The sequence below is a fragment of the Pseudophryne corroboree genome, chromosome 5, assembly GCF_028390025.1.
Source record: "Pseudophryne corroboree isolate aPseCor3 chromosome 5, aPseCor3.hap2, whole genome shotgun sequence".
NCBI classification, from domain to species: Eukaryota; Metazoa; Chordata; class Amphibia; order Anura; family Myobatrachidae; genus Pseudophryne; species Pseudophryne corroboree.
This window is the reverse complement of record NC_086448.1, coordinates 832,171,641-832,315,819: the sequence shown is the minus strand read 5'-3', so window position 1 is coordinate 832,315,819 and position 144,179 is coordinate 832,171,641. Positions and strand designations below refer to the sequence as shown.

At 47.8% G+C, this 144,179-nt stretch overlaps 1 pseudogene; it reads right to left on the bottom strand.

Moving 5' to 3' along the window:
• Positions 1–54,167: 54,167 nt before the first annotated feature.
• LOC134929861 (5S ribosomal RNA) lies at positions 54,168–54,288 on the bottom strand (annotated as a pseudogene).
• Positions 54,289–144,179: the final 89,891 nt, after the last annotated feature.

Sequence of the window (144,179 nt, the reverse complement as noted above, 5' to 3'; positions counted from 1 at the left end):
CAGGTGTGATAATACAGAAGCTACAGGTGTGATAACACAGAAGATACAGGTGTGATAACAGACGTTACAGGTGTGATAATACAGAAAATACAGGTGTGATAATACAGAAGATACAGGTGTGATAACAAGCTACAGGTGTGATAAAACAGAAGCTACAGGTGTGATAACACAGAAAATACAGGTGTGATAATACAGAAGATACAGGTGTGATAACACAGAAGATACAGGTGTGATAACACAGAAGATACAGGTGTGATAAAAAAAAGAAGATAAAGGTGTAATAACACAGAAGATACAGGTGTAATAACACAGAAGATACAGGTGTGATAATACAGAAGATACAGGTGTGATAACACAGAAGATACAGGTGTGGTAATACAGAACAGGTGTGATAATACAGAAGATACAGGTGTGATAATACAGAAGATACAGGTGTGATAACACAGAGGATACAGGTGTGATATACAGAAGATGCAGGTGTGATAATACAGAAGATACATGTGTGATAATACAGAAGCTACAGGTGTGATAATACAGAAGATACAGGTGTGATAACACAGAGGATACAGGTGTGATAACACAGAAGATACAGGTGTGATAACACAGAAGATACAGGTGTGATAATACAGAAGATACAGGTGTGATAATACAGAATATACAGGTGTGATAATACAGAAGATACAGGTGTGATAATACAGAAGCTACAGGTGTGATAATACAGAAGATACAGGTGTGATAACACAGAAGATACAGGTGTGATAATACAGAAGATACAGGTGTGATAACACAGAGGATACAGGTGTGATAACACAGAAGCTACAGGTGTGATAACACAGAATATGCAGGTGTGATAATACAAAATATACAGGGGTGATAATATAGAAGTTACAGGTGTGATAATACAGAAGCTACAGGTGTGATAACAGAATATACAGGTGTGATAATACAGAATATACAGGTGTGATAATACAGACGATACAGGTATGATAACACAGAAGATACAGGTGTGATAACACAGAAGATACAGGTGTGATTACACAGAAGATACAGGTATGATAATACAGAAGATACAGGTGTGATAATACAGAATATACAGGTGTGATAATACAGAAGATACAGGTGTGATAATACAGAAGATACAGGTGTAATAACACAGAATATACAGTTGTGATAATACAGAAGATACAGGTGTGATAATACAGAAGATACAGGTGTGATAACACAGAGGATACAGGTGTGATAATACAGAAGATGCAGGTGTGATAATACAGAAGATACAGGTGTGATAACACAGACGATACAGGTGTGATAACACATAAGCTACAGGAGTGATAACACAGAAGATAAAGGTGTGATAATACAGAAGATACAGGTGTGATTATACAGAAGATGCAGGTGTGATAATACAGAAGATACAGGTGTGATAATACAGAAGCTACAGGTGTGATAACACAGAAGATACAGGTGTGATAATACAGACGATACAGGTGTGATAATACAGATGATACAGGTGTGATAATACAGAAGATACAGGTGTGATAACACAGACGATACAGGTGTGATAATACAGACGATACAGGTATGATAACACAGAAGATACAGGTGTGATAATACAGATGATACAGGTGTGATAATACAGAAGATACAGGTGTGATAATACAGAAGATACAGGTGTGATAATACAGACGATACAGGTATGATAACACAGAAGATACAGGTGTGATAACACAGACGATACAGGTGTGATAATACAGAAGATACAGGTGTGATAATACAGAAGATACAGGTGTGATAATACAGAAGATACAGGTGTGATAATACAGAACAGGTGTGATAATACTGTAGATACAGGTGTGATAATACAGAAGATACATGTGTGATAATACAGAAGATACAGGTGTGATAATACAGAAGATACAGGTGTGATAATACAGAAGATACAGGTGTGATAATACAGAAGATACAGGTGTGATAATACAGAAGATACAGGTGTGATAATACAGAAGATACAGGTGTGATAACACAGAAGATACAGGTGTGATAACACAGAAGATACAGGTGTGATAATACAGAAGATACAGGTGTGATAATACAGAAGATACAGGTGTGATAACACAGAAGATACACGTGTGATAACACAGAACAGCAAAGGACCAGCACCCTGTCCTCCTGACGTAAGTACGCGCAGATGGGGGGGGGATATAGAGTTGAGTATGCGTGCCATGAGTATCACTGAGACAATACTTGCTACGGGGGGGGCATTACAGGTATGCTGCTAGCCAGATACAGGGGCTGAAGGGCAGCAATGGTGTATTCCCCTGGACCCTTCACCCTGGATGGGTTGGGGCTGCGTTACCAGCGGCTGGGATCTCGGCGATCAACATCCCGACGCTGGGATCCTGGCAGCAGAACGCTGGCGGGGGGCAATGAAACCCATTGCGGGTGCATTGCGCTTCCCACATTGCGGGCTCAGTGGCGAACTGCGCTTGCCACAGGTTATATTCCCACTCTATGGGTGTCGTGTGAGTCGGCATGTCAACTGCTGGGATTTTCATTGGTTGGAATGCAGGTGGAGGTACTGTGACCGGCGGTCACATAACTAGATCCCCTATGGATGACAGCACCACCTGCACGCCGCTCCCTCTGGCCCTGCTGGGAGACAGGAGTCCGGACAACAGCCCTGAAAGAAGAGGTGAGGGGGAAATGAATTACTGCTACACTCTAACAAGAACACAATGACTCAATTATTTTTCACAGTGTTAAAATAAAAAAGGTTTATATGTATTTATAAAACAGAGGGCAGGGCGACTATCAGTTACTCAGACATGTGTGGGGATGCCCGGCACAGGGCTAGTCTTGCCCCCCCCCCCCTCCCCCCTGCTCAAGCACAAATGCACATCAGCAATCAGGTCTGAATTAGGCCCATAGTGCAGATTATCAGCAGCTCCGACCATGCAATTTACAGCGCCGATAGCAAAAACGCAAAACAAGCCCGACATAGCATTTACTACTATCGCTGCTTAGCAAATACATCCCTGAAGGTGACCATCCACTACTCAGACTTGTCTGAGCTGCAGATTTCATCAGATTTCTCTTGAACTCTCCCGGGAGTTTCCCGGGAATCAGATCGGACCCTGGCTTTAATTTTCACTACAGTCACTTCAGATATATCTGATCCGATCTAGCACGTGTCAGATCGCAACCGATATAAACTTTCTATCGGCCGACGTCGGACCGCATGACATCATTGCACAATAACCTTACAACTAAATGTGAACTAACTTAACATATCTAGAAATAACGACACAGAAATAACGACACAGACCACTGAAATGCCATTAAAATCGGTCAACCGATTTTATAATACTTAAACTAAGTATGGTGGCAAATAATAAAAGAACGGCCAGATCAGCAGTGACATTACGACTTATTGCCGCTAGGCATGTCCACGACATGACTTTATTTATCTCATTGGCTACGCCAATAAGTGCTGAGTCTTCAACTCTCACCCCAGTACCCCGCAATAGGGTCGGCCAAACAGCCAAGCCCAATGACCCCCGGTAAGGAGGGCCAGAGTATACAATGTATTGGGCAATGAGGACACCTCCAAACAGCGGCGCAATAGCCACTGTAACCGCCGTTCTTTCCCGCCACAGAGATAGGCTGACGAATCCCAACCGGCAAAGAAAAATAAACAGGTGGGGAAACGTTAGGTGACCTGGGAAGGGAGCAGAGCCGGCCCTAACCAATATGATGCCCTAGGCAAGATTTTGGCTGGTGCCCCCTAGCACCACCGCTGGTTCTGCCTCTGACCTTGCACCTCTTTCCCAGCACCATCAACCCTCACCCATAGCAGTCCTTGTACCCCCTATATTTTAAATAGGAACAGTTCGCACATTTGACGCACAGCCCGAAAAGGGGCATCTTCTTGCTGGGAAGGGGCATGGCCACACAATAGTAACCCCAATTCCAATTACGCCACAGAGTGCTGCAACTTTATTCACATTTTATCTTGCTATAGTGTCCATAATTCATATTATATCCCACAGTAGTACCACTTTACCTTATAAACATTACTCCTCACAGTAGAGCCCCTTATTCACATTACATCACACTGAATTGCTCCTTATTCACATTACACCACACCTTATTGCTCTTTATTCACATTAGACGACACAGTAGTGCCCTTTCTATATGCAATGCCACATAGTAGAGCACCTTATACACATAATGCCACACATTAGTAATGCATTTATACACAATTCCACACAGTAATGCCCCTTACACATATGAGACACATTAATGTCCTTATAAACATAATGCACCTTACACATTATGACAACCTTTATTAATTCCCTTTTACACATAATGTCCCTTACACATATGCCGCACATTATTAATGCCCTTATACACATAATGACACACATAGTGCCCCCTACACATTTGCTGAACATTATTAGTGCCCCTATACACATAATGACACACATACAGTAGTACCCTGTTACACATATGCCGCACATTATTAATGCCCTTATACACATAATGACACACATAGTGGCCCTTTACACATATGTTGCACATTATTAAAGCATTTTTACATGACACACATAATGCTCCTTACACATATTCTGAACACTACTGCACAACCAACCCACTCACATGCACACAGCACTCACACTTCCACTAACAGTGAATCTTGCATCAATGCTAACGTCGGGCACCTTTTTTTTTTAATGAAAATGCATCTTATTTGCATTGCTATGGGGCTAGGATGCACAAGCAGCTTCTGCTGATTAAACTGATATGCAGCATGCCAATATACTGTGTGAGACTGTGGCTGTATCTGCATATGAAATGCTACATACAGAATATAGGCATGCCGCATATCGTTTTAATCAGCAGAAGCTGATGATGCCCCTAGGCATATCAAATGCCCTAGGCAATTGCCTAGTTTGCCTATGCCTATGGCCGGCTCTGGGAGGGAGGACGGGAAAATTCTGGAGAGAAAGAGGCAGATGAATTTTATACATTACGCAGGCAAGTGTCCCCATTTTACACATTACGCAGGCAAGTGTCCTCATTTTACACATTACGACAGGCAAGTGTCTCAATTTTACACATTACGCAGGCAAGTGTCCCCATTTTACACATTACGCAGGCAAGTGTCCCAATTTTACACATTATGCAGGCAAGTGTCCCCATTTTACACATTATGGCAGGCAAGAGTCCCAATTTTACACATTACGACAGGCAAGAGTCCCAATTTTACACATTACGACAGACAAGAGTCCTCATTTTACACAATACGGCAGGCAAGAGTCCCAATTTTACACATTATGCAGGCAAGTGTCCCCATTTTACACATTATGGCAGGCAAGAGTCCCAATTTTACACATTACGACAGGCAAGAGTCCCAATTTTACACATTACGACAGACAAGAGTCCTCATTTTACACAATACGGCAGGCAAGAGTCCCCATTTTACACATTATGCAGGCAAGTGTCCCAATTTTACACATTACGGCAGGCAAGTGTCCCCATTTTACACATTATGGCAGGTAAGAGTCCCCATTTTACACATTACGGCAGGCAAGAGTCCCCATTTTACACAATACGGCATTTTACACAATACGGCAGGCAAGAGTCCCCATTTTACACATTAGGCAGGAAAGTGTCCCCGTTTTACACATTACGCAGGCAAGTGTCCTCATTTTACACACTACGCAGGCAGAGTCCCCATTTCACACATTACGGGAGGCAAAAGTCCCCATTTTACACATTACAACAGGCAAGTGTCCCCATTTTACACATTACGCAGCCAAGTGTCCCCATTTTACACATTACGCAGGCAAGTGTCCCCATTTTACACATTAGGCAGGCATATGTCCCCATTTTACACATTAGGCAGGCAAGTGTCCCCATTTTACACATTAGGCAGGCAAGTGTCCCCATTTTACACATTAGGCAGGCATATGTCCCCATTTTACACATTACGGCAGGCAAAAGTCCCCATTTTACACATCACGGCAGGCAAGTGTCCCCATTTTACACATTATGTAGGCAAGAGTCCCCATTTTACACATTAGGCAGGCAAGTGTCAAGTGGGGGGAGAGAGACACTTACATTAGCAGAGGTTCTTCCCGCTCTTCGGCCCGCCTCTCCCTCCTCGCGCCGGCCGCCTCGTCCTTCTAGTAGCTTGGCTCCCCCTCCTCTTGTCATCAGTACTCCGCCTGGGGGGCAGAGTTTTGCGGAATGACCCGATACTCCGCCCCCCGAGCAGAGTACTCGGGAAGAGGGGGAAGCAAGGACCCTCAGAAGTGCTGCAGCGAGCGCCCCGTGCGGTTGCATGGCTCGCTCGACCCAAGAAACGGCACTGGTTCAGACATATCTGACATGGGAGTGAGCATCGAATCGGAAGAGCCGTCCGATGTGACACTTTTATTCAGATTTTTTGGTCAGAGGCGTCAAAATCTGAAAAAAAAGTGCCCAAATCGGAGTAGTGGATGGGGGCCTTTAGTCGTCCATTCTTTCATTGTGCTGTACATTACACAGTTTACACATAACAATGATGTGATTGTGAAATATTTCAGGATGTTCTGAGTGCACGTGATGTGAATTAGGAGCAGCTTCCAGAAACCGGGGGTGTTTGGTCGCTGTTACAGCGTTGGACGAGTGTTTATGATTTCTGAGTAATGCGGCTCTCTGGGAGGTTACCTCATAGTCATATTGGTTTTATTTTGGGATAAGTGACCTCTCCCCTGGTTTCATGCATCAGTGCTGAGGCTTTCATCCCTCTCATCGCAGCAAGTAGAAGTTAGTCTATATATAATCATATGTGCAATCCGATTACTGATGATACGATGAAATGGAAGTGGACGGACGGACCTGCTCAGCTTGTCTCCCACAACGGGCCTGCGTTACTTTATGACCCATACGGTTCACATTCTCTGCCGAGTGCTTGTTTACTCATTTATAGTAAATTGCCATTAACGTAATCCCTCCGGAACACAATGAATTTGTTTCTCTGTCCAAAGAATGGAGAGTCGGCTTTCCGCTTTGGCTCCGTCTAGTTATGAAGTCAGTTATAAAATCCTGTCAAGGAGGCAATTCAAGGTTTTGGGGTTTTTGTTGTTGTTTTGTTTTGTTTTATAACTTTCAGAAATAATAAGTATGTAGTTCCCCGGCCGTCAGACTTCTGTTCTGCAGAAACTCATTGTTACTCGTTTGTCCTAAAATGACTTTAGGACTTTACAGAGGTCCAGGCTGCGGAACTATAATACATGATATTTTCACATTTTTTCTTCTTCATTTTTTTAAATTTTTTAATACTTTACGATCCACATGGACTACAATTGGGGACGTTAACCTTGCCCGAAGCATGGCGAGCGAAGAGAGCCATGCGAGGGGACACGGTGCACTAATTGGGGTTCCCAATCACTTTACGAAAAAAACAACACCAAAAAAAACATAAAAAACTCACGTCGTCCTTTTTCCAGGTCGACCTTGTTCAGGTTGTCCTTTTGTCCATGTCAACCTATTTGAGGTGTCGGCCTAAGGCGTGTCGACAAATTGGTGTAGACCTAAGGTGTGTCGACTTTTTTGGTGTCGACTTAGAATCCCATATCCGTGCTGAATATAGAGAGGTAATCAGAATCACACCCCTCACGCTCCACTTAAAGCTTTTACTTCTGCCCAAAACACACGCCAAGGTGATTCCCTCGCCTCACTCCCCAGTACATAATTGCATAGGAATTATACAGAGTCACAAAATAAGAGAGAACCGTACACCAGATCTGCACAATAGTGAGACAAAAAACAGCAGCCATCTTTTTGAAGATGCAGTAGCAATTTCTTGCTTGCAGTAGCAATTTCAATTATTTAAAGCGCCAATCATGTACAAGGCAAAACCATGTCTGGTAAATGATTGCCGCTTTAAAAAACAAAAATAGAGTTTGTTCGGGAACCCACACCTCTGGAAAATTCTGACTTCATGACATCCAGCCCAATATAGGACTGGTACGGTACCGATGTCCACCGGACCATTTTTGCTGGTTTTGCTTTTGTTTCTAATTCGCCGTACGGTTATGGATTTCGGACATCATATCTGACAGTGAGTCGCACAGTAAACAATGTAGTGCTGTTTGTGAACAGCCACTTTAGATGGACACAGCACAGCCAGTTTCCAGAAGAGTACAGTGCAGCATACAGCAGCGTGCCCCCCCCCCCCATATACTGATTATATACAGAGCACAGCCACTTGTAAGCCTGGAGTCTGACACAGCACAGACAATACTGCAGAGCACAGGACACAGTAGCATGCCCCCTATACACTGACTATATACAGAGCACAGCCACTTGTAAGTCTGGAGTCTGACACAGCACAGACAATACTGCAGAGCACAGCACACAGCAGTGTGCCCCCTATGCACTGACTATATACAGAGCACAGACACTTGTAAGTCTGGAGTCTGACACAGCACAGACAATACTGCAGAGCACAGGACACAGCAGCATGCCCCCTATGCACTGACTATATACAGAGCACAGACACTTGTAAGTCTGGAGTCTGACACATCACAGACAATACTGCAGAGCACAGGACACAGCAGCATGCCCCCTATACACTGACTATATACAGAGCACAGCCACTTGTAAGCCTGGAGTCTGACACAGCACAGACAATACAGCAGAGCACAGGACACAGCAGTGTGCCCCCTATACACTGACTATATACAGAGCACAGCCACTTGTAAGCCTGGAGTCTGACACAGCACAGACAATACTGCAGAGCACAGTACACAGCAGCATGCCCCCTATACACTGACAATATACAGAGCACAGACACTTGTAAGTCTGGAGTCTGACACAGCACAGACAATACTGCAGAGCACAGCACACAGCAGTGTGCCCCCTATGCACTGACTATATACAGAGCACAGACACTTGTAAGTCTGAAGTCTGACACAGCACAGCCAATACTGCAGAGCACAGCACACAGCAACGTGACCCCTCTACACTGACTATATACAGAGCACAGCCACTTGTAAGTTTCAAGTCTGAAGTCTGACACAGCACAGCCAATACAGGAGTGTGACCCCTCTACACTGACTATATACAGAGCACAGTCACTTATAAGTCTGGAGTTTGGCACATCACAGCCAATACAGCAGGGTACAGCACAGCATACAGCAGCGTGTCCCCTCTACACTGACTATATACAGAGCACAGCCACTTGTAAGTCTGGAGTCTGACACAGCACTGCCAATACAGAAGAGTACAGAACAGCAAAGGCAGTGTGCCCCCTATACACTGACTATATACAGAGCACAGCCACTTGCAAGTCTGGAATCTAACACAGCACAGTCAATACTGCAGAGCACAGCATATAGCAGCGTGCCCCCCAAACACTGACTATATACAGAGCACAGCCACTTGTAAGTCTAGAGTCTGGCTCAGCACTGCCAATACAGAAGACTACAGCACAGCATACAGCAGTGTGCCCCCTATACACTGACTATATACAGAGCACAGCCACTTGCAAGTCTGGAGTCTGACACAGCACAGACAATATAGCAGAGTACAGTGCAGCACACAGCAGCATGCCCCCTGTACACTAACTATATACAGAGCACAGCCACTTGAAAGTCTGGAGTCTGACACAGCACAGCCAATACAGCAGAGCACAGCACACAGCAGCATGTCCCTATACACTGACTATATACAGAGCACATTCACTTGTAAGACTGAAGTCTGACACAGCACAGCCAATACAGCAGAGTACATACAGCACAGCATACAGCAGCGTGCCCCCTATACACTGACTATATACGGAGCACAGCCACTTGCAAGTATGGAGTCTGATATAGCACAGCCAATACAGCAGAGTAAAGTACAGCATACAGCAGCATGCCCCTATACACTGACTATATAAGGAGCACATTCACTTGAAAGACTGAAGTCTGACACAGCACAGCCAATACAGCAGAGTACAGCAGCGTGCCCCCTATACACTGATTGTATGCAGAGCACAGTCACTTGTAAGTTTGGAGTCTGACACAGCACGCCCAATACAGCAGAGTACAGCACAGCATACAGCAGTGTGCCCCCTATACACTGACTATATACAGAGCACAGCCACTTGTAAGTCTGGAGTGTGACACAGCAGAGCCAATACAGCAGAGCACAGCATACAGAAGCATGCCCCATTTACACTGACTATATACAGAGCACAGCCACTTGCAAGTCTGGAATCTAACACAGCACAGCCAATACCGCAGAGCACAGCACAACATACAGCAGCGTGCCCCCCAAACACTGACTATATACAGAGCACAGCCACTTGCAAGTCTGGAGTCTGACACAGCACAGACAATACTGCAGAGCACAGAACACAGCAGTGTGCCCCCTATGCACTGACTATATACAGAGCACAGCCACTTGTAAGTCTGGAGTCTGACACAGCACAGACAATACTGCAGAGCACAGCACACAGCAGTGTGCCCCCTATGCACTGACTATATACAGAGCACAGACACTTGTAAGTCTGAAGTCTGACACAGCACAGCCAATACTGCAGAGCACAGCACACAGCAACGTGACCCCTCTACACTGACTATATACAGAGCACAGCCACTTGTAAGTTTCAAGTCTGAAGTCTGACACAGCACAGCCAATACAGGAGTGTGACCCCTCTACACTGACTATATACAGAGCACAGTCACTTATAAGTCTGGAGTTTGGCACATCACAGCCAATACAGCAGGGTACAGCACAGCATACAGCAGCGTGTCCCCTCTACACTGACTATATACAGAGCACAGCCACTTGTAAGTCTGGAGTCTGACACAGCACTGCCAATACAGAAGAGTACAGAACAGCAAAGGCAGTGTGCCCCCTATACACTGACTATATACAGAGCACAGCCACTTGCAAGTCTGGAATCTAACACAGCACAGTCAATACTGCAGAGCACAGCATATAGCAGCGTGCCCCCCAAACACTGACTATATACAGAGCACAGCCACTTGTAAGTCTAGAGTCTGGCACAGCACTGCCAATACAGAAGACTACAGCACAGCATACAGCAGTGTGCCCCCTATACACTGACTATATACAGAGCACAGCCACTTGCAAGTCTGGAGTCTGACACAGCACAGACAATATAGCAGAGTACAGTGCAGCACACAGCAGCATGCCCCCTGTACACTAACTATATACAGAGCACAGCCACTTGAAAGTCTGGAGTCTGACACAGCACAGCCAATACAGCAGAGCACAGCACACAGCAGCGTGCCCCCTATCCACTGACTATATACAGAGCACAGCCACTTGAAAGTATGGAGTCTGATATAGCACAGCCAATACAGCAGAGTAAAGTACAGCATACAGCAGCGTGTCCCTATACACTGACTATATACAGAGCACATTCACTTGTAAGACTGAAGTCTGACACAGCACAGCCAATACAGCAGAGTACATACAGCACAGCATACAGCAGCGTGCCCCCTATACACTGACTATATACGGAGCACAGCCACTTGCAAGTATGGAGTCTGATATAGCACAGCCAATACAGCAGAGTAAAGTACAGCATACAGCAGCATGCCCCTATACACTGACTATATACAGAGCACATTCACTTGAAAGACTGAAGTCTGACACAGCACAGCCAATACAGCAGAGTACAGCACAGCATACAGCAGCGTGCCCCCTATACACTGATTGTATACAGAGCACAGTCACTTGTAAGTTTGGAGTCTGACACAGCAAGCCCAATACAGCAGAGTACAGCACAGCATACAGCAGTGTGCCCCCTATACACTGACTATATACAGAGCACAGCCACTTGTAAGTCTGGAGTGTGACACAGCAGAGCCAATACAGCAGAGCACAGCATACAGCAGCATGCCCCATTTACACTGACTATATACAGAGCACAGCCACTTGCAAGTCTGGAATCTAACACAGCACAGCCAATACCGCAGAGCACAGCACAACATACAGCAGCGTGCCCCCCAAACACTGACTATATACAGAGCACAGCCACTTGCAAGTCTGGAGTCTGACACAGCACAGCCAATACTGCAGAGTACAGCACAGCATACAGCAGTGTGCCCCTATACACTGACTATATACAGAGCACAGCCACTTGCAAGTCTTGAGTCTGACACAGCACAGACAATACTGCAGAGCACAGCACACAGCAGCGTGCCCCCTATACACTGACTATATACAGAGCACAGCCACTTGTAAGTCTGGAGTCTGACACAGCACAGACAATACAGCAGAGTACAGCACAGCATACAGCAGCGTGCCCCCTATACACTGACTATATACAGAGCACAGCCACTTGTAAGTCTGGAGTCTGACACAGCACAGACAATACAGCAGAGTACAGCATAGCAGTGTGCCCCCTATACACAGTCATTCTATAGAACACAGAAACTTGGGGCCACGGTACACTAATTGGGTTTCTACGTGCTTTGACAGTGGAAACGATACAAAAAAATAATGTTGTGTAGACCTTTTTTTTGCGTCGACCCTGTGTCATGTTGACCATTTCATGTGTCGACCCTTTCACCCTGTCGACCTGTCCTGCCATCGTCCTTTTGTCAGATCGACCTTTTCACCCTGTCGACCTAATGCATGTTGACAATAGTAGTCGACCTAATGACTGTAGACCTTTGTTATGTAGATCTTATGATCCATGCCCACTAGCCAGTGCCTCCCCGGCCATTTACCTCACCGCACGTCCCTGAGGTGGACGTAGTACGTATGGTGAGGAAGATGAGCCGGACAGCAGCATTGAGGATAGATATGGCGGCTGTATTGTGGATCCCGCACAAAGGGGGTCATTCCGACCCGATCGCTCGCTGCACTTTGTCACATGGCAGCTTTCGGTACCTAGCGATCGCCTCTAAGACAGAGGCAGTCGCTAGGCGGGAGGGGGCTTAAGAGCAGGCGTGTCCGGACCGTTGGGGGGGCGGGCCGCTGCGGCCAGCGTGAGCGACGAGCAGCTCCTGGCCAGCCGCAAGAGCTGCGCTGGCCGGGAGTTACTCCACAAATACAAAGGCATCCCAGTGTGCGATACGTTTGTATTTGTGCGGGGGGGGGGCCGGACTGACATGTGGGGCGGACTAGCCCTGTGCTGGGCGTCCCCCGCATGTCAGGGAACATGATCGTAGCTGTGCTAAATTTAGCACAGCTACGATCAACTTGGAATGACCCCCAATATCTTATACAATCAGACTGATTTTTTAGCAAGTAAATCTCGGGGCCCAGCGGTCGGTGAATGTGGTTGCGTTACCCCTACGGAACAATCTGTACGCACAGTGCATGTCGGCAACTCCATCCTCATTAGCTGCTCTCATCTATAATGAGGGAATTGGGTCATAGCGTCGGCAGTCAGCCGTCCAATCACCGTGTCACTTGTGTTCATACAATGAGACAAGCAGCTGTCACAATTTGCAATATTAACAAATCACATCGCTCTCTGCTCTACAAATGACATGACACAGAATATGAAGGTCACATAACTGGGAATAATTCATGTTAGATAGTTATCAGACGTGTCGTTTATTAATTAAAACGATGTACGCGAACGAAAAATAAATAATTGACAGTGTGAAACATTTGAAAAGAATGATAATTGCTGAAATTCTCTGCTGCTAGCGGCTGCCCTGATTGCTACAAATGCATGTAAACATGGCGTACGTGATGTGTATGAATTATAGCGCGACCTGTGGTAATATACTGCGGATTCATTGTCGGACGTTCATTGCTGGTGCCCGGAGGCGAGGCACGGTCTCTCATAGGAATGAAATTACTCACAACGAATTGTAAATTAACAGAGTCTCCTTCATTTCACATACGCAGAATTATTGTACAGTGTTGTTTCCGCACTGTGCCCCCTGTTCACATAGTACTCCGCACTGTGCCCCCTGTTCACATGGTATGCCGCACTGTGCCCCCTGTTCACATGGTATGCCGCACTGTGACCCCTGTTCACATGGTATGCCGCACTGTGCCCCCTGTTCACATGGTATTCCGCACTGTGCCCCTGTTCACATGGTTTGCCGCACTGTGCCCCCTGTTCACATGGTATCCCGCACTGTGCCCCCTGTTCACATGGTATGCCGCACTGTGCCCCCTATTCACATGGTATTCCTCACTGTGCCCCCTGTTCACATGGTATTCCGCACTGTGCCCCCTGTTCACATGGTATGCCGCACTGTGCCCCCTATTCACATGGTTAACGGCACTGTGCCCCCTATTCACATGGTATGCCGCACTGTGCCCCTGTTCACATGGTATTCCGCACTGTGCCCCCTATTCACATGGTATTCGCACTGTGCCCCCTGTTCACATGGTATTCCGCACTGTGCCCCCTATTCACATGGTATGCGCACTGTGCCCCCTGTTGACATGGTATACCGCACTGTGCCCCCTGTTCACATGGTATGCCGCACTGTGACCCCTGTTCATATGGTATTCCGCACTGTGCCCCCTATTCACATGGTATTCTGCACTATGCCCCCTCTTCTCATGGTATACCGCACTGTGCCCCCTGTTCACATGGTATTCCGCACTGTGCCCCCTGTTCACATGGTATTCCGCACTGTGCCCCCTATTCACATGGTATGCGCACTGTGCCCCCTGTTCACATGGTATTCCGCACTGTGCCCCCTATTCACATGGTATGCGCACTGTGCCCCCTGTTCACATGGTATGCCGCACTGTGCTCCCTGTTCACATGGTATGCCGCACTGTGACCCCTGTTCACATGGTATGTCGCACTGTGACCCCTGTTCACATGGTATGCCGCACTGTGACCCCTGTTCACATGGTATGCGCACTGTGCCCCCTGTTCACATGGTATGCCGCACTGTGCCCCCTATTCACATGGTATGCGCACTGTGCCCCCTGTTGACATGGTATACCGCACTGTGCCCCCTGTTCACATGGTATGCCGCACTGTGACCCCTGTTCATATGGTATGCCGCACTGTGCCCCCTATTCACATGGTATTCTGCACTATGCCCCCTCTTCACATGGTATACCGCACTGTGCCCCCTGTTCACATGGTATTCCGCACTGTGCCCCCTGTTCACATGGTATTCCGCACTGTGCCCCCTATTCACATGGTATGCGCACTGTGCCCCCTGTTCACATGGTATGCCGCACTGTGCTCCCTGTTCACATGGTATGCCGCACTGTGACCCCTGTTCACATGGTATGTCGCACTGTGACCCCTGTTCACATGGTATGCCGCACTGTGACCCCTGTTCACATGGTATGCGCACTGTGACCCCTGTTCACATGGTATGCCGCACTGTGCCCCCTATTCACATGGTATGCGCACTGTGCCCCCTGTTCACATGGTATGCCGCACTGTGTCCCCTGTTCACATGGTATTCCGCACTGTGCCCCCTATTCACATGGTATGCCGCACTGTGCCCCCTGTTCACATGGTATGCCGCACTGTGACCCCTGTTCACATGGTATGCCGCACTGTGACCCCTGTTCACATGGTATGCCGCACTGTGACCCCTGTTCACATGGTATGCCGCACTGTGCCCCCTATTCACATGGTATGTCGCACTGTGACCCCTGTTCACATGGTATGCCGCACTGTGACCCCTGTTCACATGGTATGCCGCACTGTGACCCCTGTTCACATGGTATGCCGCACTGTGCCCCCAGTTTGGTGTTAAAGGAGTGAAGGTTCAGAGAGTAAGAGGGGTACTGGATAGAGTGCCAGGGGCTGAGAAGAGCACAGGTGAATCTTATTTTTTTTTTTTGGGGGGGGCCCTATCTCTTTTGTTAGTCTCGGACCCCACAATTTCTGATGGCAGCCCTGGTGAGGGGTGTATGTGCTTATATTTGGGCGGCTAGGCGGCTGCTGGTGATGGTGGGTGGGGGACTCCTGTGCAGTGTCGGACTGAGGCATGTAGGGCCCACCGGGGGAATGCAGTGGTAGGGGCCCATGTTTAGGGGTGTGGCCAGTCTCTAGAGGGGGTGTGCCCAGCCACCACATTGGTTTGCCTAACCATTTTGCAAGTGTTGGTCCCCTAGATAAATATATATAGTAAATACGGTAGTGCATGCAAGATAATGTACTAGATTAGTAACAGCACAGTCTGGAACCTGATCCCTAGAGGAGGGGGTGGGCCCCCAGGTAGTAGGGCCCACCGGTGGTTTCCCCTGTACCCCTGTGGGCCAGTCCAAGCCTGCTTCTGTGTTGCTGGTGCCCCCGTTCAGGGCCCAGTACATGTGGTCCATTGTATCTCTGTCGCCAGACCTGCGAGGCAACAAGCGTTATGAAGCCACAATTTGCATCGGCCCATTATAACGCTCTTATAAGAATCCCGACTGTTAAAGCATAAAATATTAATGTGTTTAGCCGGCAACATCTCATTCTACATTTCAGTCAAAACTTGTTATCTCTCCCAAGTGGTACCCGGTCTAATGGTCGATAGCAACTATGTTGACGTTCATTGGGTCGACACCGCAATGCCGTCATAAGAATGTTGACGTGTTAAGAACAGGTCGACATCCTCAATCTGTCGACGGGTTCACAGTGTTGACATCTGAAATATACTCATGTCGGCATTCTAAGGATGGCGACGGTTAGGTTGCTAGGAGACCACTAGGAGGATTAGGGTTAGGTTGCGGGGAGGGAGAGGGACATAGGGATTAGGAAGAGCTATACTCCTGGGAACACTGCATTATCAGAGGTCCGCATCAGAAGTGTCTCTAACTTCACCGCCGGGACACGGAAGAAGATGCTGGAGCCGCCGCTACCAGCAAGAGGAGGTAAGAGTCCACTAGATCACCAGGGACGGTATGTCGGCAGTTCATCATGTAACATATCACCTGTGTACAAATGAATGTTGACATGGTCACTATCGACAAGTCATACCGCGCACCTCCCAATTATTCATATGCTGTTTAATTACCTCTAATAACCAGGAAATGAACAACTGAATGTTGTATAAACAGCTATACTGGAAGCACAGCAGGTGGCGCTGTCTCTTAAACTGTCTCTTTGTAGTCCCTCTATTGTGAAAGTGCACTCTCTTTCATCTTTCTGTAGTCCTCCGTGTTGTGTTATGTTATGACGTTTTACATGGCCACGGTATAGATCATCTCACAATCGTTCTCCGTTTGATGGCTGAGGAAATAAATATATTCTGAGAGCACACTACAGTTCATAGAAAGTGCGATGTTACTGACCTCAGTGTAATTCTCCACTTTTTTTTCACTTGTACCAGAATCAACAACTTCTGCATTCTGATGTAATGACTCAGGGCGTCTACTAACCAAGGATTTACAAATCTTTAAGAATAATCTCACGGGTTTCACACAGTCAAGATTGCTGAAAAACCAATGGGATGAGAGACATTTCCTATTCATTCCAATGGACAATGCATTTGAATTGGTGCAGAAAAAGACTGAACTACCCATGGAAATAAACGCTCTACTTTGTAAATAAATTAAACATTATTTTTAAAGCAAAAATAGATTAAATGCCGAACTACAAGTCCCAGTAAACCCGGCAGACATTGAAATTGGAGAAGCTGGCGCCTGTAGAATTACAAGTCCCAGCAATTGTCAGATTTGTTCAATCACAAGTACCAGCATGCCTGTAAGCCAGACTAATGTCATTGGGCCTGACCCACGGCTGCGATTTCGTTGCAGATTTGCAAGTGCAAAAATATGTGCAGTAGCAAATAATGGCTCAAATACACAAATGTCGGCGCTGCATGCATTTTTGCACAGGAGCCCTTTCAATGGAACTGGAGGTCAGTAGCTCTTCAGCCAATATCACAGCAGCGATAGCACTACTATGGTAATGCAGCAGGGGACGTCACACCTCCTGCCTGCTGTACTGATCCGACCCCATACTTATAACGGGAAATGTGATGTGGCCAAATATACTAAAAAAAAAAGGGGAGAAACGTTGCAGTGTGCCCTGTGGCGAGTTCACAGGGCAGCACTGCGATAAAGTGGCATTTGCCCCTGGCAGAGAAAGTTGAGCGGGGACCCGGCAGAGTGATCATCTGTGTGTGTCCGATGGATCCACAAACTGATCACAGTGTATGAAAAAAAAAAAACATACTCACCTGTCCAGGGAGCCGGTGTCTGCTGCTCCGGTGAGCGCTGCCGGGCGCCGGGTCTCCCATATGCTGCGCTGTAACCCCGGTGCAGTAAAGTGATGCTGCAAAATGGCAGCACACTTTACAGCACCGGGGGTCACATCGCAGGAGAAGGACCCAGGCGCCCGGCAGCCTCCTGAAGCAACGCGGACCGGCTCCCTGGACAGGTGAGTATATTGATCTTCTGGGGGGGAAGGGGTCCGCGGCGTGCGGAGATAGTTGCGTCGGGGGGTCGACTGGGCGGCAGCGGTAGCGGCGATGTCGGTGCATGTGCAGGAGGAAATCGGGCTATTTTTTACGAAAAATTCCCTGATGATGCTGTGAAGAGGCGTCGCAGGGACAGAGCGTGACCGCAAGCTCTGTCCGTGCACGCGATAATTGATACATCCCTGCGATGTCATCAGTTATCTCAGTGCGAGTTGGGGTGATTTTATCACCTCACATCCGCATCCTGGATGCTGATGGTGATAAATAGGACCCTAAGTAACAATTACCAGAGAGTAATTAGATACTATTTGAGTTTAACATCCAAACTGTGAATGCATCATTTCCATCAACTTCAAATAGATTAGTAACAAAATCTAAAAGACGAAAGAGTTGGAATTGCAGCAAACAATGGACTCAGTGGGTAAAGTAATTTCATCTATTCGGGTGCATCAGTTGCAGTAAACATTAATTGCAGAAGCCCCGGAATCGGCACCACTAGCTGTAACTACGTTCCGTCATTTCATACTACTGTACTTTTGCACAAATCTGTCTGTTTGTGTGACATTGATGATGGGCAAACGGATATGTGACAAAGGTTGCATGTGTCACGTAACTCCGGCGGCTCCCAGCGTATGGAATGCAGGTGCAACTAGCTGTGCGCTCTAATGCGTACTCTACAGTACGCCCCATTATTCTGTGCATGGGTGCAGCCATAACCATTATCAGTTATACCTTCTTCATGCAGGTTCAGGAGCTCCGACTGAATTTGGCGTCCAGAATGTGCGCACTCAACTATATTAGCAGGTACTCTGGTTATTATTATCCTTTATTTATATGACGCCACATGGGATCCGCAGCGCCCAATTACACAGTACATAAATAAGCAAAACAAGAAAACAGTGACTTACAGTACAAGACAATATAGGACAAGTACAGGGTAATTAAACATAGCTACATCAGATGACACTGACATAAGTATCAGGTGGCAGAAAGCCATTGGTGCCATTGTAGGGAGTTTAAGATAGTTAAGTAAGAGACGGAAAAGCACATGAGGGTTGAGAGCTTACATTCTAAAGGGGAGTGGCAGACAAACGGGTGACACCAATGGGGTAGAAAGTGAACGTGGGCCACAGAGGGCTTAGGATGAGAGACGGCTGGGTTTGGTGAAGAATTGTGTCTTGCGAACCTGTTTAAAGCTTTGTAAAAAGATGAAGACTCTGAGAGGGAGAGGTAGAGAATTCCAGAGGTAGGGAGCAGCACATGCAAAATCTTGGTGATAGAAGTGGGAGAAAATAATCAGAAGGCTGTAGAGGCAACGTGCATTAGCAGAGCGAAGAGGATGGGCGGGAGTGTAAAGCGAGATCAGGTCAGAGATGTAGATGGGAGAGGAGTGGGTGAGGGCTTTGTAAGCGAGTGTGAGAAGCTTGAATTGGGTTCTGAAGAGGAAGGGGAGCCAGTGAAGGGCTTGTAGGAGAGGGGAGGTGGACGTAGTGCGTTTGGTGAGGAAGATGAGCCGGGCAGCAGCATTGAGGATAGATTGGAGTGGAGAGAGGTATTTGTCAGGAATGCCAGTCAGGAGGAGATTACAGCAGTCCAGTCTGGAGATGACCAGTGAGTGGATAAGAGTCTTAGTAGCATCCTGGGTCAGAAAGGGTCTGATCCTTGAAATATTTTTTAGATGAAAATGGCAGGTTTGTGAGAGGTGCTGAATGTGTGGTTTGAAGAAGAGGGAGGAGTCAAAGATTACTCCAAGACAGCGCACTTGGGGGCTAGAGGAGATAGTAGTGCCATCAATAGATAATGAGAGTGTGGGAGGTGAGGTTGTGCGGGAGGGTGGGAAGATGATCAGCTCAGTCTTAGACATGTAGTGCAAGAAAGCGCTGGGACATCCAGGAAGAGACAGCAGAGAGACAGTTGGATACAACAGTGAGGAGAGCCGTGGAGAGGTCAGGGAAGGAGAGGTAAGTCTGGAAGTCAAAAAAGATAATAAGCTCACCTAAAGAGGACGTATAGAGAGAGAAGAGGACCAAGATCAGAACCTTGGGGGACACCTACAGTTAGTTGAAGTAGGGGGGGTGGAGCCATAAGAGGAAATAGAGAAGGAACGGTCAGAGGTAGGAGGACAGCCAGAAGGGGGCAGTATCATGCAGATATTTTAAGGATTTGCAGGAGGAAAGAGTGGTCCACTGTGTCAAAAGCAGCAGAGAGGTCAAGGAGAATAAGCAGAGAGTAGTGGCCCTTAGATTTAGCAGAAAGGAGGTCATTGCAGACTTTAGTGAGGGCAGTAGAGTGGAGAGGACGGAAGCCAGACTGCAATGGGTCAAGCAGTGAGTGCTAGTGGTTGCCGACCCCTGACATGATCCAACACAACAGTGAAAAACATCACCAGAATGTGGCCGCATTCAAAGTCTGATGGCCAAAATCTTAGTACCTTGAAATTACGGATTTACTTGGGAATGTAGTCAGGATCCCGGCGATCAGAATCCATACAGTGGAATCGGTGGCGGATCCGGGGGGGAAAGCACTCGGGCCCGTGCCCCCCCTGTCATTTGTGGCCCCATCCGTCCCCCCCCCCGCTTGTATCACTGAGACACGCTGCCGCTCAGTCCGGGGGCAGCGTGTCTCAGCTGTCAGGAGGAGAGCGCGGCTATCTGGCGGCGTGTTGCGGACTTCAAACCAGCCGCCGGTTCGTGAGCCAATCAGAGCTCGCGGACCGGCAGCCAATCAGGAGCCGCCGGTCCGCGAGCTCTGATTGGCTCACGAACTGGCGGCTAGTTTGAAGTCCTACACGCCGCCAGACATAGCCGTGCTCTCCTCCTGACACCCTCAGAGCCAGCCGGGCAGAGAAGCAGCAGCAGCGGTAAGCAGCTGCAGAACTGCTGTGGGGGCATTTGTATACCTGCTGTGGGTGCATTTGTATACCTGGCACTGTGAGGGCAATTGTATACCTGGCACTGTGGGGGCAATTGTTTACCTGGCACTGTGGGGGCAATTGTTTACCTGGCACTGTGAGGGCAATTGTTTACCTGGCACTGTGGGGGCATTTGTATACCTGACACTGTGGGGGCAATTGTTTACCTGGCACTGTGGGGGCAATTGTTTACCTGGCACTGTGGGGGCATTTGTATACCTGACACTGTGGGGGCATTTTTGGATCTGGCACTGTAGGGGCATTTTTGGATCTGGCACTGTGGGGGCATTTGTGGATCTGGCACTGTGGGGGTATTTGTGGATCTGGCACTGTGGGGGCAATTGTGGATCTGGCAATGTGGGGGTAATTGTGGATTTGGCACTGCACTATTGGGGGCATATGTCTGTGTATCACGTCGCATTTTAATTGGCCACACTCACTATATGACTGCGGGCATTACTACAGGCAACATTACTACTGGGGGTAATACGGGCATTGCATAAGGGGCACCACTACTATGGGGTCTATATAAGGGGCACTACCAGTACAGTGGACATTGCATAATGAGCGCTACTACTGTGGGCATTGTATAAGAAGCGCCACCTCACATGCACCGAAGCCGCACGCAAATGTACTTACCCTTCCATAGTGCACCCCTATCATTTTCTTCTGGATCCGCCCCTGAGTGGAATCCTGACGGTTACAATGCCGACAGATCCTGACGGAGAGTATTAGGGTTAGGGTTAGAGAATGCGGGAGGTTTGGGGTAAGGCTAGAGTTAGGGTTAGACTGCGGGAGTGGTGGGGTAGGGCTAGAGTTAGGGTTAGATAGCGGGAGGGGTGGGGTAGGGCTAGGGTTAGGGTTTGATAGCGGGAGGGGTGGGGTAGGGTTAGGGTTAGATAGCGGGAGGGGTGGGGTAGGGTTAGGGTTAGATAGCGGGAGGGGTGGGGTAGGGCTAGGGTTAGATAGCGGGAGGGGTGGGGTAGGGTTAGGGTTAGATAGCAGGAGGGGTGGGGTAGGGCTAGGGTTAGATAGCGGGAGGTGTGGGGTAGGGCTAGGGTTAGTGTTAGATAGCGGGAGGGGTGGGGTAGGGCTAGGGTTAGATAGCGGGAGGGGTGGGGTAGTGCTAGGGTTAGGGTTAGATAGTGGGAGGGGTGGGGTAGGGTTAGATAGCGGGAGGGGTGGGATAGGGTTAGATAGCAGGAGAGGTGGGGTAAGGCTAGGGTTAGTGTTAGATAGTGGGAGGGGTAGGGCTAGGGTTAGATAGTGGGAGGGGTGGGGTAAGGCTAGGGTTACTGTTAGATAGTGGGAGGGGTGGGGCAGGGCTAGGGTTAGATAGTGGGAGGGGTGGGGTAGTGCTAGGGTTAGGGTTAGATAGCGGGAGGGGTGGGGTAGGGTTAGGGTTAGATAGCGGGAGGGGTGGGGTAAGGTTAGGGTTAGATAGCGGGAGGGGTGGGGTAGAGCTAGGGTTAGATAGCGGGAGGGGTGGGGTAGGGCTAGGGTTAGGGTTAGATAGCGGGAGGGGTGGGGTAGGGCTAGGGTTAGATAGCGGGAGGGGTGGGGTAGGGTTAGGGTTAGATAGCGGGAGGGGTGGGGTAAGGCTAGGGTTAGTGTTAGATAGTTGGAGGGGTGGGATAAGGCTAGGGTTAGATAGTGGGAGGGGTGGGGTAAGGCTAGGGTTAGGGTTAGATAGCGGGAGGGGTGGGGTAAGGCTAGGGTTAGGGTTAGATAGCGAGAGGGTTGGGGTAAGGCTAGGGTTAGGGTTAGATAGCGGGAGGGGTGGGGTAGGGCTAGGGTTAGGATTAGATAGCGGGAGAGGTGGGGTAGGGCTAGGGTTAGGGTTAGATAGCGGGAGGGGTGGGGTAAGGCTAGGGTTAGGGTTAGATAGCGGGAGGGGTGGGGTAGGGCTAGGGTTAGGGTTAGATAGCGGGAGGGGTGGGGTAAGGTTAGGGTTAGATAGCGGGAGGGGTGGGGTAGGGCTACGGTTAGATAGCGGGAGGGGTGGGGTAGGGTTAGGGTTAGATAGCGAGAGGGGTGGCGTAGGGTTAGGGTTAGATAGCGGGAGGGGTGGGGTAGGGTTAGGGTTAGATAGCGGGAGGGGTTGGGTAAGGCTAGTGTTAGGGTTAGATAGCGGGAGGGGTGGGGTAAGTCTAGGGTTAGTGTTAGATAGCGGGAGGGGTGGGGTAAGGCTTGGGTTAGATAGCGGGAGGGGTGGGGTAGGGTTAGGGTTAGATAGCGGGAGGGGTGGGGTAGGGCTAGTGTTAGGGTTAGATAGCGGGAGGGGTGGGGTAAGGCTAGGGTTAGGGTTAGATAGCGGGAGGGGTGGGGTAAGGCTAGGGTTAGTGTTAGATAGCGGGAGGGGTGGGGTAAGGCTAGGGTTAGATATCGGGAGGGGTGGGGTAGGGTTAGGGTTAGATAGCGGGAGGGGTGGGGTAGGGCTAGGGTTAGGGTTAGATAGCGGGAGGGGTGGGGTAGGGTTAGGGTTAGATAGCGGGAGGGGTGGGGTAAGGCTAGGGTTAGTGTTAGATAGCGGGAGGGGTGTGGTAAGGCTAGGGTTAGGGTTAGATAGCGGGAGGGGTGGGGTAGGGCTAGGGTTAGGGTTAGATAGCGGGAGGGGTGGGGTAGGGCTAGGGTTAGATAGCGGGAGGGGTGGGGTAGGGCTAGGGTTAGGGTTAGATAGTGGGAGGGGTGGGGTAGGGCTTGGGCGAAGGTTAGCAAAGCTCCCCAGGATCCTGTTGGCATTGTGACTTTTGTACCCAACCCATTGTTTGTTGTCTCATTTAGCCACGTAGTATAAATACTGTATATGTGGTTTGTGTTTTTATATGTTAGTTTTACATCTCAGTTTTCATCATCAGAACAACATCTGAGAGGGGAGACACAACACAAGGAACAGGAAAGGGTTAAACCTTACACAGCCAGATACATCCACACTTCAGTCACGCCAACTTATCTAAAATAAAGACTCGAGCAACAGAAATTGGCGTGAAATGGGTCAGCTTTTTATTTTAGGAGGGAAATTTATTTGCAACTAACTCTGAATAAAAAATATCCCTCCTCTAACTAACTATGGTGGCGGCGGATGAACGGCTCAATAGAGATATCATAAAACGTGTGTTTCAATAATTATAAATTCAAATTCAAAATAAATAATAAAAGAGGGCAATCTGCCTTGACGGTCAAGAATGGACCTGCTGCCGCTATCCTTGACCATACACAACTCGCAAGGGTAGAGTTCATCACCCCACCCTTCCAGGGACTACAAACACTGTAAATCAAAAGGTGGCCACCTGCCTGACTCAGCTCATCTTGAGGCGACAGCTCAACTAAAGTGGCGTGGGGGCCCACCTGGACCAGTGATGACCCCATAGGAAACCATCACCATAACCTTCCACTCTCTCCAAAGGTGCTGACCCCAGGGAAAAAATAACAACTGCCTATCATACAAAAAAACAACAAAAAAAAGTTCTGAAACCGGCCACAATAGAAGCCGACACAACATACCACATAGAAGAACCAAATAGGGTGAAAGGGCGGGCAAAGACAAACTGGAAAGAGACAGAATGATTCTAGAAACCTCTCTATACTCATTGCCACTCCTCCCCCTAACTTAAAACCAATCAAATCATCCATCTATCTGAGGGCGTTCCTTCCAACATCAAAAGCTTAACCCCATAGGCAAATGCCTGGGGCATTTGGAATGCCTAGGGGCACAAGCAGCTTCTGCTGATATGCAGCATGTCTATATTCTGTGTGTGACTGCGGCTCTATCTGCATATGAAATGCATTACTAATGTGCGGCATTATGTGTATAAAGTGTGCTACTGTACTTTGCGGCGTAACGTACTGTATAGAAAGGGCACCACTGTGTGGTCTAATGTGAATAAAGAGCAATATGGTGTGGTATAATGTGAATAAGGGGCACTACTGTGAGATGTAACATGAATAAGAGACACTATTGCATGATATAATGTGAATAAAGTTGCACTACTGTGTGGCGTAATTTCAACTGAGGGTATTATTGTGTGGCCATGCCCCTTCCCAGCAAGAACACGCACCGTTTTGAGCTGTGCGCCGAATGAGTGCACTGTTCCTATTTAAAATATAGGGGGTAGGAGCACCAAAATGAGGACTGCTATGGGCACAGGAAAGGGTTACTTGGTGACTGGTTATACGATGCACGTGGTACAGGAAAGGGTTACTTGGTGACTGGTTATACGATGCACGTGGTACAGGAAAGGGTTACTTGGTGACTGGTTATACGATGCACGTGGTACAGGAAAGGGTTACTTGGTGACTGGTTATACGATGCACGTGGTACAGGAAAGGGTTACTTGGTGACTGGTTATACGATGCACGTGGCACAGGAAAGGGTTACTTGGTGACTGGTTATACGATGCACGTGGTACAGGAAAGGGTTACTTGGTGACTGTTTATACGATGCACGTGGTACAGGAAAGGGTTACTTGGTGACTGGTTATACGATGCACATGGTACAGGAAAGGGTTACTTGGTGACTGGTTATACGATGCACAGGGTACAGGAAAGGGTTACTTGGTGACTGGTTATACGATGCACATGGTACAAGAAAAGGGTTACTGGGTGACTGGTTATACGATGCATAGGGCACAGGAAAGGGTTACTTGGTGACTGGTTATACGATACACATGGTACAGGAAAGGGTTACTTGGTGACTGGTTATACGATGCACATGGCACAGGAAAGGGTTACTTGGTGACTGGTTATACGATGCACATGGTACAGGAAAGGGCTACTTGGTGACTGGTTATACGATACACATGGTACAGGAAAGGGTTACTTGGTGACTGGTTATATAATGCACAGGGCACAGGAAAGGGTTACTTGGTGACTGGTTATACGATGCACAGGGTACAGGAAAGGGTTACTTGGTTACTGGTTATACGATGCACATGGCACAGGAAAGGGTTACTTGGTGACTGGTTATACGATGCACAGGGCACAGGAAAGGGTTACTTGGTGACTGGTTATACGATACACATGGTACAGGAGAGGGTTACTGGGTGACTGGTTATACGATGCACAGGGCACAGGAAAGGGTTACTTGGTGACTGTTTATACGATGCACATGGTACAGGAAAGGGTTACTTGGTGACTGGTTATACGATGCACGTGGTACAGGAAAGGGTTACTTGGTGACTGGTTATACCATGCACAGGGCACAGGAAAGGGTTACTGGCTGACTGGTTATACGATGCACATGGTACAGGAAAGGGTTACTTGGTGACTGGTTATATGATGCACGTGGTACAGGAAAGGGCTACTTGGTGACTGGTTATACGATGCACAGGGCACAGGAAAGGGTTACTTGGTGACTGGTTATACGATGCACGTGGTACAGGAAAGGGCTACTTGGTGACTGGTTATACGATGCACATGGTACAGGAAAGGGTTACTTGGTGACTGGTTATACGATGCACATGGTACAGGAAAGGGTTACTTGGTGACTGGTTATACGATGCACAGGGCACAGGAAAGGGTTAGTGGGTAACTGGTTATACGATGCACAGGGCACAGGAAAGGGTTACTTGGTGACTGGTTATATGATGCATGTGGTACAGGAAAGGGCTACTTGGTGACTGGTTATACGATGCACATGGTACAGGAAAGGGTTGCTTGGTGACTGGTTATACGATGAACAGGGCACAGGAAAGGGTTACTTGGTGACTGGTTAAACGATACACAGGGTACAGGAAAGGGTTACTTGGTGACTGGTTATAGGATGCACAGGGCACAGGAAAGGGTTACTTGGTGACTGGTTATATGATACACAGGGCACAGGAAAGGGTTACTTGGTGACTGGTTATACCATGCACATGATACAGGAAAGGGTTACTTGGTGACTGGTTATACGATGCACAGGAAAGGGTTACTTGGTGACTGGTTATGTGATACACAGGGCACAGGAAAGGGTTACTTAGTGACTGGTTATACGATGCACATGATACAGGAAAGGGTTACTTGGTGACTGGTTATACGATGCACCAGGCACAGGAAAGGGTTACTTGGTGACTGGTTATACGATGCACAGGAAAGGGTTACTTGGTGACTGGTTATACGATACACATGGTACAGGAAAAGGGTTACTTGGTGACTGGCTATACGATGCACAGGGCACAGGAAAGGGTTACTTGGTGACTGGTTATACGATGCACAGGGCACAGGAAAGGGTTACTTGGTGACTGGTTATACGATGCACAGGAAAGGGTTACTTGGTGACTGGTTATACGATGCACAGGGCACAGGAAAGGGTTACTTGGTGACTGGTTATACGATGCACATGGTACAGGAAAGGGTTACTTGGTGACTGGTTATAAGATGACCATGGTACAGGAAAGGGTTACTTGGTGACTGGTTATACGATGCACAGGGCACAGGAAAGGGTTACTTGGTGACTGGTTATACGATGCACATGGTACAGGAAAGGGTTACTTGGTGACTGGTTATAAGATGACCATGGTACAGGAAAGGGTTACTTGGTGACTGGTTATACGATGCACAGGGCACAAGAAAGGGTTACTTGGTGACTGGTTATACGATGCACAGGGCACAGGAAAGGGTTACTTGATGACTGGTTATACGATGCACAGGGCACAAGAAAGGGTTACTTGGTGACTGGTTATACGATGCATAGGTAACAGGAAAGGGTTACTTGGTGACTGGTCAATGGTTATACATTGCACAGGGCACAGGAAAGGGTTATACGATGCACAGGGCACAGGAAAGGGTTACTTGGTGACTGGTTATACAATGCACAGGGCACAAGAAAGGGTTACTTGGTGACTGGTTATACGATGCATAGGTAACAGGAAAGGGTTACTTGGTGACTGATTATACGATGCACAGGGCACAGGAAAGGGTTATACGATGCACAGGGCACAGGAAAGGGTTGTACGATGCACAGGGCACAGGAAAGGGTTATACGATGCACATGGCCTGAGCCTATGTTTATTTGGGACAAACACAACTGACGCTGGCTGTAACATGTTGCAGCGATGACTCAGATGGCGCAGTGAGAGTCGCACCGCTCCGTCACTTATCGGAAATTGCGCAGGGAACATTGACGAGTTACAAACACACGGAACCTAATGAATATTTACTAATTGCCTCCTAGAGTGTGATGCACAGCGTGGCGTCGGCCTCGGCGCTTGTCATTCCGCAGCGCTGGCAGCCTGTCCCCGGCATCAGGGTCATTTCCATTCATTAGGCAGTAATAATAACCGGCCATGAATAAAGCAGGGTTCTGCGCCCACGGAGGGGATTGTAGATACTTGTACAGACAAAAAAACACATTACATGAAAACAAATCCCTGTATAACAGCTAGAAATCATTGTATAACAAAACTAGACTTGTAGATTGTTAGTTATTATTAGTTTCCAGCTGAAGGTGTTAATTCATTATGGGGTTTTTTCTCTGTGTTCTTTACGCCAGGTCGCGGTTGGTGGGCGACGCCGCAGTACAGGAGCAGCCACAATACGATCATGAGGATTGCCTCATGTTCCTCACAGATATTATACTGTATATTAATGTTATAGGGTCCGATACATAATTGTAAGTAGCCTGTCTTTATTGTGCAAAGTTCTTGTCCTGTATTATGGGTAGAGATGGGCGGTGGGCACTTTTTTCGTGTTTTGTGTTATGGTTTTGGTTCTAATTCCATTTTCGTGTTTTGGTTTTGGATCTGGATGATTTTTGAAAAAAAAACCATAAAAACAGCTAAAATCCCAGAATTTGGGGGTAAGTTTGCTCCTACGGTATTATTAACCCCAATAACCATAATTTCCACTCATTTTCCAGTCTATTCTGAACACCTCACACCTCACAATATTGTTTTTAGGCTAAAAGGTTGCACCGAGGTCCCTGGATGACTAAGCTAAGCGACACAAGTGGCCGACACAAACACCTGGCCCATCTAGGAGTGGCACTGCAGTGTCAGACAGGATGGCACTTCAAAAACTAGGCCCCAAACAGCACCTCATGCAAAGATGTCGAAGAGGTACAATGAGGTAGCTGTATGACTAAGCCAAGCGACACAAACAATTGGCCCATCTAGGAGTGGCACTGCAGTGGCAGACAGGAGGGCAGACATAAAAAAAAAGGCCCCAAACAGCACATGAGGCAAAGAAGAAAAAAAGGTGCACCGAGGTTGCTGTATGACTAAGCTAAGCGACACAACCACCTGGCCCATCTAGTGGTGTCACGCAGTGGCTGAATGTCGAGAGTGAGCCGCAATTGTTCGGTCCACTGACAGCATCTCTAGCTCACCCCTGTCATTTTTAAAATAATTCTGCAATTGGTGGACTTATACGGCAGTACCCCAGGACTAATACAGCAGTACCCCTGGACTCATACGGCAGTGTCACACAGGATGGCACTTTTAAAAAACTAGGCCCCAAACAGCACCTCATGCAAAGATGTTGAAGAGGTGAAATGAGGTAGCTGTATGACTAAGCCAAGCGACACAAACAATTCCAACTGGAATTATACGTCCAAATCACTGGAATTATACGTCCAAATCACTGGAATTATACGTCCAAATCACTGGAATTATACGTCCAAATCACTGGAATTAATTGGCAAGATCACTGTAATTAATAATTGTAAATCACTGACATTAATTGGCAAAATCACTGTAATTATACGTCCAAATCACTGGAATTAATTGGCAAAATCACTGTAATTAATCATTGTAAATCACTGGAATTAAATGGCAAAATCTCGCTATCGCCTGACTAGTGAAGTGGAATCTAGATGGGATTTGGTATCGGGGACACAATACCTCCATCAATCGTCTAAATCCCAATGCACTAATGGCGGATACCGGACGCACGTCTAACACCAACATAAGTGTCAAGGCCTCAGTTATGAGGGCTTCCATCGTCATGTGAATCTAAACCATAGTCATGAACATAGGCCAGGGCCTCAGCCATTCCTTGCCACTCCGTGTCGTAAATGGCATATTGGCAAGTTTACGTTTCTCCTCAGACCATTTAAATTTCTTTTTTGGGTCTTTTTACTGAACTTTGGCTTTTTGGATTTTACATGCTCTCTACTATCACATTGGGCATCGGCCTCGGCAGACGACGTTGATGACATTTCGTCGTCTATGTCATGGCTAGTGGCAGCAGCTTCAGCACGAGGTGGAAGTGGATCTTGATCTTTCCCTATTTTATCCTCCAAATTTTTGTTCTCCATTATTTTTTTGGAGTTATATAACACAATATGCGGTACAGGAATGACTGATGGCTAATGGCCAAGACACTACCACTGGTCTGATGCAGCACAACACAACAATACTGTAAGGGATTTGTGGTTGTTGTTGTTGTTGTTGTTGTTGTTATTATTATACGGCAGCAGTGGACATATAGCAGCAGCGTATATCGTCACTGGAATTACTGATGACACAGGACACTACCACTGGTCTGCACAACACAGCACCACTTTATACAGCTACACTGGATATATGGCAGCAGAGGACACCAACACTGTGACTGGCTGGATTAATGTAGCACAATACACTGAGTGACTACACTGGACTGGACAACACTTACCACCCCACTTTCCCGCCCCAACACACAGACACTGAGGATGGAGACATGTCCTCTCTATACACTCTCCGAGGCTGGAGTGAAAATGGGCGCGACTCCTTATATGGAATCCAAATCCCGCGAGAATCCGACAGCGAGATGATGACGTTTTGCCGCGTTCGTGTTTCCGAGTCAGGCGGGAAAACCCGAGCCTGACTCGGATCCGGGCTCGGAAGGCAAAGTTCGGAAGGGTTCGGTTCTCTGAGAGCCGAACCTGCTGATCTCTAATTATGGGGGTCATTCCGAGTCGATCGCTAGCTGAATTTGTTCGCAGCGCAGCGATCAGGCTAAAAAAATGACAGTTATGCGCATGCATATGTGGCGCAGTGCGCACACGCGACATACGGGTGCAACGAACGATGTAGTTTTTGCACAGGGTCTAGCGATGCATTTCAGTCGCACTGCTTGCCACAGAGTGATTGACATGAAGTGGGCGTTTCTGGGTGGCAACTGACCGTTTTCAGGGAGTGTGCGGAAAAACGCAGGCGTGACAGGAAAACCGCAGGCATGGCTGGGCAAACGCTGGGCGGGTTTGTGACATCAAATCCAGAACTGAATAGTCTGAAGTGATTGCAAGCGCTGAGTAGGTTTTGAGCTACTCTGAAACTACACACAAAAAATTTGTAGCCGCTCTGCGATACAACCGTTCGCACTTCTGCTAAGGTAAAATACACTCCCGGTGGGCGGTGGCATAGCGTTTGCAACGCTAGCGAGCGATCAACTTGGAATGACCCCCTATGTCCGTTCTGCCACAGCGGTTTAAGAGAGGGGCGGGCCCGTGTGCAGGCACCGTGCGGGCCCACTATGTCTTGCAGGGAAGCCTGCGCTGGTCTCCAGGAACATGGAGGCCCACAGGACCATCTTACTGTACAGGCACACTGGGCAGCTGCCCAGAACCCCACAATTGTAGGGGCCCAGAATATGCAATTCTACCATGTTAACAGTTTTTTTATTTATTTATAGAATTTTCCCATTCCTGATTGGATTTCCCAGCACATGCGCAGCTCGATTTCTTTACTGTGACATCTGCTGGTAGCCTATGGGTACTGCATGTTAATAAATTCAATAGAAACTAAATACAGCTTTGCAAAACGTTGGCAAAGTGATACATGGCCTGAGTGTCAGAGAAGCTGCGGAAACCAGATTCCCTAGGTAATGCTAAAGCGAAGATCCGTGCAACTTCAAGCACCGCCCACAGTTTATCGTCCATCGCCATTGCCACTTGCACTAGACCCATGCTAGAAGCAAGAGGCCTATCAGAGACAAACGTCCCTGTGATGCACACATGACTCAGAATAGCATGGATAGATAATCACACGCTCCCTGGGGAACCACAGCGTTGCGTATGACTCAAAATAGCATGGATATATAGCTACATGCTCTCTGGGGAACCGCAACATTGTGTGGGACTCAGAATAGCATGGATATATAGTTACACGCTCCCTGGGGAACCGCAGCATTGAGTGTGACTCAGAATAGCATAGATATATCGCTACACGCTCTCTGGGGAGCCGCAACGTTGCGTGGGACTCAGAATAGCATGGATATATAGCTACACGATCTCTGGGGAACCGCAACGTTGCATGGGACTTCGAATAGCATGGATATATAGCTACATGCTCCCTAGGGAACTGCAACGTTACATGTGACTCAGAATAGCATGGATATATAGCTACACGCTCCCTGGGGAACCGCAGCTTTGAGTGTGACTCAGAATAGCATGGATATATAGCTACACACTCCCTGGGGAGCCGCAACGTTGCCACTCAGAAACAGCCAAGAGATCCTGCCAACATCCGCCTGGCTCAGAATTGCCCAGGAATAAACTGTTATATGCGGCCTTATATAGATCTGCGTCCGAATCAGGCTCAACATGTTTCCAATGCAGTCTCCCGGCATGTCACAGCACTGATGCGTGAGGTGTATCAGATCAATGCTGGCTACATCTGTGGGGTCTATGAAAGTGAAAAGAGAATTGTTACTTCTCACTGTATAGCGCCTCAGTTTCATGCGATATTAAGCAATTCATCGATACTTACCTTTGCGGCGAAGCGATCCGAAATCCAGAACTCCAGCGATTTTGTGTTCTCCTGCGGTGCTCTGTGATAGTGGTGCGCAAGGCCACCTTGCAGGTCACAGTGGCGGATGGTTTGGGGAGGAGGTATGTGCCAGGTGGTGCCACCCAGGCCCAGGGGGGTTGGGGTTCTGGGGGGTGCAGAGCAAGTCAGCCATGGGGGCAGTGACCTGGCATATGCCTATATCAGGTCACCTCACTGTATATAGCTAGAGCGGGGTTGGGGGCAGAGGGGGCAAAGTGCGGTTATTGGAAGTCTCGGCACATACTATTCGAAGCTGCGGTGGTGGGGGAGCACATTTCCCCCCCGGGCTCCTCTGATTGACCACAATGGATAAGGGGTGGGGAGATAACAGGGAGAAGGTAGTAGCCATTGCTCTACATCAGGCTGAGATGGTGAATATTTTTTATAAGTGAAATGGAAAGCTCAGCGTTCCGTGCTTCTGTGAATCGCTCTCTCCATATTACCACATGGGGAAGCGATCCTGACGCAGAACCGGGGCTCCGCTGGAGAAGTCTCAGATATCCTTTCTGTGTATAGGACGAAGAAGTGAAAAGCCACATTATCACTAATAAAGGGCTATCCCCTGCTACATGAATAGACCCTGTATCTTTCCATAGAAACACAGAATGTGACGGCAGATAAGAACCATTCGGTCCATCTAGTCTGCCACTTTCTTATCCTTTAGGTAATCTCAACCCTTTTTGAACCTCATTTCTGTGTAAGGATATCCTTATGTCTATCCCATGCATGTTTACATTGCTCTACTGTCTTAGCCTCTACCACCTCTGATGGGAGGCTATTCCACTTATCCACTACCCTTTCTGTGAAGGTATTTTTCCTCAAATTTCCCCTGAACCTCCCCTCCCTCCAGTCTCAGTGCATGTCCTCCTGTCCTATTGCTTCTCTTCATTTGGAGAATGTTTCCCTCCTGTACCTTGGTAATACCCCAGATATATATGGCAGTATCTATCATGTGGGGGTACTGCTCCACACTATACATAGTGAGATATTTTAGTCTTTCTGGGTATGTTTTGTGATGTAGGCCATGCACCATTTTAGTTGCCCTTCTTTGTACAGTCTCTAATGTATTAATATCCTTTTGAATATATGGGGGTTTATTTACTAATATTCGTGTTTTTGCCGTTTTTAAGGGTGTTTGAACTCGAATGGTATCGGGTGCATTTTCCTGCAACTTTTTGAATCCTGATACAGTTATTCACTAAGCTGCCGAGTATTGCACAATCGTTTTTTTCGATGTCGATGTGATTCGTAATATCAGGCAGTGTTTTACGGGAGTGATGAGTAAAACACTGCCTGACAAAACACAAGGAATCCCGGCCGGATCTGTGAGATCCATGCAGGGCTTCATTGTGTACCTTAAAAAGTTGTTTAAAGTCTTAAAAAATAAACTTATACTGTCACGGTGTGTGTCCTGTTTTTATTGGGGTATTTTTTAGTAGTAGTACTACAGGTACCAGCGGGCCCGGTTTTCCACCGCATGCTGGTACTTGTGGTTCTCCAAGTACCAGCTTGCGGGGGAGGCTTGCTGGGACTTGTAGTACTGCTACTAAAAACAATATTCACAATTTTTCACAAGGCTATCAGCCCCCCATCCACCGCCCTTGGATGGGGGGGACAGCCTCGGGCTTCACCCCTGGCCCTTGGGTGGCTGGAGGGGGGGGGACCCCTTGATTGAAGGGGTCACCACTCCTCCAGGGTACCCCGGCCAGGGGTGACTAGTTGGGTATGTAATGCCAGGGCCGCAGGGACCAGGATAAAAGTGTCCCCCGGCTGTGGCATTATGTACCTGGCTAGTGGAGCCCGGTGCCTTGTTTCAAAAATACGGGGGACCCCTACGATTTTTGTCCCCCGTATTTTTTGGAACCAGGACCAGGCGCAGAGCCCGGTGCTGGTTGATTAAATATGGGGGAACCCCTGTCATTTTTCCCCCAATATTGTTTCAACCAGGACCGCCTCAAAGAGCCAGAGGCTGGTTGTGCTTAGGAGGGGGGACCCCACGCAATTTTTTATTTCACATTTTACACTAAACAGACCCTTTCTCACTGATCCGTGCATGGTTATCCAAACTCGACTGGAAAAAGCAGGTCTATTTTTTTGCTGCTTTTTTTAACGAATCGAAAAAAAACAGACCCGCACTTGAGCACTCAGAAACTAACACCCAAATATGAATGAATAGTGAATGCCCGTATTCTATGAAATAACAGCCGCGTTTGACCGATGGTCTATTCATTCGTATTTCGGAACATTGTCATTGAAACCATTACGAATAGAATAGACACTGCCGAGATTGGTGCTTAGTGAATTCCCGGATTGGGACTTAGAAAAAAAAACACAAATCGTCCAAACTCGGATTTTTAGTAAATACTGGCCATGGTCTCCAGAACTGAACACAGAACTCTAGATGAGGCCGTACCAATGATCTATACAGTGTTATTATTACTTCTTTCTTTTTGCTGCTGATTCCTCTCCCAATGCAGCCAAGCATCTGACTAGTCTTCCTCGTTGCTGTGTTACATTGCTTACCTGCCTTCATGTCACCTGAGATAGTGACTCCTAGATCCCTTTCCTCCTCACTAGATCCCAGTATAGTGCCATTAATACTATATTTCTCTTACGTCCTAGAGGATGCTGGGGACTCCAAAAGGACCATGGGGTATAGACAGGATTCGCAGGAAACATGGGCACACTATAAGACATTGAATGGGTGTGAACTGGCTCCTCCCTCTATGCCCCTCCTCCAGACCTCAGTTAGATTCTGTGCCCAGAGAGACTGGACACACACTAGGGGAGCTCTCCTGAGTTTCTCTGAAAAGACTTAGGTTTTTTATTTTCAGGGAGACCTGCTGGCTACAGACTCCCTGCATCGTGAGGGGAGAGAAGTCAGACCTACTTCTTCTGAGTTAAAGGCTCTGCTTCTTAGGCTACTGGACACCATTAGCTCCAGAGGGTTCGATCACTTGGTGCGCCTAGCTGCTTGTTCCCGGAGCCGCGCCGTCCCCCCCCTCACAGAAGCCAGAGGAAAGAAGCCAGCAGAGTATACAGCATACTTGCCCACTCTCCCGGAAAGGCCGGGAGGCTCCCGAAATTAGGGTGGCACTCCCGGCCCCCCGGGGAAGGGGGCAAGTCTCCCGCATCCCGATTGCCCCCCCGCCGCACCCCGCTCTCCTCCCGCTGCTCCCCACGCTCCCCACCACTTTCAGCCCGTTAAACAGAAAAAGGGGCGGGGCGATGATGCGATCACGCTAATTCGCGTCATCATAGCCCCGCCCCCTGCCCTGCAATACCGCTATTATGGGCATTACAGAGCAGGGGCGTGGCTATGATGATGCAAACTCATCACCACGCCCCCGTACCACCTCCTCCACGCCCCCTCTTGTGTGACCTGGCTGCTCCCTCCCGGAGGGAGCAGCCACAAAGTAGGTAAGTATGGTATACAGAAGAAAGAAGACTTCAGATGAGCGGGTTCGGTTCCTCGGAATCCGAACCCCCCCGAACGTCAGCCTTTTTACACGGGTCCGAGGCAGACTCGGATCTTCCCGCCTTGCTCGGTTAACCCGAGCGCGCCCAAACGTCATCATCCCGCTGTCGGATTCTCGCGAGGCTCGTATTCTATCGCGAGACTCGGATTCTATATAAGGAGCCGCGCGTCGCCGCCATTTTCACACGTGCATTGAGATTGATAGGGAGAGGACGTGGCTGGCGTCCTCTCCGTTTATAGAGAAGAGAGTAGAGAGTTAGAGACACTATTTACTAATTTTGGGGAGCATATTAGGACTGGAGTACTACTACTTGCTGATAGTGTGACCAGTGACCATTGACCACCAGTTTAATTAATCCGTTCTCTGCCTGAAAAAAAACGATACACAGTGTGACACAGTCACATACCATATCTGTGCTCAGCCTCAGTGTGCTGCATCATCATATGTAATACTGTATATCTGACTGTGCTGAGTGCTCACTGCTCACACAGCTTAATTGTGGGGGAGACTGGGGAGCAGTTAGAGCAGGAGTACATGAAATAAATAATATATTTTAAGTACAGTGCACACTTTTGCTGCCAGAGTGCCACACTGCCAGTGTGACTGACCAGTGACCACACTGACCACCAGTATATTGTGATTGTCTGCTTAGGACGGAGTACTACTTGCTGATAGTGTGACCAGTGACCAGTGACCACCACCAGTTTAATTAATCCGTTCTCTGCTGGAAAAAAACGATACACAGTGTGACACAGTCACATACCATATCTGTGCTCAGCCCAGTGTGCTGCATCATATGTAATACTGTATATCATTATCTGACTGTGCTGAGTGCTCACTGCTCACACAGCTTAATTGTGGGGGAGACTGGGGAGCAGTTATAGCAGGAGTACATATTTTAAGTACAGTGCACACTTTTGCTGCCAGAGTGCCACTGCCAGTGTGACTGACCAGTGACCACTGACCACCAGTATATTGTGATTGTCTGCTGACCACCAGTATATTGTGATTGTCTGCCTGAAAAAGTTAAACACTCGTCGTGTGGTGTTTTTATAAACGCATTCTGCAGACAGTGTATAGCAGGTCCGTCATTACATAATATATACCTGTCCGGCTGCAGTACTAGTGTGATATATATATATATATTAATTTTATCTCATTATCATCCAGTCTATATTAGCAGCAGACACAGTACGGTAGTCCACGGCTGTAGCTACCTCTGTGTCGGCAGTCGCTCGTCCATCCATAATTGTATACCACCTACCCGTGGTTTTTTTTTTTCTATCTTCTTGATACTAGTAGCTTACTTTAGGAGTCTGCAGTGCTGACAGACAGTGTCCAGCAGGTCCGTCATTACATAATATATACCTGTCCGGCTGCAGTACTAGTGTGATATATATATATATTTTAATTTTATCTCATTATCATCCAGTCTATATTAGCAGCAGACACAGTACGGTAGTCCACGGCTGTAGCTACCTCTGTGTCGGCAGTCGCTCGTCCATCCATAATTGTATACCACCTACCCGTGTTTTTTTTTTTTTCTATCTTCTTGATACTAGTAGCTTACTTTAGGAGTCTGCAGTGCTGACAGACAGTGTCCAGCAGGTCCGTCATTACATAATATATACCTGTCCGGCTGCAGTACTAGTGTGATATATATATATATATATTTTAATTTTATCTCATTATCATCCAGTCTATATTAGCAGCAGACACAGTACGGTAGTCCACGGCTGTAGCTACCTCTGTGTCGGCAGTCGCTCGTCCATCCATAATTGTATACCACCTACCCGTGGTTTTTTTTTTTCTATCTTCTTGATACTAGTAGCTTACTTTAGGAGTCTGCAGTGCTGACAGACAGTGTCCAGCAGGTCCGTCATTACATAATATATACCTGTCCGGCTGCAGTACTAGTGTGATATATATATATATTTTAATTTTATCTCATTATCATCCAGTCTATATTAGCAGCAGACACAGTACGGTAGTCCACGGCTGTAGCTACCTCTGTGTCGGCAGTCGCTCGTCATCCATAAGTATACTAGTATCCATCCATCTCCATTGTTTACCTGAGGTGCCTTTTAGTTGTGCCTATTAAAATATGGAGAACAAAAATGTTGAGGTTCCAAAAATAGGGAAAGATCAAGATTCACTTCCACCTCGTGCTGAAGCTGCTGCCACTAGTCATGGCTGAGACGATGAAATTCCATCAACGTCGTCTGCCAAGGCCGATGCCCAATGTCATAGTACAGAGCATGTAAAATCCAAAACACCAAATATCAGTAAAAAAAGGACTCAAAAATCTAAAATAAAATTGTCGGAGGAGAAGCGTAAACTTGCCAATATGCCATTTACCACACGGAGTGGCAAGGAACGGCTGAGGCCCTGGCCTATGTTCATGGCTAGTGGTTCAGCTTCACATGAGGATGGAAGCACTCAGCCTCTCGCTAGAAAAATGAAAAGACTCAAGCTGGCAAAAGCACAGCAAAGAACTGTGCGTTCTTCGAAATCACAAATCCACAAGGAGAGTCCAATTGTGTCGTTTGCGATGCCTGACCTTCCCAACACTGGACGTGAAAAGCATGCGCCTTCCACCATTTGCACGCCCCCTGCAAGTGCTGGAAGGAGCACCCGCAGTCCAGTTCCTGATAGTCAGATTGAAGATGTCAGTGTTGAAGTACACCAGGATGAGGAGGATATGGGTGTTGCTGGCGCTGGGGAGGAAATTGACCAGGAGGATTCTGATGGTGAGGTGGTTTGTTTAAGTCAGGCACCCGGGGAGACACCTGTTGTCCGTGGGAGGAATAGGGCCATTGACATGCCTGGTGAAAATACCAAAAAAAATCAGCTCTTCGGTGTGGAAGTATTTCAACAGAAATGCGGACAACATTTGTCAAGCCGTGTGTTGCCTTTGTCAAGCTGTAATAAGTAGGGGTAAGGACGTTAACCACCTCGGAACATCCTCCCTTATACGTCACCTGCAGCGCATTCATCATAAGTCAGTGACAAGTTCAAAAACTTTGGGCGACAGCGGAAGCAGTCCACTGACCAGTAAATCCCTTCCTCTTGTAACCAAGCTCACGCAAACCACCCCACCAACTCCCTCAGTGTCAATTTCCTCCTTCCCCAGGAATGCCAATAGTCCTGCAGGCCATGTCACTGGCAATTCTGACGAGTCCTCTCCTGCCTGGGATTCCTCAGATGCATCCTTGCGTGTAACGCCTACTGCTGCTGGCGCTGCTGTTGTTGCTGCTGGGAGTCGATGGTCATCCCAGAGGGGAAGTCATAAGACCACTTTTACTACTTCCACCAAGCAATTGACTGTCCAACAATCCTTTGCGAGGAAGATGAAATATCACAGCAGTCATCCTGCTGCAAAGCGGATAACTGAGGCCTTGGCATCCTGGGCGGTGAGAAACGTGGTTCCGGTATCCATCATTACTGCAGAGGCAACTAGAGACTTGTTGGAGGTACTGTGTCCCCGGTACCAAATACCATCTAGGTTCCATTTCTCTAGGCAGGCGATACCGAAAATGTACACAGACCTCAGAAAAAGATTCACCAGTGTCCTAAAAAATGCAGTTGTACCCAATGTTCACTTAACCACGGACATGTGGACAAGTGGAGCAGGGAAGGCTCAGGACTATATGACTGTGACAGCCCACTGGGTAGATGTATGGACTCCCGCCGCAAGAACAGCAGCGGCGGCACCAGTAGCAGCATCTCGCAAACGCCAACTCTTTCCTAGGCAGGCTACGCTTTGTATCACCGCTTTCCAGAATACGCACACAGCTAAAAACCTCTTACGGCAACTGAGGAAGATCATTGCAGAATGGCTTACCCCAATTGGACTCTCCTGTGGATTTGTGGCATCGGACAACGCCAGCAATATTGTGTGTGCATTAAATATGGGCAAATTCCAGCACGTCCCATGTTTTGCACATACCTTGAATTTGGTGGTGCAGAATTATTTAAAAAACGAGAGGGGCGTGCAAGAGATGCTGTCGGTGGCCAGAAGAATTGCGGGACACTTTCGGCGTACAGGCACCATGTACAGAAGACTGGAGCACCACCAAAAACGCCTGAACCTGCCCTGCCATCATCTGAAGCAAGAAGTGGTAACGAGGTGGAATTCAACCCTCTATATGCTTCAGAGGTTGGAGGAGCAGCAAAAGGCCATTCAAGCCTATACAACTGAGCACGATATAGGAGGTGGAATGCACCTGTCTCAAGCGCAGTGGAGAATGATTTCAACGTTGTGCAAGGTTCTGCAACCTTTTGAACTTGCCACACGTGAAGTCAGTTCAGACACTGCCAGCCTGAGTCAGGTCATTCCCCTCATCAGGCTTTTGCAGAAGAAGCTGGAGACATTGAAGGAGGAGCTAACACAGAGCGATTCCGCTAGGCATGTGGGACTTGTGGATGGAGCCCTTAATTCGCTTAACAAGGATTCACGGGTGGTCAATCTGTTGAAATCAGAGCACTACATTTTGGCCACCGTGCTCGATCCTAGATTTAAAACCTACCTTGGATCTCTCTTTCCGGCAGACACAAGTCTGCTGGGGTTCAAAGAACTGCTGGTGACAAAATTGTCAAGTCAAGCGGAACGCGACCTGTCAACATCTCCTCCTTCACATTCTCCCGCAACTGGGGGTGCGAGGAAAAGGCTCAGAATTCCGAGCCCACCCGCTGGCGGTGATGCAGGGCAGTCTGGAGCGACTGCTGATGCTGACATCTGGTCCGGACTGAAGGACCTGACAACGATTACGGACATGTCGTCTACTGTCACTGCATATGATTCTGTCCCCATTGAAAGAATTATATGAGTGACCGCATCCAAGTAGGCACGTCAGACAGTCCGTACTTATACTGGCAGGAAAAAGAGGCAATTTGGAGGCCCTTGCACAAACTGGCTTTATTCTACCTAAGTTGCCCTCCCACAAGTGTGTACTCCGAAAGAGTGTTTAGTGCCGCCGCTCACCTTGTCAGCAATCGGCGTACGAGGTTACATCCAGAAAATGTGGAGAAGATGATGTTCATTAAAATGAATTATAATCAATTCCTCCGTGGAGACATTGACCAGCAGCAATTGCCTCCACAAAATAGTACACAGGGAGCTGAGATGGTGGATTCCAGTGGGGACGAATTGATAATCTGTGAGGAGGAGGATGTACACGGTGATATATCGGAGGATGATGATGAGGTGGACATCTTGCCTCTGTAGAGCCAGTTTGTGCAAGGAGAGATTAATTGCTTCTTTTTTGGTGGGGGTCCAAACCAACCCGTCATTTCAGTCACAGTCGTGTGGCAGACCCTGTCACTGAAATGATGGGTTGGTTAAAGTGTGCATGTCCTGTTTATACAACATAAGGGTGGGTGGGAGGGCCCAAGGACAATTCCATCTTGCACCTATTTTTTCTTTCATTTTTCTTTGCGTCATGTGCTGTTTGGGGAGTCTTTTTTTGAAGGGCCATCCTGCGTGACACTGCAGTGCCACTCCTAGATGGGCCAGGTGTTTGTGTCGGCCACTAGGGTCGCTTAGCTTACTCACACAGCTACCTCATTGCGCCTCTTTTTTTTCTTCTTTGCGTCATGTGCTGTTTGGGGAGTGTTTTTTGAAGGGCCATCCTGCGTGACACTGCAGTGCCACTCCTAGATGGGCCAGGTGTTTGTGTCGGCCACTAGGGTCGCTTAGCTTACTCACACAGCTACCTCATTGCGCCTCTTTTTTTCTTTGCGTCATGTGCTGTTTGGGGAGTAATTTTTTGAAGGGCCAGCCTGCGTGACACTGCAGTGCCACTCCTAGATGGGCCAGGTGTTTGTGTCGGCCACTAGGGTCGCTTAGCTTACTCACACAGCTACCTCATTGCGCCTCTTTTTTTCTTTGCGTCATGTGCTGTTTGGGGGGTGTTTTTTGGAAGGGCCATCCTGCGTGACACTGCAGTGCCACTCCTAGATGGGCCCGGTGTTTGTGTCGGCCACTTGGGTCGTTGAGCTTAGTCACACAGCTACCTCATTGTGCCTCTTTTTTTCTTTGCATCATGTGCTGTTTGGGGAGTGTTTTTTGGAAGGGCCATCCTGCGTGACACTGCAGTGCCACTCCTAGATGGGCCAGGTGTTTGTGTCGGCCACTTGGGTCGCTGAGCTTAGTCACACAGCTACCTCATTGCGCCTCTTTTTTTCTTTGCGTCATGTGCTGTTTGGGGAGTGTTTTTTGGAAGGGCCATCCTGCGTGACACTGCAGTGCCACTCCTAGATGGGCCAGGTGTTTGTGTCGGCCACTTGGGTCGTTGAGCTTAGTCACACAGCTACCTCATTGCGCCTCTTTTTTTCTTTGCGTCATGTGCTGTTTGGGGAGTGTTTTTTGGAAGGGCCATCCTGCGTGACACTGCAGTGCCACTCCTAGATGGGCCAGGTGTTTGTGTCGGCCACTTGGGTCGCTTAGCTTAGTCATCCAGCGACCTCGGTGCAAATTTTAGGACTAAAAATAATATTGTGAGGTGTGAGGTGTTCAGAATAGACTGAAAATGAGTGGAAATTATGGTTTTTGAGGTTAATAATACTTTGGGATCAAAATGACCCCCAAATTCTATGATTTAAGCTGGTTTTTAGGGTTTTTTGAAAAAAACACCCGAATCCAAAACACACCCGAATCCGACAAAAAAAAATTCGGTGAGGTTTTGCCAAAACGCGTTCGAACCCAAAACACGGCCGCGGAACCGAACCCAAAACCAAAACACAAAACCCGAAAAATGTCAAGTGCACATCCCTATAAGATGGCAGAAGACTTCGGTAACGAGGTACAGCGCAGCAGTCGTGCTGCGTCCTATGCTCCCACACATACTTCCAACGGCACTCACAGGGTGCAGGGCACAGGGGGGGGCGCGCCCTGGGCAGCATGTTACTGAGGCTATAAAACTGGCAGAAAGACATATTATAAGTGCCTAGGCACCTAATATAATCCCCGGCCAGTATAAATATTTGAAATTGAGCGGGACTTCAGCGCGCCGGGAGGGGGCGTGGCTTAGCCCTCACAGCTTACCAGCGCCATTTTCTCTCTTCACAGACATTGCAGAGACGCTGGCCCGGACCTCCACTCTCCTTATCAAGTACAGGGAGCAAAACTGGGGGGGCACAGTAATTTGGTGCTATTTAAACAGCGCAGACATCATATATTATTTGTCAGTATTATATGGGCGCTGGCGTGTGAGCTGGTAACTCCCTCTGTGTTTTCTCTAACAGGCTTCCCTGTGGGTTTGTCCCCTATAGCCAGTGTGAGTGTGTGTGTGTCGGTACGGTGTGTCGACATGTCTGAGGCTGAGTGCTCCTTCCCGGAGGAAGTTACTGGGGGCGCAGAGAAGGATTTGGGAGTGACTCTGTCGGCACTGCTGACTGCTGATTGGGTGAATATGTTGAGTACATTGAATGCAAATGTGGCGTTATTGTGTAAGAGGCTGGATAAATCTGATTCTCAGACACAAACGTGGAGAAAATCCATGGAGGACGCCTTGTCCCAGGTACAGGCCCCCTCAGGGTCACAAAAGCGTTCATTTACCCAAATAGCTGATACGGATACCGACACGGACTCTGATTCCAGTGTCGACTATAGTGAGGCCAGTTTACATCCAAAATTGGTTAAGAGTATTCAGTACATGATTGTGACTATTAAAGACGTTTTACATATTTCTGAAGTGCCTGCTGTAACTGATATAAGGGTATGTTTGTATAAGGGAAAGAAGGCTGAGGTGACGTTTCCCCCCTCTCATGAACTGAACGCTCTTTGCGAAAAAGCTTGGGAATTGCTTGATAAAAGGTGGCAGATTCCCAAGAGAATTTTTATGGCATATCCTTTCCCCTCTGACGACAGGGAAAAGTGGGAGTCATCTCCCAATGTGGACAAGGCTCTGTCCCGGCTGTTCAAGAAGGTGGTGCTTCCGTCTCCGGACACGGCTGCCGTCAAGGATCCTGCAGATCGTAAGCAGGAAACGACATTAAAGGCCATTTATGTCACTACGGGTGCACTCCTCAGACCTGCCGCAGCATCGGCTTGGGTGAGTAGTGCTATTGCTAAGTGGGCTGATAATTTGGCATCTGATATGGATACCCTTGATAAGGATAACATTCTTTTGACTCTTGGTTATATCAGGGACGCTGCAGCTTACCTAAAGGATGCGGCAAGGGATATTGGCCTCTTGGGATCAAGGGCCAATGCCATGGCGGTCTCGGCCAGGAGAGCGCTGTGGATTCAACAATGGAATGCTGATGCCGACTCCAAGAAAGCTATGGAAGCTCTCCCTTATAAAGGTAGTGTCCTGTTTGGTGACGGCCTCGCTGACCTGGTGCCTACCGCTACAGCGGGTAAGTCATCTTTTCTTCCTTATGTTCCAGCACAACAGAAAAAGACACCCCATTATCAGATGCAGTCCTTTCGGCCTAATAAATACAAAAAAGGAAGAGGCTTGTCCTTCCTTGCTTCAAAGGGCAGAGGAACGGGAAAAAGGTCCCCAGCTGTGTCAGTCTCCCAGGACCAAAAGTCCTCCCCGGCCTCTGCCAAGTCCACCGCATGACGCTGGGGCTCCCCTACGGGAGTCCGTGCCGGTGGGGGCGCGTCTCCAACTCTTCAGTCAGGTCTGGTTTCACTCGGCCCTAGATCCTTGGGTGTTAAACATAGTGTCCCAAGGTTACAAACTGGAGTTTCAGGAGGTGCACCCCCACCGATTTTTCAAGTCAGCCTTGCCAATTTCTATCCCAGTAAGGGAGGTAGTGAATGCTGCAATACAAAAGCTGTGTCTCCAGAGTGTCATTGTCCCGGTACCCCCGTCCCAACGGGGAGAAGGGTTTTATTCTAGCCTCTTTGTCGTACCAAAGCCAGACAGCTCGGTCAGACCGATACTGAACTTAGAATCCCTCAATCTGTATTTAAAAACTTTCAAGTTCAAGATGGAATCTCTTCGAGCAGTGAAGTCGACATAAAAAGATGCCTATTTGCACGTCCCGATATATCCTCCACATCAGGCTTTCCTGAGATTTGCGGTGCAGGATTGTCATTACCAATTTCAGACGTTGCCGTTTGGGCTTTCCACGGTCCCGAGGGTCTTCACCAAAGTGATGGCGGAAATGATGGTTCTCCTACGCAAGCAGGGTGTCACAATTATCCCGTACTTGGACGAACTCCTGATGAAGGCGAGATCGAAGGAACTGTTGCTAAGAAATGTGGAAGTTTCCCTGACGGTTCTGCAACATCATGGTTGGATTCTAAATTTGCCAAAGTCTCAGTTGATTGCGACAACTCGGCTGCCTTTCTTGGGCATGATCCTGGACACGGAACTGCAGAGAGTGTTTCTTCCGGCGGAAAAAGCTCCGGAAATCCAATACATGGTCAAGGAGATTCTGAAACCGGCAAGAGTGTCGATTCATCAATGCACTCGAGTGCTAGGGAAGATGGTTGCGGCTTATGAAGCCATTCCATTTGGCAGGTTTCATGCCCGGGTGTTTCAGTGGGACTTGCTGGACAAATGGTCCGGGTCTCACCTGGACATGCACCGGAAAACAAGTTTATCTGCCAGGACCAGAATTTCTCTCCTCTGGTGGCTGCAAAGTTCTCGCCTTCTAGAGGGACGCAGGTTCGGGATCCAGGATTGGGTCCTGCTGACCACGGATGCAAGTCTCCGAGGCTGGGGAGCAGTCACACAAGGAAGAAGTTTCCAGGGAAAATGGTCAAGCCAGGAAACTTGTCTCCACATAAACGTTCTGGAGTTAAGAGCTATTTACAACTGCCTTCTGCAAGCGGAACACCTTCTTCGAGGTCTACCTGTCCTGATTCAGTCGGACAACGTAATAGCGGTGGCATACGTAAACCACCAGGGTGGAACAAAGAGCAGAGCGGTGATGGCGAAGGCCACAAGAGTTCTCCGTTGGGCGGAAAAACACGTGAGCGCTCTGTCAGCAGTCTTCCTTCTTGGCGTGGACAACTGGGAAGCAGACTTTCTCAGCAGACACGATCTCCATCCAGGAGTGGGGTCTTCATCAAGAGGTATTTGCAGAAGTGACATGGCGATGGGGAATTCCTCAAATAGACATGATGGCGTCTCGCCTCAGCAAGAAGCTTCTGAGGTATTGTTCCAGGTCAAGGGACCCCCAAGCCTGTGCAGTGGATGCCCTGGTGACTCCGTGGGTGTTTCAGTCGGTATATGTGTTCCCTCCACTTCCTCTCATTCCTAAAGTGTTGAGTATCATAAGATGAACAATGGTTCCGGCAGTACTCGTCGTTCCAGATTGGCCACGGAGGGCCTGGTATCCGGATCTTCAGGAATTGCTCATTGAAGATCCTTGGCCGCTTCCTCTCAGAGAGAACCTGTTACTGCAGGGGCCATGCGTATTTCAAGATTTACCGTGGCTGCGTTTGACGGCATGGAGGTTGAACGCCAAATCATAGCTCGAAAGGGTATTCCCGGGGAAGTCATCCCCACCCTCCTTAAGGCTATAAAGGAGGTCACGGCAAAGCATTATCACCGTATTTGGAGAAAATATGTGTCGTGGTGTGAAGCCAAGAAAGGAGTTTCAGCAGGGTCGTTTCCTCCATTTTTTGCAGGCAGGCGTGGATGCAGGCCTGAAATTGGGTTCCATCAAAGTGCAGATATCGGCTTTATCTATTTTATTTCAAAAATAATTGTCCGCCCTTCCTGAAGTTCAGACTTTCGTGAAGGGAGTGCTGCATATCCATCCTCAGTTTGTGCCACCCATGGCACCGTGCGATCCTGACGTGGTGTTACAATTTCTTATGTCTCATTGGTTTGAACCTTTGCGGAAGGTTGAGTTTGGAAAGTGGTCATCCTTTTGGCCTGAGCGTCCGCCAGACGGGTGTCAGAATTGGCGGCTTTGTCTCACAGGAGCTCATATTTGATTTTCCATGTGGATAGAGTGGAATTGAGGACTCGTCAACAATTTCTGCCGAAGGTGGTGACTTTGTTTCACATAGATCAACCTATTGTGTTGCTTGTGGCTACGGATGCCGTGACGGTGCCAAAATCTCTCGATGTCGTGAGAGCTTTGAAAATATATGTCGCCAGAAAGGCTCTTGTTAGGAAAACGGAGGCTCTGTTTGTCCTGTACGCTTCCAACAAGATTGGAAATTCTGCTTCCAAGCAAACTATTGCACGCTGGATTTGTGATACGATTCAGCACGCTCATTCTACGGCCGGATTGCCGTTGCCGATGTCAGTGGAGGCCCATTCTACCAGGAAGGTGGACTCATCTTGGGCGGCTGCCCGAGGGGTTTCGGCACTTCAACTTTGCCGAGCAGCTACGTGGTTGGATTCAAACACTTTTGCTAAGTTCTACAAGTTTGATACCCTGGCTGATGAGGACCTTATGTTTGCTTAATCGGTGCTGCAGAGTCGTCCGCACTCTCCCGCCCGGTCTGGAGCTTTGGTATAGACCCCATGGTCCTTTTGGAGTCCCCAGCATCCTCTAGGACGTAAGAGAAAATAGGATTTTAATACCTACCGGTAAATCCTTTTTTCCTAGTCCGTAGAGGATGCTGGGCGCCCATCCCAGTGCGGACTGTTACTTGCAGTTGTATTGTTAGTTGTTGTTTTCGGTTACACGAAGGTTGTATATCGGTTATGTTCAGCTTGTTGCTGTTTTTCGTTCATACTGTATCTGGTATTACTGCTAATCCAGTTGTACGGTGTGTTTGTGGTGTGAGCTGGTATGTATCTCACCCTTAATGTAGCAAAAATAATTTTCCTCGAAATGTCCGTCTCCCTGGGAACAGTTCCTATAACTGAGGTCTGGAGGAGGGGCATAGGGAGAGGAGCCAGTTCACACCCATTCAAAGTCTTATAGTGTGCCCATGTCTCCTGCGGATCCCGTCTATACCCCATGGTCCTTTTGGAGTCCACAGCATCCTCAACGGACTAGGAGAAATGGATTTACCGGTAGGTATTAAAATCCCATTTTATCCGTTATGTCATCTGAAATAGTGACTCCTAGATCCCTTTCCTCCTCAGTAGTCTCCAGTATAGTGCCATTAATACTATATTTATCCTTTATGTCACCTGAAATAGTTACTCCTAGATCCCTTTCCTCCTCAGTAGTTTCCAGTATAGCGCCATTAATACTATATTTATCCTTTATGTCACCTGAAATAGTGACTCCTAGATCCCTTTCCTCCTCAGTAGTCTCCAGTATAGTGCCATTAAAACTATATTTATCCTTTATGTCACCTGAAATAGTGACTCCTAGATCCCTTTCCTCCTCAGTAGTTTCCAGTATAGTGCCATTAATACTATATTTATCCTTTATGTCACCTGAAATAGTGATTCCTAGATCCCTTTCCTCCTCAGTAGTTTCCAGTATAGTGTCATTAATACTATATTTATCCTTTATGTCACCTGAAATAGTGACTCCTAGATCCCTTTCCTCCTCAGTAGTTTCCAGTATAGTGCCATTAATACTGTATTTATCCTTTATGTCACCTGAAATAGTGACTCCTAGATCCCTTTCCTCCTCAGTAGTTTCCAGTATAGTGCCATTAATACTATATTTATCCTTTATGTCACCTGAGATAGTGACTCCTAGATCCCTTTCCTCCTCAGTAGTTTCCAGTATAGTGCCATTAATACTATATTTATCCTTTATGTCACCTGAGATAGTAACTCCTAGATCCCTTTCCTCCTCAGTAGTTTCCAGTATAGTGCCATTAATATTATATTTATCCTGTATGTCACCTGAAATAGTGACTCCTAGATCCCTTTCCTCCTCAGTAGTTTCCAGTATAGAGCCATTATTACTATATTTATCCTGTATGTCATCTGAAATAGTGACTCCTAGATCCCTTTCCTCCTCAGTAGTTTCCAGTATAGTGCCATTAATATTATATTTATCCTGTATGTCACCTGAAATAGTGACTCCTAGATCCCTTTCCTCCTCAGTAGTTTCCAGTATAGAGCCATTATTACTATATTTATCCTTTATGTCATCTGAAATAGTGACTCCTAGATCCCTTTCCTCCTCAGTATTTCCAGTATAGTGCCATTAATACTATATTTATCCTTTATGTCACCTGAAATAGTGACTCCTAGATCCCTTTCCTCCTCAGTAGTTTCCAGTATAGTGCCATTAATATTATATTTATCCTGTATGTCACCTGAAATAGTGACTCCTAGATCCCTTTCCTCCTCAGTAGTTTCCAGTATAGAGCCATTATTACTATATTTATCCTTTATGTCACCTGAAATAGTGACTCCTAGATCCCTTTCCTCCTCAGTAGTTCCCAGTATAGTGCCATTATTACTATATTTATCTTTTATGTCACCTGAGATAGTGACTCCTAGATCCCTTTCCTCCTCAGTAGTTTCCAGTATAGTGCCATTAAAACTATATTTATCCTTTATGTCACCTGAAATAGTGACTCCTAGATCCCTTTCCTCCTCAGTAGTTTCCAGTATAGTGCCATTAATACTGTATTTATCCTTTATGTCACCTGAAATAGTGACTCCTAGATCCCTTTCCTCCTCAGTAGTTTCCAGTATAGTGCCATTAATACTATATTTATCCTTTATGTCACCTGAGATAGTGACTCCTAGATCCCTTTCCTCCTCAGTAGTTTCCAGTATAGCGCCATTAATACTATATTTATCCTTTATGTCACCTGAAATAGTGACTCCTAGATCCCTTTCCTCCTCAGTAGTCTCCAGTATAGTGCCATTAAAACTATATTTATCCTTTATGTCACCTGAAATAGTGACTCCTAGATCCCTTTCCTCCTCAGTAGTTTCCAGTATAGTGCCATTAATACTATATTTATCCTTTATGTCACCTGAAATAGTGATTCCTAGATCCCTTTCCTCCTCAGTAGTTTCCAGTATAGTGTCATTAATACTATATTTATCCTTTATGTCACCTGAAATAGTGACTCCTAGATCCCTTTCCTCCTCAGTAGTTTCCAGTATAGTGCCATTAATACTGTATTTATCCTTTATGTCACCTGAAATAGTGACTCCTAGATCCCTTTCCTCCTCAGTAGTTTCCAGTATAGTGCCATTAATACTATATTTATCCTTTATGTCACCTGAGATAGTGACTCCTAGATCCCTTTCCTCCTCAGTAGTTTCCAGTATAGTGCCATTAATACTATATTTATCCTTTATGTCACCTGAGATAGTAACTCCTAGATCCCTTTCCTCCTCAGTAGTTTCCAGTACAGTGCCATTAATACTATATTTATCCTTTATGTCACCTGAGATAGTGACTCCTAGATCCCTTTCCTCCTCAGTAGTTTCCAGTATAGTGCCATTAATACTATATTTATCCTTTATGTCACCTGAAATAGTGACTCCTAGAGCCCTTTCCTCCTCAGTAGTCTCCAGTATAGTGCCATTAATACTATATTTATCCTTTATGTCACCTGAAATAGTGACTCCTAGATCCCTTTCCTCCTCAGTAGTTTCCAGTATAGTGCCATTAATACTATATTTATACTTTATGTCACCTGAAATAGTGACTCCTAGATCCCTTTCCTCCTCAGTAGTTTCCAGTATAGTGCCATTAATATTATATTTATCCTGTATGTCACCTGAAATAGTGACTCCTAGATCCCTTTCCTCCTCAGTAGTTTCCAGTATAGAGCCATTATTACTATATTTATCCTTTATGTCACCTGAAATAGTGACTCCTAGATCCCTTTCCTCCTCAGTAGTTCCCAGTATAGTGCCATTATTACTATATTTATCTTTTATGTCACCTGAGATAGTGACTCCTAGATCCCTTTCCTCCTCAGTAGTTTCCAGTATAGAGCCATTATTACTATATTTATCCTTTATGTCATCTGAAATAGTGACTCCTAGATCCCTTTCCTCCTCAGTATTTCCAGTATAGTGCCATTAATACTATATTTATCCTTTATGTCACCTGAAAAAGTGACTCCTAGATCCCTTTCCTCCTCAGTAGTTTCCAGTATAGTGCCATTAATATTATATTTATCCTGTATGTCACCTGAAATAGTGACTCCTAGATCCCTTTCCTCCTCAGTAGTTTCCAGTATAGAGCCATTATTACTATATTTATCCTTTATGTCACCTGAAATAGTGACTCCTAGATCCCTTTCCTCCTCAGTAGTTCCCAGTATAGTGCCATTATTACTATATTTATCTTTTATGTCACCTGAGATAGTGACTCCTAGATCCCTTTCCTCCTCAGTAGTTTCCAGTATAGAGCCATTATTACTATATTTATCCTTTATGTCATCTGAAATAGTGACTCCTAGATCCCTTTCCTCCTCAGTAGTTTCCAGTATAGTGCCATTAATACTATATTTATCCTTTATGTCACCTGAAATAGTGACTCCTAGATCCCTTTCCTCCTCAGTAGTTTCCAGTATAGTGCCATTAATATTATATTTATCCTGTATGTCACCTGAAATAGTGACTCCTAGATCCCTTTCCTCCTCAGTAGTTTCCAGTATAGAGCCATTATTACTATATTTATCCTTTATGTCACCTGAAATAGTGACTCCTAGATCCCTTTCCTCCTCAGTAGTTCCCAGTATAGTGCCATTATTACTATATTTATCTTTTATGTCACCTGAGATAGTGACTCCTAGATCCCTTTCCTCCTCAGTAGTTTCCAGTATAGTGCCATTAATACTATATTTAGCCTTCGGATTTTTGAGACCCAAGTGCATGATTTTGCATTTTTTGCCATTAAACTGTAAGTACCACGCTCTTGACCATCCCTCTAGTCCACCTAGATCCTCAGTCATTTGTTTTACCCCTCCCGGTGTGTCTACCCTGTTGCATACCTATGTGTCATCTGCAAAAAGGCATACTTTCCCTTTAATGCCATTTGCAATGTCACCAATAAAGATATTAAAGAGAATTGGACCAAGTACAGATCCCTGGGGTACTCCACTGGTAACATTTCCCTCCATAGATTGCACTCCATTTACTACAACTGTTTCCTATCCTGCAACCAGGTTCTTATCCATTTAACTGTTTTATTATCCACCCCCACACTTTCAAGTTTATTTATCAGTCTGCGATGTAGGACAGTGTCAAATGCCTTACTAAAGTCTAGATATGCTACATCTACAGCTCCCCCTTGATCTATTATTTTCGTCACAGAGACAAAAAAGTCAATAAGATTTGTTTGGCATGATCTCCCACCAGTAAATCCATGCTGTTTTGGATCCTGTAAGCTGTTTGATTTAAGATATTCCACAACTCTATCTTCTACCTTCCCACCTCACAAAGGAGGCACTGAAATAAAGCTCTTTAATAAATAGCAATGCAAAGTTCTGCAGCTTCATGTCTGTTCTCATACCAGCACTGCGTGAGCAATTATAGTAATATAGAAACGTACTGCAGAATTAACGGGACTGGTTATACTGTCCCATGTTCTCAGTCACTTGACCTCATTTGCTAGTTGGCATAATCTGAGAGACCCCACGTCAGTCACGCACAGGCGGCACCTCTGCCCGGGCTAATGACGACGCTACAGATAAGAAGTCTCCACTAATTGACTCATTATTCCTAATGACAGATTGCTATGCAGCTGCACTCCTGTCTGATGGGCTCCGAACAGTGGCATCCGTGGCTGGGGGAATGAGTCAGGCCTGCCGCGTGGGGCGCGGTCTAAATAAGCTTGTGGATATTATATTACACCTCTAGAGAAGGCAATGGAGAGATTTTAGATTGCAACTGAATTGACAATCCATATGAGACACACATAAAACGTCTGGACAGACCCTTCCTGCTCCACCTCCGGGGCAAATGGTCGACACAAGTAGTTTTAATTATTATTTTTTTTTACTTTGACTTGTTTAATAATTTGACATCCACATGGACTATGATTTGGAATAGTAACCTATGCTGAACTATGCTGGTAGTGGAGCGAGGCACCTTGCCGGAAACGCGGCGACCGAAGCGGGCCCCAGAGGGTACGCGTTTTCACTAATTTAGCTCAGCTATGGCGAAACATACAAAATGACACACAAAAAAAGTGTGTCAACCATTTTTATGCCAATCTTTTGACCCTGGATTGAGAAACAGAAAAATTGGAAACCGCACTGGTATAATTGATGTATATGTATAATGATGGTTATCTGTATAAACTGATAAATAAATTTAAGGTTCAAATCCTTATTTTAGGGAGCAGATACTTAAGGTAACACATTCCTTATTTTTATGTATCAAAAAAGCTACCCATCAGTGGTGCTCCCCCGAGTCAGTTATTCATAGTGAGAACATGAAAAAAAGAAGAAAGAAGACTTTTGTTGGGAAGCACTCAATATACAGATAACGTTGTACGACTAAATGTCACAAAAACTAACTAAAATACAATATTTTATTAATTCTCTTTAAAATTAATTATCGAGGAGTTCAATGGGTGCCGATGTTTATTAAATGGTGACATTGCGAAAATATAAAGAGAAATATATAAATTGTAAGGTACAAATACCTAATTCAGGCCGAAGTGGGTATGTCTATAGTGTTGTTAGTAATCACACTCCAACTGTAGGACAACCTGTGATAATAAATTGCTCACTTATTGAAAATATGACCATCATTTATAAGCTGCTATATATCCCAAATGGGAATTTTAATCCTAGCAGATAGTTGAATCATAGGTCATAACCGAGGTGTAATACAATGCTCTGTATTGGTGACAGATGGGTGGCAAATATTTGCAGTACCAGGGTGTTCCTTGGTAGTCTCCTATCCAAGTACTTAACCCGGCCCTCCACTGCTTGGCTTCCAAGATCAGATGAGATTGGGCATCTCCAGCGGGGTATGACCGCAGACCTTATGCTCACCCTTGTCACACTGTGTCCACAATTGGGCACAGACAGGAGCCAATTTACGTTGTTATATGAGCCACAGGTATCGATACAGCTGATTTGATAAAGAAATCAATTTTTTTTATCATAAATGATAAGGTATAACAAAAGATTAAGTACCCATCTGGATTTTCACGGCTTAGTTAGTCGCAGTATCAGTAGGAATAAAACCTCTCAGCTGCACAGTTTATCATATATATGAAAATAAAACATTAGATCAAAATAATGGTATTTTTAACTGTGCAGGAAAGGGAAACCTCCAAATTTGGTCTCCAAAACAGTAATGAAAGTATGATATTACACTTTGAATTATCAAAGAAGCAGGGAAACACAAACAATGAAATCTTCAGCTCTCAGAAATTATTCTCAAGTAATAGAAAAATAATGATAAATTGACACAGAGTGTTTTCTATATGATATGTGTCTTCAGGAAATACTGGGATAATTATGGGTTTCTGCCATGTAAAAGAGAGAGAGAGAAGGCGTTTATGTGCTGGATAAGGTCAAAAAAATGGCAGACGTATCCACATCCGCTTTTTTGATAGAAATATAGACCTCAAAAGGGTTGCATTAATTCCCTTGCTGGCGATAACTGACTGTCAATAGTATAGTCTATGCACCATGTGGGTAAGGTATTTGTAAATACCGGTCCGTGCAATGACAATGCACTGGTGCACAGAGACACATGTATTGAAAATGCACTGGTGCACAGAGACACATGTATAAACCAAACCTGGTGTATGTTCATAAAGTTCTAGTCCTACTTGATATACTGGGGGAGATCCTGGTATGAGGAAGGTGCCGGCCGCGTCTGCCCGCGTCCTGTCTGCTGCCGAGCTCCGGCCGCACTGTACTTCCTGTTTGGCTGGTTCCCTTGGCGACGGACTTTGCCGAGAACGGCTCGTTGCGGTCACGTGTGCGCACCACGTGACCGTGAGGATGCAGTCTCCTTCCTGACGTACGTTTCGCAATTTGCTTGGTCACCCTGTCAACCTTTTCTACTATCTGCCTATTCCATGTCGTTCTTTCTCATGTAGCCTATCTGGGGTCGACTTATTGATTGTCTATCTGTTTACTGTAGATCTATTTGGCCACAGCCCTGAAGCCGCCCTGACACTGGTGACAGGCACCCTGCTCACCATGTAATAATCATTATCTGTAATGTATTGATGCCCTTCTGTCATTCCTTTCCATCGCATTCTCATAGACGTACTATTGGTGAGTCGCTGGGACAGGGGCCTCAAAAGGAGCCAATTCCGGCAACCACTCAGATGTAATATGATCGCATTGCATGATCCTCAGCTGTGCTACCACGCATGTGCCGACAGACGTCAGCACACGCACAAACCGGAGCCACTGAGGGGGAGGACGAGGTGGACACCACATCTATTTACTCTGCGGACGCCTTACACCAGGGGTGGCCAATCAGTCAGCGACAAAGAGCCCCCCCCAAAATCTTTGGGCATGCCAAAGAGCTGACACCATGTGCACGCCAAAGGCACGTGTGCAAAAATGGGGCATGGTCTTGTGCCCACTAGGCCACGCCCGTTATAAAATACATTGAAAAAGCCAGATACAAAATAAAATACATAGAAAGGGACAAATCCACATAAAATACATTTTAAAAGCCACATTCACATAAAATTAGAGATGTGCACCGGAAATTGTTTTGGTTTTGGATTCGGTTCCGCGGCCGTGTTTTGGATTCGGACGCGTTTTGCCAAAACCTCCATGAAAATTTTTTGTCGGATTCGGGTGTGTTTTGGATTCGGGTGTTTTTTTTACAAAAAACCCTCAAAAACAGCTTAAATCATAGAATTTGGGGGTCATTTTAATCCCATAGTATTATTGTTACGCACACCAGTGCTAACAGGAGTATACCGGTGTATGAACAGAGAGGGATGCGAAGCAAACGAACTCACAGACAGTATAACACAACATACACAGGAGGTGATGGAATAACTAATAAACACAAAATGAACGGGGAAGCCCAAGGGCTCAGGAATTGGGTGTCTCCCTAGTGTCAGGAATGCTCAGATGGAATAGAGCGGACAATGAAGCGAGATGTAGTGATTTAACATGTGGAGCACCCAAAATGATGTTGCTAAGAGCAACAGGAAAAACCCCAAAGGGTTACCAACGGGTGTGGGAATAAACTCCTTGGTCAGAGATAGAAATATAGACACAAGGAGAGTATCCACAATCCTAACCCCCACTTGCAGGGCACAGGTTCAGCTTACTGCCACTAAACTGACACCTGGACGCCCTGCACAGTGAGGGAGGATTAAGCAAGCAGGTCTGAGAGTACAGCCGCAAACCTGCTGGGTTCACAGAATAGCAAAAGAACCCCAGCAGGTTAAACAACTGACTCCAGTCTTACTGCTAGGTCCGGATTGGCAGAATGAAGTACCGAATCCCAAGGCCTATTCGCAGTAAGCAACAAGTAAATACAAAGTCACACAGTACTAGCTAACTCTCTGGAACTGACTAACAAACAAAGATTCAGCAGTATTTGCCTAGCCTGAGAGGATGGTTTATATAGCAGGTGCTGTCCACGCCCCACTCAGACCTCACAGACTGTGAGCACAAAACCAGCGCCGGATTCCCTGCCGTGCACAGAGCCTGTAAGCACTACACAGTAAAAACCCGGACCGGAGTATCAGCTGCGCTCAGGTTACTTCGCTAACACTTGCCTCCCGGTTGCCATGGCGACGTGGCAGTACAGAACAGGAGATCCTAACAGTACCCCCCCTCTGACGAGGGGTCAAAGAACCCCTACCACCGGGTTTATCGGGGAACTGCGAGAAGAAAGAGCGTATCAGTCTGGGGGCATGAAGATCACAACTGCGCACCCACGACCGCTCCTCCGGGCCATACTCCTTCCAGTGCACCAAAAATGACAGCCGACCCCGAACCATCTTGGAGTCAAGAACCCTTTCAACCACAAACTCCCTCTGACCCCGTATCAGAAGAGGAGAAGGTCTTCCACTGGAAGAAGGATTACTAACCGCCAGTTTTAAAAGGGAACAATGAAATGTTTTATTGATACCCAATGAACGGGGCAGATCTAACTGAAATGCCACCAGATTGATAACCCTGGTGATCTTATAAGGGCCGATGAACCGGGGGCCTAACTTATGAGATGGCTGTCTCAACTTCAAATTCTTGGTGGACAACCAGACGAAGTCTCCTAATTTAAAGCTGCAGGGTCTTCTCCGCTTATCAAAAACCCTTTTGGTCACTAATGACACAGACACAAGGGCTTTCTTAACTTTCCTCAAAATACCCCTAAGGGCCGAAACCACAGAGGAACCACCAGGCGTGGAATCCAGGGGGTCAAAAGAATTGGCCTTAGGATGATGCCCATACACACAAAGGAAGGGAGAGATCCCTGTAGCAGAGTGAGCCGCGTTGTTATAGGCAAACTCCGCCATGGACAGATGAGCAACCCAGTCAGTATGACACTTGGAGACATAACACCTGAGGAACTGCTCCAAGGACTGGTTCACCCTCTCAGTCTGCCCAGTAGACTGTGGATGGTAGCCTGACGACAAGCTCACAGAAATCAGGAGATCAGAACAAAATGCCCTCCAGAATTTGGCCACAAACTGGGATCCACGGTCAGAGACCACATCAAGTGGCAACCCGTGGAGGCGCACAACATGCTGCATAAATAACTCAGACAGGCGTCTGGCCGATGGCAACCCAACCAGTGGAACGAAATGCGCCATCTTCGAAAACCTGTCAACGACAACCCACATGGCTGTCATCCCCGAGGATTTGGGCAAGTCCACCACAAAATCCATGGAAATGTGGATCCATGGCTTAGATGGAATAGAGAGTGGATGTAATGGGCCGACAGGAACCCCTCTAGGAGTTTTATTTCGGGCACAAACGTCACATGCCTGAACCCACTGATCCACATCCCTAGCCACGAGGGCCACCACACCGCCCTAGACAGCAACTCCCGAGTTCTGGCAATACCCGGATGCCCTGCCGACCTCTTGGCATGGAATTCCAGGAACACTCGCTGTCTTAACCTAGGAGGCACAAACAAGAGACCTACCGGAAGGTCTGGAGGAGCCTGCTCCTGTGCTCTAAGGACTAATGACAAGAGGTCCTGGGTAATGCCCACTTTAATACATGATGGGGACACAATGGACAATGGCTCCTCGGTGGTCTCTTGGACTGGAGCAAAACTCCGCGAGAGCGCATCAGCCTTGATGTTTTTTGACCCAGGGTGATATGTTATCAAAAAATTAAAGCGAGCAAAAAACAAAGCCCATCGTGCTTGCCTGGCATTGAGCCGCTTCGCTGACTCTAAATATGCCAGATTCTTATGGTCGGTGAGAATTGAGACCACAAACTTAGCCCCCTCAAGCCAGTGTCTCCACTCCCCGAGTGCATCCTTTATAGCCAACAATTCCCGGTTACCCACATCATAATTCATCTCGGCAGACGAAAATTTACGGGAAAAGTAAGCACAGGGATGAAGGCGATTATCAGACACCCCCATCTGAGAGAGCACTGCCCCAATACCTATCTCAGAGGCATCCACTTCTACCACAAAAGGACGCTCTGGATCTGGGTGTCGCAGCACCTTGGCCGAGACAAATGCCCTTTTGAGACGGGCAAAGGCCGCTTTGGCCTCACAAGACCAGTGAGCAACATCCGCCCCTTTCTTAGTGAGTGCCACCAAGGGGGCCACTATAGACGAAAATCCAGCGATGAACCATCTATAAAAATTCGCAAAGCCCAGAAAACGCTGAAGCGCCTTCAAACTAGTGGGCTGCACCCAATCCAGGACTGCCTGTACCTTAGAACCCTCCATTTGGAAACCTTCTGAGGAGATAATATACCCTAAAAATGCGATTTGCTGGACTTCAAATTCGCACTTCTTCAGCTTCGCCCCAAGCTGGTGGTCTCTGAGTTTCTGGAGGACTAAGCGTACATGCTTCCGATGTTCCTCCAGGGAATGGGAGAAGATTAGGATGTCATCTAGATAAACAACTAAAAATCTATCCAAATATTCCCTGAGCACATCGTTCATGAATTCCTGGAAGACTGCCGGGGGCATTAGAGAGCCCAAAAGGCATCACCAAATATTCATAATGCCCTGAGTGGGTATTAAAGGCAGTCTTCCATTCATCCCCCTCTCTTATTCGGATTAGATTGTAAGCACCGCGTAGGTCAATCTTAGAAAAAATGGTGGCAGTACGAAGCTGGTCAAACAAAACCGAAATGAGAGGCAGTGGGTACGAGTTTTTAATCGTGATACGGTTCAATTCCCTGAAGTCGATGCAGGGTCGCAACGAACCATCCTTTTTACCCACGAAGAAGAACCCCGACCCAACTGGGGACTGTGAGGGTCTGATAAATCCCTTAGCCAAGTTCTCCTGAATGTACTCTGCCATAGCCTGAGTCTCAGGACGTGACAGGGAGTACAACCTGCTCTTGGGAAGCTTAGCATCCGGGAACAAATCAATGGCACAGTCATAGGGGCGATGGGGAGGTAGTACCTCCGCAACTTTTTTGGAGAACACATCCGCAAAATCTGCATAACATCCTGGCAATCCTGGCAAACTTAGCTGCGAGAGCCTGACTGGAAGGCTCAAGCAACTTTTGAATCAATCACTACCCCAGCTAAGAATCTCCCCAGAGACCCAGTTAAATTGAGGGTTATGGGCCCTTAACCAGGGTAACCCCAAAACCAATGGGGCAAAAGAACAGACAGTCACATAGAAAGACAATTTTTCAGAGTGTATGGCTCCAATAAACAAAGGAATTTGGCTGGTGCAGGAGGTAATTTTACCCTGGGACAATGGTTCCCTGTTTAACCCACAGATCTCAATCTCTGATGCCAAAGGTACTGAGGGAACAGAGTGTTCCATGGCGAATTGACGGTCCATGAAAACCCCATCGGCCCCACTGTCAACAAAGGCCTCAGTCTTGACAGTTTGACCGAGGATCTCCAAAGTCACCGGAATGAGAAAAGTCTTTTTGGGAAAATCTGACTTCTGGCCTGACAGGATATTTCCCATCACCCTCAGGCCCTGAAGTTTTCCGGCTTTTCTGGGCATGATACTACGACATGACCTTTATTCCCACAGTACAAACACAAACCCTGCTGTCTCCTCCGCGTCTTCTCACGCGAGGAGAGGCGGGTAGCCCCAATCTGCATAGGCTCCTCGGAATATTCCTCAGAGTCTGAGGTTCCCTTGGGAAAAAAGGAAACTGCAGTCTCCCTTTCAAGCCTACGCTTTCTCAGCCGTCTATCCACCCGGATGGATAACTGCATGAGCTGATCTAAACTATCAGGCGAGGGATATTGTACCAGTTGGTCCTTTATCTGGTCAGAAAGGCCCCTTCGGTACTGGTTTCTCAGGGCTGGGTCATTCCACTGGGTATCATGAGCCAACCTCCGAAACTCCGTACTATAAACCTCAGCTGGCCGTCGCCCTTGCTTTAGGACCGTAATCTGAGCCTCGGCTGAAGCCATCTTGTCAGGATCATCATACAAAATGCCCAGTGCCGTAAAAAAAGCATCAACACTTTTAAGCGACGGACAGTCAGGCTGCAACCCATATGCCCAGACCTGTGGGTCTCCTTGTAGCAAGGAAATCACCATGCCCACCCGCTGAATCTCCGACCCAGAAGACTGGGGCCTAAGCCTGAAATATAGCTTACAGCTCTCCTTGAAACAAAAAAACTGCGAGCGATCTCCAGAAAAACGATCCGGGAGATTTACTTTCGGCTCCTTAACCCCTAAACTTGCCGCTGCTGCTGCGGGAGCTCCGCTAGCTGCCTGCGGGGTGTTCATTTTAATGGACATCTCATTAAATTGTCGAGTCAGGACCTGCACCTGATCGACCACCTGTTGCAAAGTATTTTGAGGGGTATGCTCCATATTCCCAGGGCCGTCTTTCCGTATGGGCTCAATGGGCTCTTGCCCAAGGGCCCCAGGAGTATAAGGGCCCTAGGCTGATAGCTGAGGGTCCCCTTTTTCCAGGGGTACCAGATTTTTTAAAATAGGCCATGGGGAACCGGAGATATCCGACCTCAAAGTAGTGGTCCCCATCCAAGCCTGTTAATTGCTGTTCCCAGCAAGATATCTCGGGTTCTGTCTGACTTAGAGTTTTTCTGAGGGTATAATCCAAAAGCTGCGACTCTCTCCTTTTGGTGGACACTGGCAGCTTGTCTCTACTATGCCCAGAACCAGAAATATCAGCCTTCAAGCAGCTGGTCCCTGCTTCAGCTCCACACGCCTAATATGCAGTTTTAGGTTTTCATTGGTGAATTGCTCTGGCACCTGAACTCTGAGCCCTAATTCTCCAGTACCTTGTGAAAAGTGGGACTCTCTAGTTTTTTATCACGTTCAAAGCTAAGAAATATATTTTCAGGAACTTGAGATATCTGCAGTCAAGCAAGCTGCCCTCCCACCAGAAAATTATAAATATTAAGCCCACTCCACTATCCACCCCTCCCCTACGTATTAAACACCCCCTACCACCCTAAAAGTCATGTACCGGGGCTTCTTCATTCAGCCCAATGTCCCCTTCTACAGTTTAGCCCCATCTGTGCAGTAAAGGAGTAATTAGCAGAAATTACTGCTCCAGGTCCTACATGCTTAGCGGAAGATAGAACACCTCCAACCGCCCGCTGGACTTCAAAGCTGCCACTGATAGCACCCCCCACCCCTACCACTGGAGGATGGGTAGGGGGCCCAGTGCATTGCTGTGCCCAGGGGCCTACACTGCTGTTAAGACAACCCTGCATATTCCCACAAAATTTCAACAGGAGTAGGGCTGCTGAATATGTTACGCACACCAGTGCTAACAGGAGTATACCGGTGTATGAACAGAGAGGGAAGCGAAGCAAACGAACTCACAGACAGTATAACACAACATACACAGGAGGTGATGGAATAACTAATAAACACAAAATGAACGGGGAAGCCCAAAGGCTCAAGAATTGGGTGTCTCCCTAGTGTCAGCAATGCTCAGATGGAATAGAGCGGACAATGAAGCGAGATGTAGTGATTTAACATGTGGAGCACCCGAAATGATGTTGCTAAGAGCAACAGGAAAAACCCCAAAGGGTTACCAACGGGTGTGGGAATAAACTCCTTGGTCAGAGATAGAAATATAGACACAAGGAGAGTATCCACAATCCTAACCCCCACTTGCAGGGCACAGGTTCAGCTTACTGCCACTAAACTGACACCTGGACGCCCTGCACAGTGAGGGAGGATTAAGCAAGCAGGTCTGAGAGTACAGCCGCAAACCTGCTGGGTTCACAGAATAGCAAAAGAACCCTAGCAGGTTAAACAACTGACTCCAGTCTTACTGCTAGGTCCGGATTGGCAGAATTAAGTACCGAATCCCAAGGCCTATTCGCAGTAAGCAACAAGTAAATACAAAGTCACACAGTACTAGCTAACTCTCTGGAACTGACTAACAAACAAAGATTCAGCAGCATTTGCCTAGCCTGAGAGGATAGTTTATATAGCAGGTGCTATCCACGCCCCACTCAGACCTCACAGACTGTGAGCACAAAACCAGCGCCGGATTCCCTGCCGTGCACAGAGCCTGTAACCACTACACAGTAAAAACCCGGACCGGAGTATCAGCTGCGCTCAGGTTACTTCGCTAACACTTGCCTCCCGGTTGCCATGGCGACGTGGCAGTACAGAACAGGAGATCCTAACAATTATTAACCTCAATAACCATAATTTCCACTCATTTTCAGTCTATTCTGAACACCTCACACCTCACAATATTATTTTTAGTTCTACAATTTGCACCGAGGTCACTGGATGGCTAAGCTAAGCGACACAAGTGGCCGACACAAACACCTGGCCCATCTAGGAGTGGCACTGCAGTGTCAGGCAGGATGGCACTTCAAAAAAATTGTCCCCAAACAGCACATGATGCAAAGAAAAAAAGAGGCGCACCAAGGTCGCTGTGTGACTAAGCTGAGCGACACAAGTGGCCGACACAAATACCTGGCCCATCTAGGAGTGGCACTGCAGTGTCAGGCAGGATGGCACTTCAAAAAAATAGTCCCCAAACAGCACATGATGCAAAGAAAAAAAGAGGAGCACCAAGGTCGCTGTGTGACTAAGCTAAGCGACACAAGTGGCCGACACAAACACCTGGCCCATCTAGGAGTGGCACTGCAGTGTCAGACAGGATGGCACTTAAAAAAATAGTCCCCAAACAGCACATGACGCAAAGAAAAATGAAAGAAATAAGAGGTGCAAGATGGAATTGTCCTTGGGCCCTTCCACCCACCCTTATGTTGTATAAACAGGACATGCACACTTTAACAAACCCATCATTTCAGCGACAGGGTCTGCCACACGACTATGACTGAAATGACTGGTTCGTTTGGGCCCCCACCAAAAAAGAAGCAATCAATCTCTCCTTGCACAAACTGGCTCTACAGAGGCAAGATGTCCACCTCATCATCATCCTCCGATTCCTCACCCCTTTCACTGTGTACATCCCCCTCCTCACAGATTATTAATTCGTCCCCACTGGAATCCACCATCTCAGATCCCTGTGTACTTTCTGGAGGCAATTGCTGCTGGTGAATGTCTCCATGGAGGAATTGATTATAATTCATTTTAATAAACATCATCTTCTCCACATTTTCTGGAAGTAACCTCGTACGCCGATTGCTGACAAGGTGAGCGGCGGCACTAAACACTCTTTCGGAGTACACACTTGTGGGAGGGCAACTTAGGTAGAATAAAGCCAGTTTGTGCAAGGGCCTCCAAATTGCCTCTTTTTCCTGCCAGTATACGTACGGACTGTCTGACGTGCCTACTTGGATGCGGTCACTCATATAATCCTCCACCATTCTTTCAATGGTGAGAGAATCATATGCAGTGACAGTAGACGACATGTCCGTAATCGTTGTCAGGTCCTTCAGTCCGGACCAGATGTCAGCATCAGCAGTCGCTCCAGACTGCCCTGCATCACCGCCAGCGGGTGGGCTCGGAATTCTGAGCCTTTTCCTCGCACCCCCAGTTGCGGGAGAATGTGAAGGAGGAGATGTTGACAGGTCGCGTTCCGCTTGACTTGACAATTTTCTCACCAGCAGGTCTTTCAACCCCAGCAGACTTGTGTCTGCCGGAAAGAGAGATCCAAGGTAGGCTTTAAATCTAGGATCGAGCACGGTGGCCAAAATGTAGTGCTCTGATTTCAACAGATTGACCACCCGTGAATCCTTGTTAAGCGAATTAAGGGCTCCATCCACAAGTCCCACATGCCTAGCGGAATCGCTCCGTGTTAGCTCCTCCTTCAATGTCTCCAGCTTCTTCTGCAAAAGCCTGATGAGGGGAATGACCTGACTCAGGCTGGCAGTGTCTGAACTGACTTCACGTGTGGCAAGTTCAAAGGGCATCAGAACCTTGCACAACGTTGAAATCATTCTCCACTGCGCTTGAGACAGGTGCATTCCACCTCCTATATCGTGCTCAATTGTATAGGCTTGAATGGCCTTTTGCTGCTCCTCCATCCTCTGAAGCATATAGAGGGTTGAATTCCACCTAGTTACCACCTCTTGCTTCAGATGATGGCAGGGCAGGTTCAGGACTGTTTGCTGGTGCTCCAGTCTTCGGCACGCGGTGGCTGAATGCCAAAAGTGGCCCGCAATTCTTCGGGCCACCGACAGCATCTCTTGCATGCCCCTGTCGTTTTTTAAATAATTCTGCACTATCAAATTCAATGTATGTGCAAAACATGGGACATGCTGGAATTTGCCCAGATGTAATGCACGCACAATATTGGTGGCTTTGTCCGATGTCACAAATCCCCAGGAGAGTCCAATTGGGGTAAGCCATTCTGCGATGATGTTCCTCAGTTTCCGTAAGAGGTTGTCAGCTGTGTGCCTCTTCTGGAAAGCGGTGATACAAAGCGTAGCCTGCCTAGGAACGAGTTGGCGTTTGCGAGATGCTGCTACTGGTGCCGCCGCTGCTGTTCTTGCTGCGGGAGGCAATACATCTAGCCAGTGGGCTGTCACAGTCATATAGTCCTGAGTCTGCCCTGCTCCACTTGTCCACATGTCCTGGTTAAGTGGACATTGGGTACAACTGCATTTTTTAGGACACTGGTGACTCTTTTTCTGACGTCTGTGTACATTTTTGGTATCGCCTGCCTAGAGAAATGGAACCTAGATGGTATTTGGTACCGGGGACACAGTACCTCAATCAAGTCTCTAGTTGCCTGTGAATTAATGGTGGATACCGGACACACGTTTCTCACCACCCTGGCTGACAAGACCTGAGTTATCCGCTTTGCAGCAGGATGACTGCTGTGATATTTCATCTTCCTCGCAAAGGACTGTTGGACAGTCAATTGCTTACTGGAAGTAGTACAAGTGGTCTTCCGACTTCCCGTCTGGGATGACGATCGACTCTCAGCAGCAACAACAGCAGCGCCAGCAGCAGTAGGCGTTACACTCAAGGATGCTTCGGAGGAATCCCAGGCAGGAGAGGACTCGTCATACTTGCCAGTGACATGGCCTGCAGGACTATTGGCTTTCCTGTGTAAGGTGGAAATTGACACTGAGGGAGTTGGTGGTGTGGTTTGCAGGAGCTTGGTTACAAGAGGAAGGGATTTAGTGGTCAGTGGACTGCTTCCGCAGTCATCCAAAGTTTTTGAACTTGTCACTGACTTCTGATGAATGCGGTCCAGGTGACGTATAAGGGAGGATGTTCCTAGGTGGTTAACGTCCTTACCCCTACTTATTACAGCTTGACAAAGGCAACACATGGCTTGACACCTGTTGTCCGCATTTGTGTTGAAATAATTCCACACCGAAGAGGTGATTTTTTTTTGTATTTTGACCAGGCATGTCAATGGCCATATTCGTCCCACGGACAACAGGTGTCTCCCCGGGTGCCTGACTTAAACAAACCACCTCACCATCAGAATCCTCCTTGTCAATTTCCTCCTCAGTGCCAGCAACACCCATATCCTCATCCTAGTGTACTTCTACAGTGACATCTTCAATTTGACTATCAGGAACTGGACTGTGGGTGCTCCTTCCAGCACTTGCAGGGGGTGTGCAAATGGTGGAAGGCGCAAGCTCTTCCCGTCCAGTGTTGGGAAGGTCGGGCATCGCAACCAACACAATTGGACTCTCCTTGGGGATTTGTGATTTAGAAGAATGCACAGTTCTTTGCTGTGCTTCTGCCAGCTTAAGTCTTTTCATTTTTCTAGCGAGAGGATGAGTGCTTCCATCCTCACGTGAATCTGAACCACTAGCCATGAACATAGGCCAGGGCCTCAGCCGTTCCTTGCCACTCCGTGTCGTAAATGGCATATTGGCAAGTTTACGCTTCTCATCAGACGCTTTCAATTTAGATTTTTGGGTCATTTTACTGAACTTTTGTTTTTTGGATTTTACATGCTCTCTACTATGACATTGGGCATCGGCCTTGGCAGACGACGTTGATGGCATTTCATCGTCTCGGCCATGACTAGTGGCAGTAGCTTCAGCACGAGGTGGAAGTGTATCTTGATCTTTCCCTATTTTAACCTCCACATTTTTGTTCTCCATTTTTTAATGTGTAGAATTATATGCCAGTATCAAGAGCAATGGCCTACTACTATATATACTGCGCACAACTGAAATGCACCACAGGTATGCATGGATAGTATACTTGACGACACAGAGGTAGGTAGAGCAGTGGCCTTCCGTACCGTACTGCTATATATACTTGTGGTCACTGTCAGCAAACTGCAAAACTAAAATGCACCACAGGTATAGAATCTAGATGGATAGTATACTTGACGACACAGAGGTAGGTAGAGCAGTGGCCTACCGTACCGTACTGCTATATATACTGGTGGCCACTGTCAGCAAACTGCAAAACTAAAATGCACCACAGGTATAGAATCTAGATGGATAGTATACTTGACGACACAGAGGTAGGTAGAGCAGTGGCCTTCCGTACCGTACTGCTATATATACTGGTGGTCACTGTCAGCAAACTGCAAAACTAAAATGCACCACAGATATAGAATCTAGATGGATAGTATACTTGACGACACAGAGGTAGATAGAGCAGTGGCCTTCCGTACCGTACTGCTATATATACTGGTGGTCACTGTCAGCAAACTGCAAAACTAAAATGCACCACAGGTATAGAATCTAGATGGATAGTATACTTGATGATACAGAGGTAGGTAGAGTAGTGGCCTTCCGTACCGTACTGCTATATATACTGGTGGTCACTGTCAGCAAACTGCAAAACTAAAATGCACCACAGGTATAGAATCTAGATGGATAGTATACTTGACGACACAGAGGTAGGTAGAGCAGTGGCCTTCCGTACCGTACTGCTATATATACTGGTGGTCACTGGTCAGCAAAACTCTGCACTGTACTCCTCCTATATAATATACTGGTGGTCCCCAGTACCCACAATAAAGCAGTGTGAGCACAGATATATGCAGCACACTGAGCACAGATATGGAGTGTTTTTCAGGCAGACAACGTATACTGGTGGTCACTGGTCAGCAAAACTCTGCACTGTACTCCTCCTATATAATACAGCTGCTCCCCAGTCCCCACAATAAAGCTGTGTGAGCACAGATATATGCAGCACACTGAGCACAGATATGGAGCGTTTTTCAGGCAGAAAACGTATACTGGTGGTCACTGGTCAGCAAAACTCTGCACTGTACTCCTCCTATATAATACAGCTGCTCCCCAGTCCCCACAATAAAGCTGTGTGAGCACAGATATATACAGCACACTGAGCACAGATATGGAGCGTTTTTCAGGCAGAAAACGTATACTGGTGGTCACTGGTCAGCAAAACTCTGCACTGTACTCCTCCTATATAATACAGCTGGTCCCCAGTCCCCACAATAAAGCACACTGAGCACAGATATATGCAGCACACTGAGCACAGATATGGAGTGTTTTTCAGGCAGACAACGTATACTGGTGGTCACTGGTTAGCAAAACTCTGCACTGTACTCCTCCTATATAATACAGCTGCTCCCCAGTCCCCACAATAAAGCAGTGTGAGCACAGATATATGCAGCACACTGAGCACAGATATGGAGTGTTTTTCAGGCAGACAACGTATACTGGTGGTCACTGGTCAGGAAAACTCTGCACTGTACTCCTCCTATATAATACAGCTGCTCCCCAGTCCCCACAATAAAGCAGTGAGAGCACAGATATATGCAGCACACTGAGCACAGATATGGAGTGTTTTTCAGGCAGACAACGTATACTGGTGGTCACTGTCAGCAAAACTCTGCACTGTACTCCTCCTATATTATACAGCTGCTCCCCAGTCCCCACAATTAAGCAATAAGCACAAATATTTGCAGCAACATTAATAAACGGAGAGGACGCCAGCCACGTCCTCTCTCTAACATTTCCAATGCACGAGTGAAAATGGCGGCGACGCGCGGCTCCTTATATAGAATCCGAATGTCGCGAGAATACAACAGCGGGATGATGACGTTCGGGTGCGCTCGTGTTAACCGAGCCATACGGGAGAATCCGAGTATGCCTCGTACCCGTGTAAAATGGGTGAAGTTCGGGGGGGTTCGGTCTCCGAGGAACCGAACCCGCTCATCACTACATAAAATACATTAAAAAAGCCAGATCCAAATAAAATACATTTAAAAGCAAGATTACCATAATACACTTCAGTTCCTCCATGTGTCACTCCAGCCCCCCATGCCACTGTATTAGCCCTTCATGTGTCCAGCAGCCCCTGCCACATGTGTCCAATAGCCCCTGCTCCAAACCCGAGGTGGTCCATGCTGAGGTAGCTGTAGTCCCCCTTTGCTTGCCAGTGGGTTCTCACCTAGTATCCGGCTCCCTCTGTCCAATTAGTGACGCTGGCACTGCGCGCCCGGCTGGAGTACAGTGGTTTCTGGATCTTTTGCGATCACCTGACCTCAAGTGTCAGGAGCCGCATCTGAATGAAGAAAGAGCCGCATGCGGCTCAAGAGCCACTGGTTGGCCACCGCTGCCTTACACCCTAATCCCAGGACTCCCCTGGACACTAGGAAAGTATGGTTTGTTCCTGTCCCTTAGTCGTTGCCTGCACTGTGTTGTTTTATGCTTAATATCTATCAGGAGTAGGCGACGTCTGCAACCTAACAGCAAGACGATTATAGGACATGCTGGGATGTGTAGTCTCACAGCAGCTGGAGTACCATACGTTGTCTGCCTCTGATCCATATAATACACATGTGATGCTAATCCATGTCCTGTATATACTCCTGCACTAGCTATGAGCTCATTCTGTATAACATGGGATAATTATTACATAACCCCAGCAGCTGAATCCAGTACTCAGCTGTATTATCTATCCCGTGCGGCGCTGCCGCCTCATTACTGACCTGTGTTTATTTACTCCTGTGTGTGTTGCTTACACTTGTAGTTTATGGTAACACATGAAGCAATGTGTTAGGAGATCTGCGCTGACAGACCAGCGGCACACCCGTTACCGTAAACTATTATTCTTAAACGCGGTTACTAATGCAACACAATACTACACAAACTATTGTGCGGCAATAAAATAAAGTGCCTCATATAACCGGGCCACACACGCCTACATAATACATCGTATAATATGTGCATCTTCAATTCCCCTGCAAGTGACCCTCTATGACGCAGGCACAGCCCGATTCTCAACTCCCTGAATGTTGGGAGGTTTGCCGACCTCACCCAGGACGCAACCAACGTCCAGGGTTCAGCTGCGTGCAATGTTTATGGGATAATAGCGAGAGAGGTACAGATGTCGTAAAGCACAAAAATAGCACAGAAGCACCGTGGACCCTTCTTTAGTAGCCCCACTGTGATCTGAGCTGGAGGAGGGGAGTGACCAGCGCGGGGGGGTCTGAGCTGGTTCCAGCCTGGTCAGAGCTTCCACAGACGCAGATGGTCCAGGACTAAAGATCGTGCTGAAAAGAGGGGGACCCCGTACCCCTCCCGCCATTTTTTTTTATTTATATTTTACACATTTTAATACTGTTATCACAGCAAATCCTGAACGTCATACTGAGCTGTGCGGTGCTATAGATCCGTTGCTGACTGATGGTGGATTCTCATCAGATTTCCGGAGGCTACACAGATTCATTGGGTATCGGTGGGGGATATTTTTTGGAGAAATTCAATTGGGCTCTGACCTTGTACCCAATTTTGGATTACTGCGGGCAGGGCGTAAAGTGGTCCTTGAGAGGTGGTGGAACTCATTTGCCTTGCCACCTTCCCCAAACCCCCCATTAGGCAGTGCCAGGGTCAGTGTTTTCAGCACCCCCCTGCAAACTATAAGTTTGTGCCCTACTGTCCATACTTTATAAAGATACTGTACGTGTCAAAGGCTAGCATTGCAAAAAAGGGGTGTGGTCTCATAAGGAAGGGACATGGTCACAATAGTACCCCCAATTCAAATTATGCACAATCTTATTCCCATTACACCGCATGTAGTGCCCCTAATTCATTTTCTCTAACGTCCTAGTGGATGCTGGGGACTCCGTAAGGACCATGGGGTATAGGCAGCTCCGCAGGAGACATGGGCACTTTAAGAAAGAATTTAGATTCTGGTGTGCTCTGGCTCCTCCCTCTATGTCCCTCCTCCAGACCTCAGTTTGAATCTGTGCCCGGACGAGCTGGGTGCTGTTCAGTGAGCTCTCCTGAGCTTGCTGTGAGAAAGTATTTTGTTAGGTTTTTTATTTTCAGGGAGCTCTGCTGGCAACAGACTCCCTGCATCGTGGGACTGCGGGGAGAGAAGCAGCCCTACTCTCTGAAGCTAGGTCCTGCTTCTTAGGCTACTGGACACCATTAGCTCCAGAGGGATCGTACGCAGGATCTCACCCTCGCCGTCCGTTCCCGGAGCCGCGCCGCCGTCCCCCTCGCAGAGCCGGAAGACAGAAGCCGGGTGAGTATGAGAAGCAAGAAGACTTCGAAATCGGCGGCAGAAGACTCCGTTCTTCACTGAGGTAACGCACAGCACTGCAGCTGTGCGCCATTGCTCCCACACACCTCACATACTCCGGTCACTGTAAGGGTGCAGGGCGCAGGGGGGGGGCGCCCTGGGCAGCATATGGACCTCTTTTGGCAAAAGTACACATATATACAGTTGGGCACTGTATATATGTATGAGCCCCCGCCAAGAAAATGCATATTTGAGCAGGACAGAAGCCCGCCCTCGAGGGGGCGGGGCTTCTCCATCAGCACTCACCAGCGCCATTTTTTCTCCACAGCTCCGCTGAGAAGAAGCTCCCCAGGCTCTCCCCTGCAGATTCACGGTAGAAGAGGGTAAAAAGAGGGGGGGGGGGGGGGGCACACATAAATTAGGCGCAAAAACACAATATACAGCAGCTACTGGGTTAACATTAAGTTACTGTGTTATGCCTGGGATATATAGCGCTGGGGTGTGTGCTGGCATACTCTCTCTCTGTCTCTCCAAAGGGCCTTGTAGGGGAACTGTCTACGAAAAGGGCATTCCCTGTGTGTGTGGTGTGTCGGTACGCTTGTGTCGACATGTCTGATGAGGAAGGCTATGTGGAAGCAGAGCGGGAGCAAATGAATGTGGTGTCTCTGCCGACGGCACCGACACCTGATTGGATGGATATGTGGAAGGTTTTAAATGATAGTGTGAATTCCTTACATAAAAGGTTAGAAAAAGCTGAAGCCTTAGGACAGTCAGGGTCCCTGCCCATGCCTGATCCTATGTCGCAGAGTCCGTCAGGGTCTCAGAAGCGCCCACTATCCCAAATTGTTGACACAGATACCGACATGGATTCTGACTCCAGTGTCGATTACGATGATGCAAAGTTACAGCCAAAATTGGCTAAATCCATCCGTTTTATGATTATAGCAATTAAGGATGTGTTGCACATCACAGAGGAAACCCCAGTCCCTGACGGGAGGGTTCATATGTATGGGGAAGAGAAGCCGGAGGTAACCTTTCCCCCCTCACATGAGCTAAATGAGTTATGTGAAAAGGCTTGGGAATCTCCAGATAAAAAACTGCAGATTTCCAAAAGGATTCTTATGGCGTATCCTTTCCCGCCAACGGACAGGTTACGCTGGGAATCCTCCCCTAGGGTGGACAAGGCTTTAACACGCTTGTCCAAGAAGGTAGCCCTGCCGTCACAGGATACGCCTACCCTCAAAGATGCTGCGGATAGAAAACAGGAGGGTACCCTGAAGTCCATTTATACACATTCAGGTACCTTACTGAGGCCGGCAATCGCGTTGGCCTGGGTGTGTAGTGCTGTAGCAGCATGGACGGATACCCTATCTGAGGAACTTGATACCTTAGACAAGGATACTATTTTAATGACCCTGGGGCATATTAAGGATGCTGTCCTATATATGAGAGATGCTCAAAGAGACATTAGTCTGCTGGGTTCTAGAATCAATGCTATGTCGATTTCGGCCAGAAGGGTCCTGTGGACACGGCAATGGACAGGTGATGCCGACTCAAAAAGGCATATGGAGGTTTTACCTTACAAGGGTGAGGAATTGTTTGGGGAGGGTCTCTCGGACCTGGTCTCCACAGCTACTGCTGGAAAGTCAAATTTTTTGCCATATATTTCCTCACAGCCTAAGAAAGCACCGTATTATCAAATGCAGTCCTTTTGATCTCAGAAAAACAAGAAAGTTCGAGCTGCGTCCTTTCTTGCCAGAGGCAGGGGCAGAGGAAAGAAGCTGCACAACACAGCTAGTTCCCAGGAACAGAAGTCCTCCCCGGCCTCTACGAAATCCACCGCATGACGCTGGGGCTCCACAGGCGGAGCTAGGCCCGGTGGGTGCGCGTCTTCGAAATTTAAGCCACAAGTGGGTTCACTCCCAGTTGGATCCCTGGGCAATAGAGATTGTGTCTCAGGGATACAAGCTGGAATTCGAAGAGATGCCCCCTCACCGATACCTCAAATCGGCCCTGCCAGCTTTCCCCCAGGAGAGGGAATTAGTGTTAACTGCAATTCAAAAATGGTATCTTCAACAGGTGGTGGTCAAGGTTCCCCTCCTTCAACAAGGAAGGTGTTATTATTCGACCATGTTCGTAGTCCCGAAACCGGACGGTTCGGTCAGACCCATATTGAATTTAAAATCCCTGAACATGTGCCTGAAAAGGTTCCGGTTCAAGATGGAATCGCTGAGAGCGGTTTTCGCAAGCCTGGTAGGGGGGGATTTTATGGTGTCTCTGGACATAAAGGATGCATACCTTCATGTCCCCATTTATTAGAGATGAGCGGGTTCGGTTTCTCTGAATCCGAACCCGCACGAACTTCATGTTTTTTTTCACGGGTCCGAGCGACTCGGATCTTCCCGCCTTGCTCGGTTAACCCGAGCGCGCCCGAACGTCATCATGACGCTGTCGGATTCTCGCGAGACTCGGATTCTATATAAGGAGCCGCGCGTCGCCGCCATTTTCACACGTGCATTGAGATTGATAGGGAGAGGACGTGGCTGGCGTCCTCTCCATTTAGATTAGAAGAGAGAGAGAGAGAGAGAGAGATTGACCTGATTTACTGGAGCTTAGGAGTACTGTAGAAGTGTAGAGAGTGCAGAGTTTACTAGTGACTGACCACAGTGACCACCAGACAGTGCAGTTTTATTTAATATATCCGTTCTCTGCCTGAAAAAAACGATACACACAGTGACTCAGTCACATACCATATCTGTGTGCACTGCTCAGCCCAGTGTGCTGCATCATCTATGTATATATATCTGACTGTGCTCAGCTCACACAGCTTATAATTGTGGGGGAGACTGGGGAGCACTGCAGTGCCAGTTAATAGTTATAGGTTATAGCAGGAGCCAGGAGTACATATTATATTAAAATTAAACAGTGCACACTTTTGCTGCAGGAGTGCCACTGCCAGTGTGACTGACCAGTGACCTGACCACACTGACCACCAGTATAGTTAGTAGTATACTATATTGTGTGATTGCCTGAAAAAGTTAAACACTCGTCGTGTGACTTCACTTGTGTGGTGTTTTTTTTTTTATTCTATAAAAAACTCATTCTGCTGACAGACAGTGTCCAGCAGGTCCGTCATTATATAATATATACCTGTCCGGCTGCAGTAGTGATATATATATATTTTTTATATCATTATTTATCATCCAGTCGCAGCAGACACAGTACGGTAGTTCACGGCTGTAGCTACCTCTGTGTCGGCACTCGGCAGTCCGTCCATAATTGTATACCACCTACCCGAGGTTTTTTTTTCTTTCTTCTTTATACATACATACTACTACATCTCTTTATCAACCAGTCTATATTAGCAGCAGACACAGTACGGTAGTTCACGGCTGTAGCTACCTCTGTGTCGGCACTCGGCAGTCCGTCCATAATTGTATACCACCTACCCGTGGTTTTTTTTTCTTTCTTCTTTATACATACATACTACTACATCTCTTTATCAACCAGTCTATATTAGCAGCAGACACAGTACAGTACGGTAGTTCACGGCTGTAGCTACCTCTGTGTCGGCACTCGGCAGTCCGTCCATAATTGTATACCACCTACCCGTGGTTTTTTTTTTCTTTCTTCTTTATACATACATACTACTACATCTCTTTATCAACCAGTCTATATTAGCAGCAGACACAGTACGGTAGTTCACGGCTGTAGCTACCTCTGTGTCGGCACTCGGCAGTCCGTCCATAATTGTATACCACCTACCCGTGGTTTTTTTTTCTTTCTTCTTTATACATACATACTACTACATCTCTTTATCAACCAGTCTATATTAGCAGCAGACACAGTACAGTACGGTAGTTCACGGCTGTAGCTACCTCTGTGTCGGCACTCGGCAGTCCGTCCATAATTGTATACCCCCTACCCGTGGTTTTTTTTTCTTTCTTCTTTATACATACATACTACTACATCTCTTTATCAACCAGTCTATATTAGCAGCAGACACAGTACAGTACGGTAGTCCACGGCTGTAGCTACCTCTGTGTCGGCACTCGGCAGTCCGTCCATAATTGTATACCACCTACCCGAGGTTTTTTTTTCTTTCTTCTTTATACATACATACTACTACATCTCTTTATCAACCAGTCTATATTAGCAGCAGACACAGTACAGTACGGTAGTTCACGGCTGTAGCTACCTCTGTGTCGGCACTCGGCAGTCCGTCCATAATTGTATACCACCTACCCGTGGTTTTTTTTTCTTTCTTCTTTATACATACATACTACTACATCTCTTTATCAACCAGTCTATATTAGCAGCAGACACAGTACAGTACGGTAGTTCACGGCTGTAGCTACCTCTGTGTCGGCACTCGGCAGTCCGTCCATAATTGTATACCACCTACCCGTGGTTTTTTTTTCTTTCTTCTTTATACATACATACTACTACATCTCTTTATCAACCAGTCTATATTAGCAGCAGACACAGTACAGTACGGTAGTTCACGGCTGTAGCTACCTCTGTGTCGGCACTCGGCAGTCCGTCCATAATTGTATACTAGTATCCATCCATCTCCATTGTTTACCTGAGGTGCCTTTTAGTTGTGCCTATTAAAATATGGAGAACAAAAATGTTGAGGTTCCAAAATTAGGGAAAGATCAAGATCCACTTCCACCTCGTGCTGAAGCTGCTGCCACTAGTCATGGCCGAGACGATGAAATGCCAGCAACGTCGTCTGCCAAGGCCGATGCCTAATGTCATAGTACAGAGCATGTCAAATCCAAAACACCAAATATCAGTAAAAAAAGGACTCCAAAACCTAAAATAAAATTGTCGGAGGAGAAGCGTAAACTTGCCAATATGCCATTTACCACACGGAGTGGCAAGGAACGGCTGAGGCCCTGGCCTATGTTCATGGCTAGTGGTTCAGCTTCACATGAGGATGGAGGCACTCAGCCTCTCGCTAGAAAAATGAAAAGACTCAAGCTGGCAAAAGCAGTAGCACCGCAAAGAACTGTGCGTTCTTCGAAATCCCAAATCCACAAGGAGAGTCCAATTGTGTCGGTTGCGATGCCTGACCTTCCCAACACTGGACGTGAAGAGCATGCGCCTTCCACCATTTGCACGCCCCCTGCAAGTGCTGGAAGGAGCACCCGCAGTCCAGTTCCTGATAGTCAGATTGAAGATGTCAGTGTTGAAGTACACCAGGATGAGGAGGATATGGGTGTTGCTGGCGCTGGGGAGGAAATTGACCAGGAGGATTCTGATGGTGAGGTGGTTTGTTTAAGTCAGGCACCCGGGGAGACACCTGTTGTCCGTGGGAGGAATATGGCCGTTGACATGCCTGGTGAAAATACCAAAAAAATCAGCTCTTCGGTGTGGAGGTATTTCAACAGAAATGCGGACAACAGGTGTCAAGCCGTGTGTTCCCTTTGTCAAGCTGTAATAAGTAGGGGTAAGGACGTTAACCACCTCGGAACATCCTCCCTTATACGTCACCTGCAGGGCATTCATAATAAGTCAGTGACAAGTTCAAAAACTTTGGGTGACAGCGGAAGCAGTCCACTGACCAGTAAATCCCTTCCTCTTGTAACCAAGCTCACGCAAACCACCCCACCAACTCCCTCAGTGTCAATTTCCTCCTTCCCCAGGAATGCCAATAGTCCTGCAGGCCATGTCACTGGCAATTCTGACGATTCCTCTCCTGCCTGGGATTCCTCCGATGCATCCTTGCGTGTAACGCCTACTGCTGCTGGCGCTGCTGTTGTTGCTGCTGGGAGTCGATGGTCATCCCAGAGGGGAAGTCGTAAGACCACTTTTACTACTTCCACCAAGCAATTGACTGTCCAACAGTCCTTTGCGAGGAAGATGAAATATCACAGCAGTCATCCTACTGCAAAGCGGATAACTGAGGCCTTGGCATCCTGGGTGGTGAGAACCGTGGTTCCGGTATCCATCATTACTGCAGAGCCAACTAGAGACTTGTTGGAGGTACTGTGTCCCCGGTACCAAATACCATCTAGGTTCCATTTCTCTAGGCAGGCGATACCGAAAATTTACACAGACCTCAGAAAAAGAGTCACCAGTGTCCTAAAAAATGCAGCTGTTCCCAATGTCCACTTAACCACGGACAAGTGGAGCAGGGCAGGGTCAGGACTATATGACTGTGACAGCCCACTGGGTAGATGTATGGACTCCCGCCGCAAGAACAGCAGCGGCGGCACCAGTAGCAGCATCTCGCAAACGCCAACTCTTTCCTAGGCAGGCTACGCTTTGTATCACCGGTTTCCAGAATACGCACACAGCTGAAAACCTCTTACGGCAACTGAGGAAGATTATCGCGGAATGGCTTACCCCAATTGGACTCTCCTGTGGATTTGTGGCATCGGACAACGCCAGCAATATTGTGTGTGCATTAAATATGGGCAAATTCCAGCACGTCCCATGTTTTGCACATACCTAGAATTTGGTGGTGCAGAATTATTTAAAAAACGACAGGGGCGTGCAAGAGATGCTGTCGGTGGCCAGAAGAATTGCGGGACACTTTCGGCGTACAGGCACCACGTACAGAAGACTGGAGCACCACCAAAAACTACTGAACCTGCCCTGCCATCATCTGAAGCAAGAAGTGGTAACGAGGTGGAATTCAACCCTCTATATGCTTCAGAGGTTGGAGGAGCAGCAAAAGGCCATTCAAGCCTATACAATTGAGCACGATATAGGAGGTGGAATGCACCTGTCTCAAGCGCAGTGGAGAATGATTTCAACGTTGTGCAAGGTTCTGCTGCCCTTTGAACTTGCCACACGTGAAGTCAGTTCAGACACTGCCAGCCTGAGTCAGGTCATTCCCCTCATCAGGCTTTTGCAGAAGAAGCTGGAGACATTGAAGGAGGAGCTAACACGGAGCGATTCCGCTAGGCATGTGGGACTTGTGGATGGAGCCCTTAATTCGCTTAACAAGGATTCACGGGTGGTCAATCTGTTGAAATCAGAGCACTACATTTTGGCCACCGTGCTCGATCCTAGATTTAAAGCCTACCTTGGATCTCTCTTTCCGGCAGACACAAGTCTGCTGGGGTTGAAAGACCTGCTGGTGAGAAAATTGTCAAGTCAAGCGGAACGCGACCTGTCAACATCTCCTCCTTCACATTCTCCCGCAACTGGGGGTGCGAGGAAAAGGCTCAGAATTCCGAGCCCACCCGCTGGCGGTGATGCAGGGCAGTCTGGAGCGACTGCTGATGCTGACATCTGGTCCGGACTGAAGGACCTGACAACGATTACGGACATGTCGTCTACTGTCACTGCATATGATTCTCTCACCATTGAAAGAATGGTGGAGGATTATATGAGTGACCGCATCCAAGTAGGCACGTCACACAGTCCATACTTATACTGGCAGGAAAAAGAGGCAATTTGGAGGCCATTGCACAAACTGGCTTTATTCTACCTAAGTTGCCCTCCCACAAGTGTGTACTCCGAAAGAGTGTTTAGTGCCGCCGCTCACCTTGTCAGCAATCGGCGTACGAGGTTACATCCAGAAAATGTGGAGAAGATGATGTTCATTAAAATGAATTATAATCAATTCCTCCGCGGAGACATTGACCAGCAGCAATTGCCTCCACAAAGTACACAGGGAGCTGAGATGGTGGATTCCAGTGGGGACGAATTGATAATCTGTGAGGAGGGGGATGTACACGGTGATATATCGGAGGATGATGATGAGGTGGACATCTTGCCTCTGTAGAGCCAGTTTGTGCAAGGAGAGATTAATTGCTTCTTTTTTTGGGGGGGTCCAAACCAACCCGTCATATCAGTCACAGTCGTGTGGCAGACCCTGTCACTGAAATGATGGGTTGGTTAAAGTGTGCATGTCCTGTTTTGTTTATACAACATAAGGGTGGGTGGGAGGGCCCAAGGACAATTCCATCTTGCACCTCTTTTTTCTTTTATTTTTCTTTGCGTCATGTGCTGTTTGGGGAGGGTTTTTTGGAAGGGACATCCTGCGTGACACTGCAGTGCCACTCCTAAATGGGCCCGGTGTTTGTGTCGGCCACTAGGGTCGCTAATCTTACTCACACAGCTACCTCATTGCGCCTCTTATTTTCTTTGCGTCATGTGCTGTTTGGGGAGGGTTTTTTGGAAGGGACATCCTGCGTGACACTGCAGTGACACTCCTAAATGGGCCCGGTGTTTGTGTCGGCCACTAGGGTCGCTAATCTTACTCACACAGCTACCTCATTGCGCCTCTTTTTTTTCTTTGCGTCATGTGCTGTTTGGGGAGGGTTTTTTGGAAGGGACATCCTGCGTGACACTGCAGTGCCACTCCTAGATGGGCCCGGTGTTTGTGTCGGCCACTAGGGTCGCTAATCTTACTCACACAGCTACCTCATTGCGCCTCTTATTTTCTTTGCGTCATGTGCTGTTTGGGGAGGGTTTTTTGGAAGGGACATCCTGCGTGACACTGCAGTGACACTCCTAAATGGGCCCGGTGTTTGTGTCGGCCACTAGGGTCGCTTATCTTACTCACACAGTCAGCTACCTCATTGCGCCTCTTTTTTTCTTTGCGTCATGTGCTGTTTGGGGAGGGTTTTTTGGAAGGGCCATCCTGCGTGACACTGCAGTGCCACTCCTAGATGGGCCCGGTGTTTGTGTCGGCCACTAGGGTCGCTAATCTTACTCACACAGCTACCTCATTGCGCCTCTTATTTTCTTTGCGTCATGTGCTGTTTGGGGAGGGTTTTTTGGAAGGGACATCCTGCGTGACACTGCAGTGACACTCCTAAATGGGCCCGGTGTTTGTGTCGGCCACTAGGGTCGCTTATCTTACTCACACAGTCAGCTACCTCATTGCGCCTCTTTTTTTCTTTGCGTCATGTGCTGTTTGGGGAGGGTTTTTTGGAAGGGCCATCCTGCGTGACACTGCAGTGCCACTCCTAGATGGGCCCGGTGTTTGTGTCGGCCACTAGGGTCGCTTATCTTACTCACACAGTCAGCTACCTCATTGCGCCTCTTTTTTTCTTTGCGTCATGTGCTGTTTGGGGAGGGTTTTTTGGAAGGGACATCCTGCGTGACACTGCAGTGCCACTCCTAGATGGGCCAGGTGTTTGTGTCGGCCACTAGGGTCGCTTAGCTTAGTCATCCAGCGACCTCGGTGCAAATTTTAGGACTTAAAATAATATTGTGAGGTGTGAGGTATTCAGAATAGACTGAAAATGAGTGGAAATTATGGTTTTTGAGGTTAATAATAATATGGGATCAAAATGACCCCCAAATTCTATGATTTAAGCTGTTTTTTAGGGTTTTTTGAAAAAAACACCCGAATCCAAAACACACCCGAATCCGACAAAAAAAATTCGGTGAGGTTTTGCCAAAACGCGGTCGAACCCAAAACACGGCCGCGGAACCGAACCCAAAACCAAAACACAAAACCCGAAAAATTTCAGGCGCTCATCTCTACCATTTATCTGCCTCATCAGGCGTACCTCAGATTTGTGGTACAGGATTGTCATTACCAATTTCAGACGTTGCCGTTTGGTCTCTCCACGGCACCCAGAATATTTACCAAGGTAATGGCGGAAATGATGGTACTCCTGCAAAAGCAAGGGGTCACAATTATCCCATACTTGGACGATCTCCTCATAAAAGCGAGATTAAGAGAGCAGTTGCTAATCAGCGTAGCACTTTCTCTGGAAGTGTTACGGCAACACGGCTGGATCCTAAATATTCCAAAGTCGCAGTTGGTCCCTACGACTCGTCTGCCTTTCCTGGGCATGATCCTAGACACAGACCAGAAAAGGGTTTATCTTCCGATAGAGAAAGCTCAGGAACTCATGACTCTGGTCAGGCACCTATTAAAACCGAAATAGGTGTCTGTGCATCTCTGCACTTGAGTCCTGGGAAAGATGGTGGCATCTTACGAGGCCATTCCCTTCGGCAGGTTCCATGCGAGGACTTTCCAATGGGACCTACTGGACAAGTGGTCCGGGTCACATCTACAGATGCATCGGTTAATCACCCTATCCCCCAGGGCCAGGGTGTCACTCCTGTGGTGGCTGCAGAGCGCTCACCTTCTCAAGGGCCGCAGATTCGGCATTCAGGACTGGGTCCTGGTGACCACGGACGCAAGCCTCCGAGGTTGGGGTGCAGTCACACAGGGAAGAAATTTCCAAGGTCTGTGGTCAAGTCAAGAGACTTGCCTTCACATCAACATCCTGGAACTAAGGGCCATATACAACGCCCTACGTCAAGCGGAGACCCTGCTTCGCGACCAACCGGTTCTGATTCAGTCAGACAACATCACCGCAGTGGCTCATGTAAACCGCCAAGGCGGCACAAGGAGCAGAGTGGCGATGACGGAAGCCACCAGAATTCTTCGCTGGGCGGAGAATCACGTAAGCGCACTGTCAGCAGTGTTCATCCCGGGAGTGGACAACTGGGAAGCAGACTTCCTCAGCAGACACGACCTCCACACGGGAGAGTGGGGACTTCATCAGGAAGTCTTCGCACAGATTACAAGTCGGTGGGAACTGCCACAGGTGGACATGATGGCATCCCGCCTCAACAAAAAGCTACAGAGGTATTGCGCCAGGTCAAGAGACCCTCAGGCGATAGCTGTGGACGCCCTGGTGACACCGTGGGTGTTCCAGTCGGTCTATGTATTTCCTCCTCTTCCTCTCATACCCAAGGTGCTGAGGATAATAAGAAAAGAGGAGTGAGAACAATACTCATTGTTCCAGATTGGCCACGAAGGACTTGGTATCCAGATCTGCAAGAAATACTCACAGAGGACCCATGGCCTCTGCCTCTCAGACAGGACTTGTTGCAACAGGGGCCCTGTCTGTTCCAAGACTTACCGCGGCTGCGTTTGACGGCATGGCGGTTGAACGCCGGATCCTAGCAGAGGAAGGCATTCCGGATGAGGTCATTCCTACGCTGATAAAGGCTAGGAAGGACGTGACAGCTCAACATTATCACCGTATATGGCGAAAATATGTTGCTTGGTGTGAGGCCAGCAATGCTCCTACGGAGGAATTCCAGCTGGGCCGTTTCCTTCACTTCCTACAGTCCGGAGTGAATTTGGGCCTAAAATTGGGTTCCATTAAGGTCCAGATTTCGGCCCTATCCATTTTCTTTCAAAAGGAGTTGGCTTCTCTACCTGAAGTTCAGACGTTTGTAAAGGGAGTGCTGCATATTCAGCCCCCTTTTGTGCCTCCAGTTGCACCTTGGGATCTTAATGTGGTGTTGAGTTTCCTGAAGTCCCAATGGTTTGAACTTTGAACCACTCAAAACGGTGGAGTTGAAATTTCTCACGTGGAAGGTGGTCATGCTATTAGCCTTGGCTTCGGCTAGGCGTGTGTCAGAGTTGGCGGCTTTGTCACATAAAAGCCCCTATCTGGTTTTCCATGCGGATAGAGCAGAATTGCGGACCCGTCCACAATTTCTGCCAAAGGTGGTTTCATCCTTTCATATAAACCAACCTATTGTGGTGCCTGTGGCTACTACTGACTTGGAGGATTCCGAGTTACTGAATGTGGTCAGGGCTTTGAAGGTTTATGTAGCCAGAACGGCTAGGGTCAGGAAAACAGAGTCTTTGTTTATCCTGTATGCTTCCAACAAGCTTGGTGCTCCTGCTTCAAAGCAAACTATTGCTCGCTGGATCTGTAACACGATTCAGCAGGCTCATTCTGCGGCTGGATTGCCGCTGCCAAAATCAGTTAAGGCCCATTCCACTAGGAAGGTGGGCTCTTCTTGGGCGGCTGCCCGAGGGGTCTCGGCATCACAGCTTTGCCAAGCGGCTACTTGGTCAGGTTCAAACACTTTTGCAAAGTTCTACAAGTTTGATACCCTGGCTGAGGAGGACCTTGTGTTTGCTCAATCGGTGCTGCAGAGTCATCCGCACTCTCCCGCCCGTTTGGGAGCTTTGGTATAATCCCCATGGTCCTTACGGAGTCCCCAGCATCCACTAGGACGTTAGAGAAAATAAGATTTTACTTACCGGTAAATCTATTTCTCGTAGTCCGTAGTGGATGCTGGGCGCCCGTCCCAAGTGCGGACTTCTTCTGCAATGCTCGTATATAGTTATTGCTTTAATAAGGGTTATGTTATCAGGGTTGAACTGATGCTCTGTTGTTGTTCATACTGTTGACTGGGTAAGTTTATCTCAAGTTATACGGTGTGATTGGTGTGGCTGGTATGAATCTTGCCCTGGATTACCAAAATCCTTTCCTTGTTGTGTCAGCTCTTCCGGGCACAGTTTCTCTAACTGAGGTCTGGAGGAGGGCCATAGAGGGAGGAGCCAGAGCACACCAGAATCTAAATTCTTTCTTAAAGTGCCCATGTCTCCTGCGGCGCCGTCTATTCCCCATGGTCCTTACGGAGTCCCCAGCATCCACTACGGACTACGAGAAATAGATTTACTGGTAAGTAAAATCTTATTTTTCACAGTAATGCCCCTTATGCATGTTATGTCACTCAGTAGTGCCCCTTATTCATGTTACACAGTAGTGCCCCTTATACACGCTATACCACACATTAGTGCTGCTTATACACAATGCCTACAGTAGTCCCCTAATACACAATTCTCAGAGTAGTAGTGCCCCTTATACATAATGCCCACAGTAATAGTGCCCTTTACACATAATTACCACAGTAGTGCCACTTATACACACAATGCCCACAGAACTGACGCTTATACACACAATGCCTACATTAGTGCCCCTTATACACATTATTGTCCACAGTAGTGCACTTTAAACACATGATGACCACAGTAGTAGTATCCCTTATGCACATAATGCCCACAGTAGTGCCCCTTATACACACAGCTCGCCAATGACACTAGCACTGCCCGCATCATCTAATGATGTGGGTGGCAGGGTGGGCTTTTCAGTTGGAATTACTGTGCAGGCCGTGGTGAAGGCAGAACTAGATCCACCTACCATTACAGGTGACGGAACTCAGTTCCACCCTGTCTCCCCCCACTTTAACCCCTGACTGTGAGTATGCATGCTTCCGATACCCAATTTTAAAAAAAATGCATGCAGTGTTTTCAGCTCTGAAAACCTCACAATGCGAGTAATGAAATAAAAAATTGACACCTACCTCTCCAGTGGTCTCCGCAGCTCCCGGTGGTCTCCCCTCGATGAAGGCCCATTGGTGAACATCAACATCTCAGTATGGTTGTGCAGCATTTCCACTATTGCAGTCGCAATCTGTTACATGCCGCAAAAACGGAGAAGCGGCTGAAAATGTATGCATTGTAACTGTAGCAATAAATGACTATTGTTATTATTTATTAACTTTTGCATTTCATTCCATTCTGTCTCCAGGCACATTGCACGGGGACCACAACAAACATCAGCCGTGTGTGTATTCTCATGGTAATAATGGACGGTAGCGTGGGATCTTTATTAACAGTAAATATTGTGCGTGGCGGATAAATGTCAGATCTTATTGGCTCGGCTAATTTCTCTATCTTTCTCCTGATACACAGAAGGCATGACTGGTGATAAGTCTATCACGTATCGCAGTCCATAGAGGTAATGAGACAGCTGCGGAGGTGCAGAGGTCAGGCAAAGTCATTATTCTAAAGATCACATGGAAATTTCCCTGGAATTCATACATTTTGTTCTTCTGAGTCAGTGATGCATTTATTTGTCTTTAGAGATCGCATATAAATGTATGGCTGTCAGTCTGCGAGAATAAGAGACACACGCAGCAAGAGTGCATGGAAAGTGACCTTTCAGCGCATAGGATTACATGAAATATAAAGGGTGGGCAATAAAGCGATACGCTTAAAGGGGTCCTCCACCCGAAACTATGTTTATATACACTGTAGTATGTGTTTCGGCATTAAATAATAGAATATATTTCACCTCCAGGTCGCCATCGTCACATTTTCAGCTGTTAGTCTGTTAAGGTGAAGAGACTTTGCGTCAGGAAATCAAATATTGCAAATAACCTCCCAACGCTCCAGTATTTTATATCATTAACAGTCAACCCAGACCCTACGCCAGAGACAGCGCCTCCATCATCAGCCATACATCATTGCTGTGTCCACACTGCGGAGAAATCATCTCTTCTGGAGGGTGTGTCACTGAGGCATGACATCATAGAATCCGGGATCATTTCCAGGACCTATGAGTCAGTGCCGTAACTACACATTTTAGCGCTGTGTGCCAGAAACAGCACCCCCCCCCCCCCCCCGCATATACAAAACAGGGCCAGTGCGCCCTGTGGGCGTGCGTCAAAACTAGAGATGTGCACCGGAAATTTTTCGGGTTTTGTGTTTTGGATTCGGTCCCGCGGCCGTGTTTTGGAGTCGGACGCGTTTTGGCAAAACCTCCATGAAAATTTTTTGTCGGATTCGGGTGTGTTTTGGATTCGGGTGTTTTTTTTCCAAAAACCCCTCAAAAAAAGCTTAAATCATAGAATTTGGGGGTCATTTTGATCCTATAGTATTATTAACCTCAATAACCAGAATTTCCACTCATTTTCAGTCTATTCTGAATACCTCACACCTCACAATACCATTTTTAGTCCTAAAATTTGCACCGAGGTCCCTGGATGACTAAGCAAAGCGACCCAAGAGGGCGGCACAAACACCTGGCCCATCTAGGAGTGGCACTGCAGTGTCAGACAGGATGGCACTTAAAAAAATTGGCCCCAAACAGCACATGATGCAAAGAAAAGAGAAAAAGATGTGCACTGTGGTCGCTGTATGGCTAAGCTAAGCGACACAAACACCTCAATATCACAGGAATTATTCGTTCTAATCAATGGTATTATTGGTCCAAATCACTGGAAGAAAATGACAAAATCACTGGAATTATTTGTTCTAATCAATGGTATTATTGGTCCAAATCACTGGAAGAAAATGACAAAATCACTGGAATTATTCGTTCTAATCAATGGTATTGAAGTTATCGATTCTTGTTTTTTATTTTTATTTTCCCCTATTTTTAATTTTCTCCTGCATAGCCCAGTAAAATGTTGCAATGTTAAGTATTGACTTGTGCCTTCTGGGGGTCCACTTCTTCACCAAACCCAGCCAAATCTCACCCTAAGCCTCTGTTCCACGTTCTCTATGCACCCCATCTGTGTCACCCATGTCTGTCTACCCCTCCCCTTTAGATTGTAAGCTCTCACGAGCAGGGCCCTCTTCCCTCGTGTACTTATCCTTTGTCTTACTTTAATAATCTTCAACTGCACCACATCCAGCAGTCTTCTGCCACCTGATACTTATTCCAGTGTCATCTGCTGATGTAACTATGTCTATTTACCCTGTACTTGTCCTATATTGTCATCAACTGTAAGTTGCTGTTTTCCTGCTTGATTATTTATGTACTCTGTAATTGGGCGCTGCGAAACCCTTGTGGCGCCATATAAATAAAGGATAATAATAATAATAATAATAATAATAATAATAATATAGGGTGTATAATCCCCAAGTGTATCTCACACATCGCTCAGTACAGTATATAGGGGGTCATTCCGAGTTGTTCGCTCGCAAGCGGATTTTAGCAGATTTGCTCATGCTAAGCCGCCGCCTACTGGGAGTGAATCTTAGCATCTTAAAATTGCGAACGATGTATTCGCAATATTGCGATTACACACCTCGTAGCAGTTTCTGAGTAGCTTCAGACTTACTCGGCATCTGCGATCATTTCAGTGCTTGTCGTTCCTGGTTTGACGTCACAAACACACCCAGCGTTCGCCCAGACACTCCCCCGTTTCTCCGGCCACTCCTGCGTTTTTTCTGGAAACGGTAGCGTTTTTTCCCACACGCCCATAAAACGGCCTGTTTCCGCCCAGTAACACCCATTTCCTGTCAATCACATTACGATCGCCAGAATGATGAAAAAGCCGTGAGTAAAAATCCTAACTGCATAGCAAATTTACTTGGCGCAGTCGCAGTGCGGACATTGCGCATGCGCATTAAGCGGAAAATCGCTGCGATGCGAAGATTTTTACCGAGCGAACAACTCGGAATGACCCCCATAGGGTGTATAATCCCCAGGTGTATCTCACACATCGCTCAGTACAGATTACAGGATGTATAATCAGTACAGATGTGCACCGGAAATTTTTCGGATTTTGTATTTTGGTTTTGGATTCGGTTTCGCGGCCGTGTTTTGGATTCGGACGCGTTTTGGCAAAACCTCCATGAAAATTTTTTGTCGGATTCGGGTGTGTTTTGGATTTGGGTGTTTTTTTTCACAAACCCCTCAAAAACAGCTTAAATCATAGAATTTGGGGGTCATTTTGATCCCATAGTATTAACCTCAATAACCATAATTTCCACTCATTTCCAGTCTATTCTGAACACTTCACACCTTACAATATTATTTTTAGTCCTAAAATTTGCACCGAGGTCGCTGGATGACTAAGCTAAGCGACACAAGTGGCCGACACAAACACCTGGCCCATCTAGGAGTGGCACTGCAGTGTCAGACAGGATGGCACTTAAAAAAATTAGCCCCAAACATCACATGATGCAGAGATAAAGAAAAAGAAAAAGAGGTGCAAGATGGAATTGTCCTTGGGCCCTCCCACCCAACCAGGGCCGGTGCAAGGTTCCTAGACACCCTAGGCAAAGCTAAATAATACCGCCCCTGCTCCCCCGAATACCCTCCACACAGCCACTCATATACATAATTGACTTCTTTAAATAGTTTATTAATTTTTAGATTTATGAAAAACACAAATACAGGTTGAGTATCCCTTATCCAAAATGCTTGGGACCAGAGGTACTTTGGATATCGGATATTTCCGTATTTTGGAATAATTGCATACTATAATGAGATATCATTGTGATGGGACCTAAATCTAATCACAGAATGCATTTATGTTACATATACACCTTATACACACAGCCTGGAGGTAATTTTAGCCAATATTTTTTATAACATTGTACATTAAACAAAGCGTGTGTACATTGACACAATTCATTTATGTTTCATATACACCTTATACACACAGTCTGAAGGTCATTTAATACAATATTTTTAATAACTTTGTGTATTAAACAAAGTTTGTGTACACTGAGGCATCAGAAAACAAAGGTTTCACTATCTCACTCTCACTCAAAAAAGTCCGTATTTCGGAATATTCCGTATTTCGGAATATTTGGATATGGGATACTCAACCTGTATAAAAATAATAACACTATAAAAAGTAATACCAATAACACTGTCTGCAGGACCACCATGTAATACTAATAGCATTTTAGTTACCGCCAGACAATACGGAGAGCATTTTAATGATCATCAGATAATATGGAGAGCATTTTAGTGGCCGTCAGACAATACAGAGAGCATTTCGGTGACCGCCAGACAATAAAGAAAGCAGTTAAGTAAACACCAGAAAAAACGGAGAGCATTACTGTGACCGCTATACAATATTGATATAATTTTAGTGACTGCCCCACAATACTGAATATACGGAAAATGGACAGAATTCTCATAGTGAGGTGCAATCAATAAAACATTCCTGGATTGTGACAGTAGGGGTAATGTCCTATATGCCATTAGTGATCCAAAATATATAACATGGTAATGACATTGATTAGTTGGCCACTGGTTACTACTGCTTTTGCCTCATGAACACATCTCTCTTGCAATAATTAATCTCACGAAAGATAGTGTGCGCTACTTGGGGTACACAAGAACCGCTATACCAGAGCTGGATTAAACTTTTGGGGGTGCTTGGGCACTTAAGACAGGTGGTCCCTCTCCCTCATGTCAGCACCAGCACCAGCTGTGGCCGCTGTGTCTCCAACCCCTCTGTGTAGGTTTTATATATGTGTGTGTGTGTGTGTGTGTGTGTGTGTGTTTGGACACTACAAAAGTGCTGCAAGGGGGAGGAGGGGGGGTGACAATGCTGCTGGGCTGTGTACCAAACAGGACACTCTGCACCAGAGCTGTAACTAGACATTTTGGCGCCCTTTGGCACAAAGTGAATTGGTGCTCCACCTCCCATACTGCACAGTATGGAAAGTGCTCGCCGAAGGCGTGCAGCAAAAATTTTGGGGCATGGCTTTATGGGGAAGGGGCCTGGCCACATAATAGTGCCAATTCACATTACGCCACACAGTAGTGCCGCTTATACACATTGTACCAGGTAGAACCTCCTATACACACTGCGCCAGGTAGTGCACGTTATACATATTGTGCCAGATAGAGCACGTTATACTTTGTGCCAGGCAGAGCACATTATACACATTGCATCAGGTAAAGCCCATTATACACATTTCACCAGGCAGAGTACATTATACACTTTGCGCCAGGCAGAGTACATTATACACATTGCGCCAGGCAGAGTACATTATACACATTGCGCCAGGCAGAGCACATTATACACGTTGCACAAGATAGAGTACATTCTACACACTGCGCCAGGCAGAACACATTATACACATTGCGCCAGGTAGAGCACATTATACACTTTGCACAAGATAGAGTACATTCTACACACTGCGCCATGCAGAGTACATTCTACACACTGCGCCAGGCAGAACACATTATACACATTGCGCCAGGTAGAGCACATTATACACGTTGCACAAGGTAGAGCACATTATACACATTGCGCCATGCAGAGTACATTCTACACACTGCGCCAGGCAGAACACATTATACACATTGCGCCAGGTAGAGCACGTTATACACACTGCGCCAGGCAGAACACATTATACACATTGCGCCAGGTAGAGCACATTATATACATTGCACCATGTAAAGCACATTATACACATTGCACCAGGTAAAGCACATTATACACATTGCACCAGGTAAAGCACATTATACACATTGCACCAGGCAGAGTACATTATACACAATGCGCCAGGCAGAGTACATTATACACATTGCGCCAGGCAGAGTACATTATACACATTGCGCCAGGCAGAGCACATTATACACATTGCGCCAGGCAGAGCACATTATACACATTGCGCCAGGCAGAACACATTATACACGTTGCACAAGGTAGAACACATTATACACGTTGCGCCATGCAGAGCACATTCTACACACTGCACCAGGCAGAGCACATTATACACATTGCACCAGGTAAAGCACATTATACACATTGCGCCAGGCAGAGCACATTCTACACATTGCACCAGGTAAAGCACATTATACACATTTCACCAGGCAGAGCACATTATACAGATTGCACCAGGTAGAGCACGTTATACACATTGCGCCAGGCAGAGCACATTCTACACATTGCACCAGGCAGAGCATGTTATACACATTGCACCAGGTAGAGCACGTTATACACATTGCACCAGGTAGAGCACATTATACACACTGTGCCAGGCAGAGCACGTCATACACACTGCGTCAGGTAGAGCACATTATACACATTGCGCCAGGCAGAGCACATTATACACATTGCGCCAGGCAGAGCACATTATACACATTGCGCCAGGCAGAGCACATTATACACATTGCACCAGGTAGAGCACATTATACACACAGCACCAAGTGAAGCACATTATACACATTGCACCAGGTAAAGCACATTATACACACTGCACCAAGTGAAGCACATTATACACATTGCACCAAGTAAAACACATTATACACACTGCACCAAGTGAAGCACATTATACACATTGCACCAGGTAGAGCACATTATACACACTGCACCAAGTGAAGCACATTATACACATTGCACCAGGTAAAGCACATTATACACACTGCACCAAGTGAAGCACATTATACACATTGCACCAGTTAAAGCACATTATACACACTGCACCAAGTGAAGCACATTATACACATTGCACCAGGTAGAGCACATTATACACATTGCACCAGGTAGAGCACATTATACACACTGCGCCAGGCAGAGCACATTATATACATTGCACCAGGTAAAGCACATTATACACAATGCACCAAGTAAAGCACATTATACACATTGCACCAGGTAGAGCACACGGAAAACCCCCACAGCAATTCCAGCCACCACGACTTCACTCACTGGCCCCGCATTCTCACCATGTGGCTGGAGCAGAGCTGAGGAGAGGAGGGCAGTCAGTCAGCTGCTGTGCTGTAAGGAGCTACAGTTTGTGCTGCAGCAGCTTCCAGATACCTCCATGTCTACCCCCTGCCGCGATCCCTGACTGAAGCCCCAAGTGCAGCACTGCAGCTGCATCTGAAGAAATAAACCATTGGTGCGGCAGCAGCATGGATCGGTCTGGCGGGGGTGGGGTAGGTACTCAGAGCACACACTACCCACTTCCCCTGCGTGCGCCAGTGCCCCCAGCCACCTGCTGTTTATTATTGTGTAAAATACGCAACATATTGTGCGTATTTTCGAACACTCACGTCACTCACAATACTGTATACAGCGGCCACAGTGCCTTTCACAAGAAATTGAATAAACATTACTCCGATGAAGGATTAAAGATACGAATGGTTAGTTCTGTATAGTGGTCAGTAAAGTGTCTTTCATTTTCTATAAAAAGCCCAGCAAGTGCCGCCTCCATGCTCCTGTATGTATATATATATATATATATATATATACGCACGCAAAAAAAAAAAAAAAATATATATATATATATATATATATATACACACACACACACAAACAGAAATATATATATATATATATATATATATATATATATATAAAACTACATGAAGCCCAGAGTGTACAATTTAAATGTAACTGGTAACAGAAAAAGAAAAATAATAATAATACAGCATTTCTTACTTTTGCTTTGCTAACTCAGAACAGACAGGCTGTGATGACATATAAACACAGCAGGAGCCAGGAGAGAGAATGCACATTACTCTCTGAGTCTGACTGTCCTCTGAACACTGAATGGGATCCCGCCCCCTTCTTCCCTGCAGCCTGCACGTCCAGCCAGTCACGGAGCTGCAGGCCCCGTACTGTAACTCACTATTGGACGGCTGGTACATAGCTAGGCAGCAGGAGCCTATCGCTGCTCTGCATTGCCGGCAGCTGTCCATGTCCGTTATCAGTGGAGAGCCAGGAGCTCTGTTCCGCGGTTCTGATAGAGATCAGTTCCGACCTGTGGAGGGTGGCACACTCGTGTGTGTGGGGGGGTGCCATCATGAATGGTAGTGGGGTAGATGTCATTGCAGGATTTATTCGCGGCGGGAGTGGGATCGGTGGGTGACGTAGGGGGAGAGACTCGAAGTATTGCAGAGGGAGTAGTGAAGTAAGTGATGGGCGGCTGCGGCATTCTTGCTCCTCGTCAAGGAAGAGGAGCACTGGTAAAGTAACAACGAAGGATTCATTCATCGGCAGCGCGCGGCACCGCCCTCCAGTGGCCAGCGCCCATAGGCAGCTGCCTAAAGCTGCCTAATGGTGGCGCCGGCCCTGCACCCACCCTTATGTTGTATAAACAGGACATGCACACTTTAACGAACCCATCATTTCAGCGACAGGGTCCGCCACACGACTGTGACTGAAATGACTGGTTGGTTTGGGTCCCCACCAAAAAAGAAGCAATCAATCTCTCCTTGCACAAACTGGCTCTACGGAGGCAAGATGTCCACCTCCTCCTCATCGTCCGATTCCTCACCCATTTCACTGTGTACATCCCCCTCCTCACAGATTATTAATTCGTCCCCACTGGAATCCACCATCTCAGGTCCCTGTGTACATTCTGGAGGCAATTGCTGGTGAATGTCTCCACGGAGGAATCAGGGACGTGCAGTCAGGGGAGGCAGTGCCTCCCCTGTCATTAATGATTCAAATTATATAAAGAATATACTTATGACACAGCTACTGTGTCATAAGTATATGCTTCAGCCTTTATATTATTTAAATTATTTTTTTTGTGTAAAGATGTTTGAATGTGTATCGGAGGCACCGCTCTCCGTGCCTCCAGTTGTCGCTGTAAAAGAGCTGGAAGCGGGGGGCGGGGCGAAGCATTGGGCAGTAAATGCCCATTAAAAATAGCCCTGTAAGCGGCATCTCTGGAAGTGCCTCTTTGACAGGGGCGTGCTTTCAGCCCATATGAAAGCACGCCCCTATCACTAGAACAGATGTAACTGGGCAGTGGGAAGGGCTGTTCTGTTCTGCAGATGGGCCGGTCCAGCTAAGCAGCACCAATTATCCCCCCTTCCCGTGCCAGCTGCCACAAGTATTATCCACCCCCCGCCGCCCTCCGGCTTACATGTGCGGCTGCCGAATCCCCCCCGCCCTGTCCGGCTTGCATGTGCTGCTACCGAATCACCCCCCCCCCCCACACACCACCCCGCACCCCCCCCCCCCCCCGTCTGCCGAACCCCCGCCCCGTCCCATCCGGCTTATATGTGCGGCCGCCGTACCCCCACCCCCCGACTTAAATCAGCGGCTGCCGAACCCCCCCGCCCCGTCCCGCTTACATGAGCGGCGGCGGCTACAGAATCCTCATCTCTCCTCCCCCCCCCCCCCCTCCGCTGCTTAAATCAGCGGCTGCCGAACCCCCCGCCCGGCTTGCATGTGTGGCTGCCGAATCCCCCTCCCTCCCGGGTTAAATCAGCGGCTGGCGAATCCCCCCCGCCCCCGTACGGCTTCATTCAGTGGCTGCCGAACCCCCCGCCCCCCACCCCACCCCACCCTCCCCTCCCCTCCCCTCGGCTTACATGTCCGGCTGCAATCAGTGGCTGCCAAATCCCCCCCTTCGGCCATTCCCCGCTGGAGTATAAATCAGCAGCATTACCCAGCCGCAGGGAGAACAGAGCTGCATGGGAGGTCCTGCCGACTGGTAGATGCTAGATTCAAGTGGCCTTAAGTTGGGTACATACTGGAAGAAATATCTGCCGATCAATTGATCGGCAGATATATCTATGGATAGATCGGGCAGTGTGTTCAGCATACACACTGCCCGATCCGTCGGGGACTGACGTCATGAACTGGGCGGGCGTGTACACACGCCCGCCCAGTTCAGCTGTCAATCACCGCCATCTGCCGCAGCATGTGTACGGGCGGTTGGTCGACCGCCCGTACACACAGAGCGACGCGCCAATATAACGGTAGATATATTGGCCGTCGGCTGTGCTGCGGGGCCGATGCGATACGTCTGTGAACAACGGAGTTCACAGACGTATCGGTCGTACACACTGGCCGAGGGTCCCGCGATATATCGGCCGTTCAAGAGAATGGCCGATATATCGGCCAGTGTGTACGGGCCTTAAGGGACATTTTACGTCAGGGGGAGTTCCTCTACTATCCGCACCACAAACTATTACCTTTAGTAACCCGGTGGCGAGCGAGCCATCAAGCCCGAAGCGTGGCGAGCGGAGCGAGCCCGTGAGGATACTTTGTACCCTGGTGACGTGTCTCCTCCCTTAGTGATGTCAGAAGGTTCCTTCACCCACTCCGATTTAGAACCAGCCGCCGCCGACTGTCACACACAGCGCTAGCTCAGGGGAATGTCTGTGGGCTGCAATGATGAGGCGGCCACTGCTGAGGCATGCAGGCTATAAAGCTGGTGCGGAGGTGCGGCGCCACCAACCTCCACAACCTGATCGCAGGCCATATCCGCCTCCGTGTTCAAGCTCCCCAGGGAATAGACGAGTGTGATCTCAGCTACCAGAGGAGCGGAACCCATTAGCTGTCCGAGTGTCAGTCCTGTGTGAGCATGGAGGAAGAAGCCAGGACCCGGGAGCTGCAAAGAGAAGGTGAGATCCTTTTCTAACTTATGCTCACCGAGTCCCTTCCACTGCCATCCTGCCCATTTCTTCCCACCACTACTCCTATTCCTGCCCACCCTTCTATTACTTCCTGCCTGCCCCCTACTCTGCACTACTGTTACTCAAATCATGTCCCCAACTATTTCCATCCTTCCCCCTGCTACTACACTAAGTTGGGCCCCTGCTCCCTACTACTACTCCCAGCCTGCCCCCACTGCTCACAACTACTACTCCCAGCCTGCCCTCACTGCTCCCTACTACTACTCCCAGCCTGCCCCCACTGCTCACAACTACTACTCCCAGCCTGCCCCCACTGTTCCTCACTACTACTACTCCCAGCCTGCCCCCACTGCTCCTCACTACTACTACTCCCAGCCTGCCCCCACTGCTCCTCACTACTACTACTCCCAGCCTGCCTCCACTGCTCCTCACTACTACTACTCCCAGCCTGCCCCCACTGATCCTCACTACTACTACTCCCAGCCTGCCTCCACTGCTCCTCACTACTACTACTCCCAACCTGCCCCCACTGCTTCTCACAACTACTACTCCCAGCCTGCCCCCACTGCTCCTCACTACTACTACTCCCAGCCTGCCTCCACTGCTCCTCACTACTACTACTCCCAGCCTGCCTCCACTGCTCCTCACTACTACTACTCCCAGCCTGCCTCCACTGCTCCTCACTACTACTACTCCCAGCCTGCCCCCACTGCTCCTCACTACTACTACTCCCAGCCTGCCTCCACTGCTCCTCACTACTACTACTCCCAGCCTGCCCCCACTGCTCCTCACAACTACTACTCCCAGCCTGCCCCCACTGCTCCTCACTACTACTACTCCCAGCCTACCTCCACTGCTCCTCACTACTACTACTCCCAGCCTGCCTCCACTGCTCCTCACTACTACTACTCCCAGCCTGCCCCCACTGCTCCTCACGACTACTACTCCCAGCCTGCCTCCACTGCTCCTCACTACTACTACTCCCAGCCTGCCCCCACTGCTCCTCACTACTACTACTCTCAACCTGCCCCCACTGCTCCTCACTACTACTACTCTCAACATGCCCCCTGCTCTCCACCATTACTACTGCTCCCATCCTGCCCCTGCTTCCAACTAGAGTGTACAGAGCTTGTGCTCCATGCCTTCACTGCTCCTCACTACTACTACTCCCAGCCTGCCTCCACTGCTCCTCACTACTAATACTCCCAGCCTGCCTCCACTGCTCCCCACTACTACTACTCCCAGCCTGCCCCCACTGCTCCTCACAACTACTACTCCCAGCCTGCCCCCACTGCTCCTCACTACTACTACTACTACTACTACTCCCAGCCTGCCTCCACTGCTCCTCACTACTACTACTCCCAGCCTGCCTCCACTGCTCCTCACTACTACTACTCCCAGCCTGCCTCCACTGCTCCTCACTACTACTACTCCCAGCCTGCCTCCACTGCTCCTCACTACTACTACTCCCAGCCTGCCTCCACTGCTCCTCACTACTACTACTCCCAGCCTGCCCCCACTGCTCCTCACTACTACTACTCCCAGCCTGCCTCCACTGCTCCTCACTACTACTACTCCCAGCCTGCCTCCACTGCTCCTCACTACTACTACTCCCAGCCTGCCTCCACTGCTCCTCACTACTACTACTCCCAGCCTGCCCCCACTGCTCCTCACTACTACTACTCCCAGCCTGCCTCCACTGCTCCTCACTACTACTGCTCCCAGCCTGGAGGAGCTGTTGACGGGTCACGTTCCGCTTGACTTGACAAGTGTCTCACCAGCAGGTCTTTGAACATGTGCAGACTTGTGTCTGCCGGAAAGAGAGATACAACGTAGGCTATAAACCTAGGATCGAGCAGGGTGGCCAAAATGCAGTGCTCTGATTTCAACAGATTGACCACCCGTGAATCCTGGTTAAGCGAATTAAGGGCTCCATCCACAAGTCCCACATGCCTAGCGGAATCGCTCCGTTTTAGCTCCTCCTTCAATCTCTCCAGCTGCTTCTGCAAAAGCCTGATGAGGGGAATGACCTGACTCAGGCTGGCAGTGTCTGAACTGACTTCACGTGTGGCAAGTTCAAAGGGTTGAAGAACCTTGCACAACGTTGAAATCATTCTCCACTGCGCTTGAGTCAGGTGCATTCCCCCTCCTTTGCCTATATCGTAGGCAGATGTATAGGCTTGAATGGCCTTTTGCTGCTCCTCCATCCTCTGAAGCATATAGAGGGTTGAATTCCAACTCGTTACCACCTCTTGCTTCAGATGATGGCGGGGCAGGTTCAGGAGTGTTTGCTGGTGCTCCAGTCTTCGGCACGCGGTGGCTGAATGCCGAAAGTGGCCCGCAATTCTTCGGGCCACCGACAGCATTTCTTGCATGCCCCTGTCGTTTTTTTTTAAATTCTGCACCACCAAATTCAATGTATGTGCAAAACATGGGACGTGCTGGAATTTGCCCACATGTAATGCACGCACAATATTGGTGGCGTTGTCCGATGTCACAAATCCCCAGGAGAGTCCAATTGGCGTAAGCCATTCTGCGATGATGTTCCTCAGTTTCCGTAAGAGGCTGTCAGCTGTGTGCCTCTTATGGAAAGCGGTGATACAAAGCGTAGCCTGCCTAGGAACGAGTTAGCGTTTGCGAGATGCTGCTACTAGTGCCGCCGCTGCTGTTCTTGCTGCGGGAGGCAATACATCTACCCAGTGGGCTGTCACAGTCATATAGTCCTGAGTCTGCCCTGCTCCACTTGTCCACATGTCCGTGGTTAAGTGGACATTGGGTACAACTGCATTTTTTAGGACACTGGTGACTTTTTTTCTGACGTCTGTGTACATTCTCGGTATCGCCTGCCTAGACAAGTGGAACCTAGATGGTATTTGGTACCGGGGACACAGTACCTCAAGCAATTCTCTAATTCCCTGTGAATTAACGGTGGATACCGGACACACGTTTAACACCAACACAGCTGCCAAGACCTGAGTTATCCGCTTTGCAGCAGGATGACTGCTGTGATATTTCATCTTCCTCGCAAAGGACTGTTGGACAGTCAATTGCTTACTGGAAGTAGTACAAGTGGTCTTCCGACTTCCCCTCTGGGATGACGATCGACTCCCAGCAGCAACTACAGCAGCGCCAGCTGCAGTAGGCGTTACACTCAAGGATCCATCGGAGGAATCCCACTTAGGAGAGGACTCGTCAGACTTTCCAGTGACATAGCCTGCAGGACTATTGGCTTTCCTGTCTAAGGAGGAAATTGACACTGAGGGAGTTGGTGGTGTGGTTTGCAGGAGCTTGGTTACAAGAGGAAGGGATTTAGTTGTCAGTGGACTGCTTCCACTGTCACCCAAAGTTTTTGAACTTGTCAATGACTTCTGATGAATGCGCTCCAGGTGACATATAAGGGAGGATGTTCCTTGGTGTTTAACGTCCTTACCCCTACTTATTACAGCTTGACAAAGGCAACACACGGCTTGACACCTGTTGTCCGCATTTCTGTTAAAATAATTCCACACCGAAGAGGTGATTTTTTTTTTGTAATTTGACCAGGCATGTCAATGGCCATATTCGTCCTACGGACAACAGGTGTCTCCCCGGGTACCTGACTTAAACAAACCACCTCACCATCAGAATCCTCCTGGTCAATTTCCTCCTCAGTGCCAGCAACACCCATATCCTCATCCTGGTGTACTTCAACAGTGACATCTTCAATTTGACTATCAGGAACTGGACTGTGGGTGCTCCTTCCAGCACTTGCAGGGGGTGTGCAAATGGTGGAAGGCGCCACCTCTTCCCGTCCAGTGTTGGGAAGGTCAGGCATCGCAACCGACACAATTGGACTCTCCTTGGGGATTTGTGATTTAGAAGAACGCTGTCTTTGCTGTGCTTTTGCCATCTTAACTCTTTTCAGTTTTCTAGCGGGAGGATGAGTGCTTCCATCCTCATGTGAAGCTGAACCACTAGCCATGAACATAGGTCAGGGCCTCAGCCGTTCCTTGCCACTCCGTGTCATAAATGGCATATTGGCAAGTTTACGCTTCTTCTCAGACGCTTTTAATTTCGATTTTTGGGTCATTTTACTGAACTTTAGTTTTTTGGATTTTACATGCTCTCTACCATGACATTGGGCATCGGCCTAGGCAGACGACGTTGATGGCATTTCATCGTCTCGGCCATGACTAGTGGCATCAGCTTCAGCACGAGGTGGAAGTGGATCTTGATCTTTCCCTATTTCTCTATCGTCCTAGTGGATGCTGGGGTTCCTGAAAGGACCATGGGGAACAGCGGCTCCGCAGGAGACAGGGCACAAAAAGTAAAGCTTTAGGATCAGGTGGTGTGCACTGGCTCCTCCCCCTATGACCCTCCTCCAAGCCTCAGTTAGATTTTTGTGCCCGGCCGAGAAGGGTGCAATCTAGGTGGCTCTCCTAAAGAGCTGCTTAGAAAAGTTTAGCTTAGGTTTTTTATTTTACAGTGAGTCCTGCTGGCAACAGGATCACTGCAACGAGGGACTTAGGGGAGAAGAAGTGAACTCACCTGCGTGCAGGATGGATTGGCTTCTTTGGCTACTGGACATTAGCTCCAGAGGGACGATCACAGGTACAGCCTGGATGGTCACCGGAGCCTCGCCGCCGGCCCCCTTGCAGATGCTGAAAAGAGAAGAAGGTCCAGAATCGGCGGCAGAAGACTCCTCAGTCTTCTTAAGGTAGCGCACAGCACTGCAGCTGTGCGCCATTGCTCTCAGCACACTTCACACGGCAGTCACTGAGGGTGCAGGGCGCTGGGAGGGGGGCGCCCTGGGAGGCAATGTAAACCTATTTTTTGGCAAAAAATACCTCACATATAGCCTCCGGGGGCTATATGGAGATATTTAACCCCTGCCAGAATCCGTTGAAGAGCGGGAGACGAGCCCGCCGAAAAAGGGGCGGGGCCTATCTCCTCAGCACACAGCGCCATTTTCCCTCACAGAAAGGCTGGAGGGAAGGCTCCCAGGCTCTCCCCTGCACTGCACTACAGAAACAGGGTTAAAACAGAGAGGGGGGGCACTAATTTGGCGTTAGAAATATATAAAAAGATGCTATAAGGGAAAACACTTATATAAGGTTGTCCCTATATAATTATAGCGTTTTTTGGTGTGTGCTGGCAAACTCTCCCTCTGTCTCTCCAAAGGGCTAGTGGGTCCTGTCCTCTATCAGAGCATTCCCTGTGTGTGTGCTGTGTGTCGGTACGTGTGTGTCGACATGTATGAGGACGATGTTGGTGAGGAGGCGGAGCAATTGCCTGTAATGGTGATGTCACTCTCTAGGGAGTCGACACCGGAATGGATGGCTTATTTAGGGAATTACGTGATAATGTCAACACGCTGCAAGGTCGGTTGACGACATGAGACGGCCGACAAACAATTAGTACCGGTCCAGACGTCTCAAAAACACCGTCAGGGGTTTTAAAACGCCCGTTTACCTTCGTCGGTCGACACAGACACAGACACGGACACTGAATCCAGTGTCGACGGTGAATAAACAAACGTATTCCTTATTAGGGCCACACGTTAAGGGCAATGAAGGAGGTGTTACATATTTCTGATACTACAAGTACCACAAAAGAGGGTATTATGTGGGATGTGAAAAAACTACCTGTAGTTTTTCCTGAATCAGATAAATTAAATGAAGTGTGTGATGATGCGTGGGTTCCCCCCGATAGAAAATTATTGGCGGTATACCCTTTCCCGCCAGAAGTTAGGGCGCGTTGGGAAACACCCCTTAGGGTGGATAAGGCGCTCACACGCTTATCAAAACAAGTGGCGGTACCGTCTATAGATAGGGCCGTCCTCAAGGAGCCAGCTGACAGGAGGCTGGAAAATATCATATAAAAGTATATACACACATACTGGTGTTATACTGCGACCAGCGATCGCCTCAGCCTGGATGTGCAGAGCTGGGGTGGCTTGGTCGGATTCCCTGACTAAAAATATTGATACCCTTGACAGGGACAGTATTTTATTGACTATAGAGCATTTAAAGGATACATTTCTATATATGCGAGATGCACAGAGGGATATTTGCACTCTGGCATCAAGAGTAAGTGCGATGTCCATATCTGCCAGAAGATGTTTATGGACACGACAGTGGTCAGGTGATGCAGATTCCAAACGGCACAAAGGTGTATTGCCGTATAAAGGAAGAGGAGTTATTTGGGGTCGGTCCATCGGACCTGGTGGCCACGGCAACTGCTGGAAAATCCACCGTTTTTACCCTAAGTCACATCTCTGCAGAAAAAGACACCGTCTTTTCAGCCTCAGTCCTTTCGTCCCTATAAGAGTCATATTTGCCCAGGGATAGAGGAAAGGGAAGAAGACTGCAGCAGGCAGCCCATTCCCAGGAACAGAAGCCTTCCACCGCTTCTGCCAAGCTCTCAGCATGACGCTGGGACCGTACAGGACCCCTGGATCCTACAAGTAGTATCCCAGGGGTACAGATTGGAATGTCGAAACGTTTCCCCCTCGCAGGCTCCTGAAGTCTGCTTTACCAAGGTATCCCTCCGACAAGGAGGCAGTATGGAAAAAAATTCACAAGCTGTATTCCCAGCAGGTGATAATCAAATTACCCCTCCTACAACAAGGAAAGGGGTATTATTCCACACTATATTGTGGTACTGAAGCCAGAAGGCTAGGTGAGACCTATTCTAAATCTAAAAAAATTTGAACACTTACAAAGGTTCAAATCAAGATGGAGTCACTCAGAGCAGTGATAACGAACCAGGAAGAAGGGGACTATATAGTGTCCCGGGACATCAGGGATGCTTACCTCCATGTCCCAAATTTGCCCTTCTCACTAAGGGTACCTCAGGTTCGTGGTATAGAACTGTCACTGTCAGTTTCAGACGCTGCCGTTTGGATTGTCCACGGCACCCCGGGTCTTTACCAAGGTAATGGCCGAAATGATGATTCTTCTTCGAAGAAAAGGCGTCTTAATTACCCCTTACTTGGACGATCTCCTGATAAGGGCAAAGTCCAGGGAACAGTTGGAGGTCGGAGTAGCACTATCTTGGATACTGCTACAACAGCACGGATGGATTCTAAATATTCCAAAATCGCAGCTGATCCTGACGACACGTCTGCTGTGCCTAGGGATGATTCTGGACACAGTCCAGAAAAAGGTGTTTCTCCCAGAAGAGAAAGCCAGGGAGTTATCCGAGCTAGTCAAGAACCTCCTAAAACCAGGAAAAGTGTCAGTGCATCATTGCACAAGGGTCCTGGTAAAAATGGTGGCTTCCTACGAAGCAATTCCATTCGGCAGATTTCACGCAAGAACTTTTCAGTGGGATCTGCTGGACAAATGGTCCGGATCGCATCTTCAGATGCATCAGCGGATAACCCTATATCCAAGGACAAGGGTGTCTCTCCTGTGGTGGTTACAGAGTGCTCATCTTCTAGAGGGCCGCAGATTCGGCATTCAGGATTGGATGCTGGTGACCACGGAGGCCAGCCCGAGAGGCTGGGGAGCAGTCACACAAGGAAAAAATTTCCAGGGAGTGTGATCAAGTCTGGAGACTTTTCTCCACATAAATATACTGGAGCTAAGGGTAAATTTATAATGCTCTAAGCTTAGCAAGACCTCTGCTTCAAGGTCAGCCGGTATTGATCCAGTGGGAAAAACATCACGGCAGTCGCCCACGTAAACAGACAGGGCGGCACAAGAAGCAGGAGGGCAATGGCAAAAACTGCAAGGACTTTTCGCTGGGCGGAAAATCATGTGATAGCACTGTCAGCAGTGTTTCATTCCGGGAGTGGAAACTGGGAAGCAGACTTCCTCAGCAGGCACGACCTCCACCCGGGAGAGTGGAAACTTCATCGGGAAGTTTTTCCACATGATTGTGAACCATTGGGAAATACCAAAGGTGGACATGATGGCGTCCCGTCTGAACAAAAAACGGGACAGGTATTGCGCCAGGTCAAGAGACCCTCAGGCAATAGCTGTGGACGTTCTGGTAACACCGTGGGTGTACCAGTCGGTGTATGTGTTCCCTCCTCTGCTTCTCATACCTAAGGTACTGAGAATTATAAGACGTAGAGGAGTAAGAACTATACTCATGGCTCCGGATTGGCCAAGAAGGACTTGGTACCCGGAACTTCAAGAGATGCTCACAGAGGACTTATGGCCTCTGCCGCTAAGAAGGGACTTGCTTCAGCAAGTACCATGTCTGTTCCAAGACTTACCGCAGCTGCGTTTGACGGCATGGCGGTGGAACGCCAGATCCTAAGGGAAAAAGGCATTCCGGAAGAGGTCATTCCTACCCTGGTCAAAGCCAGGAAGGAGGTGACCGCACAACATTATCACCACATGTGGCGAAAATATGTTGCGTGGTGTGAGGCCAGGAAGGCCCCACGAAGAAATTTCAACTCGGTCGATTCCTGCATTTCCTGCAAACAGGAGTGTCTATGGGCCTCAAATTGGGGCCCATTAAGGTTCAAATTTCGGCCCTGTCGATTTTCTTCCAGAAAGAATTGGCTTCAGTTCCTGAAGTCCAGAAGTTTGTCAAGGGAGTATTGCATATACAACCCCCTTTTGTGCCTCCAGTGGCACTGTGGGATCTTAACGTAGTTCTGGGATTCCTCAAATCACATTGGTTTAAAACCAGTCAAATCTGTGGATTTGAAGCATCTCACATGAAAAGTGACCATGCTCTTGGCCCTGGCCTGGGCCAGGCGAGTGTCAAATTGGTGGGTTTTTTTCTCAAAAAAGCCCATATCTGTTTGTCCATTCGGACAGGGCAGAGCTGCGGACTCGTCCCCAGTTCTCTCCCTAAGGTGGTGTCAGTGTTTCACCTGAACCAGCTTATTGTGGTGCCTTGCGCCTACTAGGGACTTGGAGGACTCCAAGTTGCTGGATGTTGTCAGGGCCCTGAAAGTATAGGTTCCAGGACGGCTGGAGTCAGGAAAACTGACTTGCTGTTATCCTGTATGCACCCAACAAACTGGGTGCTCTTGCTTCTAAGCAGACTATTGCTAGTTGGATGTGTAATACAATTCAGCTTGCACATTCTGTGGCAGGCCTGCCACAGCCAAAATATGTAAATGCCCATTCCACAAGGAAGGTGGGCTCATCTTGGGCGGCTGCCCGAGGGGTCTCGACTTTACAACTTTGCCGAGCGGCTATTTAGTCAGGGGCAAACACGTTTGTAAAATCCTACAAATTTGATACCCTGGCTAAGGAGGACCTGGAGTTCTCTCATTCGGTGCTGCAGAGTCATCCGCACTCTCCCGCCCGTTTGGGAGCTTTGGTATAATCCCCATGGTCCTTTCAGGAACCCCAGCATCCACTAGGACGATAGAGAAAATAAGAATTTACTTACCGATAATTCTATTTCTCGGAGTCCGTAGTGGATGCTGGGCGCCCATCCCAAGTGCGGATTATCTGCATTACTTGTACATAGTTACAAAAATCGGGTTATTATTGTTGTGAGCCATCTTTTCAGAGGCTCCGCTGTTATCATACTGTTAACTGGGTTCAGATCACAGGTTGTACAGTGTGATTGGTGTGGCTGGTATGAGTCTTACCCGGGATTCAAAATCCTTCCTTATTGTGTACGCTCGTCCGGGCACAGTATCCTAACTGAGGCTTGGAGGAGGGTCATAGGGGGAGGAGCCAGTGCACACCACCTGATCCTAAAGCTTTACTTTTTGTGCCCTGTCTCCTGCGGAGCCGCTGTTCCCCATGGTCCTTTCAGGAACCCCAGCATCCACTACGGACTCCGAGAAATAGAATTATCGGTAAGTAAATTCTTATTTTTACCCTCCACATTTTTGTTCTCCATTTTTTAATGTGTGGAATTATATGCCAGTAATATATCAATAGCAATGGCCTACTGTACTGTAGAGATGAGCGCCGGAAATTTTTCGGGTTTTGTGTTTTGGTTTTGGGTTCGGTTCCGCGGCCGTGTTTTGGGTTCGACCGCGTTTTGGCAAAACCTCACCGAATTTTTTTTGTCGGATTCGGGTGTGTTTAGGATTCGGGTGTTTTTTTCAAAAAACCCTAAAAAACAGCTTAAATCATAGAATTTGGGGGTCATTTTGATCCCAAAGTATTATTAACCTCAAAAACCATAATTTCCACTCATTTTCAGTCTATTCTGAATACCTCACACCTCACAATATTATTTTTAGTCCTAAAATTTGCACCGAGGTCGCTGTGTGAGTAAGATAAGCGACCCTAGTGGCCGACACAAACACCGGGCCCATCTAGGAGTGGCACTGCAGTGTCACGCAGGATGTCCCTTCCAAAAAACCCTCCCCAAACAGCACATGACGCAAAGAAAAAAAGAGGCGCAATGAGGTAGCTGTGTGAGTAAGATAAGCGACCCTAGTGGCCGACACAAACACCGGGCCCATCTAGGAGTGGCACTGCAGTGTCACGCAGGATGTCCCTTCCAAAAAACCCTCCCCAAACAGCACATGACGCAAAGAAAAAAAGAGGCGCAATGAGGTAGCTGACTGTGTGAGTAAGATAAGCGACCCTAGTGGCCGACACAAACACCGGGCCCATCTAGGAGTGGCACTGCAGTGTCACGCAGGATGTCCCTTCCAAAAAACCCTCCCCAAACAGCACATGACGCAAAGAAAAATAAAAGAAAAAAGAGGTGCAAGATGGAATTGTCCTTGGGCCCTCCCACCCACCCTTATGTTGTATAAACAAAACAGGACATGCACACTTTAACCAACCCATCATTTCAGTGACAGGGTCTGCCACACGACTGTGACTGATATGACGGGTTGGTTTGAACCCCCCCCAAAAAAGAAGCAATTAATCTCTCCTTGCACAAACTGGCTCTACAGAGGCAAGATGTCCACCTCATCATCATCCTCCGATATATCACCGTGTACATCCCCCTCCTCACAGATTATCAATTCGTCCCCACTGGAATCCACCATCTCAGCTCCCTGTGTACTTTGTGGAGGCAATTGCTGCTGGTCAATGTCTCCGCGGAGGAATTGATTATAATTCATTTTAATGAACATCATCTTCTCCACATTTTCTGGATGTAACCTCGTACGCCGATTGCTGACAAGGTGAGCGGCGGCACTAAACACTCTTTCGGAGTACACACTTGTGGGAGGGCAACTTAGGTAGAATAAAGCCAGTTTGTGCAAGGGCCTCCAAATTGCCTCTTTTTCCTGCCAGTATAAGTACGGACTGTGTGACGTGCCTACTTGGATGCGGTCACTCATATAATCCTCCACCATTCTTTCAATGTTGAGAGAATCATATGCAGTGACAGTAGACGACATGCCCGTAATCGTTGTCAGGTCCTTCAGTCCGGACCAGATGTCAGCATCAGCAGTCGCTCCAGACTGCCCTGCATCACCGCCAGCGGGTGGGCTCGGAATTCTGAGCCTTTTCCTCGCACCCCCAGTTGCGGGAGAATGTGAAGGAGGAGATGTTGACAGGTCGCGTTCCGCTTGACTTGACAATTTTCTCACCAGCAGGTCTTTCAACCCCAGCAGACTTGTGTCTGCCGGAAAGAGAGATCCAAGGTAGGTTTTAAATCTAGGACCGAGCACGGTGGCCAAAATGTAGTGCTCTGATTTCAACAGATTGACCACCCGTGAATCCTTGTTAAGCGAATTAAGGGCTCCATCCACAAGTCCCACATGCCTAGCGGAATCGCTCCGTGTTAGCTCCTCCTTCAATGTCTCCAGCTTCTTCTGCAAAAGCCTGATGAGGGGAATGACCTGACTCAGGCTGGCAGTGTCTGAACTGACTTCACGTGTGGCAAGTTCAAAGGGCATCAGAACCTTGCACAACGTTGAAATCATTCTCCACTGCACTTGAGACAGGTGCATTCCACCTCCTATATCGTGCTCAATTGTATAGGCTTGAATGGCCTTTTGCTGCTCCTCCAACCTCTGAAGCATATAGAGGGTTGAATTCCACCTCGTTACCACTTCTTGCTTCAGATGATGGCAGGGCAGGTTCAGTAGTTTTTGGTGGTGCTCCAGTCTTCTGTACGTGGTGCCTGTACGCCGAAAGTGTCCCGCAATTCTTCTGGCCACCGACAGCATCTCTTGCACGCCCCTGTCGTTTTTTAAAAAATTCTGCACCACCAAATTCAAGGTATGTGCAAAACATGGGACGTGCTGGAATTTGCCCATATTTAATGCACACACAATATTGCTGGCGTTGTCCGATGCCACAAATCCACAGGAGAGTCCAATTGGGGTAAGCCATTCCGCGATGATCTTCCTCAGTTGCCGTAAGAGGTTTTCAGCTGTGTGCGTATTCTGGAAAGCGGTGATACAAAGCGTAGCCTGCCTTGGAAAGAGTTGGCGTTTGCGAGATGCTGCTACTGGTGCCGCCGCTGCTGTTCTTGCGGCGGGAGTCCATACATCTACCCAGTGGGCTGTCACAGTCATATAGTCCTGACCCTGCCCTGCTCCACTTGTCCACATGTCCGTGGTTAAGTGGACATTGGGTACAACTGCATTTTTTAGGACACTGGTGAGTCTTTTTCTGACGTCCGTGTACATTCTCGGTATCGCCTGCCTAGAGAAGTGGAACCTAGATGGTATTTGGTAACGGGGGCACACTGCCTCAATAAATTGTCTAGTTCCCTGTGAACTAACGGCGGATACCGGACGCACGTCTAACACCAACATAGTTGTCAAGGCCTCAGTTATCCGCTTTGCAGCAGGATGACTGCTGTGATATTTCATCTTCCTCGCAAAGGACTGTTGGACAGTCAATTGCTTACTGGAAGTAGTACAAGTGGGCTTACGACTTCCCCTCTGGGATGACCATCGACTCTGTCAAAGTCAGAAAAATGTCTCAATGCACGTTGCCATATTTGCACCGCACACTGGTCCGCGCTGCGCGTGCGTGCGCTCTCCCGTGGATGCGCATACCCGCAATAACGTGCACTCGCAGGCGCGGTATGCGTATTTACGGTAGAGTTTATGTAGTCGTAGCGTGCGACTCATTCGTTACAAATGTTCACAATTAATGTAGTTTATAGATCATGGTCCCTTTGATAGATTCTGAAAGTTTGGTTAAAATACAATGTCCCAGAGCTGAGGAATCCCTCTTTATATCGTACAAAGGGTCTAACAGGAATCATACAGCAGTGTTTGGTACCCATCGGAAGAGTATTTAATTAGCAATATTCCGGTGTTGGTTTGGAGCGTATTAATCGCTCGTGCGAATAGTTATGGACATAAGAAGTTTATGTCCATTTCTATTATTTACACATACTCAGGTATGCGGCGGGAAACCCAGTTTCCCACCCACCTGAGCTGTTGGAAATCGTCACAGCCCACCTGTATGAATCACCCTATGACCTTTTGTTATGATACAGGGCCGAATTCCTTCGGCCAATGGACAATGGGATTGTAGGACCAGGAGATTGCATTGTGTGTGGGGCATAAATAGGCAGGCCGACCACATCCAGCTCTCACTCTCTCATCAACGGTTATCTGCTGATAGCCGGGAGCTGGATATCGAGGCGCAGGCGATCATACCCTTTGTGCGTAAGTTTCTCTCCGTAATCATTGTCTTTCTGTGAGCCAATTTCTCTCATCTCATCTCTCTCTCTCTCTCTCTCTCTCTCTCTCTCTGTTCTGTTCTCTCATATCTCCCCTAGACTAGGCTAGTATTGTATTGTATTAGATAGTATTGTATTGTATTTCTTTTAGGTCAGAGTAGTATTGTCCTTTTGTATTTATTGTTTAGTTCTGTGGTTAGGAAGTCTTTGTTATATTGTAGTGTATCATTTGTACTGTTATCCCCTTTTACAAGTATATTAGATATAATACAGTTAATAGGCCTTGGAACCTAAACCAGTATCTGTGTATTTCCTATAGTGTTAAGTGTTCACTTGAGCGTCGGTGACGCTCAAGCAGCTTTGTAGTTAGTCAGGTTACACAAGGTTGCACTTACACCCTGTACTCACATTAAGGTATTCAGTGTATTTCATTGGTATAAGGTTTTATCATAAAGGTATAGCGTTGTGAGCGTCTGCGCCGCTGGTGATCTCCTCGTGGTCTCGAGCGTCCGCTACGCCATAGCGAATCATTACTCTAGTCATAGCCAATAACGTGTCCTGTGATCACTGGGCCGTGAGCGAACGTGACGCTTGAGCGTCTCGCCTACGGCTGAGCGATCGCTACGCCAATAGCGTACCATTACGGTACTTCTTAAGCAAACAGCGTACAGTGTTCTTAGCTTCAAAAAGGGTTGTTATACGACAAAGGAATTTAGCATTGTCAATTGCGGGCTCGTCCTATCCTTCTCATATCTGCACTAGGTAGATCAGCAGACACTATCCCTCCAGCAAAGGGTGGGAGGTTGTCTCACAGTGCTGACGGGATAAGCGTCTGCTTCGCTTAGATAAAGAATGCTGAAGGAATCCGGGAACCGGAAGTAAGAACAAAACGCTTGTGTCTTTTTAAAACTGTTTATTTTTCTTTTGTCTTGCGTACGCATACATACCTGCATTTCTTTTCACTTGTGTATTTCATTTTTCGTATATCACTATTCCTGTTTGCCAAATTTTATAGTTGATAGAAAGTGCTAAAAAGAGATTTGCTGTTATTTCATAGTAGAGGTAATAATTAAAGTATAGAACAACACACGGTTTGTCTGAAGATACAAGGCAGTCAGTGTGGATTGCGGTAGATGATCAGGGATCATTTACATTGATAAAAATATATTGTGTTACGGTGGATCCTTTGCATTGCGTACACGTGTCGCTAACAAAGACTAGCGTACGCAATCCAAAAGGCAGACGCACGCAGCGTTCATTACGCAACGTAGCGTCCGGTTACGCTCACGTAGCTCAAGTCACGAAAAAGTTGAATTAGCGCAAAGCGATAATTAGCGCAAGGCGATAATTAACGCACAGCGGTAGATAACGCGAAGCGGTAAATAACGCAAATCTATTTTTGGAAAATCTGAAATTTAGTTTAACAGATCCTGCTCCTAATTGGTAACACTTTTGGCCTAAAGACAATTTCTGCGCAGAAATAGATATAGAAACAAAAGTGTACATGTGTTGAGTGAGTGTGTTTTGTATACAAAAGTTTATATAACTTTAAGGTGGAACCAAAAGGAAAGCCGGGTACTCGTCAAGGGACATACGTGTAAGTGACATATACGGTGGCCAGGGAGGCATCCCTGGTTAAATAATATTTGAGCATTAGAGTATAGCGGACCATAAGGTAACAAGACCAGGAGGTCGTAAGGTAAAAGGTCCGCTATAAAAGTCCAGTGGCACAACGCCTGGGGTGTTGGTGCAGAACCCATATAGGCCATAAGCTCTTGCTGAAGGAATCGCGGCCGGAAACATCGATTCCATTGATCTTTCAGTACATGACAAGTAGTGCTCGTGTACTGAACGATTGGACCACACGTAATTGTGTGCAGTAGTTAGTAATCTGACCTAATACCATTAGAGTAAAGTGGTCACAAACGCTATCTGTACATTCTGACGTGATTTGTGTAATTTTTTATTTTTGGAAGGGAAGTTCGCTGGTCACTCAGGAACTATCTAACAACCCCAACTTTACTGGAAAGAGTAAGTGTCCTGCGGGTAACCCTCATATGTTCCAGTAAACTGAAGGTTCCATAGGGGCCCTGTATCGAGTACGCCAGCACCACGTCGGTGTGATCAGGTCGTATTGGTCGAGGTGGGCGAGTGAGTGGGGTACTCGGTAAACCGCCACCGCCGGCCTACTGTGGAGTAATTTGGTTGTCTGAAAAGGCTTGCTGAAAACCTTGATACAGAGATCCAAGGAGGACTAAGCAACACCTGCAGACTATGGGGGCCAGTTGCTCAGGTAGGGGGCGATCAACCCTGGTTCAGGTTGATTCTGTGAACCGACCAGTTGGGTCGGCACGATATGTAATGTGTGAAAAATATGGAATTCACACCGAATCTTTATGTGATGAATGGGAGAGAATGACTGTACAAGACAGGGACAAATTCCCAAGAATAGGTAGCTTCAGTCCAGAAGTGTTACAAAATTTAAGGAGGAGGATATGTCTCGTAAAATCAGCAAAGAGACGAATTCAGCATCATGATTATTTACAGTTATGGCACCAGGAAGGTGAGATACAGAGAGGTTTGGCTCTGGCGGCAGGATCTGGGGCAGTCAGGAAGTTGATTGCCACAGCTCCTCCCCCACCATACATTGCAGGAGAGAAGTTGATTGCGGAGAGAAACGCACTGGGTTGTAAAACACAAACTCTTAGTAACACTGTAAATGTTAATGATGTTAACCAAATAACTCATGCAAGTATTAACCCGTGCAAGATGTACCCTGTTTTGAACCTTCCTCAGGAGTGTGATCAAGAAGACGATTCAGCAACAATTTCAGCTCTCTCTCTTGCAGCCACCATAGCAGAGACCACAGTAGGCACAGCGACACCCACGAGATTAGTGAAAGCCCCTAGCGGAGGGATAGGTGAGGTCGTGTCAACGGGTAAGTACGGCACCATGCACTACACTGAAACAATTGTACCACAACAAGCAGTAGAATCTACACAGGAAGAGGCTGTTAGAATTGCTCCTGTAAGGGTAATAGCAGTTCCCAATGGAAAAACAGATGTGTCTGGAGCCACTCCCATAAGGAACATAGCCATGTACACTCCATTTTCCAGAATGGAATTAAGAACAATAGTGTCCGAATTTCCTGACCCCAGGAAGGATTTAGTTGCTAGCCAAAAATACATCAGGGATCTAGGTAACACTGTAGAACCCAACAACAAGGATTGGCAGATACTGCTAAGAGCTTGTTTACCTTCCAATGTTGATGCAACTCAGTTTTTAGCTGATTGTGCATTGGATAAAGATGTACCGCTTACAGACGTGTACAACAAGGATAATGTAAAAAGGATAAATTTACAGCTAAAAGAGTATTTCCCAGCCGTTGTTAAATGGAATAAAATATTTTCCATTAAGCAAAAGGAGTCCGAAACGGCAACAGAATATTTTCACCGGGCACTATTAGAAATGGCAAAGTACACTGGTATAGAAGACATTAAGACCAACCCAAACCATCGAGAAGTAGCAGTATCTGTACTGATGGATGGTTTAAAGGAAACATTAAAGACTAGGGTTCAGACCACGCAACCATGCTGGCGAGGTCTGTCAGTGTCCGGCTTGAGAGAGGCTGCTATTGATCACGACAGAAACATCACTAGGCACAGGGAATCGCAAAGTGATAAGTTGATGTCCGTAAGTATACAGGCGCTGACCACAAGGCAGCCTGCGTATGTACCACCGAATCCTGTGGGTAAGGCAAGTGTAATAACATGTTTTTCTTGTAACAGACCGGGACACTTTGCACGAGAATGTAGAACAAAGAATGTACAAAGGTCTTTTCAACCCCCTAGACAACAACACAACACACGACATTGGGAGCAGGGTCCACAGAGGCGGAGTTTTGAGCCACATACAGGGGAAACAAAAAGATATCCCCCAAACAGAGACTGGCATGCCTCTGGTAGTTCCCAGCTAACTCCCTCACAAGTAGTTGCTGCCAGCGGGATTCAGGGAGGTCAGCATACCCAATAGGGGTGTGGCCATACCTGTAATCTGCAGCCAGTTAAGTTGATTGCCAGTCTTGGAAGCGAACCAGAGATTGCAATCAATGTGGCTGGTAAAACTTTAAACTTTCTTGTAGACACAGGGGCGGCCAAGTCAGTGATAAATTCGACAGTGGGCATGAGAACCACTGGTAGGACAATTCCAGCCATGGGAGTAACAGGAGTAGTCCAGCACTACCCTGTTAGCAAACCAGCCGAGATTACAATAGGGCCTTTGCATACCAAGCATTCCTTTTTGCTGGCTGCATCTGCACCAACTAATCTCCTGGGGAGAGACTTACTATGTAAAATGGGTTGCGTCATTTATTGTACTCCTGAAGGTGTATTCTTGGACATTCCTGAGAATCACGCTCAGGAAGTACGAGACATGTTAGACTCCCCATCAAAATTAATGTCACATTCCATTATGACAAATAGGAATCCATCCCAAGTAGAAGAGATGATATCTCAGATACCAGAGTCACTTTGGACAAAAGATGGACAGGACACTGGATTAATGGCAAACGTAGCTCCAGTAGTTGTACAAGTAAAAGATGGTAGGATAGCTCCAAAAATCCCACAGTATCCTCTGAAGCCAGAGGTGGAGCTAGGAGTTTTTCCCGTAATAGAGCGCTTGCTACAACAGGGCATTCTAGTAAGAACGTCCAGCACCGCAAATAGTCCCATCTTCCCTGTTAAAAAGAGTGGGGGGAGGGGTTACAGGCTAGTGCAGGATCTAAGGGGGATTAACAAAATAGTTGAGAGTCAGTTCCCCGTAGTGCCAAATCCAGCTGTCATCCTAATGCAAATTCCTCCCACTGCCAAATTTTTCACTGTTATTGACCTCTGCTCCGCTTTCTTTTCGGTACCTCTGCACCCTGACAGCCAATATTTGTTTGCATTCACATACAGAGGAGTCCAATACACGTGGACTCGGTTACCCCAAGGTTTCATAGATAGTCCAAGTATATTTTCTCAGGCTTTGCATGATTGTTTACAGTCTTTCCAACCGGAAAGTGGATCAGTGTTGATACAGTACGTGGATGATCTACTACTGTGTTCAGATTCACTGGAAACATCTCTGAAGGATACGAAACAGCTCCTGTTTCATCTTTCAGACACAGGTCACAAGGTTTCCAAAGACAAGTTGCAATTATGCCAAGCTAAGGTAAAATATTTGGGACACTGTCTAACACAAGGACTGAGACACCTGACCGCTGATAGAATCCAAGCCATTAGAGACATGACACTGCCACAAACCCAGCAACAGATCAGGACGTTTTTAGGAATGTGTGGGTATTGCCGTAATTGGATCCCAGGGTTTTCCATATTGGCGCTACCTTTGCAGGAAATGGTCTCTTCAAACAAACCTGATCGGATTTCGCATACAGACGAATCAGAAACAGCATTTGAGAGACTCAAACAGTGCCTAACGCAGGCACCAGCACTAGGTATGCCAGACTATGGGAAACCCTTTGAACTATACGGAACAGAAAGTGCTGGGTGCGCAGCAGGTGTACTAACACAAAAACACGGTGACGCCAGCAGGCCAATTGCATACTACAGCGCCCAGCTAGACACGGTAGCGCGATCCCTCCCCACATGCTTGCGTAGCGTTGCGGCGATAGCATTGCTAGTGACGAAAAGCGAAGATGTCGTGCTAGGCCACAACCTCACAATCCATACACCGCATGCGGTATCTGCCTTATTGAATTCTGCCCAAACCAGACACGTCTCATCTGCAAGGTTTACAAGATGGGAATTGGCATTAATGGCCCCAGTAAACATCACCATAAGGAGATGCAGCGCATTAAATCCTGCAACATTTCTCCCAGGTGTGCCTGGTCAGACACAAAGGGTGGAAGGTGAGAGTGATGGGGAAGGAGGATTTAATGCAAAGGGAGATACACATGATTGTATGGAATATTTGACCCAAAATTTTACCGCAAGGCCTGACATCAGTGACAATCCACTGGAAGATGCAGAACTCACGTTCTACACGGATGGTAGTTGTCACAGACAGTCAGACTCGGGAGACTTGTGTACTGGATACGCAGTCGTAGATGACCAAGACACCATAGAAGCGGAACCGCTAGGCCCACCTCACTCAGCCCAGGTTGCTGAACTGGTCGCCCTAACCAGAGCATGTGAATTGGCTAAGGGTAAGTCAGCCAATATCTACACCGATTCCAGATATGCGTTCGGGGTAGTCCATGATTTCGGAGCCCTATGGCGGCTCAGAAATTTCATGACGGCAGCTGGTACACCGATAGCGCATGCAGCTCACATAAAAAGGCTTCTAACAGCGATACAGGAACCCGACAGAGTGGCTGTTATCAAATGTAAAGCACATACATATAGCCAAGACCCAGTATCCCTTGGTAACAGCCGAGCAGACGAAGCCGCAAAGCTTGCAGCTGCTACCCCCACACGGACAGACACCACACAGTTGATGGTATTTAATACCATCAACACACAGAAGTTGTGTGAGATGCAGAATCTGTGTTCCACACAGGAAAGAGCAGTCTGGAGGGCAAAGGGATATGGCCAGGAGTCCTCAGGGCTCTGGACGGATGGACATGGTAAACCAGTGGCCCCCAGGGCATACCTTCCATGTCTGGCTGAAGCAGCTCACGGGCTGACTCATCTAGGCAAGGAGGGGATGTGCAAATTGGTAAGAGCATACTGGTGCGCCCCAGGATTCTCCTCTCATGCGAGTAAAAGAGCAATGTCATGCCTTACCTGTCTGAGAAAGAATATTGGAAAAGCAATACCTACAGAACCATCCCATATCCCACCTGCCGGCGGCCCTTTCCAGGTAATACAAATTGACTTCATTCAATTACCCCCATGTCGAAATTTGAAATATGTACTTGTCTGTATAGATGTTTTCTCGAATTGGGTCGAGGCTTTTCCAGCAGCTACAAATACCGCTATGTTTACAGCTAAGAAAATTGTGCAGGAATTTGTATGTAGATATGGTATCCCTAGAATCATTGAAAGTGATAGGGGTACCCATTTTACAGGTGATGTCTTTCAAGGAGTGTGTAAGTTGATGGGAATTGATAGTAAGCTGCACACTCCGTACCGTCCACAGGCGAGTGCGAAGGTCGAAAGAGTGAACAGCACTATTAAAAATAAATTGAGTAAAGTAATGGCAGAGACAGGATTAACGTGGCCAGAAGCTTTACCCATTGTTTTGTATAGCATCAGAACCACTCCCAGGTCCCCTCTTAATCTGTCTCCTTTTGAAATCTTGTTTGGTCGACAACCGCATGTCATGATTAACCCTCAGGATGATTTGAAATGTAACAATGAAGTAACTGTAAAGTACTTGATTAACATGAGTAAACAGTTGAGGAATCAAAATGATAATCTGAAGTTGGTGATTCCTGATTTACCAGATAGTAATTGTCATGACATTGAACCTGGGGATTATGTAATGATACGAAATTTTCTACGCTCAGGTTGTCTTATTGATAGATGGGAAGGACCATACCAGGTCTTATTGACCAGCACCACAGCATTGAAGGTTGCTGAGAGAGAGACTTGGGTCCATTCATCCCACTGCAAAAAGGTTGCTGATCCAGAGAAGTCCCGCGATAAGGAACAGACGGTAGAGGTTGTATCACTGGAGTGTCTGTTCCAGGAGGATTGAGGCGGCACCTGAGCCTTGAAGACCGAAAGCAGTTGTCGACTCCCTTCTCCCTTTTATTGTTTTTCTCCACTTCCCAGCCCCTCTCCCTTAAAATTTCTTTTTCCCCCTCCTCATTCTTCTCTATTTCCTCCTCAAAGATGGACTTGCCCCAAGAGACTGTGATCCGGATTTTGATGTTAACCATGATGTTGACCAGAGCAGTCTGTTCCGGCGAGAGTACCATAGAGGTCGAAAGAGGTTCTGGAATGGGTTCCGATTATGATGATGGAGGCGTAGTTTTCCAAGATCAACCAAACCAACAAGCAAAGGCGAGTATCAGAAAACGATCCGATAGAAGAAATTGTGATGGATTGTTAGCTGAAGAAAATTGTATCTGTAGGCTCTGTGATAATCTGGTTGAAGATGGATGCATAAAGAAATGCCAATCTAGTTTTAATATCCATATAGACCGGCATCCATTGAGTGACTATCACTCCTTAGTGGGTAACGTGTTAAACCAAACAGATTGTTGGGTATGCTCTCAAGTACCTCAGGGTCACAGCAAATCAGGGCTAGTACCATTTCCTTTAACGTTAGGGGAGGTACTTGAGCTAAGTGGTGGGAGACCGGTGGACCGGAGGTTTAATATCTCCAGCCCTCCTAGTTTGAAGCTCCACCAATACCATGTGGATAGGTCCCTCTTATGTTTTAACATCTCCAATCCCAGAAAACCGGGAAATTGGGAAGTGTCGTGGAGCAACCTTACCATGACCTTTTCACACAGAGCAGATAGAATGCCTACAGATACAGAGCTCGTACGCCATATAGCCAGTAGAGGAAAATCTTTCCGGTATCGATATACCTTAGGAAATAGGATTACTAGAGTTGGAGAGGTATCACCAGGATACTGTGCACATATCGTACAAACCGATACGTGCATTAAGCAGATGGAAGAATTAGGGTCAGGAGATTTCACCTGGAAGGTTTGTAACATGGTCATGTCCTTCTCCGTCCCTTATGTTCTCCCCGATGATGCATATTTCATATGCGGGAGAAAGGCGTACAAATGGCTTGCCCCAAACTCTGAAGGATTGTGTTATATTGGAAAAGTATTGCCTGAAGTGATGACTGTTACACATGACAAAATGAAGGACATACACCGTGGTGCCCAAGCTCCTTATACTCACACTCATTACGAACACCGAGTTAAAAGACAACTGTCAGAAAGGTTAGAGCATCCGGCCTCTGATCTTATCCATGAATCCACCGGGATTCAGGTTCTGGTACTGTTAGATTTCACTCGTACCGCTCGAGGAGTGATGAATTATAGATACATTTCCGCACTCGCCAATTTGTTAGATAATATCACTGAAATGTATGATGACACGTTTAGATACACTGGAAGAGAACTTCAAGCTTATAAAACAGAACTAGTTCAGCATAGGATGGTTCTTAATTATCTTACAGCAGTAACAGGCGGATATTGTGTTACATTGGCAACACAGTACGGCATAAAGTGTTGCACGTACATCACAAATAGCACCGAGGATCCGGTAGAGGTCATAGACCAAAAGATGGACGATATTCTCCAATTGAAGTGGGAATTTCGTCGAAAACACAATCTCACCCTTGCTGCTGTAGGTAATGAGCTGACTGGTTGGGTGTCATGGTTGAACCCGCGAAATTGGTTCTCCGGTTTAGGAGATTGGGCTCAAGGAGTCATAATGGATGTTGGAAAGTTTCTACTATGTATCTTGGGTGTCGTTATATCGATTGGATTGATATTTAGATGCGGGCAGGCTTTAATGAGGTGCAAACAAAGTACAAAAGTGATGAGCTTGAGGAGTGAGGAAACCGTAATTAACCTGGATTTGATTTATGACCCAATGATAGAAACCAGGATGTGATGAAAATGCGATTATACGGTCCGTTTCTTTCACCTGTTTTTCTGCTTTTCTCCAAGATACAAAGACCCCCTTGGACGAGGAAGCTGACGAGACAAGATGTATACAGACAACGGATTGACCAAAGAAGAAGATTTGACAACTTTAAATATGGACACTTGATGAACTTTGCCATGGATCCCCAGTTTCCCTAGTATTTTTAAACTCACGCTAGCCCACCATTTTTGTAAATCTGATGGCACTGACAAAGCTTGTTGCTCATGCCTAAGGAGCAAAACAGCGCAAAGAAGACGACTCTCAACAGATACCGAAAACAACTTCGACGACAGATGTACATTTCCCTGACATAGAATATCATTGCATTTTTCGTAAGTGTTCTTTATCTTCATCTCTACAACCCTCAGGTAACGACACACATAGACGATAGGGAATACAGGCACAGATATCAGCAACCACATACCTCCCCCATTCATGTATCATCAACTAAAATGTGCATCCCCATTTTGTTACAACCACAGCCGAAATGAGCTCGGTAGAGTTTGACAGCCCATCCACAGACCTGTACCACAGGATAAGAAGGAATTCAAATGTATACTTCGCAATACCTCGAAGCTTGATTTACAACACGTACGGCACGATGATACATGACCCCCCCAAACATGGATTCATACACACATGCTTCTGCTATCTCACTAGGTCATACCCTCTTCACACCTTCTCCTCTCTCCTCCCCTACCCAACCATGGAAATCAATTAACCCCTGACTTACATTTTTCTCCTTAAATGTTTTGTGGCAGTTATTATTGACTGCCAAAGGGTGGACTGTCAAAGTCAGAAAAATGTCTCAATGCACGTTGCCATATTTGCACCGCACACTGGTCCGCGCTGCGCGTGCGTGCGCTCTCCCGTGGATGCGCATACCCGCAATAACGTGCACTCGCAGGCGCGGTATGCGTATTTACGGTAGAGTTTATGTAGTCGTAGCGTGCGACTCATTCGTTACAAATGTTCACAATTAATGTAGTTTATAGATCATGGTCCCTTTGATAGATTCTGAAAGTTTGGTTAAAATACAATGTCCCAGAGCTGAGGAATCCCTCTTTATATCGTACAAAGGGTCTAACAGGAATCATACAGCAGTGTTTGGTACCCATCGGAAGAGTATTTAATTAGCAATATTCCGGTGTTGGTTTGGAGCGTATTAATCGCTCGTGCGAATAGTTATGGACATAAGAAGTTTATGTCCATTTCTATTATTTACACATACTCAGGTATGCGGCGGGAAACCCAGTTTCCCACCCACCTGAGCTGTTGGAAATCGTCACAGCCCACCTGTATGAATCACCCTATGACCTTTTGTTATGATACAGGGCCGAATTCCTTCGGCCAATGGACAATGGGATTGTAGGACCAGGAGATTGCATTGTGTGTGGGGCATAAATAGGCAGGCCGACCACATCCAGCTCTCACTCTCTCATCAACGGTTATCTGCTGATAGCCGGGAGCTGGATATCGAGGCGCAGGCGATCATACCCTTTGTGCGTAAGTTTCTCTCCGTAATCATTGTCTTTCTGTGAGCCAATTTCTCTCATCTCATCTCTCTCTCTCTCTCTCTCTCTCTCTCTCTCTGTTCTGTTCTCTCATATCTCCCCTAGACTAGGCTAGTATTGTATTGTATTAGATAGTATTGTATTGTATTTCTTTTAGGTCAGAGTAGTATTGTCCTTTTGTATTTATTGTTTAGTTCTGTGGTTAGGAAGTCTTTGTTATATTGTAGTGTATCATTTGTACTGTTATCCCCTTTTACAAGTATATTAGATATAATACAGTTAATAGGCCTTGGAACCTAAACCAGTATCTGTGTATTTCCTATAGTGTTAAGTGTTCACTTGAGCGTCGGTGACGCTCAAGCAGCTTTGTAGTTAGTCAGGTTACACAAGGTTGCACTTACACCCTGTACTCACATTAAGGTATTCAGTGTATTTCATTGGTATAAGGTTTTATCATAAAGGTATAGCGTTGTGAGCGTCTGCGCCGCTGGTGATCTCCTCGTGGTCTCGAGCGTCCGCTACGCCATAGCGAATCATTACTCTAGTCATAGCCAATAACGTGTCCTGTGATCACTGGGCCGTGAGCGAACGTGACGCTTGAGCGTCTCGCCTACGGCTGAGCGATCGCTACGCCAATAGCGTACCATTACGGTACTTCTTAAGCAAACAGCGTACAGTGTTCTTAGCTTCAAAAAGGGTTGTTATACGACAAAGGAATTTAGCATTGTCAACTCCCAGCAGCAACAACAGCAGCGCCAGCAGCAGTAGGCGTTACACGCAAGGATGCATCGGAGGAATCCCAGGCAGGAGAGGACTCGTCAGAATTGCCAGTGACATGGCCTGCAGGACTATTGGCATTCCTGGGGAAGGAGGAAATTGACACTGAGGGAGTTGGTGGGGTGGTTTGCGTGAGCTTGGTTACAAGAGGAAGGGATTTACTGGTCAGTGGACTGCTTCCGCTGTCGGCCAAAGTTTTTGAACTTGTCACTGACTTATTATGAATGCGCTGCAGGTGACGTATAAGGGAGGATGTTCCGAGGTGGTTAACGTCCTTACCCCTACTTATTACAGCTTGACAAAGGGAACACACGGCTTGACAAATGTTGTCCGCATTTCTGGTGAAATACTTCCACACCGAAGAGCTGATTTTTTTGGTATTTTCACCAGGCATGTCAACGGCCATATTCCTCCCACGGACAACAGGTGTCTCCCCGGGTGCCTGACTTAAACAAACCACCTCACCATCAGAATCCTCCTTGTCAATTTCCTCCCCAGCGCCAGCAACACCCATATCCTCCTCATCCTGGTGTACTTCAACACTGACATCTTCAATCTGACTATCAGGAACTGGACTGCGGGTGCTCCTTCCAGCACTTGCAGGGGGCGTGCAAATGGTGGAAGGCGCATGCTCTTCACGTCCAGTGTTGGGAAGGTCAGGCATCGCAACCTACACAATTGGACTCTCCTTGTGGATTTGGGATTTCGAAGAACGCACAGTTCTTTGCTGTGCTTTTGCCAGCTTGAGTCTTTTCAGTTTTCTAGCGAGAGGCTGAGTGCTTCCATCCTCATGTGAAGCTGAACCACTAGCCATGAACATAGGCCAGGGCCTCAGCCGTTCCTTGCCACTCCGTGTGGTAAATGGCATATTGGCAAGTTTACGCTTCTCCTCCGACAATTTTATTTTAGGTTTTGGAGTCCTTTTTTTACTGATATTTGGTGTTTTGGATTTGACATGCTCTGTACTATGACATTGGGCATCGGCCTTGGCAGACGACGTTGCTGGCATTTCATCGTCTCGGCCATGACTAGTGGCAGCAGCTTCAGCACGAGGTGGAAGTGGATCTTGATCTTTCCCTAATTTTGGAACCTCAACATTTTTGTTCTCCATATTTTAATAGGCACAACTAAAAGGCACCTCAGGTAAACAATGGAGATGGATGGATACTAGTATACAATTATGGATGGACTGCCGAGTGCCGACACAGAGGTAGCTACAGCCGTGGACTACCGTACTGTACTGTGTCTGCTGCTAATATAGACTGGATGATATTGAGATGTAGTATGTATAAAGAAGAAAGAAAAAAAAACCACGGGTAGGTGGTATACAATTATGGATGGACTGCCGAGTGCCGACACAGAGGTAGCTACAGCCGTGGACTACCGTACTGTACTGTGTCTGCTGCTAATATAGACTGGATGATAATGAGATGTAGTATGTATAAAGAAGAAAGAAAAAAAAACCACGGGTAGGTGGTATACAATTATGGATGGACTGCCGAGTGCCGACACAGAGGTAGCTACAGCCGTGGACTACCGTACTGTACTGTGTCTGCTGCTAATATAGACTGGATGATAATGAGATGTAGTATGTATAAAGAAGAAAGAAAAAAAAACCACGGGTAGGTGGTATACAATTATGGACGGACTGCCGAGTGCCGACACAGAGGTAGCTAAAGCCGTGGACTACCGTACTGTACTGTGTCTGCTGCTAATATAGACTGGTTGATAATGAGATGTAGTATGTATAAAGAAGAAAGAAAAAAAAACCACGGGTAGGTGGTATACAATTATGGATGGACTGCCGAGTGCCGACACAGAGGTAGCTACAGCCGTGGACTACCGTACTGTACTGTGTCTGCTGCTAATATAGACTGGTTGATAATGAGATGTAGTATGTATAAAGAAGAAAGAAAAAAAAACCACGGGTAGGTGGTATACAATTATGGATGGACTGCCGAGTGCCGACACAGAGGTAGCTACAGCCGTGGACTACCGTACTGTACTGTGTCTGCTGCTAATATAGACTGGATGATAATGATATGTAGTATGTATAAAGAAGAAAGAAAAAAAAACCACGGGTAGGTGGTATACAATTATGGATGGACTGCCGAGTGCCGACACAGAGGTAGCTACAGCCGTGGACTACCGTACTGTACTGTGTCTGCTGCTAATATAGACTGGATGATAATGAGATGTAGTATGTATAAAGAAGAAAGAAAAAAAAACCACGGGTAGGTGGTATACAATTATGGACGGACTGCCGAGTGCCGACACAGAGGTAGCTACAGCCGTGGACTACCGTACTGTACTGTGTCTGCTGCTAATATAGACTGGTTGATAATGAGATGTAGTATGTATAAAGAAGAAAGAAAAAAAAAACACGGGTAGGTGGTATACAATTATGGATGGACTGCCGAGTGCCGACACAGAGGTAGCTACAGCCGTGGACTACCGTACTGTACTGTGTCTGCTGCTAATATAGACTGGATGATAATGAGATGTAGTATACTATGTATAAAGAAGAAAGAAAAAAAAACCACGGGTAGGTGGTATACAATTATGGATGGACTGCCGAGTGCCGACACAGAGGTAGCTACAGCCGTGGACTACCGTACTGTACTGTGTCTGCTGCTAATATAGACTGGTTGATAATGAGATGTAGTATGTATAAAGAAGAAAGAAAAAAAACCACGGGTAGGTGGTATACAATTATGGATGGACTGCCGAGTGCCGACACAGAGGTAGCTACAGCCGTGGACTACCGTACTGTACTGTGTCTGCTGCTAATATAGACTGGATGATAATGAGATGTAGTATACTATGTATAAAGAAGAAAGAAAAAAAAACCACGGGTAGGTGGTATACAATTATGGATGGACTGCCGAGTGCCGACACAGAGGTAGCTACAGCCGTGGACTACCGTACTGTACTGTGTCTGCTGCTAATATAGACTGGTTGATAATGAGATGTAGTATGTATAAAGAAGAAAGAAAAAAAACCACGGGTAGGTGGTATACAATTATGGATGGACTGCCGAGTGCCGACACAGAGGTAGCTACAGCCGTGGACTACCGTACTGTACTGTGTCTGCTGCTAATATAGACTGGATGATAATGAGATGTAGTATACTATGTATAAAGAAGAAAGAAAAAAAAACCACGGGTAGGTGGTATACAATTATGGATGGACTGCCGAGTGCCGACACAGAGGTAGCTACAGCCGTGGACTACCGTACTGTACTGTGTCTGCTGCTAATATAGACTGGTTGATAATGAGATGTAGTATGTATAAAGAAGAAAGAAAAAAAAACCACGGGTAGGTGGTATACAATTATGGATGGACTGCCGAGTGCCGACACAGAGGTAGCTACAGCCGTGGACTACCGTACTGTACTGTGTCTGCTGCTAATATAGACTGGATGATAATGAGATGTAGTATACTATGTATAAAGAAGAAAGAAAAAAAAACCACGGGTAGGTGGTATACAATTATGGATGGACTGCCGAGTGCCGACACAGAGGTAGCTACAGCCGTGGACTACCGTACTGTACTGTGTCTGCTGCTAATATAGACTGGATGATAATGAGATGTAGTATGTATAAAGAAGAAAGAAAAAAAAAACCACGGGTAGGTGGTATACAATTATGGATGGACTGCCGAGTGCCGACACAGAGGTAGCTACAGCCGTGAACTACCGTACTGTGTCTGCTGCGACTGGATGATAAATAATGATATAAAAAATATATATATATCACTACTGCAGCCGGACAGGTATATATTATATAATGACGGACCTGCTGGACACTGTCTGTCAGCAGAATGAGTTTTTTATAGAATAAAAAAACACCACACAAGTCACACGACGAGTGTTTAACTTTTTCAGGCAATCACAATATAGTATACTATACTGGTGGTCAGTGTGGTCAGGTCACTGGTCAGTCACACTGGCAGTGGCACTCCTGCAGCAAAAGTGTGCACTGTTTAATTTTAATAATATGTATGTACTCCTGGCTCCTGCTATAACCTATAACTGCTCCCCAGTCTCCCCCACAATTAAGCTGTGTGAGCACAGTCAGATATTATACATAGATGATGCAGCACACTGGGCTGAGCACAGATATGGTATGTGACTGAGTCACTGTGTATCGTTTTATTCAGGCAGAGAACGGATTATATTAAATAAAACTGCACTGGTGGTCACTGGTCAGTGGTCAGTCACTAGTAAACTCTGCACTCTCTAGTACTCCTAAGCTCCAGTAAATCAAGTGTCTCTGTCTCAATCTCACTCTCTCTCTTCTAATCTAAATGGAGAGGACGCCAGCCACGTCCTCTCCCTATCAATCTCAATGCACGTGTGAAAATGGCGGCGACGCGCGGCTCCTTATATAGAATCCGAGTCTCGCGATAGAATCCGAGCCTCGCGAGAATCCGACAGCGTCATGATGACGTTCGGGCGCGCTCGGGTTTTCCGAGCAAGACGGGAAGATCCGAGTCGCTCGGATCCGTGTAAAAAAAGCTGAAGTTCGGGCGGGTTCGGATTCCGAGGAACCGAACCCGCTCATCTCTACTGTACTGTACTATATATCTATACTGTTGGTCACCAAAATGCTGCACTGTAATACTATATATACTGCTCACAATAATGCAGCACAGATATGGAATGGATACTTGCAGTGACACAGAGCTGCAAGATACAGCAATGGCCTACTGTACAAATATTAAACTTTCTATCGGCCGATGTCGGACCGCATGACATCATTCATTACACAATAACCTTACAAATAAATATGAACTAACTTAACTTATCTAGAAATAAATGACACAGAGAAATAACGACACAGAGAAATAACGGCACGGACCATTGACAGGGATTGGCACTGGCGCAAAGTAACCTTGCCACCTGCCAATGCCCTCTCAATACTCTCACGCAACTTGGCAACTTTGTCTAAGGGCAACCGGCAGCATCCCGCCTCAGCATCCATTTCGATGCCTAGATACGAGAGGCGAGTGCAAGGACCCTCACATTTATCCGGAGCGATTGGTACCCCGAACTCGGAAAAAAGTGCTTTCAAGGAGAAGAGCAGCCGAGCACACCTGTCCGAGCCGCAAGGCCCGATGCACAGGAAATCGTCCAGATAATGTGCGACTCCCGGTTCACCAATCCCAGCGCAAACGCACCAATGGAGAAATGAACTAAAAGCCTCGAAAAAAGCACAGGAGACTGAGCAACCCATGGGTAGGCAATTGTCGATGTAAAAGCCGTCGTCCAGCCTAAAGCCCATGAAACGAAACGAATCAGGGTGCAATGGCAAAAGACGAAATGCAGATTCCACATCAACTTTACCCAATAACGCATGGGGGCCCGCCGCTCTGACTAACTGCAAAGCGCCATCAAACGACTGATACGTAACCGAGGACAGCGCCTTGGGGATCGCATCGTTAACAGACGTGCCATGAGGGTAAGATAGGTGCTGGATTAGCCTAAATTTGCCAGGAGTTTTCTTAGGGACGACTCCGATAGGGGATAAAACCAAATTTAGCAAAGGGGGTGCAGCAAAGGGGTCGGCCATGCGTCCTAGCTGCACCTCCTTGGCCACTTTACCCTTCAGACCGTGGGGAAGCTCTCTGGCCGAGCGCAAGTTCCGAGGAGCTGAGTAAGGGACCTCGCCGCTACTGGGGAGGCGAAATCCATCAGTAAAATCTTCCAGCAAAAATTGGGCCTGAGGGCGAAGTGGGTACCAAGTAAGCCATTTGCGCATGGCGTCCAGCCGGACAGGGGAGGGGGCTTTACTTAGCACTAGTAACGCCGGAGGATCTGCCACCCGGATCCGCATCGACAGGCTTGGGACATTCCGTAGCCGGGTGGGACGCTCCGCCCCGCGCAGGCAGCTGTGCCGGAAACGACATTTGGACCCAGATCCGCAATTGCCGTTGTTAAAGACAAAACAATGACCTTTGGACCCTCGTCCCGCGTTGGCCCGAAAGGAACCCCTAGTGGACGTACTAACGGGCTTGGCCGGAGAGGCTTCCGGAAGCTCGAGGGAGCCCTCTGTAACCTCAAGCCATACTTCCACGTCCTTCACTCCGAAAGCCAGGATATGCAGCCCGTGCTGTTTTCGCCTGAACTCCGTGTCGTACCGAAGCCAAGCGAGAGGCCTGTTAGTAAGGAATAGACCATGAATCATGTGCAGATAGCGCACAATGTTCATGGCCTCTTCCGGGCGAGTCTCCAGGTAACATGCTGATAAGGTGTAGAACCCCTTGAGCCAGTTAACATAGGACCTATAGGCGTCCTCACCTATCCCACTCTTTTTCTTGGCTGCCACCAAAGCCTTGCGGGACTTGGACGTTAATGCGAAGACATCCACGTAAGATCCACTATTGATACAATCCCGTATCCGTGGGCGGAGACCCCGCAAAACCTTGGTGTATGGGCAACGCACAACGTCGCTGGGGCTGCCCTCTTCCAGACTGCTGCTACTGCTCCCATGCCTATGGCGGCGCGAACGCTTACTGCGCTTGTGGGAACGCCTGTGCCTCCGGCGTTTACCCATGGCAACCTCTGCCTGTTCTTTGCCCTTGGCAGTCACGGCCCCGGCACCCTGCTGACCTAACGCGCCATTACCATTGGTCTCAGCGGACGGGGAGGCCTGGGAGTCCCGCCTCGTGGCAGCCGATGCGGAAGACTGGTCGCTGTCGCTGGAATCACTCTCCGCCATGTCCACCTGATCTGCAACAGGAGAGGGAACAGAAGGTGCCAGCGAAGAGCCCGGCAATTGGTTAAGTGCAGGCACCTGAGCACCGGACCCAGTGGCAACAAGCGGCTGCTGACCCGTGGCAGAAGAGGGAGCGGCGCATAACGACGTAAGCTGAGTGACAAGTGGGGCAAGTGCGGACCGCAAGTCACCGAACTTGCCCGCCGAACCACTTCCAGATGCCCGCACCGTCAACAAGGGGTCAAAATCCCTATCAGAGAGACCAGCAGTGCAGAAATAGCCACCGTGTCCCCGTCCGCAGGTGCGGGTCCTGTCGCAGGTGCAATGGGGAAAACAATGCTGATCGCCGAAGGTGCACCGTCGGCCAAAGGCCCTGCACCACCAACCGGGAGTGCAGGACCTGTAGCCGCGCGTATCGGCCTACGCCTAGTGCCCGCCCGAGTCCGGCCGACAACCGCCGGGGGGCTCCCAACCGGACGGGGGGCACCTGAATCAGGGCGACCCAGAGTGGGAGCCGATACCCAAGCACCCACCGCCGGAGTCCGATCTGCAACATACACTGAGGTAACCCCTAGACTGGGCACAGCAGCACCACGCCTCCTGGCACGCAGCGCCCGAGCACCGCGTGACGAGATGAGCGCACGTGCCGCTGCCCCCGCATGTGCCACACGATCCCGTGAGGACCCCTCAGCAGGCATGGTTTGAACATGATCGGGGGGGGGCCGAGTCCCTGGAGGCTGATACATTATTCCCTCCAGTAGACATGACTTGCCTCCCACCTGCGGCCCGTGTATGGGTGGCGTTCTGTGTGCCCCTGCCCCTGGAGGCTGCCGCAGCACCTCCAGGGGTAATGCCCACCTGTGTCCCCCCACGCGCTCCCGCCGCCGGCCCAAACCGCGCACCATGCGCGGCAGAGGGGGCTGAGGCGGGAGAAGCCCTGCTTGGAGCCGTGAACCGCCGGAGCCCACGCGAGCGCGTAGCAGGTCCCCCGGCGGCAGTAGCCGCTAGACCGTCGGGGGAAGCACCCACGAGTGCGGTCACGGCGGCAGGGATCCAAGCAGGGCTGAGGGACTGGCGGCGTCACCAAGTGGAAGGTTCCGCTGAAGCCGCACCAGACCCAGCGACCAGATAGCGGGCAGGAAAGGGCGCCCGTCTGTGTGGGCATGCGGCCATTAAGAGGAGGAATGAAGAAGAGATAGTGAGAAATAAAAGGAGGGATAGAGGGGAGAATAAAGAGGCTATAGTATAGAGAGAAATTAGTGGAAGAAATAAAGCAGAATAGAGACAAGAGGTATTGGAGAGAAAAACAGACTCAAATGGTTACTCACAGGAGCACACAACCTTCCTTGGCAAACTCCTGAGAGAAAGAGGCAGGATGCAGACCTTGTCTCACTCAAAATGTCTGCTAGCTCCTCCCTACACTCCCACTATTCTAATTAAGACCAACCCCCCAAGCCTATTAACTGTTAGATAACCTCAACATTGTGTAAAGCCCATGCAATCCTAACAGCCTAGAAGTTTACACCCGCTTGATCTATTCGCACTCGCTCTTCAATAGTGTTGGTCACCAAAATGCTGCACTGTAATACTATATATACTGCTCACAATAATGCAGCACAGATATGGAATGGATACGTGCAGTGACACAGAGCTGCAAGATACAGCAATGGCCTATTGTACACAACTATATACTGTTGGTCACCAAAATGCTGCACTGTAATACTATATATACTGCTCACAAAAATGCCGCACAGATATGGAATGGATACTTGCAGTGACACAGAGCTGCAAGATACAGCAATGGCCTACTGTGCTGTACTACTATAAGTATAATTATATACTGGTGGTCCCCAGTCCCCACAATAAAGCACACTGAGCACAGATATTTGCAGCACACTGAGCACAGATATGGAGCGTTTTCAGGCAGAGAACGTAGATATTTTCAGCACACTGAGCACAGATATTTGCAGCACACTGAGCACAGATATTTGCAGCACACTGAGGACAGATTACGGAGCTTTTCAGGGACAGAACGCAGCCACGTTCTCTCCGTTCAATCTCCAATGCGACGCGCGGCTCTTTATATAGAATATGAATCTCGCGAGAATCCGACAGCGGGATGATGACATTCGGCCTCGTTCGGGTTAACCGAGCAAGGCGGGAAGATCCGAGGCTGTCTCGGACCCGTGTAAAATAGGTGAAGTTCGGGGGGGGGGGGGGGGGGGGGGTTCGGATATCAACGAACCGAACCCGAACATCTCTAGTCAAAACTTATGGGCGCGGCTTCATGTGGAAGGGAGTTGGTCACAAAATAATACAAATTCACATTATGCTGTACAGTAGTCTCAATTATTCAAATTACGCCGCACAGTAGTGCCACTTACACACATTACACCAGGTAGAGCCCCTGTCACACATTACGGCAGGTAGAGTCCCTATCACACATTACACCAGGTAGAGTCCCCCTTTTTAAACATCAGGCTGGAACAATCCCCATTTCACACATCACTCTGGCAGAGTCTCCTTTTTACACATCACGCTGGCACAGTCCCCATTTCATACATCACGCTGGCACAGTTCCCATATCACACATCACGCTGGCACAGTACCCATACCACACATCACGCTGGCAGAGTCCCCATATCACACATCACTCTGGCACAGTCCCCATATCACACATCACGCTGGCAGAGTCCCCATATCACACATCACTCTGGCACAGTCCCCATATCACACATCACGCTGGCAGAGTCCCCATATCACACATCACGCTGGCAGAGTCCCCATATCACACATCACGCTGGCACAGTACCCATACCACACATCACTCTGGCAGAGTCCCCATATCACACATAACGCTGGCAGAGTCCCCATATCACACATCACGCTGGCACAGTCCCCATATCACACATCACACTGGCAGAGTCGCCCTTTTCACACATCACGCTGGCAGAGTCCCCATATCACACATCACTCTGGCAGAGTCCCCATATCACACATCACTCTGGCAGAGTCCCCATATCACACATCACTCTGGCAGAGTCCCCATATCACACATCACGCTGGCAGAGTCCCCATATCACACATCACTCTGGCAGAGTCCCCATATCACACATCACGCTGGCAGAGTCCCCATATCACACATCACTCTGGCAGAGTCCCCATATCACACATCACTCTGGCAGAGTCCCCATATCACACATCACGCTGGCACAGTCCCCATATCACACATCATGCTGGCAGAGTCCCCATATCAAACTTCACGCTGGCAGAGTCCCCATATCACACATCACGCTGGCACAGTCCCCATATCACGCATCACGCTGGCAGAGTCCCCATATCACACATCACGCTGGCACAGTCCCCATATAACACATCACTCTGGCAGAGTCCCCATATCACACATCACTCTGGCAGAGTCCCCATATCACACATCACGCTGGCAGAGTCCCCATATCACACATCACTCTGGCAGAGTCCCCATATCACACATCACGCTGGCAGAGTCCCCATATCACACATCACTCTGGCAGAGTCCCCATATCACACATCACTCTGGCAGAGTCCCCATATCACACATCACGCTGGCACAGTCCCCATATCACACATCATGCTGGCAGAGTCCCCATATCAAACTTCACGCTGGCAGAGTCCCCATATCACACATCACGCTGGCACAGTCCCCATATCACACATCACGCTGGCAGAGTCCCCATATCACACATCACGCTGGCAGAGTCCCCATATAACACATCACTCTGGCAGAGTCCCCATATCACACATCATGCTGGCAGAGTCCCCATATCACACCTCTCTCTGGCACAGTCCCCATATCACACATCACGCTGGCAGAGTCCCCATATCACACATCACGCTGGCAGAGTCCCCATATAACACATCACTCTGGCAGAGTCCCCATATCACACATCACGCTGGCAGAGTCCCCATATCACACATCACGCTGGCAGAGTCCCCATATCACACATCACTCTGGCAGAGTCCCCATATCACACATCACGCTGGCAGAGTCCCCATATCACACCTCTCTCTGGCAGAGTCCTCATATCACACCTCTCTCTGGCAGAGTCCCCATATCACACATCACTCTGGCAGAGTCCCCATATCACACATCACGCTGGCAGAGTCCCCATATCACACATCACGCTGGCAGAGTCCCCATATCACACGTCACGCTGGCAGAGTCCCCATATCACACGTCACGCTGGCAGAGTCCCCATATCACACATCACTCTAGCAGAGTCCCCATATCACACATCACGCTGGCAGAGTCCCCATATCACACATCACGCTGGCAGAGTCCCCATATCACACATCATGCTGGTGCAGTCCCCATATCACACATCACTCTGGCAGAGTCCCCATATCACACATCACGCTGGCACAGTCCCCATATCACACATCATGCTGGCACAGTCCCCATATCACACATCACGCTGGCACAGTCCCCATATCACACATCACGCTGGCACAGTCCCCATATCACACATCATGCTGGCACAGTCCCCATATCACACATCATGCTGGCACAGTCCCCATATCACACATCACTCTGGCAGAGTCCCCATATCACACATCACTCTGGCAGAGTCCCCATATCACACATCACACTGGCAGAGTCCCCATATCACACATCACGCTGGCAGAGTCCCCATATCACACATCACGCTGGCACAGTCCCCATATCACACATCATGCTGGCAGAGTCCCCATATCACACATCATGCTGGCAGAGTCCCCATATCACACATCACTCTGGCAGAGTCCCCATATCACACATCACTCTGGCAGAGTCCCCATATCACACATCACACTGGCAGAGTCCCCATATCACACATCACGCTGGCAGAGTCCCCATATCACACATCACGCTGGCACAGTCCCCATATCACACATCATGCTGGCAGAGTCCCCATATCACACATCATGCTGGCAGAGTCCCCATATCACACATCACGCTGGCACAGTCCCCATATCACACATCACACTGGCAGAGTCCCCATATCACACATCACGCTGGCACAGTCCCCATATCACACATCATGCTGGCAGAGTCCCCATATCACACATCACGCTGGCACAGTCCCCATATCACACATCACGCTGGCAGAGTCCCCATATCACACATCACGCTGGCACAGTCCCCATATCACACATCATGCTGGCAGAGTCCCCATATCACACATCATGCTGGCAGAGTCCCCATATCACACATCACGCTGGCACAGTCCCCATATCACACATCACACTGGCAGAGTCCCCATATCACACATCACACTGGCAGAGTCCCCATATCACACATCATGCTGGCAGAGTCCCCATATCACACATCACGCTGGCAGAGTCCCCATATCACACATCACACTGGCAGAGTCCCCATATCACACATCACACTGGCAGAGTCCCCATATCACACATCACGCTGGCACAGTCCCCATATCACACATCACACTGGCAGAGTCCCCATATCACACATCACACTGGCAGAGTCCCCATATCACACATCACGCTGGCACAGTCCCCATATCACACATCACTCTGGTGCAGTCCCCATATCACACATCACTCTGGCAGAGTCCCCATATCACACATCACTCTGGTGCAGTCCCCATATCACACATCACTCTGGCAGAGTCCCCATATCACACATCACGCTGGCACAGTCCCCATATCACACATCACTCTGGTGCAGTCCCCATATCACACATCACGCTGGCAGAGTCCCCATTTCACACATCACGTTGGCACAGTCAGGGCCGGTTCGAGCGCTTTCAGCGCCCCGGGCAGGCAATGGGGGCGTGGCCTCATACAGGGGGCGTGGTCAGTTACGCCCCCTGTACATGATGAGCGCCGCTGAAATGATGTGCGGTGCGCGATGACGTCATCGCGCACCGCACAGTAAAGGTTCTCTCCACTGGCAGCGTCCCCATTTCACACATCATGCTGGCAGAGTCCCCATTTCAGCTTGCACGTGTGCAATGCCTGTGTGACTGAGGAATATATGCAGCCTGCACGTGTGCAATGCCTGTGTGACTGAGGAATATATGCAGCCTGCACGTGTGCAATGCCTGTGTGACTGAGGAATATATGCAGCCTGCACGTGTGTAATACCTGTGTGACTGAGGAATATATGCAGCCTGCACGTGTGTAATACCTGTGTGACTGAGGAATATATGCAGCCTGCACGTGTGTAATACCTGTGTGACTGAGGAATATATGCAGCCTGCACGTGTGTAATACCTGTGTGACTGAGGAATATATGCAGCCTGCACGTGTGCAATACCTGTGTGACTGAGGAATATATGCAGCCTGCACGTGTGTAATACCTGTGTGACTGAGGAATATATGCAGCCTGCACGTGTGTAATACCTGTGTGACTGAGGAATATACGCAGCCTGCACGTGTGCAATACCTGTGTGACTGAGGAATATATGCAGCCTGCACGTGTGCAATGCCTGTGTGACTGAGGAATATATGCAGCCTGCACGTGTGTAATACCTGTGTGACTGAGGAATATATGCAGCCTGCACGTGTGTAATACCTGTGTGACTGAGGAATATATGCAGCCTGCACGTGTGTAATACCTGTGTGACTGAGGAATATATGCAGCCTGCACGTGTGTAATACCTGTGTGACTGAGGAATATATGCAGCCTGCACGTGTGCAATACCTGTGTGACTGAGGAATATATGCAGCCTGCACGTGTGTAATGCCTGTGTGACTGAGGAATATATGCAGCCTGCACGTGTGCAATACCTGTGTGACTGAGGAATATACGCAGCCTGCACGTGTGCAATACCTGTGTGACTGAGGAATATATGCAGCCTGCACGTGTGTAATGCCTGTGTGACTGAGGAATATATGCAGCCTGCACGTGTGTAATACCTGTGTGACTGAGGAATATATGCAGCCTGCACGTGTGCAATACCTGTGTGACTGAGGAGTATATGCAGCCTGCACGTGTGCAATACCTGTGTGACTGAGGAATATATGCAGCCTGCACGTGTGTAATACCTGTGTGACTGAGGAATATATGCAGCCTGCACGTGTGTAATACCTGTGTGACTGAGGAATATATGCAGCCTGCACGTGTGCAATACCTGTGTGACTGAGGAATATATGCAGCCTGCACGTGTGTAATACCTGTGTGACTGAGGAATATATGCAGCCTGCACGTGTGTAATACCTGTGTGACTGAGGAATATATGCAGCCTGCACGTGTGCAATACCTGTGTGACTGAGGAATATATGCAGCCTGCACGTGTGCAATACCTGTGTGACTGAGGAATATATGCAGCCTGCACGTGTGCAATACCTGTGTGACTGAGGAATATATGCAGCCTGCACGTGTGCAATGCCTGTGTGACTGAGGAATATATGCAGCCTGCACGTGTGTAATACCTGTGTGACTGAGGAATATATGCAGCCTGCACGTGTGTAATGCCTGTGTGACTGAGGAATATACGCAGCCTGCACGTGTGTAATACCTGTGTGACTGAGGAATATATGCAGCCTGCACGTGTGTAATACCTGTGTGACTGAGGAATATATGCAGCCTGCACGTGTGTAATGCCTGTGTGACTGAGGAATATATGCAGCCTGCACGTGTGTAATACCTGTGTGACTGAGGAATATATGCAGCCTGCACGTGTGCAATGCCTGTGTGACTGAGGAATATATGCAGCCTGCACGTGTGTAATACCTGTGTGACTGAGGAATATATGCAGCCTGCACGTGTGTAATGCCTGTGTGACTGAGGAATATATGCAGCCTGCACGTGTGTAATACCTGTGTGACTGAGGAATATATGCAGCCTGCACGTGTGCAATACCTGTGTGACTGAGGAATATATGCAGCCTGCACGTGTGTAATACCTGTGTGACTGAGGAATATATGCAGCCTGCACGTGTGTAATGCCTGTGTGACTGAGGAATATATGCAGCCTGCACGTGTGCAATACCTGTGTGACTGAGGAGTATATGCAGCCTGCACGTGTGCAATGCCTGTGTGACTGAGGAATATATGCAGCCTGCACGTGTGCAATGCCTGTGTGACTGAGGAATATATGCAGCCTGCACGTGTGCAATACCTGTGTGACTGAGGAATATATGCAGCCTGCACGTGTGTAATACCTGTGTGACTGAGGAATATATGCAGCCTGCACGTGTGTAATACCTGTGTGACTGAGGAATATATGCAGCCTGCACGTGTGTAATACCTGTGTGACTGAGGAATATATGCAGCCTGCACGTGTGTAATACCTGTGTGACTGAGGAATATATGCAGCCTGCACGTGTGTAATACCTGTGTGACTGAGGAATATATGCAGCCTGCACGTGTGTAATACCTGTGTGACTGAGGAATGTATGCAGCCTGCACGTGTGCAATACCTGTGTGACTGAGGAATATATGCAGCCTGCACGTGTGCAATACCTGTGTGACTGAGGAATATATGCAGCCTGCACGTGTGCAATACCTGTGTGACTGAGGAATATATGCAGCCGGCACGTGTGCAATACCTGTGTGACTGAGGAATATATGCAGCCTGCACGTGTGTAATACCTGTGTGACTGAGGAATATATGCAGCCTGCACGTGTGTAATACCTGTGTGACTGAGGAATATATGCAGCCTGCACGTGTGCAATACCTGTGTGACTGAGGAATATATGCAGCCGGCACGTGTGTAATACCTGTGTGACTGAGGAATATATGCAGCCTGCACGTGTGTAATACCTGTGTGACTGAGGAATATATGCAGCCTGCACGTGTGTAATACCTGTGTGACTGAGGAATATATGCAGCCTGCACGTGTGTAATACCTGTGTGACTGAGGAATATATGCAGCCTGCACGTGTGTAATACCTGTGTGACTGAGGAATATATGCAGCCTGCACGTGTGCAATACCTGTGTGACTGAGGAATATATGCAGCCTGCACGTGTGTAATACCTGTGTGACTGAGGAATATATGCAGCCTGCACGTGTGTAATACCTGTGTGACTGAGGAATATATGCAGCCTGCACGTGTGCAATACCTGTGTGACTGAGGAATATATGCAGCCTGCACGTGTGTAATACCTGTGTGACTGAGGAATATATGCAGCCTGCACGTGTGTAATACCTGTGTGACTGAGGAACATATGCAGCCTGCACGTGTGTAATACCTGTGTGACTGAGGAATATATGCAGCCTGCACGTGTGCAATACCTGTGTGACTGAGGAGTATATGCAGCCTGCACGTGTGCAATGCCTGTGTGACTGAGGAATATATGCAGCCTGCACGTGTGTAATACCTGTGTGACTGAGGAATATATGCAGCCTGCACGTGTGTAATACCTGTGTGACTGAGGAATATATGCAGCCTGCACGTGTGTAATACCTGTGTGACTGAGGAATATATGCAGCCTGCACGTGTGCAATGCCTGTGTGACTGAGGAATATATGCAGCCTGCACGTGTGCAATACCTGTGTGACTGAGGAGTATATGCAGCCTGCACGTGTGCAATGCCTGTGTGACTGAGGAATATATGCAGCCTGCACGTGTGTAATACCTGTGTGACTGAGGAATATATGCAGCCTGCACGTGTGCAATACCTGTGTGACTGAGGAATATATGCAGCCTGCACGTGTGTAATACATGTGTGACTGAGGAATATATGCAGCCTGCACGTGTGCAATACCTGTGTGACTGAGGAATATATGCAGCCTGCACGTGTGCAATACCTGTGTGACTGAGGAATATATGCAGCCTGCACGTGTGTAATACCTGTGTGACTGAGGAATATATGCAGCCTGCACGTGTGTAATACCTGTGTGACTGAGGAATATATGCAGCCTGCACGTGTGCAATACCTGTGTCACTGAGGAATATATGCAGCCTGCACGTGTGCAATACCTGTGTGACTGAGGAATATACGCAGCCTGCACGTGTGTAATACCTGTGTGACTGAGGAATATATGCAGCCTGCACGTGTGTAATACCTGTGTGACTGAGGAATATATGCAGCCTGCACGTGTGTAATACCTGTGTGACTGAGGAATATATGCATCCTGCACGTGTGTAATACCTGTGTGACTGAGGAATATATGCAGCCTGCACGTGTGCAATACCTGTGTGACTGAGGAATATACGCAGCCTGCACGTGTGTAATACCTGTGTGACTGAGGAATATATGCAGCCTGCACGTGTGTAATACCTGTGTGACTGAGGAATATATGCAGCCTGCACGTGTGTAATACCTGTGTGACTGAGGAATATATGCATCCTGCACGTGTGTAATACCTGTGTGACTGAGGAATATATGCAGCCTGCACGTGTGTAATACCTGTGTGACTGAGGAATATATGCAGCCTGCACGTGTGTAATACCTGTGTGACTGAGGAATATATGCAGCCTGCACGTGTGCAATGCCTGTGTGACTGAGGAATATATGCAGCCTGCACGTGTGCAATACCTGTGTGACTGAGGAATATATGCAGCCTGCACGTGTGCAATACCTGTGTGACTGAGGAATATATGCAGCCTGCACGTGTGCAATGCCTGTGTGACTGAGGAATATATGCAGCCTGCACGTGTGCAATACCTGTGTGACTGAGGAATATATGCAGCCTGCACGTGTGTAATACCTGTGTGACTGAGGAATATATGCAGCCTGCACGTGTGTAATACCTGTGTGACTGAGGAATATATGCAGCCTGCACGTGTGCAATACCTGTGTGACTGAGGAATATATGCAGCCTGCACGTGTGTAATACCTGTGTGACTGAGGAATATATGCAGCCTGCACGTGTGCAATACCTGTGTGACTGAGGAATATATGCAGCCTGCACGTGTGCAATGCCTGTGTGACTGAGGAATATATGCAGCTTGCACGTGTGCAATACCTGTGTGACTGAGGAATATATGCAGCCTACACGTGTGCAATACCTGTGTGACTGAGGAATATATGCAGCCTGCACGTGTGCAATGCCTGTGTGACTGAGGAATATATGCAGCCTGCACGTGTGTAATGCCTGTGTGACTGAGGAATATATGGAGCCTGTACGTGTGTAATACCTGTGTGACTGAGGAATATATGCAGCCTGCACGTGTGTAATACCTGTGTGACTGAGGAATATATGCAGCCTGCACGTGTGTAATACCTGTGTGACTGAGGAATATATGCAGCCTGCACGTGTGTAATACCTGTGTGACTGAGGAATATATGCAGCCTGCACGTGTGCAATACCTGTGTGACTGAGGAATATATGCAGCCTGCACGTGTGTAATACCTGTGTGACTGAGGAATATACGCAGCCTGCACGTGTGTAATACCTGTGTGACTGAGGAATATACGCAGTCTGCACGTGTGCAATACCTGTGTGACTGAGGAATATACGCAGTCTGCACGTGTGCAATACCTGTGTGACTGAGGAATATATGCAGCCTGCACGTGTGTAATACCTGTGTGACTGAGGAATATATGCAGCCTGCACGTGTGCAATACCTGTGTGACTGAGGAATATATGCAGCCTGCACGTGTGCAATACCTGTGTGACTGAGGAATATACGCAGTCTGCACGTGTGCAATACCTGTGTGACTGAGGAATATACGCAGTCTGCACGTGTGCAATACCTGTGTGACTGAGGAATATATGCAGCCTGCACGTGTGTAATACCTGTGTGACTGAGGAATATATGCAGCCTGCACGTGTGCAATACCTGTGTGACTGAGGAATATATGCAGCCTGCACGTGTGCAATACCTGTGTGACTGAGGAATATATGCAGCCTGCACGTGTGTAATACCTGTGTGACTGAGGAATATATGCAGCCTGCACGTGTGCAATACCTGTGTGACTGAGGAGTATATGCAGCCTGCACGTGTGTAATACCTGTGTGACTGAGGAATATATGCAGCCTGCACGTGTGCAATACCTGTGTGACTGAGGAATATATGCAGCCTGCACGTGTGCAATACCTGTGTGACTGAGGAATATATGCAGCCTGCACGTGTGCAATGCCTGTGTGACTGAGGAATATATGCAGCCTGCACGTGTGCAATACCTGTGTGACTGAGGAATATATGCAGCCTGCACGTGTGCAATACCTGTGTGACTGAGGAGTATATGCAGCCTGCACGTGTGTAATACCTGTGTGACTGAGGAATATATGCAGCCTGCACGTGTGCAATACCTGTGTGACTGAGGAATATATGCAGCCTGCACGTGTGCAATACCTGTGTGACTGAGGAATATATGCAGCCTGCACGTGTGTAATACCTGTGTGACTGAGGAATATATGCAGCCTGCACGTGTGTAATACCTGTGTGACTGAGGAATATATGCAGCCTGCACGTGTGTAATACCTGTGTGACTGAGGAATATACGCAGCCTGCACGTGTGCAATACCTGTGTGACTGAGGAATATATGCAGCCTGCACGTGTGTAATACCTGTGTGACTGAGGAATATACGCAGCCTGCACGTGTGCAATACCTGTGTGACTGAGGAATATATGCAGCCTGCACGTGTGTAATACCTGTGTGACTGAGGAATATATGCAGCCTGCACGTGTGCAATACCTGTGTGACTGAGGAATATATGCAGCCTGCACGTGTGCAATACCTGTGTGACTGAGGAATATATGCAGCCTGCACGTGTGCAATGCCTGTGTGACTGAGGAATATATGCAGCCTGCACGTGTGTAATACCTGTGTGACTGAGGAATATATGCAGCCTGCACGTGTGTAATACCTGTGTGACTGAGGAATATATGCAGCCTGCACGTGTGCAATGCCTGTGTGACTGAGGAATATATGCAGCCTGCACGTGTGTAATACCTGTGTGACTGAGGAATATATGCAGCCTGCACGTGTGTAATACCTGTGTGACTGAGGAATATACGCAGCCTGCACGTGTGCAATACCTGTGTGACTGAGGAATATATGCAGCCTGCACGTGTGCAATACCTGTGTGACTGAGGAATATATGCAGCCTGCACGTGTGTAATACCTGTGTGACTGAGGAATATATGCAGCCTGCACGTGTGTAATACCTGTGTGACTGAGGAATATATGCAGCCTGCACGTGTGCAATACCTGTGTGACTGAGGAATATATGCAGCCTGCACGTGTGTAATACCTGTGTGACTGAGGAATATATGCAGCCTGCACGTGTGCAATACCTGTGTGACTGAGGAATATATGCAGCCTGCACGTGTGTAATACCTGTGTGACTGAGGAATATATGCAGCCTGCACGTGTGTAATACCTGTGTGACTGAGGAATATATGCAGCCTGCACGTGTGCAATACCTGTGTGACTGAGGAATATATGCAGCCTGCACGTGTGCAATGCCTGTGTGACTGAGGAATATATGCAGCCTGCACGTGTGCAATACCTGTGTGACTGAGGAATATATGCAGCCTGCACGTGTGCAATACCTGTGTGACTGAGGAATATATGCAGCCTGCACGTGTGTAATACCTGTGTGACTGAGGAATATATGCAGCCTGCACGTGTGTAATGCCTGTGTGACTGAGGAATATATGCAGCCTGCACGTGTGTAATACCTGTGTGACTGAGGAATATATGCATCCTGCACGTGTGCAATACCTGTGTGACGGAGGAATATATGCAGCCTGCACGTGTGCAATGTCTGTGTGACTGAGGAATATATGCAGCCTGCACGTGTGCAATGCCTGTGTGACTGAGGAATATATGCAGCCTGCACGTGTGTAATACCTGTGTGACTGAGGAACATATGCAGCCTGCACATGTGCAATACCTGTGTGACTGAGGAACATATGCAGCCTGCACATGTGCAATACCTGTGTGACTGAGGAACATATGCAGCCTGCACGTGTGCAATGTCTGTGTGACTGAGGAATATATGCAGCCTGCACGTGTGCAATACCTGTGTGACTGAGGAACATATGCAGCCTGCACGTGTGTAATACCTGTGTGACTGAGGAACATATGCAGCCTGCACATGTGCAATACCTGTGTGACTGAGGAACATATGCAGCCTGCACATGTGCAATACCTGTGTGACTGAGGAACATATGCAGCCTGCACGTGTGTAATACCTGTGTGACTGAGGAATATATGCAGCCTGCACGTGTGTAATACCTGTGTGACTGAGGAATATATGCAGCCTGCACGTGTGTAATACCTGTGTGACTGAGGAATATATGCAGCCTGCACGTGTGTAATACCTGTGTGACTGAGGAATATATGCAGCCTGCACGTGTGTAATACCTGTGTGACTGAGGAATATATGCAGCCTGCACGTGTGTAATACCTGTGTGACTGAGGAATATATGCAGCCTGCACGTGTGCAATACCTGTGTGACTGAGGAATATATGCAGCCTGCACGTGTGTAATACCTGTGTGACTGAGGAATATATGCAGCCTACACGTGTGTAATACCTGTGTGACTGAGGAATATATGCAGCCTGCACGTGTGCAATGCCTGTGTGACTGAGGAATATATGCAGCCTGCACGTGTGCAATACCTGTGTGACGGAGGAATATATGCAGCCTGCACGTGTGTAATACCTGTGTGACTGAGGAATATATGCAGCCTGCACGTGTGCAATACCTGTGTGACTGAGGAATATATGCAGCCTGCACGTGTGCAATACCTGTGTGACTGAGGAATATATGCAGCCTGCACGTGTGTAATGCCTGTGTGACTGAGGAATATATGCATCCTGCACGTGTGCAATACCTGTGTGACGGAGGAATATATGCAGCCTGCACGTGTGCAATGTCTGTGTGACTGAGGAATATATGCAGCCTGCACGTGTGTAATACCTGTGTGACTGAGGAATATATGCAGCCTGCACGTGTGTAATACCTGTGTGACTGAGGAATATATGCAGCCTGCACGTGTGTAATACCTGTGTGACTGAGGAATATATGCAGCCTGCACGTGTGTAATACCTGTGTGACTGAGGAATATATGCAGCCTGCACGTGTGCAATACCTGTGTGACTGAGGAATATATGCAGCCTGCACGTGTGCAATACCTGTGTGACTGAGGAATATACGCAGCCTGCACGTGTGTAACACCTGTGTGACTGAGGAATATATACAGCCTGCACGTGTGCAATACCTGTGTGACTGAGGAATATATGCAGCCTGCACGTGTGCAATACCTGTGTGACTGAGGAATATACGCAGCCTGCACGTGTGTAATACCTGTGTGACTGAGGAATATATGCAGCCTGCACGTGTGTAATACCTGTGTGACTGAGGAATATATGCAGCCTGCACGTGTGCAATACCTGTGTGACTGAGGAATATATGCAGCCTGCACGTGTGCAATACCTGTGTGACTGAGGAACATATGCAGCCTGCACGTGTGCAATACCTGTGTGACTGAGGAATATATGCAGCCTGCACGTGTGCAATACCTGTGTGACTGAGGAATATACGCAGCCTGCACGTGTGTAATACCTGTGTGACTGAGGAATATACGCAGCCTGCACGTGTGTAATACCTGTGTGACTGAGGAATATATGCAGCCTGCACGTGTGTAATACCTGTGTGACTGAGGAATATATGCAGCCTGCACGTGTGCAATACCTGTGTGACTGAGGAATATATGCAGCCTGCACGTGTGCAATACCTGTGTGACTGAGGAATATATGCAGCCTGCACGTGTGTAATACCTGTGTGACTGAGGAATATATGCAGCCTGCACGTGTGCAATACCTGTGTGACTGAGGAATATATGCAGCCTGCACGTGTGTAATACCTGTGTGACTGAGGAACATATGCAGCCTGCACGTGTGCAATACCTGTGTGACTGAGGAATATATGCAGCCTGCACGTGTGCAATACCTGTGTGACTGAGGAATATATGCAGCCTGCACGTGTGTAATACCTGTGTGACTGAGGAATATATGCAGCCTGCACGTGTGTAATACCTGTGTGACTGAGGAACATATGCAGCCTGCACGTGTGCAATACCTGTGTGACTGAGGAATATATGCAGCCTGCACGTGTGCAATACCTGTGTGACTGAGGAATATATGCAGCCTGCACGTGTGTAATACCTGTGTGACTGAGGAACATATGCAGCCTGCACGTGTGCAATACCTGTGTGACTGAGGAATATATGCAGCCTGCACGTGTGTAATACCTGTGTGACTGAGGATTATATGCAGCCTGCACGTGTGCAATGCCTGTGTGACTGAGGAATATATGCAGCCTGCACGTGTGCAATGCCTGTGTGACTGAGGAATATATGCAGCCTGCACGTGTGCAATACCTGTGTGACTGAGGAATATATGCAGCCTGCACGTGTGTAATGCCTGTGTGACTGAGGAATATATGCAGCCTGCACGTGTGCAATACCTGTGTGACTGAGGAATATATGCAGCCTACACGTGTGCAATACCTGTGTGACTGAGGAATATATGCAGCCTGCACGTGTGCAATACCTGTGTGACTGAGGAATATATGCAGCCTACACGTGTGCAATACCTGTGTGACTGAGGAATATATGCAGCCTGCACGTGTGCAATACCTGTGTGACTGAGGAATATATGCAGCCTACACGTGTGCAATACCTGTGTGACTGAGGAATATATGCAGCCTGCACGTGTGCAATGCCTGTGTGACTGAGGAATATATGCAGCCTACACGTGTGTAATACCTGTGTGACTGAGGAATATACGCAGCCTGCACGTGTGCAATGCCTGTGTGACTGAGGAATATATGCAGCCTGCACGTGTGTAATACCTGTGTGACTGAGGAATATATGCAGCCTGCACGTGTGTAATACCTGTGTGACTGAGGAATATATGCAGCCTGCACGTGTGTAATACCTGTGTGACTGAGGAATATATGCAGCCTGCACGTGTGCAATACCTGTGTGACTGAGGAATATATGCAGCCTGCACGTGTGCAATACCTGTGTGACTGAGGAATATATGCAGCCTGCACGTGTGTAATACCTGTGTGACTGAGGAATATATGCAGCCTGCACGTGTGCAATGCCTGTGTGACTGAGGAATATATGCAGCCTACACGTGTGTAATACCTGTGTGACTGAGGAATATACGCAGCCTGCACGTGTGCAATGCCTGTGTGACTGAGGAATATAT